Source organism: Hevea brasiliensis, chromosome 1 (assembly GCF_030052815.1).
Source record: "Hevea brasiliensis isolate MT/VB/25A 57/8 chromosome 1, ASM3005281v1, whole genome shotgun sequence".
Lineage (NCBI taxonomy): Eukaryota > Viridiplantae > Streptophyta > Magnoliopsida > Malpighiales > Euphorbiaceae > Hevea > Hevea brasiliensis.
This window is the reverse complement of record NC_079493.1, coordinates 3147553-3276191: the sequence shown is the minus strand read 5'-3', so window position 1 is coordinate 3276191 and position 128639 is coordinate 3147553. Positions and strand designations below refer to the sequence as shown.

General features: G+C 32.2%; 11 protein-coding genes and 1 pseudogene across 18 annotated transcripts; 7 read left to right on the top strand and 5 right to left on the bottom strand.

Annotated features, from left to right (window-relative positions):
- The first annotated feature begins 30643 nt into the window (after positions 1–30643).
- LOC110631635 (F-box/kelch-repeat protein At5g60570) lies at positions 30644–33170 on the top strand. Its single transcript, XM_021779539.2, has 2 exons — positions 30644–30950; positions 31225–33170. Exon 2 carries the CDS (start codon positions 31710–31712, stop codon positions 32838–32840), a length of 1131 nt encoding a protein of 376 aa, XP_021635231.2. The 5' UTR covers positions 30644–30950; positions 31225–31709; the 3' UTR covers positions 32841–33170.
- A 3241-nt stretch (positions 33171–36411) lies between these two features.
- On the top strand, positions 36412–43301 carry LOC110631656 (zinc finger CCCH domain-containing protein 24). 2 transcript variants are annotated; one of them, XM_058141540.1, is made up of 14 exons: positions 36412–37043; positions 37753–37845; positions 37938–38267; positions 38362–38434; positions 38676–38808; positions 38899–39052; positions 39205–39411; positions 40857–41030; positions 41163–41297; positions 41471–41566; positions 41811–41898; positions 41996–42149; positions 42618–42661; positions 42750–42854. In XM_058141540.1, the coding sequence occupies exons 1-13, from the start codon at positions 36534–36536 to the stop codon at positions 42619–42621; spliced, it is 2151 nt and encodes a 716-aa protein (XP_057997523.1). In that variant the 5' UTR covers positions 36412–36533; the 3' UTR covers positions 42622–42661; positions 42750–42854. The 2 variants fall into 2 exon arrangements, with proteins under 2 accessions (XP_057997523.1, XP_021635258.2); XM_021779566.2 differs by having other exon boundaries at positions 36414–37043; positions 41811–42149; positions 42750–43301.
- Positions 43302–48527: 5226 nt separating this feature from the next.
- Positions 48528–53986, top strand: LOC110631608 (uncharacterized). The gene is made up of 8 exons (XM_021779492.2): positions 48528–49031; positions 50551–51048; positions 51374–51536; positions 51757–52054; positions 52344–52416; positions 52495–52585; positions 52910–52989; positions 53427–53986. The coding sequence occupies exons 1-8, from the start codon at positions 48951–48953 to the stop codon at positions 53679–53681; spliced, it is 1539 nt and encodes a 512-aa protein (XP_021635184.2). The 5' UTR covers positions 48528–48950; the 3' UTR covers positions 53682–53986.
- A 440-nt stretch (positions 53987–54426) lies between these two features.
- On the top strand, positions 54427–55352 carry LOC110631657 (uncharacterized; annotated as a pseudogene).
- Positions 55353–59856: 4504 nt separating this feature from the next.
- LOC110631634 (4-hydroxy-3-methylbut-2-en-1-yl diphosphate synthase (ferredoxin), chloroplastic) lies at positions 59857–66739 on the top strand. Of its 5 annotated transcripts, none has more exons than XM_021779538.2 (21): positions 59871–60069; positions 60163–60188; positions 60353–60585; positions 60906–61063; positions 61370–61476; positions 61564–61664; positions 61747–61823; positions 62510–62629; positions 62718–62948; positions 63254–63370; positions 63464–63538; positions 63623–63700; positions 63819–63878; positions 63966–64028; positions 64184–64328; positions 64457–64595; positions 65144–65221; positions 65317–65476; positions 65574–65672; positions 65778–65882; positions 66402–66739. In XM_021779538.2, exons 3-21 carry the CDS (start codon positions 60378–60380, stop codon positions 66501–66503), a joined length of 2223 nt encoding a protein of 740 aa, XP_021635230.2. In that variant the 5' UTR covers positions 59871–60069; positions 60163–60188; positions 60353–60377; the 3' UTR covers positions 66504–66739. The 5 variants fall into 5 exon arrangements, with proteins under 5 accessions (XP_021635226.2, XP_021635230.2, XP_021635227.2 ...); XM_021779535.2 differs by having other exon boundaries at positions 60349–60585; XM_021779534.2 differs by lacking the exon at positions 60163–60188 and having other exon boundaries at positions 59857–60069; positions 60349–60585.
- A 10004-nt stretch (positions 66740–76743) lies between these two features.
- LOC110631618 (proline-rich receptor-like protein kinase PERK9) lies at positions 76744–77529 on the bottom strand. The gene has a single exon (XM_021779504.2). The coding sequence runs from the start codon at positions 77388–77390 to the stop codon at positions 76875–76877; it is 516 nt and encodes a 171-aa protein (XP_021635196.2). The 5' UTR covers positions 77391–77529; the 3' UTR covers positions 76744–76874.
- A 2181-nt stretch (positions 77530–79710) lies between these two features.
- LOC110631663 (protein disulfide isomerase-like 1-4) lies at positions 79711–84114 on the bottom strand. Its single transcript, XM_058141253.1, has 12 exons — positions 83490–84114; positions 83196–83325; positions 82352–82517; positions 82147–82265; positions 81966–82046; positions 81565–81651; positions 81383–81457; positions 81121–81189; positions 80951–81031; positions 80717–80851; positions 80303–80359; positions 79711–80188 (listed from the first exon to the last, which is right to left on the bottom strand). Exons 1-12 carry the CDS (start codon positions 84059–84061, stop codon positions 80021–80023), a joined length of 1740 nt encoding a protein of 579 aa, XP_057997236.1. The 5' UTR covers positions 84062–84114; the 3' UTR covers positions 79711–80020.
- A 1671-nt stretch (positions 84115–85785) lies between these two features.
- Positions 85786–91045, top strand: LOC110631685 (uncharacterized). Of its 3 annotated transcripts, none has more exons than XM_021779598.2 (4): positions 85786–85999; positions 86132–86251; positions 89890–89995; positions 90836–91045. In XM_021779598.2, the coding sequence occupies exons 1-4, from the start codon at positions 85979–85981 to the stop codon at positions 90916–90918; spliced, it is 330 nt and encodes a 109-aa protein (XP_021635290.2). In that variant the 5' UTR covers positions 85786–85978; the 3' UTR covers positions 90919–91045. The 3 variants fall into 3 exon arrangements, with proteins under 3 accessions (XP_021635290.2, XP_021635289.1, XP_021635291.1); XM_021779597.2 differs by lacking the exon at positions 90836–91045 and adding an exon at positions 90133–90263; XM_021779599.2 differs by lacking the exon at positions 90836–91045 and adding an exon at positions 90133–90263 and having other exon boundaries at positions 85793–85999; positions 89890–90033.
- A 1513-nt stretch (positions 91046–92558) lies between these two features.
- Positions 92559–93472, bottom strand: LOC110631686 (uncharacterized). Its single transcript, XM_021779600.2, has one exon. It carries the CDS (start codon positions 93390–93392, stop codon positions 93042–93044), a length of 351 nt encoding a protein of 116 aa, XP_021635292.1. The 5' UTR covers positions 93393–93472; the 3' UTR covers positions 92559–93041.
- A 5153-nt stretch (positions 93473–98625) lies between these two features.
- Positions 98626–100676, bottom strand: LOC110631664 (aquaporin PIP2-7). Its single transcript, XM_021779577.2, has 4 exons — positions 100262–100676; positions 99621–99916; positions 99141–99281; positions 98626–99035 (listed from the first exon to the last, which is right to left on the bottom strand). Exons 1-4 carry the CDS (start codon positions 100569–100571, stop codon positions 98922–98924), a joined length of 861 nt encoding a protein of 286 aa, XP_021635269.1. The 5' UTR covers positions 100572–100676; the 3' UTR covers positions 98626–98921.
- Positions 100677–116609: 15933 nt separating this feature from the next.
- Positions 116610–117434, bottom strand: LOC110631675 (60S ribosomal protein L12). Its single transcript, XM_021779585.2, has one exon. It carries the CDS (start codon positions 117365–117367, stop codon positions 116867–116869), a length of 501 nt encoding a protein of 166 aa, XP_021635277.2. The 5' UTR covers positions 117368–117434; the 3' UTR covers positions 116610–116866.
- Positions 117435–127371: 9937 nt separating this feature from the next.
- LOC110631616 (protein S40-4) lies at positions 127372–128319 on the top strand. Its single transcript, XM_021779501.2, has one exon. It carries the CDS (start codon positions 127489–127491, stop codon positions 128020–128022), a length of 534 nt encoding a protein of 177 aa, XP_021635193.2. The 5' UTR covers positions 127372–127488; the 3' UTR covers positions 128023–128319.
- Positions 128320–128639: the final 320 nt, after the last annotated feature.

Genomic DNA, 128639 nt, shown 5'->3' with positions numbered 1-128639 from the left:
CCCGTGATCACAACATACATATATATATATATATATATATATATATATGTATGGAGTTCAGCTCACCCTTATAATCCTTAGTCAATCAATTTAATTAAATTGGTGCTCAACTCTGTTATCCAAAATATATATATTCATTCCATTCAACCATATATGCATAATATTAAGTTTACGATTATTATACTCCTAGCAAATGCAGAGTTCTAGATTTCGAAATAATAACATAAATGATAGATACTGCAACTCTAGACCTGTGAAAAAGAAAGCAGGTTTATCACAAGGAAAAAGTGCTCCTGTAACATGGAAAAATGGGTGAACAAGAGTAAGCGTTCGACTCATAGAGTATAATATTAATTTTAGTTACAATTTCTATAACTATCTAGCACTAATGCATCCTCAAGGAATGAAATGCAACACAGATCAGCATATTCAATCAAATTCAGACAACATTCACACAAATAATAATTTGGAGTACTCACACACTCGTGTATCACATCAATATATATAATATAGGAGCTGATCCTCTATACAGCTCTCTTAATCCAATGCCTGCTAGTGAGATCAACTCGAGCTGGACTTTCTCTTAATAATCCAAATGCGGGGGTCAGCGATATCAACTCAAAGTCGTACTCACCCAACTTATCACTAGAAGGACTGGGCTCTAAGCGAGACTAGTTAAAGCCGATTTGCTCGTCCTACCCATATCCATTACCAGTACACCACATGCACGCCGACACACGCACATAGCTTCAAATTACCCTAAGGCGACACCCACATCCATATAATCAAGTAATAATTCAATATAAAGTGTGCCTATGATAGCTAAATACATATATTTATATGTGATATATGGGCATACTTTGAATATAAAATAATAATATTGAAATTATAATTAAAATCAATATCTACTCACAATTTGGTAGACTGGACTGCAGCTGGTCCGGCTAGAAGGAGAAGACAGTCGGCATCGACCACGTAAACATACATACTGACCTCTATCAAAAGACTGACAAAATTAAATAATTAATTTAAACCATAAAACAAAATAATTCCTAATATCTTGCCGAATTTTTGGTAGAATTTTTCCTGTACCTAGGACCTACCCAACCTGCGAAGTAGTTCAAATAACACTACTAAATTACACATCCCATCTCTATATCTCATCAACATTACATGGCCCCTCCTGAGCTCTTCAAATTAGGCAAATCTTATAGAATCAAAAGATTCAGTTATAGCCCCTAGAATTAGTATTTTGCAAATATCATTTAAACTAGCTCTAAAAATTTTAAAATTTTGCCTCGTGGTCCTTAACAAGGTTATAATACTATTGCAAAAAGAATTATAATTTTCTAATCATCCATGAATATTTTATGAATTTTTATTTTAAACCCGATACTAGGTAATTAAGGAAACTTAGGGTTCGGTTTACCTATGCCGATTCCAATGCTTGAAACTCGTTCAGGACATTTAAAAATATTAGGATCGATTGTAATATTGATCATGTTTCGAGACGGGCCACCGGATCTGGCTGAAAACTAGATCCTGGACACCGGTGAGCTATCATCGATCCGATTATACCTAAATTAAGCCCAAAAATTATTAATAATTATCACAACATTATTTTTAATTTTTGAAAATTGAAAAAGTCCGAAAATCTTACTAAGTGATATGAACAACCCTATGATTGCCTTTTTCAAATGGGATCCGATCGGAGCGGAGCCAGTCCCATCTCGAAGATTTCATCGCCCTGAGTCCAACGGTGGTCTTGGATTTTCGATCCGACGGTTGGATTGCCGGAAAAGTGGCCAGAAACAATTGTCATACCCATTTTCTCTCTCCTCAATTCTCTCTCCTCCGACCATCTTTTCAGGCGAGGTTAGTCGAAAAAGGAAGCTGGGTTCATGGGGAGTCGAGCGTCGCCTGGATCTCTGACATTGGTGGACGGAATCGGCCGAAAAATGACATGGAAATCCACGTGCCATCGCTCTCTCTCTCTTCGATTATCGTAGCTTCCATCGCCATCCTTAGTAGGTGGAGGTTCACAGGACGCCGCTGGGTTGCTTGGGAGAAGGGCTGAGCACTATTCGGTTCAAACCAAATTGACTGAACCTAACCGCTCTATTTCGATAATTCGGTTCGATTTTGAGTGTGGTTAATTTCGGTTCGATTTTATTTTTATAAAATTTTAGTTATTTTGATTCGGTTCGGTTTTAGTGGACAAAAAGTTCGATTTTTGGCCTTGGGAGTTAGGGTTAACTTAAGTAATATTCTTTTTCTCTAGACCAGGCGCCACACCATTCCCCTCCTCCAGTCCTCCTTGACAGTCGATACTCACCCTGTCACCCATTTGGTCTGGTCATCAACTCATCGTCGGTTCTTATTCCTCTCTCTTCGATCAATCTTCAGTCTTCACGCTTCTCTTCTAAGATTATCAGTCCTCATCACAACATCAACGACGTTTATCATTGTCGCCGGCTCACTCACTCAGTCCTGCTGCCTGCTTGGAGTGCGTCTCTCGCTATCCTTCTTCTTCTCCAATTCACCATCCACGATAGCCAATAAGTTCAACTCTTCTCTGTGATAAATTCCTTAATCAATTTTTATGCAAAATGCAATAAATGTCTTATTGCCCATAAACTGTTTGATTGTATGGGTTAAAAAAATGTAGTATCTTGCATCTTGGAGTGCTGTGATTTGATAACTGTGTATTTACATTATTACATATGAGCAGGGTCTATTATTTGTTTTTTTTTTTTCAATTACGTCTAAGGTAGTGTTTGTCTACATACAGGATAAAGCATCTTGGAAATATTATCAGAAAGCATAAGATTTGTCCTAATGATTCTTTTCCAAAAGCACAACTGCTTTAAAGTAATGAACTTATATTACTTAGATATGGCAATTTTCTTGCAAATTTTGTATGTGGGATTTAGATAACTAGTTATTTAATGAATAGATTTCTTAGCACCAAGAAATATTTTCCTATGTGATACTCATTATTGTTACTATTTATGTAACAATTGTTGGGACATATTTCTTGCTCAATGCTGAGAATTATCACTGGCAGTGGACATCATTTTTCTCTGCTGCCTCAACAGCCATTTATGTTTACTTATACTTAATATATTACTACTCCGTGAAGACTAAGATGTCAGGCTTCTTCCAAACAAGCTTCTATTTTGGATACACTTTGATGTTCTGTCTTGGTTTAGGAATCCTCCATGATAAGTTTTTTTTTTCCGGATTAATTTTGTATTAATGCCTAAATGTTTTTGCCTTCTGTTGCTTGTTTGTTCAAACCTGAATTCTTTCATAACCTGTCTTGCTTTGCAAGGTTGCCAAGGTAAGCGAATATTATTCTCTTGGGGATTTGTTATTCATTTTGTTAGTTAATCTTTTTGCGCTTGTAGGGTGCAAGGACTTTGATGTTTAATGTTAATAAAGTCTACTAAGTTTATATGGACCATGATATGGTTCTTTGAGCCAAGTTATCACACTTCTCTAGTGACTTGCAAAAGCATGGTGATGCAATTAGTTGCTTGTGAATGGCAAATGACAATATTTACTTTATTGCCTAGTGAAGAGAATAATAGTTTTATCTTGGCCTGCGAGTCCCTGGGCAATGCATTCCTCAAAATAACTTGACAGAATTATCACTGGCAGGGGACGGCATTTTTCCTTTTAAACTCTCAAAATTATTCTGCTCTAAGTTGATTAGCTTTAGGATTGTCTATAAACAAAAAATAATTTAACAAAAAGTTATGTTATACAATGAAATTCAAAGAATATGGAACATCATACTGTTTTGTTTAGGTACATGGCAAATAGCATTGGTTGTTAACGTGTTGAAAATCTTGAGATGCTAGGGCTTCATAACTCTCATGTCCAAATGACTGGAAAAGATGAGAGCATCACAGGCATTAAGAGAAAGCACCATATAATTATTGTATATGCATATATGATGAAAATCATTTCAATAACTTTTTTATGCGTGTGTACTTTTTTTTTTATAATATGCAAAAGTGGCATTCAAAGTTTCTTTCCTTCATAAAATATAGTAAATGACATGTAATTATGTATCATTGGTAATTGTATATTTTTATTTCATATGCAGGTTAATTTTTAAATCTCAAAAATGGCACAACAAGAAACAACAAATGATCCTCCTATTGAACCTTCTCATCCACCTCCAGTTGCTTCAAGCTAAACTGAAGTCGACGAAGCAACTTCCAAAATGAAGAGGAAGGGCATGAAGCCAAGATCAGCTGTTTGGGATCACTTTACAAAGTTTGTTGATGGTAGTGGCGTACGAAAAGGCAAGTGCAATTACTGCTATAAAGAATTTTTTTGTGACAAAAAAAAAATGGCACTACTGCACTTAGAAATCACATGTTTGCATGTATAAAGAACCCACATAGTATGACTACTAAGCAATCACAATTGTCTTTACAACCACCTTCTAGTACACAAGAGGGAGAGGGAAGTCATTGTGGTACGCTAAATGCTTGGAGTTTTAATCAAGAGAGGTCAAGACGGAGCCTAGCTAGAATGATAATTGTTGATGAGCTCCCATTCATGTTTATAGAAGGGGAAGGGTTTAAGAAATTTATGAAAGACACACAACCTAGGTTTCGAATTCCATCCCGTTAGACAGTTTCAAAGGATTGTTATGATTTATACATGGAAGAAAGGAAAAAATTGAAGCATTATTTTCAAAAATCTAATCAAAGGGTTTGCATTACAACAGATACGTGGACTTTGTTGCAAAGAATCAATTATATGTGTATCACTGTACATTATATTGATGATAATTGGACATTGCATAAAAAAATTCTCAATTTTTGTCCAATTACTAGTCATAAGGGTGATGATATTGGCATGGCAGTTGAGAGTTGTTTGCTAAATTGGGGAATTAAAAGAGTGTTTACAGTGACTGTTGATAATGCAAGTTCAAATGATGTTGCTATTGCCTATTTGAAAAAGAAAATAGTTGGTTGGGGATTTAGCATTTTAAATTGCAAGTACCTTCACATGAGATGCATTGCACACATAATTAACTTAGTTGTTATTGATGGATTGAAGGAAACCAATGTTTCAGTGAAAAGGGTTAGGGAAGCAGTGAGATATATTAGGCAATCTCCTACAAGGTTGCAAAAATTCAAGTCTTGTTGTGAGATGGAGGGGATTGAAAGTAAAAGTTCTTTATACTTAGATGTGTGCACTAGGTGGAATTCCACTTATTTGATGTTAAATGCTGCACAGAAGTTTGAAAATGCATTTTATAGATATGCTACTATAGATCCATGCTTTAAACTTGATCTTCAGTCAGGTGATGGTTTGTTAGATTGTTTGGTTTGGGAAAATGTTAGGAGAGTTATAGATTTGTTGGGCCACTTTTATGATCTTACCTTGAGAATATCAGGATCTCGATATGTCACTTTTAATATATTTTTTAATGAGATCAGTTCTGTTGATTGTTTATTGCAAGAGTGGTAAGGGAGTAATGATGTGGAATTGGCATGTATGGGTGATAGGATGAAGGTGAAATTTGATAATATTGGGGGGATCCTAACAAGATGAATAAAATAATTTATATTGCAGTGGTGGTTGATCCTTGATAGAAGTTGGAATTTATGGAATTTTCTCTTTCAACTGTGTATGGGAAAGAAAAGGGTATGGAATTGGCAAAGAAAATTAAACTAGCTGTATATGAGTAGTTTGATGAATATAAGAAAATATATCAAGTTGAACATGGTTGTGGTAGCAGTGTAACTGGAAATACAAGTGAAAACAATGAAAGTGAAAGAGTTAAAAAAAAATCAATGTTGAATTTGGGGGATCAATTCTTGAAGCATAAAATAGAGACTGGAGAAGCTAACAGCAAGTCTGACTTAGATTGCTATTTGAATGAGGACATTAAAGTGGTGGATGAAATAGAAGAATTTAATATAATAAAGTGGTGGCAACTTAATTCTAGTAGATTTCTCATCCTTTCAATCATAGTAAGAGATATATTGGCAATGCCTATATCTACAGTTGCTTCAGAATCAACCTTTGGCACTGGAGGTAGAGTACTTGATTCTTTTAGGAGTTCTTTAACTCCTAAAATTGTTGAAGCCTTAATATGTGCACAAGATTGGTTGCGGAAATCCCATTACCACAAATCAATTGAAGAGCAAATTGCTGACCTTGAAAAGCTTGAAGAGGGTATGTGTTAATCTTAATTAATTTGCTTTTATTTATTTCTAATTTATTTTCTAAATTATTTTTTATTTATTTTGTAGCATTTTCGCTTTATGAAATAAGTAGCACCAATGATAATACTGTGATCCTGGATAATTAATAATACAGGTAAATATTGCTATAATTTTTTAGAGTTGTTATTTTTTATTTTGTTAATTTTTTTTTATCAATTCTTATCTTTTTCATGTTTGCATATCGATCAGCTGATATTTGAAGCATTCAGGCTTGCTAGTTGGAGACAAAGTGGTGGAATTGTTATAACATTTTAATTTGTAATTATATAACTTTTATGTTAGAAACTTGCTTATTTACTTTTATGTTTGATGTATTTTATGGAGTTTGTTTAATGTGAATTGTATAAGGACTTTTATTTTATTGGTTTGGATGACTTTTATTTATGTATTTGGACTGTTAAAGGACTTTCGTATTTGCTTTTTGATGAATTTTCTTTTTCAAATTATCTTATTTTTATAGGGATTTTGTGTGTTATGTGTTTAATTTTATTGATTAATGTGAAATTAAGTCCAAAAATATGGTAAAAATCAGATAAGAAAAGTAAAAATCAAGTTAAAAAAGAGTGAAATCGGGCCCATAACAAAAGCCCATTTTAAGCCCAAACTGATTGAACCGAACTGATGTAACGCCCCTATATGCATAGCCTGGTATATTACATGTTCCGGTGACCGGTGTCGGTCCGGAAAATTAAGGGGATTAGAACCACAACTAAGACACCTAAATAAGTCCTGAATGCAAATAATTAATGATTGTCAGATAGTTAAGTATAAATAAGAAAACAGAACATAAAATGTTAAATGAGCCTGGAGTCACAGCGATGGGTGACCTTCCCGGGAAATGACTGCGAGGTTAGTCCTAACCCTACTTTTGAACAGGAAAATGTGATGCCGCGGTCCTAAGGACTATTGCGAACCTAGTGGAAAAGAGAAACTCACAGAAAAGAGCTGATAAGTAGGTCAAATAATTAGGTCAGGCATCCGAAAGAAATATCGAATTATTTGCAAACCGGATCAGACCGACGAGAGACAAATTGGTCAATTCACCCCTAGAGGTGACTCCTGACCTAACTGTCCAATAAAATTGGAGAAATGAAAATTTCGGAGTCGAGAATTAAATTAAAGAAACAAGGAAAAATTAAGGAAAAAGAAAAAGAATGAAAATTTGATTTATTACCTCACTTGAATGACATCATATATGATGTCAAAATGTAATTATAATTTCCCCAATAATTGACTAAGTCAAAATTAACTTTAATTACACATAAAAACATAAAAAAATGAAAAGAAATTTCATTTCTTCTTCTTCTTCACTTTTGGCCGAGACCCATACTCCTCCTCCACCTCCATTTGCAACCTCCATGAAAGCTTGGTCTCAAGCTTTTAATTCTACAAGTCAACCCTAAATTCCCCAAAAATCCCCCATAAACCTTGCTATTTCTACTTATAAAGAAGATTGATAAAGAAAATTTGAAAGAAAGTGGAGAGAATTGAAAGATTGAAATTCAAAGTCAAGGTTAGTGTTCTAACTCTTCAATTCCTCTTTAACTTTATGTTTATGTATGTGAAATAAACTTAGAATTGATGAAAGAAATGAAACAAGTCAAGTGTGTGGGTTACATGTGGAATTCGACCAGCTTATAGGGGGACTGAAATTGTTTGAGTTTGATGAAGCTTAAGTGATGTAGAAGTGTAATTAAGTATGTAGATTAAGGATATATACTTTGATTTCATTAAGTGAATGAAATTAATAAATTAGGATTCTTGAACTTTGAAGTTCGGGGGAAAAATTGGAAAAAATGGTCAATTGATGAAAATGACCTTAATTGAGGTTAGAAATGGTCAATTGGGACCATTTGTAATGTGTTGGAATTGGTAGAATTGAAAAGCAATTCGGATTGCTTAGGGGTCCCAATCTGGCAGTTTGACCTAGGTCCCTTTGAGGGACCAAAAATGAAATTTTACCAATTCAATTGGTATGAGGCTAATTGAGAATGAAAATAGACACATAATGACACATTTTTCATTTAGAAACTATGCCCAGAAAATGACATTTAGATAGTGAACAATTAGGTCAAACTCAGATATTGTGCACTGCCACTATACCAAAATGACCAAATGAACAGTATTTGTTCATTTAGCCATAACTTAGGCTAGACAGGTCCAAATGACCTAATTTTTATGGCATTGGAAAGGTATGATATAGTACTACAACTTTTATGAAGAACACCAACCTAAATTCTGCCTATAACCTAGTGAAATTGTCACTCAAAGTTAGTGGTCCAAAACTGCCAAAACCAATTAGGTGTCCATAAATTCTTGGTAACACCAATCCGGCTAGTCTTATTCAAATAGCCATATCTTGGCCTAAAAAACTCCAAATGGAGTGATTCAAAAATAGAATTAAAGATAAGACAATAAGGAATAACTTTGATGAGGGACACTTAGCCAAATTCTCACAGTAACTAGACCAATAGAACAGTGTAAGACAAGGGACCAAAACTGAAAAATTGAAATTTCTCTTAGGAGACATAGAAATTGAAATGATAACCAAGACCAACAAATTTGACACTTAAAATGTGGTATGTGGGTGTAATTGGAATTCACATAACTACTAAACATGAGAAAGTTAATATTTTGACTTGAATGAGCCATGAATAGTAACTCTAAAATGCAAAGTTTAAGAAATGCTATTTTAAGTAATTTTAGGGGTGCAATTAAGTAGGCATAAATTTATTTATTGAATTTATTATAAGTTATGATACTGAAACACTACAAATTGTGTGTTTCAGTTGAGAAGAATACGGAGAAAGGAAAGGAAACATCGAGTCAAGGCCTAGAGGCGACTCGAATGAGGTTTGTGCACAACACAGAAATTTCTATAAATTTTCTTCTGTAAATTATTTTGAATGAATTATGATATTAAATTGTAACTTATTTGTATTGAAATTATTGTTGAAAGGAACAATATGCTTTTGATCTAAACTGTTGGAAAAATAAATTGTGTGTGTTTGAATTACAAAGTAATGTTTAGAAAATTGTTAAAATAGTTTTGAAACTACAGTGTCATGACCACATATCTGAATGCCTCACTAGCTTGACTAGTGGGAGAAATTAGTTTTGTATTCCCTCTCTGACTGAAGTGTTAAGGTGTGTGCCAGTAGAGGAAGAAATTTGAATGGGTACCCATAGATTTGAGCTAGCTAGCCTTGGTATTCCCCATAAGCCTCTGGCTATTGAGATGAACAATATATTGATGGCATGATATGGCTGTGTGTTTTTATAAAAATTTGTTTTGTGACTTTTAAAGTGAAAAATTATTTGACTAAAATTTTAAATTGTGACTTATATCTGTTTACCATTTTCAGTACCATATTTGGAATAATTGTGATTTAAATTATGCATAAATTAGTATTTTTAGTATATTGTGCACCACTGAGTCATTATACTCAGCGATGGCTTTTTATTGCTGTCGCTGGTAGAGAGAATAGTAAAGTAGCCAAGTGAGCTGCTGAGGATCATAGTACTACTTTTGGATCTTTTATCGGGTATTACATTATACCCTTATTGTACATATTTATTTTGATATATATAACTGTATGTGCATGTTGTAAATTAGTCTTGAACAGTTGTACAGAACTTGTATTAATATTATTTTGGATTTCCTGATGTAAATTTAGACCGATGAATGTAAATCAATCTTTCTTTAATATAATGTTAATGAAATTCTTTAGTATTAGTTTTGAACATAATTGAGTTGAGAATTGACTTGAAATGTGGAGTTTGAGAAAAATTGTGTTGATTTGAGTTGTGATGGTGGATGATTTTGATAAAGTGAATTATAGGAAGTGTTTTTCTACAGGTCAAAAATTTTAGTTTTTCTCAATTACAACCGGCACTCTGTCAAAATTTTTACAAAATTTGAGCAAAAATAAAAATGGTCAAAAATTTTACCTAATTCTTAAACTTCGATTAAACATTTTTAATACCTGCTAGAAATGCTCACCACCTTCAAAAAGTAAGAAAATTGTTTTAAAATTCCATGTAGTGTATTTAATGGGTTATCGGTAGGTAAAGTTCGGTAATTCATTAGGTATACTACGGAATCATGTTATGCCTTACAGAGGGGTAAGGTGTGACAACCGAACCAAACCGAAATAGTTCGGTTCGGTTCTGTTCAGTTTCTTATATATTTCAGTTCGGTTCAGTTTATAATATTATGTAATTCGATCTATTCTGTGACACCCCTTACCCGTCTATAGTATAGCTGAGTAAGATATGTCACACAGTGTATCGGAACACCCTATTTTATTTTAATCCTTTTTATCCTTCCTTATTTATTTTTATCATAGTTATGAAGTACAATTGGTGAAGTATAATTTATTTAGGTCATTTATGAAAAATATCAATTTATTTGAGGTTTCACAAATTTTATAGAAAATTCGGCAGAGTACCGGCTAAAAATGGAGAAAACAGTTCTTCGGAACCTATGAAAAAACTTCCAAAATTTTCAATCAATCAATCCCAAACTCCATTTCATCAACAAAATCTCAATATTTTTCAATAATATTTCCATTTCTCAATCATTCATTTCATATGATATTTATGTAAAAGTCATCAATAAATATTCACTTTTTCATTCAGAAGCACAATTTTCACTATTTACATCAATACCAAAATACATTACATAAGTCTTAATTACACATGAGAAAATAAAAGTTAATTATAAAATACCCAAAATAAAACCTAGTGTCCTACCAATGCACTGATGTCGGTGAGGTGACACGGATACTATGCAGAGCTGAAGATGGTCTCACCCAGTCTGTGGTCTACTGAGCTCTTTATCGGTCTCTCTAGAACCTACGCGTGGCAAAAAGCAATGCGCTAAGCAATAATGCTTAGTGGTGCCAATAATAAAATAAAAAGAAATAACAGAAAATAAATATGCAGTGCATGTTCTGATGTCGTATGCAGATAATTTTTCGATTATTATTGGTAATCTTATTTATTTTGTACTTGTTATATTCATAATTTTATTAAATTTATTCACTTTCATTTTTGGTTGCCCAAGTAACCTATACTGGATGAATGGACTGGATAAACGGGTAAACTGGTATTGGGTATCAAGTACCTCAAGCCGTCACACCATCTGTCACATATGTGTCTCCCGATGTGCAACAGAACAGCTAATGAGCTGTAATAAATATTAGGCACAAGGCCAAGTATCATCACAATGTCATAATGGCTAAAAGCCATAAAATCACAGAATGGCATAATATAATGTGCAGTACTGCTAACCGAACCCTATTGGCATGCCAACCTATCCAAACCAATCTTGCTAGGTGTACTATGACATGTTACACTTTTAAATTGTACAATTCTTGAAATTTAAGTTTATGTGTTACTATTCATTTCGTTAGTCAACTAAAATGTTGACTTTTGCATAGGCAATAGGTTCATTGGTTTCAATACTTCCAACATATCACATTTTACATTCTAAAGTTGTTGGTATTGGTTGCCAATACCATTTCTAAGCTTAGAGTTAGTTGTTCAAAATTTTCAGATTTCAAGCCTTGTGTTTATTGTTCATTGGTCAGTTTTACAGTAGAAATTTGGCAAAGTTGTCAACATGAAAGTTGTTCCTTATTGTGTCTAGTTATATTTAGTTTTTTTAATCACTCCATTTGGAGTTTTGTAGCTCAAGTTATGGCCTAAACACCATAACTGGCCGGATTGCAAACTTTCCAGTTTTTCTGGACTGATCAAATCTACAGTGTTTTGTGCAGTAAATGCAGGTCACTTTTTGAACATGTTATGGTCAAAATTTGAGTTAGGTTTCTTCATGAAAGTTGTAGGTCTATATCTCAACTTTTTGTTGGTAAAATTTCAGGTCAATTGGACCTTTCTGCACTGAGTTATGACTAAATAAATAGACACTATTCATTTGGTCATTTTGCCCAGGCAGAATGCAAGTCACCCGGATTAGGGCAATTTTTAGGTCAACTTAGTTTGGTTTTATGGGCAAGGTTTCTGTTCCAAAGTTGTGCCATTATGTGTCTAGTTTCATGTCCAATTGGCCTTGCACCAATTGAACCTCTACAACTCCATTTATAACAGCCCAAACCTGCTGGACTCATGCTGAGTCCTGCAAGTCAGCCAAGGCAGCTCACCCACACTCAAATGCCCAGCCTCAACTCACTTCATTTCCTCATCACACAAATTCAAATGGTCACTAATTGACCATTACAAGGTTAATGAACTATCACATGAGCAAACCCTAGAATTGTTCAAGTGTTCAATTTTTTTCATTTCATACATGCACAATTCTTGCATTTCACTTACTTAATTATGTTCAATACCCCATTCACTACCAAAGGCTACTCATAACCATTTTTCTACTAAGAAAAATCATAAAACCCTAGCTACCAAAAATTGTAAGTTGCACACACACACTTGTTTGCTTTATTTCCTTATATTTCCTACACAATTCATGCCATTGAACATGAATTAAAGCAAAAGGAGTAAGAGTTGGACACTAACCTTGTTGGAGCAGAATTTCAAGCCAACTAAACTTGCTCTTTCCTTCCTCTTTTGGCTGTTTAGAGGATGTTCAAGTTGCTAGGTAAATTTTTTGTGAAGCTAGGTAAGGGTTTCAAGTGAGATTTGGTGAGGTTGGGAGCTTGGGTGAGTTTTCATGGAGGAAATGGTTATGGGAGAAGAGGGAGACGGCTGGATTGGTTTGGAGCAGCTGATGACCCTTTTTTGTTTATTCTTATCTCATTTTATTTATTTTAAATGGGCTTAATTAATTGTAATTGGTGGTAAGTGTTTAATGACATCATAGTGATGTCATAATTAGCTTTTTATCTCATTTTCTCTTATTTTCTTCTCTACTCATTTTCAATTTAATTTTTAGCAATATTTATTCACATTTTGTGTCATGATAATTATTTACTTAACTGGACAAGTCGGCCAAAAATCACCTCTGAAGGCGAAATGACCAAAATGCCCTCTGTTTGGCTTACTGGGCCAAAATTCTCTGTACCGATTGAAAAATTTTTTCTAAGCCTTTTCTTAGCATTCTAATGCTATAGAAACCTCAATGACTCTTCTCTGTAGTCCCAAAAATTATTTTATGAATTTTATCCCAGGTTTAGGGCTTCTAGTTGCGAAGACCGCAACTTTCCACTGTGTTACTCATCGCTAGGGCATTGGCTCATTTAACTTAGTTGTATTTTATTTCTAAAATTTTTCCTAAATTTTTCTTATTAATATTTGAGTTAATTATGGTTCATCACTTTAGTTTAAATATTTTTTCAGATGTTCTAGCTGTCCGAACTGACATTGATCACCGGAATAGTAGAATATACGGAGTTGCTACAGAGAGGGTGTTACAACTCGTCCTCGAAATTTACCTGATACAAACAGTTGAGAGAACTGTTGCCTCATCGTCTCTTCACTTTTCCAAGTTGCCTCCTTGGTGTTGTGGTGCCTCCAAAGCACTTTCACCAGTGAAATCTGCTTCTTCCTCAACTCTTTCACTTCCCGAGCCAGGATCCGTATGGGTTCTTCTTCATATGTCAAATCCGGTTGTACTTCAATTTCTTCCATGGAGATGACATGTGAAGGATCTGAGCGGTATCTTCATAGCATAGATACGTGGAACACATTGTGGATCTTGTCCAGCTCAGGTGGTAAAGCTATCCTGTAGGCTACTGGACCCACACGTTCAATGACTTCATATGGGCCAATGAACTTAGGGCTTAACTTACCTTTTCTTCCAAACCTCGGTACCTTCTTCCACGGTGACACCTTGAGGAACACTTTGTCTCCAACCGCATATTCTATTTCTTTTCTCTTCAGGTCAGCATAGGATTTTTGTCTGTCCGAGGCAACCTTCATATTAGTTTTGATTAGCTTTACCTTCTCCTCAGTCTGTTTCACCAGGTCTGGCCCTACCAGTTTATCTTCGCCCAATTCAGTCCAGCATACTGGAGTTCTACATTTCCTCCCATACAGTGCTTCATACGGAGCCATTTGGATGCTAGCTTGGCAGCTATTATTGTATGCAAATTCTGCTAGTGGGAAATATCTATCCCAACTTCCCTCAAATAAAATGACACAGCTCCTCATCATATCCTCAAGGACCTAACATATATTTCATGTTATTATTATCATTTCAGTTCAATATTTGTATTAGTTTAATTGGTTTCAATTATTTACCTGGATTACTCGTTCTGATTGTCCATCCATCTAAGGATGAAAAGCTGTGCTGAAGTGGAGTTGTGTACCCAAGGATTCATGCAATTTCTTCTAAAATCTCGATATAAACCTTGAGTCTCGATCAGATATGATGGAAAGTGAAATTCCATGCAGTCTAACTATCTCATTGATATACAATTCTGCTAACTTCTCTAGTGAGTAGTCAGTCCTAACTGGCAGAAAGTGTGTTAACTTCGTTAATCTATCTACTATCAGCCATACTGCATCATGCTTTTTTTGGGTGAGAGGTAGACCACTTACAAAATCCATGGTGACCCCATCCCATTTCCATTCAGGTATGCGTATAGGTTGTAGCAAACTCGATGGAACTTGATGTTTTGCCTTGACTTGCTGACATGTCAAGCATTTAGTTACATAGTCAGCTATGTCCTTCTTCATACCAGGCCACCAATACTGAAGCTTCAGATTATGATACATTTTTGTACTTCCTGGGCGCATAGCATAAACACTGGTGTGTGTGCCTCTTTTAGAATACTAGCCTTCAATTCCCCATCATCTGGTACACATAATATTCCTTTGTAGTACAGACACTCGTCTATTTTCACTTCACAGTCAGTTTCTTTCCCTTCTAGGATTTTGCTCATAATAGCCTGTAGCTTCTCATCTACCTTCTACCTATCTAAAATCTGTTGTAGCAGGTTTCGCCTCACTTGTAACTCAGCCCAAATAGCTCCATCTCGAGCTAAGGATAGACGGGCATTCAATGATCTCAAAGCTGTGATGGATTTTTTGCTCAAAGTATCAGCAACTACATTTGCCTTCCCAGGATGATAATCAATCACACAATCATGGTCCTTCAGGAACTCAATCCATCGCCTCTGTCTAAGGTTGAGCTCCTTCTGGGTTGGCAAATATTTCAGACTTTTGTGGTCTATGTAAATATAGCACTTTTCACCATACAAGTAGTGCCTCCATATCTTCAGTGCGAAGATAATTGCTGCAAGTTCTAGATCATGGGTAAGGTAATTCTGTTTATGTGGCCTTAGCTGCCTGGAAACATAGGCGACTACCTTCCCCTCTTGCATCAATACACACCCTAACCCATTATGAGAGGCATCACTATAGACCACAAAGTCCTTTCCCGACACTGGCTGTGTTAAAACTGGTGCCTCTGTCAACATAGCCTTCAACTTCTCAAAACTGGCTTGACACTTGTCATTCCAGTCAAATCTGACATTCTTGTGTAACAAATTGGTCATTGGAGCAGCTATTAAAGAAAATCCCTTCACAAATCTTTTGTAATACCCAGCTAGCCCCAAGAAACTTCTGATCTCAGTTGTAATTCTGGGAGGCTTCCATTCCATCACTGCTTCTATTTTCTTGGGATCCACCCTAATCCCATCAGCTGACACTATGTGTCCAAGGAATGCAATCTCATTCAATCAAAAGTCACACTTGGACAACTTAGCATACAGCTTCTTTTCTCTCAGGGTTTGCAGAACAATCCTCAAATGCTCATTATGTTCTTCCCTAGTTTTGGAATACACCAAAATATCATCAATAAAGACCACTACGAACGGATCTAGGTATGGATGGAAGATAAGGTTCATAAGGTCTATGAATGCCGCTGGTGCATTTGTTAGGCCAAAGGGCATCACTAGGAACTCATAATACCCATACCGGGTTATGAATGCAGCCTTTGGCATATCTGCATCCTTCACCCTTAACTAATGATACCCTGATCTAAGATCAATTTTGGAAAATACTCCTGCTCCCTTCAACTGATCAAACAGATCATTAATTCTAGGCAATAGATATTTATTCTTCACAGTTACTTTATTCAACTGCCGGCAATCGATGCATAACCTCAAAGTCCCATCCTTCTTCTTCACAAACAGCATTGGAGCTCCCCATGGTGACACACTGGGGCATATGAACCCCTTATCCAAGAACTCAGAATCGGATTTTCGTTCCTTCAATGCTCAGGTGTAGCCCTATAAGAAGCAATAGAGATTACTGTTATACCTGGAAGTATCTCAATAGCAAATTCAACTTCCCTTTCTGGTGGCAAGCCAGGCAATTTTTTAAGAAACACATCTGGGAAGTCTCTTACTGTGGGTATGTCACACAGATTTGGCTTAGCCTGCCTAATATCCACCACATGTGCTAGGTAGGCTTCACAGTCTTTTCTCATCAGTTTTCTTGCAACGGTGGATGAGATGACATTGGATAAGAAATCTGTCCTTTCCCCCACAACTGTGATCTCATTACCCTCAGGAGTTTTCAAAGAAATTTTCTTCAGTTTACAATCAACCATTGCTTGATGACGTGACAATCAGTCCATTCCCAAAATTATTTCAAACTCATGGAAAGGCAATTCAATCAGGTCTGCCAAGAATTCATACCCCTGAATCCTTAACGGGCAACCCTTGTACACTTTGTTCACTACTACACTGTGGCCCAATGGATTAGTGACCAGGATGTCTTGGACATTCTCCCCTACTAATATCCCCCTTTCTATGGGGAGGTTGATGCAGATGTATGAATGAGTAGATCCTAGATCCACCAATGCATGTAGAGATGTATTGTAGAGGAAGAACGTACCCCTGATGACGTTTGGGGCATCTTGCTCCTCCTGAGCTCTTATGGCATAGGCTCTGGTAGGTGCTCTGCCCTCAGGCCTCTCTGCTGGCTCAGATGCAGGCCTCTGTGATGATCTCACTGCCTTAGATTTGCCAGATTTCCTACCCCTTTGTGGTGCAGGAGTAGGTCTATCTGCTTGTGTTGGAGCAGCTGTAGCAGTTCTGCGTTGACAGTTCCTCAACTGATACTCTGTCAACCCACACCTTAAGCAGGCACCAGTCACTCTCCAACACTCCCCCTTATGCCACTTCAGGCAATGTGGACATGCAGAAGATGTTGGGGCTGGTCCCCTGAACCCCATCCCTAGAGAGCTGCCCACTGATGGTGTGGACTGACCTCTCCTAAGGGTGAACTGTGACCTGGGCTCCTGGGACTGACCCTGACCTTGTGGTTGACCTGAACTCTGTGCAGGTGGACCTTTGAACTTTTTCCCACGTGCAGGAGAAGAACTAGACTGACCCGGGCCCCTCTTCTGTTGTTTCTCTCTTCTGGTCTGTTCACTTATTCTAACCTTTTCAACTTTTATAGCAGCTTCCACTAACTTGGTGAAGTATGTGATTCCCAAGGCAATGATCATGATCTTTATATTATCATTTAATCCCTCTTCAAATCTCTTACACCTTTCGGCCTCATTAGGGACTATCTCCCTTCCGTAGCAGCTCAGTCTAATAAATTCCTTTTCATACTCTGCCACTGTCAACTGTCTCTGCCTCAGGTTAATGAATTCTCTTCTTCTCTCTTCTAGGTATACACTACCCACATATTTCTTCTTGAATTCTGAGAGGAAGAAGTCTCAAGTTATTAATTTTGGCTACACTTTACTAGACACTGTATCCCACCATTGGTAGGCATCATCTTGCAACAGAGATACAGCAGCTTCTAGATTTTGCTCTGGAATGTAGTGGAGTTGTTTTAAAACCCTTCCTGTTCTGTTCAACCAGTTTTCAGCTGCAACTGAATCATCTTTTCTCTTGCTAAAGAAATCCACTGCTCTAAATTTTCTTAGTCTTTTTAGATGTGATTTCTGCTGTGAAAGTGGTGGTGGTGGTGGCATTACCCCAGCCATTTGTCTGAAGAATTCGGTCATTTGTTTGGAACATGGCTCGGAGGAGGCGAGCAGCTCACTGAGCTGGTGGAGCAGGTTCTCCCCTACCCCCAGTCTTAGCTGCTACAAGTGGAGCATGACTCTCCACTTCCTCCTCAACTGCCCTCTGAGATGTGGGGTCCATATCCTATTCAAAATAACAAAGACAAACAGATTTGCATTAGTGTCACCCCGACTCTTACAAATGCAATGCATGGTATGGACTCAATCTAGGCCCAGAAACACCTAAACCGTGCTCTGATACCATTAAATGTAACACCCTTTACCCGTCTACAATATAGCTGAGTAAGATATGTCACACAGTGTACTGGAACACCCTATTTTATTTTAATCCTTTTTATCCTTCCTTATTTATTTTTATCATAGTTATGAAGTACAATTGGTGAAGTATAATTTATTTAAGTCATTTATGGAAAACATCAATTTATTTGAGGTTTCACAAATTTTATAGAAAATCCGGCAGAGTACAAGCAAAAAATGGATAAAACAGTTCTTCAGAACCTGTGAAACACTTCCAAAATTTTCAATCAATGAATCCCAAACTCCATTTCATCAACAAAATCTCAATATTTTTCAACAATATTTCCATTTCTCAATCATTCATTTCATATGATATTTATGTAAAAGTCATCAATAAATATTCACTTTTTCATTCAGAAGCACAATTTCCACTATTTACATCAATACCAAAATACATTACATAAGTCTTAATTACACATGAGAAAATAAAAGTTAATTACAAAATACCCAAAATGAAACCTAGTGTCCTACCAATGCACTGATATCGGTGAGGTGACACGGACACTATGCAGAGCTGAAGATGGTCTCACTCAGTCTGTGGTCTACTGGGCTCTTTATCGGTCTCTCCAGAACCTACGCGTGGCAAAAAGCAACGTGCTAAGCAATAATGCTTAGTGGTGTCAATAATAAAATAAAAAGAAATAACAGAAAATAAATATGCCGTGCATGTTCTGATGTTTTATACAGATAATTTTTCGATCATTATTGGTAATCTTATTTATTTTGTACTTGTTATATTCATAATTTCATTAAATTTATTCACTTTCATTTTTGGTTGCCCAAGTAACCTACACTGGATAACTGGACTGGATAAACGGGTAAATTGGCACTGGGTATCAAGTACCTCGGGCCGTCATACCATCGGTCACATATGTGTCTCCCGGTGTGCAACAGAACAACTAATGATCTATAATAAATATTAGGCACAAGGCCAAGTATCATCACAATGTCAGAATGGCTAAAAGCCATAAAATCACATAATGGCATAATGCCATGTGCAGTACTACTAACCGAACCCTATTGGCATGCTAATCTAAATGTGACGCCCCTCACCCGTCTATTGTGTAACCAAGCAAGAAGTGCCACATTCGGTGCCGGAGCACCCTATCTTGTCTTGTCATGTCTATTGTAAATTTTAATGTCATTTAAGTCAGGTAATTTATGTGTAGAATTTTTTTTTTATATCTTATTTCTGTGGAGACCCAGACAGAGCCTCCCCTGTTTTATTAGCATCTGGCGGGTTCCACTAATATAAGATATAAAAAAAAAATTCTACACATAAATTACCTGACTTAAATGACATTAAAATTTACAATAGACATGACAAGACAAGATAGGGTGCTCCGGCACCGAATGTGGCACTTCTTGCTCGGCTACACAATAGACGGGTGAGGGGCGTCACATTTAGTGGTATCAGAGCTGGACTCCCTCTAGTACGGTGTGTGGTGCGAGGACGCACCAGGCGAAAGCTGGTGGGCTTGTCACGACCCAGGGATGGGGTTGGGACGTGCTTGTTCAACCAACTACGCACTGGGGTGGAAACTTTGTGTCCCACATCGGAAACGGGAAGAAAAGATTTGGGCCATATATGTGGGAGTCTTCCTCACCTGGTCAGAGCGCTTTTGGGAATGAAACCTCCCAAGGGACAAATCCGTGAGGCCCATGGGCCAAAGCGGACAATACTAACTGGAGAAGGATCGGGCTGTTACACGAACCCTATTGGCATGCTAACCTATCCAAACCAATATTGCTAGGTGTACTAGGGCATGTTACATTTTTAAATTGTACAATTCTTGAAATTTAAGTTTAGGTGTTACTATTCATTTTATTAGTCAACTAAAATGTTGACTTTTGCATAGGCAATAGGTACATTGATTTTAATACTCCAAACATACCACATTTTACATTCTAAAGTTGTTGGTATTGGTTGCCAATACCATTTCTAAGCTTAGTGTTAATTGTTCAAAATTTTCAGATTTCAAGCCTTGTGTTTACTATTCCATTGGTCATTTTTACAGTAAGAATTTGGCAAAGTTGTCAACATGAAAGTTGTTCCTTATTGTGTCTAGTTACATTTCTTTTTTTAAATTACTCCATTTGGAGTTTTGTAGCTCAAGTTATGGCCTAACCACCATAACTGGCCGGATTACAAACTTTCCAGTTTTTCTGGACTGACTAAATCTACAGTGTTTCATATAGTGACTGCAGGTCACTTTTTAAACATGTTATGATCAAAATTTGGGTTAGGTTTCTTCATGAAAGTTGTAGGTCTATATCTCAACTTTCTGTTGGTAAAATTTCAGGTCAATTGGACCTTTCTACACTAAGTTATGACTAAATAAATAGATACTGTTCATTTGGTCATTTTGCCCAGGCAGAATGCAAGTCACCCGGATTAGGGCAATTTTTAAGTCAACTTGATTTAGTTTTCTGGGCAAGGTTTCTATACTAAAGTTGTGTCATTATGTGTCTAGTTTCATGTCCAATTGACCTTGCACCAATTGAACCTCTATAACTCTATTTATAACTGCCCAAACTTGCTGGACTCATGCTCAGTCCTGGAGGTCAGCCAAGGCAGCTCACCCACACTCAAATGCCAAGCCTCAACTCACTTCACTTCCTCATCATACATATTCAAATGGTCACTAATTAACCATTACAAGGTTACTGAACCATCAAATGAGCAAATCCTAGAATTGTTCAAGTGTCCAATTTTTTTCATTTCATACATGCACAATTCTTGCATTTCACTTACTTAATTATGTTCAATACCCCATCCACTACCAAAGGCTGCTCATAACTATTTTTCTACTAAGAAAAATCATCAAACCCTAGCTGCCAAAAATTGTAAGTTGCACACACACTTGTTTGCTTTATTTCCTTATATTTCCTGCACAATTCATGCCATTAAACATGAATTAAAGCAAAAGGAATAAGAGTTGGATACTAACCTTGTTGGAGCAAAATTTCAAGCCAACTAAATTTGCTCTTTCCTTCCTCTTTTGGCTGCCTAGAGGATATTCAAGTTGCTAGGTAAATTTTTTATGAAGCTAGGTAAGGGTTTCAAGTGAGATTTGGTGAGGTTGGGAGCTTGGGTGAGCTTTAATGGAGGAAATGGCTATGGGAGAAGAGGGAGACGGCTGGATTGGTTTGGAGTAGCTGATGACCCTTTTTTGTTTATTCTTATCTCATTTTATTTATTTTAAATGGGCTTGATTAATTGTAATTGGTGGTGAGTGTTTAATGACATCATGGCGATGTCACAATTAGCTTTTTATCTTATTTTCTCTTATTTTTTTCTCTACAGATTTTCAATTTAATTTTTAGCAATATTTATTCACATTTTGTGTCATGATAATTATTTACTTAACTGGACAAGTCGGCCAAAAATCACCTCTGAAAGCAAAATGATCAAAATGCTCTCCGTTTGGCTTAACAGACCAAAATTATCTGTACCGATTGAAAAATTTTTCTAAGCCTTTTCTTGGCATTCTAATGCCATAGAAACCTCAATGACTCTTCTCTGGAGTCCCAAAAATTATTTTATGAATTTTCTCCTGGGTTTAGGGCTTTTAGTTGCGAGGACCGCAACTTCCCAATGGGTTACCTATCATTAGGGCACCGGCTCATTTAACTTGGTTGTATTTTATTTCTAAAATTTTTCCTAAATTTTTCTTATTAATATTTGAGTTGATTATAGTTCCTCACTTTAGTTTAAATATTTTTTCGGACGTTCTAGCTGTCTGGACTAACACTGGTCACCGGAACAGTATAATGTACAGAGTTGCTATAGAGAGAGTGTTACATATTCAGTTTTATCGGTTTGGTTCGATTCGGTTCAGTTTGAACCGAATTCTCACCCCTACTTGGGAGGGTTGCCAGCTACTGGTGGTTGCTAGGCAAAGGGGAGAGCATGAGTGAGGGAGGGAGAAAGGGAGAGGAGAGAGAGAAGGGGGGGGGGGGGTGGTGTATGTTGCATTTTTTATTTTTTTTTAACTTTTAATTACACTTTCAGTCCCTGAACTTTTTAGATATTTTCGATTAGGCCCAAAATTTTTTTATTATATCTAATTTTAATAAAACTTTAGTAATAATAAAAATAAATATACTCTAAAGAAATTTTATTATTAATATTTTAATTTAATAAATTGACTTTAATTTATTTTTGATAAAGACAATATTAAAAATAACAAAATTAAAAATAATAGTAATAATAATACATGTAAAAAAAATAACATCCAATTAAAATATCTTATTAAAAATAATATTTTAAATTTAAGAAAATAAAATTTAAGAAAAATCGGTTTGTTACAAAAAGATGTTAATTAAATGTTTTTAAAAATTAGTTTCATGTTATTTTTTTTTTTTAAATTAAAGATAAAGCTTTTATTAAATAGGGATAAGAATACAAATTTAAAGTATAAAATTTTATAATACAATTTTGCATAAGAAATTTTAAGGTCAACTATTTATATAAAATATAATGAAAATTATTTTAATTTGAATGATCTAATTATGTTGACAGAGTATTTAAATTGATTTAACCTTTTTTGTATGAGTCTAATTTAAAAATTAGCAAATTTTGATATGCTTGAGAAAAGAAAATGTGTAATTCCTATCATTGCAGGCATACTTAAATAACAAAGTAAATACTTAGCAATTATATTATAAAAAAAAAAAAAAGAAAAAAAAAACCTCTCAAAAAAAGAAATAGCAAATTTTTGCATGGGAGAAATAGAAAATTCTTGTAAAGGAGGAAATGTTAAATCCTCATAGAAAAATAAATAATAAATCCTCCAAAAACAGAGAAATTTAAACACATATATGTTCTAAAATATAAAATATAAAAAAAAACCACAAAAAATAAAAGGAGGATGGGTGACCACTCTAGAGAGCTCACAAGAAAAAGAAGAAAAGAGAGTAGGAAGAAAATTTAAAAAGAATTTAAAGGGGTGGCTAGGTATAATTTTAAGTTAAATTTAATATACTTTAATTATATAAATTTCATAAGCTTAAACAGATTCCTGAATGTGGGCTTTCAATGATCACTTGGTTTTTCTTTACTTTTTCACTTTTATTTTACAAGTTTAATAATTTTTAAATTAAATATTTAAATTAAAATTTATAATTATTATTTTAATTATGTATATATCTTAATTAATTTTATATAAAATTATAATTTTTAATAAAATTATGAGATAAAGGAAATAATACTAAAAAATATAAATAAATGAGAAATATGAAAAAGAAAGGGATAAAGAACCTATATATAATAATAATTAATAATTCTTTTAAAAAGAAAAGTAATTAAAAAAAAGAAAAGAAAATTGAAGACAAAGAAGAGTCTTTTGGGGGGACAATGAAACCTGAGAGAAATGAATTTCATAAGGCAAAAGAGATTCCTTTGAGATAGGAAAGTAAAATCAGCAGTAAAGTACAGTGCAGAAAGAAATAAAGAAACACATTTACAAGAGAGTAAGTGTGAACAGAGGCAATGAAGAACAATGCAGTCTGGTCTGAGGACTGAAGAATCTTCTTCTCTAGTCAGAACACTTTCTCTGCAAAACCCACTTGGATTTTCTGATGCTGTACAGAAAATTTTAAAAAGAAAAAGCTATACGTGTATGGTGTTTTGTTGTTTGAGTGGAGAGTGGAGCCCTTTAATCAAAGGCTTGCCCCAGTTTTTGACCCATCTGGGCTCTCCTTTTTCACCCTTTTAGAGCCTTTCTGGGCTACAAAATGGGGTTTTCTGTACCCTTTATAAACCCTACCCCCTTCAATTTAATTGTCTTTTGTACTTTAGAAATTTTTTTATAAGATAAAGATGATATTATTGAATTTTGAATTTATAATTTTTATACCATAAGATGGATAAGTTATAATTAATTGAGTTATTAGTCTTATGTTATCATTAAAATTGTATTTTCATAAAAAAATAATAAAAATTAGCAGAGGAACTAATTCCTTGGCAAAATTAAATCAAAAGAATAAATTTTTTTAGAAAAAATTGATTTGTAAATAATAATAAATTCTAAAAAGTTTTCCTTCATTTTATTTTTTTTTAAAAAGTGAATTAGTTTGCAAAAAGAAAAAATTGTATACATCAAGACTCTGTTTGTTACACATAAAATAATTTGTATACAAAAATGATGTTAGAAAAATGATTTTCAATTTTAAGGTTATTTTCCCTTGTTTTAAGGTTATTTTCCTTTGATCAAATTTTCTAAACATCCTCAAATATTTTCCTTAAAATAAATGAAGCTTAGGGAACTAAGTAAGTTCAACCTAATTGATACACCTAGCTAATTAATTTAAAAAATTATTATTTAGTCTTTATATTTTAATAAAATAACTATCTTTATTTTGAAAAATATAATATTCAGACTTATTTTTTTAGTCTGTGCCATTATTTTAAAATAAAATTTTCCCAACTCAACTATTTATTCTCTGTAATTTGAATAATATAATTATTTAATTTTATAATTTTAAATTCATTAATTATTCAGTCCAATAATTTGAATAATAAATTTATTTTTTTTCTTTTGACTAATTTGACTAGTGCAAAATTATTTTAAAATAATAAGAATGACTATGTAACACCCCAAAATTTTTAATTTTATGAGCATTTTTAGTGTTTTAATTTTATTAAAATTTTGGAATTTTTTTGAGATTTTTCGGATTTTAAAAATCAGGTTCGATTTTCTGAAAATATAAACTTTGATGATTTTTAAAAATTAATTTAAAGACCACGTGGTAAAACTAAAAATATATTTGGAGTCTACGTATTTTTCTGAGTTTTCTGAAATTTTTTCGGAATTTTTGGACCTCATTTTCGGTCCCGAGGCAGAGTAAAAATTCAAAATTTTGTATTCTGAATCGAACCGGCCGAATCGAACCGGACCGGATCGGACCGGCCTTTTCCTTCTTCCCTTTTTCTTCCCCGCGCGCGTCGTCCCTCTCCCTTTTCTCTCTCTTTTCTCTCTCCTCCCCACCCGGCGTCGATTCGGCCAAATCCGGCCGATCCGGCCACCAATTGGACCGAGTCTTGTGTCTAAAATCATCTACTTGGCGAGAGCTTTCCATAGACACCAAGAACGCCGAAATCCATCGAGCGGTTTGTCCGATTTTTGCTCGGGAAGATTTTAGCCCATTTCGACTTTTGGCTAGATTTCTCGAAAACCGTGAATTCCACGAGAAAACCGAGGCCACCAGCACGCTCCATTCGTCAAGAGCTTCGCAACGACATAAATTTCGAATTTTTCCGACACCGTTTTTCGGTGGGTCCCACGAAACTTCGCAGTGTTTTTCCGAGCACAAATTTATGTACTAACCCCCGTGTTATGGGCTTTGTGTAGGTATCCTCGATTCACGGAAATTCGATAGTTGACCGGGTCTGCAAATTTCGGGCGAACGGATTCTGGAAAAGTCTCGGGTGGACCAGGGTTTTGGCTAGCCCCCATTGTCGGGCGTCGGCGCGTTCCCGAAGTCGGAATCGGCAAAGGTAAACCCGAACCTTGCTTTTTCGTAATTTTCTAGTGCTTAAATAGGATTAAAAATCCATAAAATATTCGTTGTAGCTTAGAAAATTACGATTCTTTTTGCAATAGCTTAGTAATATTGCTAAGGACCGCGGGGCAAAGTTTTATAATTTTTAGAGCTTGTTGGGCAATTTTTGCAAAAATGATAAATAATAAGGACTAAATTGAAATTTTGCGTATTGTGATGGATAACTGATTTGATGGGCCCAGGAGGGGCTGTGTGATATGATTGAACTGTGGATATATGGATTGTGAGTATAGAAGTGTGTTTTGAACCCTTTTGCAGGTTGGGTAGGTCCTAGGTATAGGGGAGACTGGATTTTCGCACGACTTAGGGCGTAATTGGTCTTTTCTTTGTTTGTATCGAGTCGATTGTATTAAATAATTGTAATATAATTGTCGTGTGTGACCTTCTTCCTCCGCCCAGCCGCCTCAGTGACCATTGTCAAGTCTGTGAGTAAAATATTAATTTTAATTGTAATTTCGGTATTATTATATGTTCAGTATGCTCCCATGCATCACTTATATGCATATATTTATGTAGTTAAACTCTAGGCACGATTTATGTTGCATTGATAATTGTTAAAGTGCCATGAGTGTTGTTGTGGTAATTTGGAGCAGTGTGCGTGCGTTGGCGTGCGTGTGATGTGGTGTGGACTATGGATAGGACGGGTAGTCACGGCTTGAGTTCTTCGCTGGGACCCGATCCTTCGGGGGGTAGTCACGACTTGAGTTCTTCGCTGGGACCCCCGATTTGGTTATTAAGTGGAAGTCCGAGCTGAGTTCTTGGCACTGAGTTGGATTTAAGAGAGCTGTATAGGGGATCAGCTCCCATATATTATGATTGATGTTACAGGGTGCGTGAGTGCTCCAAATTACCTTTTTGATGTTATGATGTGAAAATGTTGTTGATGTTGCATTTCACTCTACATGGTGCATTAGTTCTAGATAGTTATAGAGATTATGGTTAAAATTGATATTTTACTCTCTGAGTCGAACGCTCACTCATGTTCAATATTTTTTCAGGCTACAGGAGGATTTTATTTTGGTTAACCTGCTTTTCTCCCTCGCAGGTCAATTATTACTGTTTGTATAAACTTGTTAAATCTTAGAATTTCCGCATGTGTTAGAAATGTTTATTTGATTTGGGTCTGTAAACTAAATTATTATTTTGGGACCTGTAAACTTAATATGCTATGCATGTTTGATGGATTGGATGAGGGAGCTGAGCTCCCATTTACTATTATGTTGATGAGTATGTAGAGGGTGAGCTGAGCTCCCCAAATGACTATATATTGTGTTTACAGGTCGGGTGAGTCAAAAACTCCCCGTTGGAAAATCCATTTTTATGGCCGGACTCTGTCCTTTTGTTTTCTTGAAATTGGGCCCAAATGGGCCTTAGAATTGGGTAAATGAACAGTTAAGGCTTACTACAGGCCTCGGGGGCTTTAGGCTGGCCCAGGTCCTAGTGCCGGTCCGGCCCATAGGTTGGGTCGTGACAACTAAACAATTCATAAATTAAAAAAATATAAGAATTAAATAATATTTTAAAAAAATAAAAAAATAAGCAATTAATTTTGTCAAAATGTCATAATTAAATAATAATTTTTCCTAATTAAAATCATGAGTCAATAAAGCCAACTTGGGATTCTATTAGACTAGTAAATCAAACAATTGATGGGAAGGTGAATGGTAATAAAAGAAGAGTGATGAAATATAAAGAGTAAGGGCATGAAAGGTTATGAAAGATGTACTGAGTTTGTACTTGTTATATCTAATTCAATTAAGACTTGTCTACTTTTCTGAAAAGGGGTTGGGAGTTGAGTGCTTGTGTTGATTGCCCTTTTTACATTTGATGAGTTTCAGCTTAATTTCATAGCTACAAAATTAATTAGTCCACACTAATGATTTTTATATCACCAAACAATTTTTAACCTTTTTTTTTTCAACTTTTGAGACCCAAATGTTGTCAATATTCTATAGCAGCCACTTCCCACTTTCACCCTCTTTAACACACACCTCCTTAATTTTGACATTTGACCACCCATATGGGGAAAATACCTAATTAGAAAATGAGTTTTTATTCAATTATATTAGATTTGATTTCAATTCATTTGCTCGAAAGGTCTCTGATTTGAATTTCACTACTAATTTCTTAGTGTTATATTATATCTACATGCAATTAACTTTATTTACAAAAATATTATAAATTTTAGTTTCGATATAATAAAATATACTTTCAGAAAAGTATGAATGTGAAGTATATAATATTCTCTGGTGAATGTATGATCAACTTAATCAGTATGTACAAAAAAAAAATTATAAGTTAGAAATTTTAATTAAAATTAGAAAATTAAAGGAAATATGAACACATATATGAAGGGTCGGTTTAGAAAGCTTAAAAAATTTATAAAATTATAAATTATATCTTTAAATTTAAGATATAAAATATATAGCAAGATTTATTATTAAATGAACGAATCTTTTATATTTATATTTTAAAAATAAGAATTTATTATAATGCTAATTGGTCAACCCTTGGACTGGGCATGTGATATATAATTGGTCAATTTCTCACATCTCTTTGTCTTCTATGAGAATAATAATTTTCCACTTCTTGAATTTATGGCCAAATTAATACCCTCAATTTCTATTTTTTTTTTTAAATTTTCTTCCAATTAGTATTTGTAGCCTCTTTTGAATTTTCATGGTCTAACTCTAATATTTTTGAAAGAATAATTTCATCAGTAATAATTAATTTATTAAAATATAATATCAATTTATCATACACTATAAAAAGTCAAGAAATTTAAATTTTTATACTTAACTCAACTCAACTCAACTAAGCCATATTAGATTCGGCTATATAAATTCTCTTTCTTCACTTTAAACGATTTTGAGTTAAATCCTTGAAAATGTGTAATGCTTTTAGATCATGTTGTACTACTTTTCTCCAAGTCAGTTTAGGTTTACTTCTTCTTTTCTTTCTATCATCTAATCTAATGTGCTCTACTTGTCTAACTTGAACCTCTGTATGTCTATGCTTCACATTATCAAATCACCTTAATCTCCCTTCTCTCAACTTATCATCAATAACATATTTAAATTTTTATAATTTAAAAAATTATATAATCAAAATAATAGAAATAAAAATAAAATATATTGATTTTTAAGCCTTTTTAAGCCTTATTAAAGAAATTAATGACTGCCAATGCTTGAGCCCTTTTTCTATAAAAATATATGAAAAATGAAAATTAAAAATCCATAAATAAAATTTTATTTTCTTTATTACAAAAGTATATTAGGCAAAGAAAAGTAATCAAGTAGAACCCACAAAGAGGCATATTCAAAGATAATCAACAATTTACTTTACAAAAAGCCCTTAATTTTTTTTTTCCACAAATATATATAATAAAGCCAAATTTTAAAGAAGTGGGGTTGTATACCCAGAAAATTAAGAACCATGGTTTTGTAATTAAATGGGATCAATGAGCTTCATGTGATTTTGTTCATAAACTTTCACACACTACAATATATTCTATCTTCCTCTTTTTCATGTGATTTTGATGAAACCCAAATAAATATAGGCATTCACTTTCACATGGATTTTGATATGTTATTTACTCGTAAAATTGGTGTAGTTCATCTAAAGTATGAGCTGGTATCCATCATTTGCCTCATATTAAAAGCACATAGAAACAAATATAGTAGGGGCTAGATAGAGAGAGGACATGAGCTCAACAAACTCTTTTAAGTTAATTCCTTATTAAACCATCCCACCACCACCACACCCCTCCCCCCTCCCCCCACCCCTTCCCTCTCTCTCTCTCACTTTTTCTTCCCTCTTTTTTTGCATACATCAACTATTTATCTTCAATAGAATATATATGAACCCAGCAACTTTATCACTAACTTGACTTGATTTGATTTAGTATTTGAAAACATATTACTTGTTACATAAATTTGAGTTTTCACTCTCTCAATCCTCTACCATGTATATATATATATATATGAAGCCAACAACTCTTAAGTTTCAAAGTGAAACCATTCATTTTCTTTAAGGTTGTAATGTGGGTGTCCTGTTTTTTTCACAAGAGTTAAAAGATGGCTGTTGAACCTAAGATCTATAGTGTTGTGTGTTTCTTATTGATAAGCAATTTAGAATTCCTCTTTAGCAACTTTGCTTTGTGTTATGAGTGTTTAATAATTAAGAATAGGTAGCCAAAGAAGGAAACTTGTGCATTATAAGGTGTAATAAATAGTTTTTAGCAGAGGAAGATACTTGGTGCTTCAATGCTATTATAAATAATAAAATATATTTATAATAATATTTTATTTATAATAATAATAAATATAATTTAATTTTAATAAAAGAATAATTATAAATTAAATACTATTAATAAAATAATAATTATAAATAATATATTATTAATAAAATCATAATTAATAAAAGTTATATTATTTCAATTAATTTAATTATCAAATCAAATATAATTAAACAAATAATAAAACTAATACTTAAATAATAATAATAATTGATACTCAAGATGGAAGAAGAGAATTTTGTTTCTCCTTGCGTGCCGCCAACAGAAAATCTTATAAGGAGAAAAGCAGCTAAAAAAAATTAAAAGGGAATTGTGGGATTTTTTTAAAAATATTAAATACTTTAGGGACCTTTTTGAGAAACGAAAACCACCGTATTTCAGTTGCATCCGTTCCTATTTATCAGTTCAGCTTCTTTCTGATACCGTGGTACAAAACTATTTCAGATAACTCTCTTTCATTTACACTCGCCGGACTCCGGCGACATGTTCGACGGAACTCTTTTCCCGGCAACTTCTCCGGTGACCCGAAATCCGAGATCCGGTCTATTTTTAATTGTTTCCGGTATGCTTGCAAATACTTATGTGTATCTTACTTTGGAACTCTTAATTATAGCTAGCTTTGTAGCCATCTATCTATAAGGATCCGTATCATTTTCATGAGAATGGATTTGGATCAGACTTGAAATTAAAAAATTATAACGTTAATTTAGTTAATTAATTAGATAATTGTTTGTTTATCCATTCAAGTATATATCTTTTTTTTTCGTTGCTTAATTTAATTTATCATGTTCGTTTCTATATTTGTTGCTAATTTGAATATTTTCATTAATTTTCAGGTAATATGCCTGTTTGGATTGCTGGAAACCAATTGGAAAATTTTCCCGGCAAATCTCGGTAATTCGGTCACATCGTTGGGATTATTTTCTTTTTTTGTCGTCGTTGGTGATTGTTTTCTCTATACTTTAGATGTAATTGCTCAAATTTCGACTTTCTGGTTTTTTTTTTAGAGATTAGATAGAAAAAAGTGGGCTTGTTTTATATAATTTGGCTCAGGAATTGGGTACGAAGTGTGAAATGAAGGTATACAGTATTGATTTTTTGAACTGATGGAAAGGATAAACAGATGGAGAGTGATTGTCTTCAAAGATCGGAATTTGTTTTCTGGGTATTGGGAGCATAATCAAGAACTGTGGCATAAGGGTAATTCTTTGATGATTAATCCGGATTGTTTTCCTTTTGGGGAACTTGCTTGATTTTTTTCTTTGGATGACAGCAAATATTGGTTAATATTACTAAAAACAACCTTTTTAGATTACAATTGATGGAGGAAGAAGAGGAAGTAATGAGTCATTCAATAATGAATATGAGGGGAGGAGTAAATGATGGTCGCTTACGATTAGGATCAAGTGATTCACTCCTCCCTGGTCTTATTGATGACGTTGCATTGAATTGTCTGGCCTGGGCATGCAGATCAGACTATGCCTCATTATCATGTATAAACAAGATGTTTCATAAGCTAATTGAAAGCGGATATTTGTATGGGCTAAGGAAGCAATTGGGAATTATAGAGCATTGGGTGTATTTAGTTTGTGATCCAAGGGGATGGGAGGCATTTGATCCTGTGAGAAAGAAATGGATGGCTTTGCCTAAGATACCTTGCGATGAGTGTTTCAATCATGCAGATAAGGAGTCATTGGCTGTGGATAGCGAATTGCTTGTTTTTGGGCGTGAGCTGTTTGATTTTGCTATTTGGAAGTATAGTTTGATTGATCATGGCTGGGTCAAATGTGAAGGGATGAATCGGCCCCGGTGTTTGTTTGGATCAGGTAGCTTTGGTTCTATTGCTGTTGTTGCCGGAGGGAGTGATAAGAATGGGAACGTTTTGAATTCAGCAGAGTTGTATGACTCTTCAACAGGCAAATGGGAAATGCTACCAAACATGCATTCGCCACGTAGATTGTGCTCGGGATTTTTTATGGATGGCAAATTCTATGTGATTGGTGGGATGTCAAGTCCCACTGTTTCATTGACTTGTGGGGAGGAGTATGATTTCGAGACAAGGAAATGGAGGACTATTGAAGGGATGTATCCAAATGTTAATAGGGCTGCTCAGGCTCCTCCGCTTGTTGCAGTTGTGGATAACCAGCTATATGCTGTTGAGTATTTAACTAACATGGTGAAGAAGTATGACAAGGTAAAAAACACCTGGGTTGTGTTGGGGAGGCTGCCTGTGAGGGCGGATTCTTCAAATGGTTGGGGCCTGGCTTTCAAGGCTTGTGGGGAGGAAATTCTAGTTGTGGGTGGGCAAAGGGGCCCAGAAGGTGAATCTGTTGTGCTTAACTCATGGTGTCCAAAGTCTGGAGTCAATAATGGAACTTTGGATTGGAAAATTCTTGGTGTGAAGGAGCATGTTGGCGTGTTTGTTTACAATTGTGCTGTTATGGGTTGTTGAGGATTCTTTTAGATCAACTCAACAGAGGGTGCAGGTTGCTGCAATCTTACCTGTCCTTTTAGGGTGCTGCCTGAGCAATTATTTGATTCACTAGAATTAATTTGTCACTGAGATAGCACTTCTCAATATGAAAATTTGGTTTCCTTCCTTAACAACCCTGTATTTAAATTTGTGTGCTTCACTTTAAGATTCTGCATTTTTATTTGCTTTAAAGAGTACTGAGTAGGGTTTACTCAGGTAATGCTCTATTCTCTCATTTTCTCTTTTCTTTTTCTTTGTTAAGTTCTATTTCTGATCACAGCTAATAAATTGAAAACCATTATTATTTCCTGATTCGTTGTGATTCTTTATTTTCTCTACCAATTAGAATAGAGTCTTCTCTGATTTCTGCAATTGATATCCAGTGCTCACCTTTCATGTTCTGTTTTTTAGAATGTTACATTTGCTATTCCTTGCATCCATAATTCAAATTTTCTTCCCCCCTCCCCTTCCACACCCACAAAAAAAAAAAAGAAAAAAAAAATCTGCACGTTCAAGAAAGAGATAACCTACATTTTACTTTCTGTATCTTGTTTGTTGTCCTTGGCACAAGGTAAGAAATTAATTGAAACAGCTGATGATTTCAGCTGGGAAATGTCACACATATATGATTTTTAAGTGCTCTGATTTCATCTGTATTGTCAGCTGTGTTTTCCTGGCTCAAAATACATTTGGTAGCAATCTTACCAATGTTTGTTTTACATTTTTGTTGCATATATAATTCAACACTTGCACCATCTCCTTTATATTTTAATACGCTTTATCTGACTAGACTTATCGTTGCAAAGTGGTATTGCTTATTTGAGAGCATACCGGCATGATGAAATTTTCTTCTTCCTCAGCATGTTATGAAATAATTTCTGTTAACTATAAAGATAAGACAGCTTTATTTTGATGATGTGTGATTAAATCATTATGAATGGTGCGCACGCATGTTGCTTATATTAGTCACTAGTTAGTACTGAACTTGTAACAGATGACCTCATCTTTACATCCACCAGCTGGTTTCCTTAGCTTCTTGGACTCGCCATCTTTCCTCCTCTTGTCTCCTCTCCCTCCCTTTTCCTTTTTTTTTTTTTTAATTCTAACTGGGTTCGATCACGTAACCTTATAGTTTTAGAGAAGACTATTAGATTGTTTTTTTTTTCCTTGTTTTTTTAGCAGAACAACAATTGTATGCTGATATGTGTGCATGCATAAAATGGACCAATGGTGCATTGGAATTGCTGCAAAGGAAACAAATATTTGTTTAATGTGAACACTACAGTATAGTGCTTTGTGATGGCATCGGCATAGATGCAGTTTTCTATTCGTTACACAAAAAACTAGGGGGCAATTTCAGAAACATTCCTCACAGCAACTTTGGGAATTGCTTTGATATTGAGACGACCAACACATCTATAAGATAATAGAGTTTGTTGAGTTGGTTCTAAAAATTCTAAAAACAAATTTAACTGAATTACAAAATAATTTATTTAGAATTATATAATGGGTTAATTAATCTTTATATAAATTTGACAACTAAATTTAATAAAAACAAACATATGATATCAAAGTTTGAATTTTTAATCTTATTTCATTTACAATAATCAGAATATTCTAAGATATCAAAGTTTGAATTTTTAATCTTATTTCATTTATATTAATTAGAATATTCTAAAATTTCAATTTATTTATGTAGATTTTTGTTGTTGCTTATGTATTAAACACAAACACTCCAACCCAAAAATATAAATTTATTAAAAAAGTCGAATTTTATAGCATGATATTTTTAGTGATTAAATTTTTATTTTAAAATTTAAAAAACTTGAGAAATGGAATCATGAATCTTTTTCTTAAAAATTTCTAAAATATAAAAAAATCATAAAATATACATTGGTCAGTTTTTTTTATTTTAAAATTATTTAAAAAATAAGAATTGTTAGAATTTAAATTCTAATCTTTTATATTATAAAATAAACACTTAACCACTAAGCCAATAGATAATGGCTTTATTAGTTAGCTGAATTGGGACCATATATCTATACATTTTGACCCATCTTTGTTAGACTCTTGGCTTCAGTATGAGGAATTTTTTTTTTTTTTCTTTAAGTTACTGAGCTTAAGCTTATGAGATGGGATGATGATCCAAGGGTGAATTTTATTTGCTCAAAACCAAAATAATGAGGCTAATAGGCCACACCCATAGAAGTAAGTGGGTCCACCGTCCACTCCATCATGCCATTTGGCAAAAAGGCCCAAGCAAATATCAATATCCCCTGCACGTCTGCCACGTGACCCTAATACAGTCCGTAACTTTTTTTTAATCGAAAATAAATATACACATAATGAAGGACATTGGAAAAAAAAAATAATGAAGGCCATTCTCGTTAATAAATTCATAATAATTTTTTTAATTTAAGAAACAAGAATTTTTTGAGTAAATTTTTTTAAGTTTGAGACTTAAAACTACCTATTGATATCTTTAATTTAATTTAATTTTATAAAAGAAATTTATTATTAAATTTGAGTTGATACTTAATAAAATAAATTATTAAATAATTTTTTATTATTTTTTATTGTATTTTTAAATAAAAATAATATTTAATTATAATATTAATATGAAGAGTCAAATTATGATGAAATAAAATTATTTCATCAGATTAATCATCAAATTACCACGCGCGCTGTGATATAGTCATGATAATTTTACTATGGTAAAGTCATGATACTTTACTGTACGCTACTCCATGGTACATAATTCTCTTTGGTCTTTTTGAACTAGCGACGGTACAATATCTCAGATTGGATAAACATGGTGGATTTTAGAATCTCACTCCAATTTCAGTATCTCTAGTTTGCGACTCTTTGGTTGACCTTTCATTGTCTTGTATGCAGCCAATCTTGATGCCTGCTATGCGAAAAGTGTGGAGCAGCGGTGCTGGTTAGCTGCTGCCAGATCTTTTCCGAGTTGAAAACTCAAGAGCTTTTTAGTTTAAAGTTTTAATGGCTGCTTTGGGTTTATGCCTTGATGTTTATGGGTTAAGGTTATAGTGTAATTCTTTTTTCTTTTTTTCCCTCTTAATCTAATGAAATTTATACTTTCAATTATATATATATATATATATATATATAAAATAAAACAAATTATTTATTAGCTGATATTCAAAGGTGATTAGTATTGTTTATTATTATTATTATTATTATTATTATTATTATTTTATTTATTTAAGATTATACGTGATTTTGAAAAGATTAATATATAATATATTAATATATTTTTAAAATATATTTCATCATCATCTTCTTTTAATTAAAATAAAAGGTAATTTAATTAAATTAAAAATATTTATTTTTTATTTTTTATTTACTATTGAGAATATTCTTAAACCAATTTCACGTATCCATTGTTAAGTCTCTTTCCGATAATAATATATAATATAATAAATAATTTTACTTATTATCATTAATTTAAATAATTATAATTTTATAAAATGAAATAAAATAAAAAATAACTTGCCGGGTGTCACTAATCTCTGCTTAAGTTAAAACCCGCACAAGCACAGCAAGTGCGAGTGGTGGAGCCTTGTCGTTAAGGATGTGGCGTCATCTACAAATAACCAACTCTCTCCAACTGAAACCCTAAACCCCTCCTCCACTGTAAAATCCCAAGCAATGAGCCCCCACGATTCCCCCTGTCAAACCCATGAAGAAGAACAACTTCAACTCTCCAATCCTCAATCAACTGGCTCCGGTGATGAAAACAACGGTGGCGAAAGCCACGGTGAGAAGCGAAAGAGACAGGAGATAGCTCAGTCAGAAACGGAAGAAAAAGTTGACCCTTCACTTAATCCGTATTATAAAACCTCACTCTGTTCGTATTTCAGGCGGAACTCGGGGTCCTGCAGCCACGGCATTGAGTGCAAATACGCGCATGGCGAGGAGGAGCTCCGTCCGCGTCCTGATAACACTTGGGACCCGACCTCCGAGCGGGCGAAGAAAGCGATGAAATTGGATTATAATGGTGATAAATGTGAGAAGAGGGAAGAGGATGAGATTATGATGACTGAAGTGCTTGTTGATGATGGTGAAGGGGGGTGTTTGGATCCTGAGCTTAGTAAGTGCTTGGTGCATCTACCCAGGAAGTGGAATTCGGATAACTTGAGGAACTTTCTCAGTGAGCAAGTGAGCCTTTTTTTTTTTTTTTATCCATACTAAAATTGAGTGAGTTTTTATTTTTCATTAGCTTTTTTTTTTTTTGTTTTTTAAACTGTAGAAGTACAGACGGCCGAGGCTAAATTTTATTTCCCTCTAACAATGAAATTGAAGGTTACTTTTGTGTTTCTGCAATCTCTTGAGATCTACCTTAACCTTATTGAAATGTTATTTCATTTGAGCCTATTAGTGAATTATAAGCATATAATTTTAGAAAAGAAAAACAAGTGAAGAAAAGTTGTAGATATCATTGCTTGGCAGAATGTGCTTTTACAACCAAACTAAATAGTAGTATAATTTTTTTCCTTTTGGTTGGGATTTTGGATCTGCAGAGTATACAATGATTAGCACAGTGAAATAATTATGTGTTTCTCTTCTCTGATTTGAAAAGATCTGTTCTTTGCAACATGAGCATGGACTATATATAGTTATATTTCACATTCAAGAGATAAAGGGTATCCATGTTATGATCCAATGCATCTCCTTTATTTGCGTTTGTGATTTCTAGATTGCTTAACAATGCTGGCTGCCGTATGGGAATACCCAATTATTGAAGATCTTGTCTAGGTTATTATTTATTGTTTAAATTTCCCTGTTGTGTTGGTTGTGGAAATTCAGTTTCTAGTATGAGATAAATGAGCTTTCTTATTGTTATTAAAGCAACTGTATTCTTTTTTAGGGTGTTCTTTTCAAATTGGCAAAGAAAAAGAAAGGCATGACTGTAGGTTTTGTGACTTTTGACAGAGCTGACCAATTGAGAAGAGCAAGTGAGGTATCCCTCTGTTTCATGTAAAAAGAAATGTGAACTTCATGAACTTGAAATAATCTTTTTAAGTCATATTTGTAAAAATTTGAACTTTATAGGAGCTTGAAGGAAGATCTGTTGGCAACAAGAAAATAAAAGTTGCTGATGTGATCCCCCGATCATATGATGGGAAAATAAAATCAGCCATGGCTCTCCCCCAAAATGCTCCACAAAAAATGGCTTCTTCATTGGATGGAGAAAATGCTGGGATCTCTAAATCTTTACATGTTACCGAGGATGATGATACAAAGGATGACAGTTCAATGTTAGATGGTTCAAGTTCCAAGGCAAAAAGTGCCCGTGATGTAGTGACTCCCCTTGCTCATATGCCTTATGAAGACCAGTTGGAGCACAAGAAGAACTCTATTATGCAAATGCTAAAAAAACTTGTTAGAAACACTTTCTCCTTATTTCATTGTTTAAAAGTACCATATCTTGCATTATGGCAACTTAGCAAACTGAACTACTACATTTTTGTCACAGACTAGAAATGCTCGTAAAGCATGTCCAAATGGTGTTTCTTTGCCAGAATGGATTCTCAAGTCTAGGGAAATAGGTGGTGTTTTCCTTCCAAATTTCGGAAAGCTGTCATTCTCATATAGCTACTTTGTTTGTTCTAACAATGTTGTCCTGATAGTAAGAGGAGGGTTTGCATATGAATTTTTTGCTTCATAACACTTTTACATGCTTTTGTTTGTTTTATTTCCATTCTAATTCAAGACAGCATGTGAAAATGTCAGGGTCTCCTATGACTATTTTTTGTTCTCTTTTTTAATCTATTAGTTTAAATGCTGCAGGTGGTCTTGCATGCAACCTTGAGGGTATACTGGATTCACCACTTGTGAATGGTTACCGTAATAAATGCGAGTTTTCAGTTGGATATTCTCTTCATGGAAAACCTATTGTTGGGTTTATGCTAGGAAACTTTAGGTAATTTGTTCTCTCTCTTTCTCTCTCTGTTTGGATGAGGCATTGTTCACCATCACTGCCGTTGTTGAAAACTTAGCACAATATTTTCAGAGATGGCGTGACAGCTGTAGAAGAACCTGTTGACTGCCCAAATGTTTCTAGTATTGCTTGCAAGTATGCTTCAAATTTTCAGGAATTTCTGCAACAATCAGGCTTGCCAATTTGGAACAGATTTAAGAATACTGGATTCTGGCGTCAATTAACGGTATATAATTGTGAACGCATCTACTAATGAAAATCTTAATGGTGGTGGTATTGTTGCTGCTCTTTCCATACATTTGCTTTCTAATCTGGTGTTGAACTGTGTTCGAAATTAAAATCCCTTTTCTCTCATTTAGCATTCTGTCTTAATATAAGGTCCGAGAAGGAAGATTATCAGAGAATGATGCTGATGTCAAGAACCCTGATGGCAACATATCAGAGGTCATGCTTATTGTTCAGGTTTGCTCAGCTGGCTTTGACAATGAAGTAATAAATAGTGAACTTGGGAAGTTGGCTGATGCATTCGCTACTGGAGCTGCTGCAAATTATCCACCTTTGCCCTTAACAGTTTTGGTTCTTCAGGTGTGAACTCTTTGTTCATGATTTTCTATTTTTCAAACTCTAATATAAATTGCATCTACTTTGTTCGCATCTTTAGAGATAAGTGTCTAGATGTCAAACCCAAGATCCCTAGTATGCAATTATCTGCTAGTTTATCAATTAAGGTAATCCCAATTGGGACAAAAAGCATCCACTGAAATCATCTGGGTGATTATTAGCTCTCTCTCTCTCTCTCTCTCTAAATTAAATTGGCCAAAAGATAACAGATAAAAACAGAAATTACGTTAGTACTTAGTGCATGATCAACAAAATACTTTTGTCAGAAAAAAATAAACATGAGTTCTAGTTAGTGCATTTTTTTTTTATAGTTTTCTATAGATCTTGGCATCTTTATTTTGAATTCCATTGTTTACTTTTAACAAATAGCCAATACCTTAAGTTCTATTTTTCCTATTGGTTTTAACAATTAACAGTATAAATTGGTTTTTACAGTTTTTCTCCATCTGCTTTCTATTGGTCTGTAAATGCTCAATATTTTTTTTCTGCTTATATTATTAAAATAATTCTGGCAAAGGGATTTTGAGATGGAAGTGTATTTGGAAAAAGCAGGGTGATTGGGAATTTGGTGCAGTCAAGGGTGGAGGAAAGGGGTGGAGGGATCATCTGTTTGGAGGATCTTGTCCTTTCATAATCTCATGTTAGGTCTGCTTGTCATTGTTATTGTTATTGCAGTTGCAGTTGAGAAAGGCCCTATTTTGTATACATTGATTTAAAAAATTAGTTGTTTTTTGGGTAGACTTGACGTGATTTTATTATAAGAACCCCAAAATATTTAAAATTAAGTTTCAAACTGCTTTTCATTATTGCATCTGAAAGGGTGTTTTCTCAAAAAAGTAGTTTCAACCTCAACAGAAGACTCATAACCTATAATATGCTTTTGAAGGCAATATGGGCTTGCATGGGCCTAAGCATTTATTGATTCTTGGAGAATTTGGCCTGCAGGTCTAGAACCAATCTACTAACATGTTCGTAGGACCTGGATCAGCATAGCCTGACAATTCAATGGGTTGTGGCGACAATTGGAAAAGAGGAACTTTTTACTAGAATAGGCACATGGAATTTGTATCCATGAGAGAGAGAGAGAGAGAGAGAGAGAAGAAAACTGATGTTGTATTTTTCATTTATCATGTACACCGCACAGTCAGGTTATCGATGAACTTTATGGTGCTTCTTGCTTTAACTCTTGCTGCAATTTTGTAATTGTATTACAAAATATGGCATTTTTTTTCCATTGAATTATATACCATCAGAACTTTGTTCAGTCTCTTTGCTTGTTAACTTATCGATCTTGTTGCAACAGCTGTAAAATTGTGCCATTTTTTTTATTGGCATAAATTTACTCTCCTAATATTCCAAGTGCATTTTTTTATAGTTTTTTTGTCGAATGTTGGCTGTTTTCCTTGTAGGATCACCAAGGAATATCAAATGTTGCACCAGCAGACGCTTCGTTGCGTATTTTGCCCCTTCCAAATGGTGGAAGTAGGTCTGAAGTGGAGGCAGGCAAGAATGTTGTTGAAGCAAGAATTCATGATCATATAAGCAATCTTCAGTTCTCCATATCACCAACAGCTTTTTTCCAGGTGTGTTTTTTTTTTTTTTTTTATGTCAAAAGTATTTTTCCAGGTTTAGACCTCATATCTTATATCTATCTTGATTGACTGAAAAATTGTGTTGGTCCTGTATGATATTTTACATCTGTAACAATACTACAGGTTAACACACTCGCTGCAGAGAAACTGTATTCGCTTGCTGGAGATTGGGCTGGCCTTGGTCCTGACACCTTGCTTTTTGATATATGCTGTGGGACTGGAACTATTGGGCTCACTTTAGCACATCGTGTTGGAATGGTAGTGGTCATCTGCCGAATATATTTGTTTCAGTCTTGCTTTGTGATTGGGATTTTTTATGTTCACCTATCTATAGCACTTAAAATTCCAGCTCTTAAAAATTTTAAATGAAAATAGTAAGTTTTGCTGAAGCTTGTTTATATTATCATTTGTTTGCTTGACATTTTCTCTAGGTTATTGGAATTGAAATGAATGCTTCAGCGGTTTCAGATGCTCACCGGAATGCTGAAATTAATGGCATTAAAAACTGTAGATTTGTTTGTGGAAAGGTGAGAATTCAGTTTTCTCTGTTATCTTTATTAATGTAATTCAAACTAGGACTTACATAAGATGGCCCCCAACAAAAAGGAATTATAACAAAGAAATAATTTCAACTTCCTTTTATGGTGCATTAATCAAGGGAAAAACAATTTTGCGCTGTTTTGCAATAGTTTTACAAATTTGTTATGTTATATTTAGTTACATGATTTTTTTTTCATCTATTTGTTTGCGCTGTCAATCATGAGGCAACAGGCAGAGAATGTGATGGCATCTTTATTGAAGGAGTACTTAAATGGGCCTCAGAAACAAGATGAGCTACAACTACCAAATTCAAGTGAAAGTAATGACAATGACATTACTATAGACAATGATAAAGATATTCCCATGGATAATGTGCTAGATATTAATGAGAACTCAACCCATGAGCTTGACAACAGGAAAGATGCTTCTGGGTGTTCTGAAAATGGTGGACAAGAAAACCAAAGCCAACTTCAGAAGAGTTCTTCCTCAGAAGATGGGAGGTCATCCATCCCTCAGTTTAAAAATATTGTTGCTATTGTTGATCCTCCCCGTAGCGGGCTTCATCCCATTGTGAGTATCACCCTCCATGTATTATGCAAGTAGTTTTACTGGAACCATAATTTTGGCATTATCCAAGTTGACATGGCATTTATTTTATTCATCAATCATTGAAAACTTAATTCAGCCCATCAATCATGCTTCTTATAATTAAGTTTTCAAACTTAAATTCTTAATGCCTTAATAGGAAGTAGGAACATTTGCATTTGAATTTGTAATCTGGAATTGAGATTCTCCCATCTGAGATTGGTGGTGCAAAGAATGCTTTACTGTATTGCTGAAATTCTCATTGAATCGTTGGTAATAATAATCACTAATAGAGTAATGTCATATTCCTTGAAACTCTTTTGTTGTCTTGTATTGGTCTGCATTTTTGCTTTGCCTTGAGTGGCAGATAAATAATTAATCTCAAACCTGATAATTATACCCTTCAAAACACTAGAAGCTTAGAACTAATTGTTGTTTTTTGTCAAAATGCAGGTGATCAAAGTTCTGAGAACTCATTCACATCTACGTCGACTTGTGTTAGTTCCATGTTCTACTTCCATTATTATTTTGGTTAATACATACAGTTCAGTGCTATTCTAACTTCACTTGTTTGGTGTTTTGTAGTTATATTTCCTGTAATCCCGAAACCTTAGTAGCAAATGCTATTGAGCTGTGCACACCATCACCCAATAAAATAGAGAAAGGGAATAAAAATAACCGGGGATGGAGAAACATGAGCAGCGCTGGTTTGGCACGCCACAGAGCGAAGTCTATGCCCATTTCAGAACCTTTTCGACCTGTAAAAGCTATGGCTGTTGACCTCTTCCCACATACCACACACTGTGAAATGGTGATGCTCCTTGAGAGGTAACTAGGCCATTCACACATCCTATTATTTGTTCCGCAGCAAAGAATTGACGAAAGTTCAGTCAAGTTACATTTAAATTTTGATAGATAGCTTCTATCTGTTTCATTTCTTGTTTAGCACATTAACGAATGATTGTTGTAATCAATTTTGAATTAGCATAACAAAGTTTTGTGGTCATGAAGAAGTTCCCATTAGATGTGGAAAGCTAGGAACGTAAACAGAACAAAAGAAAAGGAGGGTGATACTTCATATTCCTCCAACTGCTATGTAACTTTTTGTTGAGTAAAAGGCAATGTTCTTCATCCTCATCTGTTGTCAACTTCATTAATTATATACTGTTATTGGACTCCTAGCGATGGCTACCCATTCCTACTTGTTACAGATATTCGTCCACTATTCCCATTCCCGCCTACCATTTTAGGCTTGAGTCAACTTAAATAACTTTCATGCCTAGTTGCCTACCATAACCACTACTTGCTGAAATTGTCTAGTGTTCTTTTCTCAACTTCTTCATGAAGGTTTTACGTCATTCATTGAGAGATAGAGAGATCAGTGATTGAATTTTTTTTTTTTTTACAGAATTAAAAAAAGAATTTGATTCTTCTTTAAAGTTTTAATAAAATGATAAGATATTAGCATTAATATGATAAAGGTATGGATATTATGGCTCCATTTGTTTTGCGTAGAATAACTTATGTATGAAAATATTTTTCATAAATATTATTTTTTAAGAAATAGTTTTTATGAAAATATTTTTCATTGATGGTTGTAATGTTAAATTAATAATATGAGTTTATGTCATGCTTTTCACATTTTAATAAAATTGTTAAAAGTTAAAAAATAACTTTATCTTTTTAAGGGGAAATTATTTTTTTTTATTTTTTTTAATTAGAAAACTATTTTTCTAAATACTAGAAAATGTGAAAATTATTTTTTTAAAAAATATTTTTATACAAAAAAAATGAAATCTAAGATTTTATTTGTTTCACGAAAAATAACTTATGTATGAAAAATATTTTTTTTAGAAGAAAATATTTTTCTTATTTGATTGTAATGTTAAATTAATGATTTGTTTATTTCATGTATAAGTATTTTATATTTTAATAAAATTATTAAAGTTTAAAAAATGAAAATGATTACATTTTTTTGAAAAATGAAAATTTTTTTGAAAAATGAAAATCATTTTCTTTAAAAATGATTTAATTATTTCTTTAATTAAGAAAATATTTTTCGTTGACTAATTTTTTTTGAGTGCCTTAAATGTTAGAAAATAGGAAAAAATATTTTTCAATAAATAGAGTCTAAATATTCTCTTTTATGTTATTTCGAAAATGTAAGAAATGATTTGATAAAATAAATAATCTTGAAATGCTTTTAGGGGAAGTGGATTACACTTAATAAAAAGAAATAAGCTTTCATCTTTACTAATTGGGTAATCTCTTTGACCTTTATATCTGTTAATTATTAGATAAACGTGTGCTTACAATGATAGATAGTATTTAACAGAATTAAATGGCGAAATATAATGATAGATAATATTTAACAAAATTAAATTAAATGGTGAAATAATATAGGCAAAAACAAACAATGATTAAAATTTTCAAGTGGGAATTGTTTTGTTCATGTATTCAACCATCTATCTATTTTATTAGTATCTTAAATAGTAACAAGGAAAAAAAAAAGTAAAAAAAAAAAAAATCAAATGAAATGAGCCCACTAAACCTTAAATTTAATGGAGCCATAAATCAGGTGACAGGGTGTTGATTCTATAGCTATTGTGGGCTTCTTGATAACAATAAAGGGAGGAATCTTCAATATCAAAGACCTTAATTTCAGCAAGAAGCAGCTAAGCACCTTTTGGAAAAGCAAAAGCAAAAGCACAAACACAAATTAATAATAATGGTTGGAAAAAAAGTGTTTTAAACTCAATATTGACATTTTAACCAAGATTTTATAATCATTAATTATGATTGATGATTAGTAATTATCAACCATTAATCATAGTAGCTAATTAAAAAATTAGTTAAGAAGAAGTTAATTTTATTGATAATATTTTACTATGATTAATGGTAAATTATAATTATTTATGATAAAATTACAATAATAAACATATATCAATTTTAATAATTACGTTAATAACACTGGCTCAAAATGTTGGATTCTAACTAGGGCTGAGTAGAATTCGGTTTAAATCGAAAAATCGAATCGAACCGAGTTAATTCGGTTCAATCGATTCGGTTTTAAAATTTAATCGATTCGGTTTAGTTTTACATTATAAAAATTTCGGTTATTTCGGTTCGGTTCGGTTTTGAAGAGAAAAAAAAATTGGTTAAACCGAACAGAACCAAATAATAATTTATATAGTCAAATTAAACTAAATCGAACAGAATTGATTTTTGAATTGATTTATTTTTATGAAAAATTTATGAATTATATTTAATTTTATATATATATTAATTGTTTAATTTCATTGATTAATGGTTATTAGGTTCAAACCAAAGTTAAAATTAGACCAACTAACTTAAAAATCAAGTCTAAATTAAAAAATTAATCAAAAATCGAACCGATTAATTTAAATCGAACCGAACTGAAATAGAGCGATTCGGTTCGATTCGATTCGATTTGTTCACCCATTTCGATTCGGTTCGATTTCTAAAATTTACGGTTCAATTTTTATAATTTAATTCGGTTCAGTTCGATTCAGTTCGAACCGAATGCTCACCCCTAATTCTAACCACAATCAAAATGAGACTTCCAATTAACTTTAGATAAGAAAACACATGAGATTTAATATTTAGAAAAAAATATATGAAGACAATTAATGAACGAAGATAAATGAAAAAAAAAAAAATAAAAGATTATAATCCTATAAGGTTATGATAAAAAAAATAATTTTCAAAACAATATCATTTTAATGTAACTAAAAAATAATTTTAAAAATAAATTTTTATTTTAAAATGTTTATAATTAAAATATATATTAGTTATATTTTAATTTTAATAAATTAATATATTTAATTTTTTTTTTCATAAAACATATTTCTTCTGTCTACTTCTATACGTCGTTTTCTTAAAAAAGAAAATGTCAAATGATCTAACTCTACACGTCTCAACTTTGTCCCATCTTTTTTTTCTTTTAATTTAAGTTTCGATTTGACTATTTAAATTTAAAATTTTAAAATTAAAATTTAAAATTTATAATTTTAAAGCTTAAAACTTAGGGTTTAAATTTTTAGGATTTAGAATTTAAAATTTTAAATGATATTAACTAATAATATGATAATGGTTAAAAGTGACTGCTAAACGGTAACTAACGTTCCTCAAAATAAAGTTTGTTTAAAGAATATTAATTATTTATTTTATTTTTATTTTTATTAAATATAATAATTATTTTTATTATTTTTTATATTTATCATATTATAATTTTTGTTTTTCTTAATTAAATAAAATAAAAAATAATTTTATCAAATTTAAAAATATTTTATTATAATTTAAATAATTTAATTAATTTTTTAATTATTATAAAAAAATTTAAAATATCAATAAAAGTAAATCTAGGGAAAATACTATTTAAACGGTGATCCCGACAATGATTAAAAATTTAATGTCTATAAAAAATTTAAGTACGTTTCACCATTAAATTAAATTTTTATATATAAATTTAAAAATTATATATATATATAATTAATTATATATATATTTAAATTTATAATTATTAAATCCATCCTCGTAAAAACTCACAATCTTAAAATTTACAAGATTTTGATTAAAACCATATTATTATTCCCACAATCTCATCAACTCCGATGAAGATATACAATGGTTGACAGCTCCGACTAGACCTTACCTTTTGGTTTTGTCCACCGCACCAGCAACCTTTCAATTTCAACTTAATTTTTTTTTAAACAGCGTTCTCTCCGTCCTCAAATTAGGCTTATTTTTTCTTTAATACAGTTAAAATAATAAATTTTATTTAATATTTTTTTAATATATTCCTTCATTTATTTCATTTTATTAAAAATTAAATAATTTATATTATTAAATTATTTCTTTCGAATTTAAAGTGATGTTTTAAAATTTTATTTTATTTTAAAATTAATACTTTTTTAAACAGCCATTTTAAATTTTTAGTGGGAAACATTGACGTTTTTCTCATTCATTTCATTTTATATTTTATTTTATTTTATTTAAATATTATTCTACTGATGTTTAATTCATAGATATTTTAATATTTGCTGTTAAATTAATAGAATTATATTAATATTATTATAAAAAATAATAATTAGAATAAATATAAATAAAATTTAGGAATGCAAAGCAAAACTCAAAAGAGAAAGAGCGGGGAAGTTGAGATGAGGATAGAGGGTGGCCATGGCTTTATCAGATTTCTTTAGATTCTGATTTTTGTCCCCCACTGCTCCGTGCACCCCCACTTTTCTTTTCTTTTTTTTTTTTTTATTTTTCTTTAATTAGTAATTTCAAATCAGATAATTTTTTAATAATTTTTTATATTCTCAGTTAAGAATTAAACAAGTGTAAAATTATGTTTTGATTAAATAAATTTATGTATTTTTTAATTAAGGTTAAATTAATTTATATTTAATAACATATTTTTTTAATAATAAAATATTAAAAATAATAATTTTAATAATTAAACAAATATTTTTTAATTTACTTTTTATTTTTTTATTTAAAATTAATAAATAATTTTTAATATACAAAATTAAAAAAATAATATTTTAATATTAAAAATAATATCTTATTTGACATAAATTTATTTAGTTTTAATTAGAAAGTACAGAGATTTTCTAAAAAAATTAATTATAAAAAAAAAAGAATTCAGTTGAATTCTTATAAAATTATATTCATTTTTACTTCTTTTTAATTATAATGTATTTAAATTAAAAAAAAATTAAATTATTTTATTTTAAATATGAAAATTTATAGGAAAGAAATCATTCAAATTATAAAACAAAGGAAATATGTTATTAGACTAATAATTTAGTAGTAATAAAAACTTTTTTCCCACAGCTTAAAATATTAACAATTTAAATCTTAACAATCATATAATTTTTAAAAATTTGGAAAGTAAAAAAAAAATCAAAATTCAACAAATAGACTTTTTATTTCTGAATTTAAAAAAAAAAAAGCTATCGAATCAAAAAAAAAGAAAAAGAAGTTTTGTATCCATGCCTAATAGTAAAAAAAAAAAAAAAAAAAAGCAAATTCAAAATTGTACAAGGAAGACAAGCAAGTATTGCTTAAAAAAGGGGAAAAGAAGTGGAAACCTTTGGACTCAACTCCCCATGAACAAACCAGAAAGAATAGTATCATGAGAAGTTGAATTCTAAAGCATAAATAAAGATTGATTTTTTTTTTTAAGGTGAGCCTAATTGATTAAGATTTACGCTTGGAATTTCATTCCTGAAAAAAATGAAACTTAGATAATTTATTTTTTAAATAAATTCATAAATATTTATTGAGAAAGTCCTTTGTTAATATTAATTTAACAACCATGCATGCTGATATGAGAATAAATCTAAAGATATGATGCACCGTTTAAGAGAAAGGAAGGAGATGGGTATATTTCAAGCTCAAGAAAAGTGGATTCAAGAGTCCGCTCGCACTGTACTGGTTCTTGTTCCTTCCGGGGAGGGATAGGAGTGGCAGCAGTAGGCCAGTCCTCCCCACGGACCCCACCTCTTTTTGCCATAAATGAAAGAATTGAGTGCTCTCGATCACCTCCTCTTCCTCTCATCTCCCGCTATTATTCCTCTCTGCCCACACTTCTCAAGAAAAACCACTAAAGAAAACATCATAACTCTTTCTCTCTCTTTTGCATTTTCGTCGAGCTTGCCATAAAAGGGTTCGACTTCTTTTGTTTTTTTTTTCCTCCTTTTTTTGGTGGGTTTTTGAGGCTTGAGGGGTGTTGGGTTTGGCTGTTTTTGCTATGCTAGAATGGGAACTGTGGAGAAGCCTGTGAATGAGGTGCATGATCTGGGATCAAGCCAAGAAACTGTTGTGAGTGCTGTAGATAATGTATTCTTTTCTTCTCTCTTTCTTTCTTGTTCTACTCTTAATGTGGTTGTACACAACTTCCTTTCTCTCCTTCTGATATTTTAATTAAGGTTTTTTTACTGGGAATTCTTTAAGAATCTCTCACTATAAGCAAACTGCAATACTTCTGACTTCTGAGATATGGATTAATTCTCTGATGGGTTGCCTTCAAACTCTGGTTCTCCTTCAAACTCTGGTTCTCTATATTGCAAATTTAGCTTCCATCTTTTTCCATTCCAAGTAAAATGGACTTTGTTTCATTTTCTTTTATTTTCTCCTCTTTTTATCAATTTTCAATCGTTTGTCTGAGAAAACTAGTTAGAGCATCATATCACCAATTAGATTCGTCTGATATGGTACATGATATTTTAGATTATCCTTTTAACTGAATCTGCTGATGAGGTTTATAAAAACAATTGCTCCTGTTTTCTTCAAGGTGATATAAGATCGACTAAGTGCCAAGTATATATCTTGCCATATGTGACTTTGTGCTGGAACTTTGAGGCTCTGGTTTGAATTTATTATTCTATATAAGCCACCATTCTAATGGGAAACTGAACGCAAGATGAAAATCCTGAAGTTTCATTCCCTGGTTTTATGTTGTAACATATATATGTGAGCCAATGAAATCCCCAATTTTGTGCTACCCATACAAAAAGGTTAAATTTTGTGTACGGAGATTGATACCTCATTCATGTTTTGATAACTCATTTCAATTTGCTTGATAGAAAGAACATTCTGAAATTCTGTGGGTTTAATTTCTTTTTGAGTCCTTAATAGTTGTATATATATTATGACCAAGTGTGAGGATTTTAGTAAATCTGTCATTTAATGGTTCGAAATTTAATAAGAACAGAAAATTAAAAACGCACATAATCTAATTTTAATTTAAGATATAAAAAGGCTGGGGTTAGGGGAGGGGGAAGGAATGTTCCTGGAAATGACCTGATATTCCTTTGTAATCAATGATTCCCATCTGAAGTATGGATTTATATCCATGTGGCTGTGAAAAGTGAATGGTTTGTATTTACTTGAAATACTTCCCTTTTGAAAAAATTTCTTAATTGAAATTCTTTAAGCATTCATATTATTTATTAGAAGCATACTTATATCATTTATATACAAATGATACATTATTCAAGGGGATGCGTGTGTCATTTTTCTTTTCTTTTATTTTTTTTGGACTCTCTTTGTGAAACTAATTCTAGTAAAATCAATTTGATTGTGTGGTACATTGGCTTAGTGGTACAGTTCTTGAGAAAAAGCATCAAACTGTTTGGGTGATACTAAGGCCTTCTTTCGCTAGTTTGACTGGCTCTTTTCATCCATATTCAGACAGTGTGTGTGCATGTAATTGTGCATAAGTTATTTAAAAGACTGAGTTTAATACTTGGAAGATCTTAGGCTTTCTGTTTAGCCTGATTACAAGAAGGAAAAAGAAGTGCAGTTTTCATGACTATTTCACATATTCTGAATATTCTATACTTACTTTCTTTTCCAGGGTGAAGGCTTGACAGGAATAGTTGAAGAACGTAATCACGAGCATCAGTGGAAGCAGAGCAATCTCATTTTAGAGATACCCTCAAGAACATTGGAAGACTCCTTACAGGATTCTGTTGGAATAAAGAATCCCTCATCACCTAGTCCAACTCCTAGGAGAGTAAATTTCCTTTTGACACCTAGTTCTAGTGACGCAAGAGCCTGCGGGTCCCCAGGCCCCTCCTCATCTAGAGGAAAATCATCCTTAAGGAGTCTTTTACCTAAACTAAGCTTCAAGTCTCGAATTTTAACATTAGATGTTGAGAAGGCAGCCAATCTACCTCCAGATTCTTCATGTACCATGCCAAGGGAGAAACCGTCGATCTCAAGGTCATTATCAATTACAAAGATTTTCACCCCCAGGATGAAGAGAACATCATCACTGCCTGTAACTTCAATTGCAATTTCTAACCCAGAATCTACTCATGAAGGAAGCACTGGTGGTGCATTGAGTTCAAATGTAATTTGTTATTATTATATCACATGAATACTCTGATATCGTTGATTAGTTCAATGGCCATTCAAAATTGAACTATGCAACACATAAGTATATAGCTTGGTAGATTAATAATGCTAATTCCTTGTTTGTTTATGTCTAGGAGTAAATGAGTTAATTTAATACTATTATGTTAAGACTTAGAACATATATACTGGTCCATCTCCTTGTTCCCGTTATCAATCTTGAGTTTTACCTATTTAAGCATCTGCTCTGCTATTTGGTTACCATTCCCTGGAAACTTTTAAGTTCACCTTCTACTTTTTCAAGTTAATAGTTTCTTTTTCAGGGAAAAGGAGCCCAGCAACAGATGTCTCGCTCACTTTCAGTCCCTGTCAATAATAAAGAAAGAAATATGAGGAGGATGGATTCCTTTTTTCGCGTCATTCCTTCGACTCCTCGATTGAAGGAAGGAGATGTAATAACAAATGCTTCTCCAGGGAATGATACAGGTATTTTTGTTTATTTGCCTGTTATAAGATAGGAGTGGGAAAATCAAGTTATTCAATTATTCAACTGGCAATCAAAACTGTTAACAATAATTGTTTGTCACAGTTCCCGAATTCCTCATGTTTCTTATCAAACAAAAAGAGAAGTTAGTTTTTCCCTTTCCATTTTTACAGAGTCTGTTACTTGCTGCAACCAACCAATCTCTTAGTTTTTATGACTCAGAAACTGATGACACTGATGGTGAAGATATACCTGAAGAAGAGGCAGTTTGTAGAATTTGTCTGGTTGAACTGTGTGAAGGAGGTGAGACCCTTAAGATGGAATGTAGCTGCAAAGGTGAACTTGCTCTTGCACATCAAGAATGTGCAGTAAAATGGTTTACCATCAAAGGTAACAAGACCTGTGATGTGTGCAAGCAAGATGTTCAGAATTTGCCTGTTACCTTGTTACGAATCCAGAGTGTAAGTGCTCGTACTGCTAGAACAAGTAGAGGTCATCAAGCAGATGCTAATGGACACAGGCAAGTCAAAATGTGGCCCTGCTTTATGCCTAACAAATGAAGTTATGCCAATTTGATGGCTAGGGATTAGAAGGGGAGTGGGGCGGCGTTGGAGGAGGATTTTTTTTAACTTTTGTACTGTCCACTCCTATTCCTACTTGTTTTAAGCTTTCTATTGTGAGGATGTCATAAGTAGATATCTACTTTTTAATTTTATGGTAAACTCAAAGTATGACCATAAGTTAAAGACTTAAAGTTCAAATTTTTTCTGCCCGTTTCGCTTGAGACTTACCAGTTCTTATGTAATCAGGGTCTGGCAGGAAGTTCCTGTGCTTGTCATCATTAGCATGCTTGCCTACTTTTGTTTTCTTGAGCAGCTACTGGTAAGATAAGCAGTTCCACATTTAATTTTCATGGAATTGCCATTTTACTTATTGCCTAATACGTCTTTCTTTGTGCAGGTTGGAAATATGGGTACTGGTGCAATTGCTATATCCCTTCCATTTTCTTGTGTATTGGGTCTCCTTTCATCCATGATCTCATCAACCATGGGTAAGGCAGCTGTTCTTTCAAAAGAAAAATGTAAGATGAGTTGAATTCCATGTGACGATATTATGCTTGGAAACCACTGACAAAGAATTGGAATGTAAGGAGTGAAATAGCACAAAATTAAAAATTTGGATTTGCTAGGTTGGATTGTTTTGTTCAATTACATGTGCACAGATGTATTGTGGCTGTTATAAGCCTCATGGATCAGCATTTATGTTAGAGATTAACTCGACTGCATATTTTTGACAGACAATAATTGTCGATGGCAATCCTTATAGCTTGGTTATGAAAATTTCTGTTCCTCACTCCCCAAGCTTTTCTGTGCAGTGAAGAGAAGATTTGTTTGGGTTTATGCATCGATTCAATTTGCTTTGGTGGTTCTCTTTGCACATATTTTTTACTCATTGGTAAGCAAAACCTATACTTAACGTGTTTTTTTTTTTTTTTTTTTTTTTTTTTAAGTAGGGGTTTAGGGAAGTGGGCATTTGAACTTGGCTTCCATTGGACCAAGCCAGACTTAGCCAGACCTATACTTAACGTTGGCATAGAAAGAAAGGGGGGAAAAAAAGATACAGAACTTAAAAGTACAAACACTATGCAATTGGTTAAAGGCAGCCAGACACTTTTTGGTGCCAGTTTCTTTGTGCCTTTGTGGGGATTCTGGACCATTATCAATAAACTTGTTGAAATGAAATACTTGGTCAAAATTAGCAGGAATTTGGATTTTTTGCTGTTTTGAGCTCCGACCTTTGTTTGAACTTCAAGCTCTAATGATCCTTGCATTTTTTTAAAATTATTTGTATCTAAGTTATTTGCCATCCTTGAATTCCTTTATGGTGTACAGGTCAACTTGCAAGCAGTTCTATCCATTCTTCTAGCAACATTTGCTGGATTTGGTGTAGCAATGGGTGGGAGTTCTATACTGGTAGAGATCTTGAGATGGAAAAGAAGATGGAATGTTCAATCAGAACAGCTGCATGGTTCCTATATGATAACAGGACCAGGCCAATTTCCAAGAACTGTAAATTCCTCAGAAAGAAGTTTTCGTGATCGCCATCGAAATGAAGTTGTGAATACAGAAACTCTCAGTGGAAGTTAAAAATCAATTCTTAATTTAGTTTAGTTGAATGGAATGTGTTGCGGCTAAATTATGCTTGTCTAGATGAAGCAAGATTGCCTTTGTAATATGCACCAAGTCAGATAATTTTTTGTTCAACCAAATTATGCTAGAATATCAAATCCCACAGGATCAAATCTTGCAACGAAATTATGATCATAGGTTGTATACCTTGCTCAGTATTGCAAGGAATGTGTATGTTTCACAAGTAACTATACTGTATTGGGTTTTTAACAGGACTGGAAATAGGTAAAAGGAGTGAATACAACTTTGTATTTTGTTCTCAATCACTTTGTTCTCCTGTTGCTGTATGTTTAGTTATTAGTTACATAAATGCTCACTGCTTGTTTCCACAAGTTCAAAACTAAAATCATTTTGATAGAATTTCATCTGTAATTGAAAGATGGTGGTTTCTTGATCTAAAAAATTAAAAATATATTAAAATGAAATTAACCTAATAGAGTAGGTTTAATTGATGAAGTCAGGAGTTTTCTTCCTGTCGATTAGAATCGGAAGTACTCTAAAATTATTTATTCTGAATTCATAGTCATGGAGTAGAAGCAGTAGCATTTAATATTCCTGCAAGAATTGTAGGAAAATTCCTGCAAGAATTGTAGGAAAATTCCTGCAAGAATTGTAGGAAAATTCCCGCAGGTGCTCTTTAAATACGATTGTCAGTTTCTCTCTGTCTCTTTATTTTCTTCATTTTGTGCCTCTGTTTGGTTGTTAGGGCGAAGGATAGATAATGAAAGCAAGAGCTTATTTGCTTTTGGATTATCTCCTCTCACTTTACTTTATTATTTCCCATCTCAATTTCACTAGTTTTCGAGTTGGGAATTCATTTTCTGCCAGTTTACTTTGATTATTTAGGTGTTCCCAAAATTGGGAATGTGCCATTTTTTACTAAGAGAAGGAAAATGGGAGTTGGGATTCCAAGGAAAATGGCTTGGCGTTTGGATAAATGCGATGTCAGAACAAGTTGGGGGTGGTTCGGCCTGCTACCGAACTGTATGACGAGGAGGCTGTTCAAGCCCTGAAATCTGGAAAACGTTATTGCAGTGCCCACAGATACACTCTATGGATTAGCTTGCGATGCTTGGTATGCCATTTTATTGCTAAATGTTCTATTCAAATCATGGCCGTAAATGGACCTAGATTTTCTTGTTTATCGTATAGCTTATTAAACTCATGGAACTAGAAATGCAGTTATAAATTTTAAATGAGATATCCGGTTCACAATTTCACCTTTTTTCTTGATCATTTATCTTTCTTTTTGGAGTGGAGAAGAGAATGGTAATGACAAGGCAAAGATATTTATGAAAATTTCAGGTCTTCTTACACGTTAATATAACTTGGATTTGATTACTTCTTTGCAGTTGAACACAATCCTCGAATATTTTGGCTCATCTTGGTTTTGTAGCTGCTTCTTCACTTCTAAATGTTGTTAATTTGCTGTTTCCTCTTATGCTAGCTCTTTGGAAGCAGTTAATAGGATATATGAGATCAAAGGACGTAAGCATACAAGCCCTCTAGCAATATGTTTTGGAGATGTATCAGAAATAAAGCATTTTGCAGTTATTGACCACCTGCCTCATGGCTTTCTCGATTCTACTCCCAGAGCCTGTTACTCTTGTATTAAGGAGAGGTTTGTAACTAATTCCTTTTTCTATGCTGAAAAAGAATGAAGTTTGTGCACTCAAGGATTAACTTTAGTTTAATAGATTGTGGCTAAATAATGCTGCAATGCAAGTTGATGATTCTGTCATCCTAAATCATTACTTCATTGTATACTATGTGCATTTGTAGTTCAGTGTCGTGGATCTTTATGTAGCTTACTAGTAACTTTTGGGATTTTTTAGGGGAGTTGAGTGCACTTGAGAAGTCCTTGAATCCTGGAATGGACAGTGTGGGAGTCCGAGAACCTGATTATAACTTCAGCAGGACAATTGCTCAAGGTTTGGTAAGAGCCGTGGCCCTTACAATTGCAAACCTTAGTGGACTACTAAGAGGTGTTTGTGTCAAGGATTTTGAGAACCTTTGGGAACATTGTGCATATGTCTACGATGGTGGTGTGCTTCCATCTGGTCCTGCTGGATCAACAGTAGTGGATCTCAGCAGGCCAGTAAAATACAAGATTCTTAGACCGGAAAGGCAACTTCCGATTAAATAGACTACTTATTACCTGAATATCTTAGTAAAACCTGAGATATATTTGGAGTTGTCCTTTGGTCTCAGAAGTATGAAGTTATCTTGAATGCTTAATTGGTAGATGAACATCTTGATTCTTGTTTTCATTCTAAGATTAAAAATCATATAAATTTTGTAATTCGCTTAAATAAGAGCAATCTTCTTATGTTTGCTAATGTTAAACTGTTGGTTTTCAAGAGCAGATGGGACAGCTAAGACACTTGCTCTGGACTTATAATATCTCTAAGCTCAACATATATGGCAATCTATATGGAAGAAGAAGAAGAAAGAAACAATTTTCATGATTTTATTTCTGTTTTGAGATTAACATTTGCAACATTGACTTGATCCTAGACGCTGCTGCATTTGGCTTTATGAAGAACCTTACAGGATAGCTGGTGCATGTTGGTCATGAAAAATTTGTTTGATGCCTTATTGGTTGCGTTAATAGGTACTAAACTAAATATGAAACTAATACTAACATGATTGTATTTGTTTGGAATTTATTCTATTGGTCTTTCTCATAATCATACTATCCCAGTCCAAAGGACAATCGCACTCCGTGAGCTCCCCCTTAGCAAGGGGAAGCTTGTCTATTATTTGTAGTCTTTCCTCTGCTTTGCAAAGAGGTTGTTTCCATTATTTGAACCTGTGACCTTCTGATCACAAAGAAGTAACTGTGTCATTATTTGTTTGGAAGCATTGTGTCTGTCCTTGTTGGATGCTTTTTTGTTTTAATTTTTATTTCTTTACTTTTTGGTGAATCCTTTAACATGCACAATGCTGCCTTGTCTTGTATTTCCAGTGCAAACGAAGAGACTGTGACAATCCTTGAAAAGCATTCTCCAGTTGAGGAGGCGACATCTATTTGAAGAAATGTTGGAAGTGAAGTTTTATAATTTTGTACTGATTTGTTGCACGAATGCGAATGGATTGCTCGTGCATGGCAAAAACTGTAACTATGCATTAATTGTATCATTTGAAATCACCCAAGTTCTTTCAAGCACCCAAGCTCAGAGACTTGAAGAAACCAGCATACAAGAGGAAGAATTTCAAGAATGACACTGTTTGATGAAAATCAAGACTCCTCTGGTTCGTTACTGTCTAACTTTTGGATGATTATTGAGCTTTTGGGGAGTTTATAGCATTCTTTTCTTCAGGATTTGCAGTTTCTTGGTGACATGATAGAGCTCGTTACATTCCTCAACACAAATGGCTGATGCACGGAGTTATTAGGCTTCTACATCGAATCAGTGAAGGTACGTACTTCTTCAAACATTGTTATAAGACTAGCATGCTCTTGTCCATACAGTAGTTGCTACTTTTCCATGCAGCTTCATGTCTGATGAATTATATATCTGAAATAGAGACAAAAATAATCACCTCAGCAACTTGTATTGTCATAAGTTTCCAATGAATAAATTAGCATATATGTTGATCTGGCCATGTTAGCATTATTATTTAAAGATTTCCTGTGATGATTGGTCAAGAATAGTATGCATATTCCTTGATTTATTATTTATCATTCCAATAAGTCTTTTTATTAGCCATCTTAGACCACTAGGCACCAGCCATGTTTAGTCAATATAGAGCTGCTGCTGCTGTTTTGAAGTGGCTGCTGTTATTTTCTTAAACATTTCCTGACTAGAAAAAACAATAATCCTTCAATTAGACACACTTGATTAACTGAATAGAATTGGTGGAAATGACTCTTTTTAAGTCATAATTACATGTAAATTAGCAACAAGTGTCCAGCCATCCATAGGAAATTTGAAGTAGAAAACTCTGACTTGTAAATATCAGCAGGCTTGGAACTTATGTTGCTCCCAAATTTTCAAATTTGGTTTTCTTTCCTTAAAAGATATCTGGCCGCTTGATGTATAGTCCCTTGATTTGGATCATCATGTGATTGAAATCATTTTCATGATCAACTGTTATTATATACATACCCTATTCAGTAATATTAATTATTTTAATAATTATTAATTATTTTATTAATTATTAATTATTTTATTAATTATTAAATATAAAAATAATAATATAATTTTATTGACTTAGTTAAAATACTCTCTTATTCTCTGAAAATTAAAATAAGTAACTTTTTATAAATTATTTTTTAATAAAATAAATAAATAAATAATATTTTAATTTTAATCAAAATACTAAATACTACTTTAAAAATTATTATCAAACGAGGTCATGATGCTAAAGATCTCCTTTGACTCTCTCTTATTCTCTAAAAATTAAAATAAGTAAATTTTTATAAATTATTTTTTAATAAAATAAATAAATAAATAATATTTTAATTTTAATTAAAATACTAAATACTACTTTAAAAATTATTATCAAATGAGGTCATGGTGCTAAAGATCTCCTTTGACTCCCAAGTCCATCAAGTACTGTGCAGAAAATAAGGGCAATTTTGGTCAAGGTCAATATGTGCATGCCCATTAGAATAAGAATTTTAGACTTCCAATTTCCTTGTAGACAATGCACATGCTTATGTGTTTTTTTTTTTATTTAATTTAATAATTATAAAACTTATTCAATAAAATTTATTTTAATTTATATAAAATTTAAAATAATGGTGTTAGACATTGAAAATATCTGTTTTGTCATAGGCGGCTAAGGAGCTAGATTAAATAATTGATAATAATTGTATATATATATAATAAAAATATAAATGGCGGAGCCAGCCAAGTGAGACCTGAAGTGTAGACTAACACGTGGCGCGGGAATTGAGTTAGGTTTCTTTTTAACGACAGTTTGCCATCAGCGTTCCAAGTCCTTCCCGCTGTAAGCAATTTCAACATAACGGTCTTCCAATCACTCCCACTCCCCATCATGCCTTGTACGTGTGCCTCTTCGATTCCCCTCTTTTGCACTTTTATCCTTGCAATTACCGTTAATTAAATTCACTTCTACTTTCCTATTTTTTAGAGAAATTATAAAATGTATCCAATATTTTCAATAATCTCTTATTTTTTTTTTCGAATATATTATAAAATATTTAACTTGACTTATAAAAATTAATTTATAAATATTAAATATTTTTAAATAAATTTAAATTTATAAATATTTAAAATTTTAAATAGTTATAAGTTTAATTAAAGTAGTTATAAATAATTAATGTATTTGATAAAAAATAATTTATAAATATAATTATTATTAAAATGATGAAAAAAAATATTAAGTGAGATTTATAATAAAATTTAAAAAATTAAATAAAAATAATATAATAAATATTAGATCAAATAAATTTATAATTATAAAATTTATAAATATTAAAATAAAAATTTAAGTTTCAACTTATTATTTTTAATTTATAAATTTAAAAATTATTATAAATAAATAACTCAATTTATTTTTAAAATTTATAAGTTAATTTAATTAATTTACAAATTAAAATAAATATCTTCTAAATAATAAGTCTGCATCACTATTTAAAATTTATAGATTATTTAATATTATTTTTATTTATGTCATCTTAGATTTTCCCATGCATTTTCTTTTTATTTTTATTAAGCCTCATATTGAATATTTTATATTAAATATGACCAACTAATTTTACCAATCCTCTCTCATTTTATCTCTCCAAATCATGTTAGAATTCATTACAATATAAAATAAATTTTAATTTATTTGTTACATGTATTATATTTTTATAATTAACTTCTAATCATGTGCAAATCAGGGTATAATTGCTAGTTTAATAATCAATATAAACCAATTCCTATAATTAAAATAATTTCCAAATATGAATCAACAATTAAGTTTAAATTGAAAAAAAAGAAAAGAAAGGAAAGGAAAGGAAAGGAAAGGAGAGTCTGCACGACTTCACCTCAGAATTTTCTAAGGCCACTGGATAATAATAATAATAATAATAAATAAATAAATAAATAAAGAAAATTATACCAAAAAACAATAATAATAATAAATAAGAGATGCTGGAGTAACAAGTTTGTCGTCTTCTCTTCTCTTCTCTATGCACTCGCTCTTCGTCTTCGCCTCATCGCCATTCAAATACAAATTCGCCTGAAAATTTTTTTTCTAGACACACGCCCCTCCTCTTCTCTCTCTTAATCTCCTTATTACCACCACTAGTTCATTTCCTTCTCCAGATCCTTCCCCATCACTATCTCCCATCCCTCTCACTTCGCCCTTCAATTCTGTTTGTTTCCAGGTAAAAATACGAGCTTTGTCTCTGTTAGTTCTTGCATTTCCAAAGCATTCCTTTCTGTTTCCAGCGTTTTTAACAATATCAAATTTATAGCAGTTGTGGAGCTCTTGTTTCCAGCTAAGGTAGCTGATACTGATAGTGTTTACTTCACTTAAACTTTTGGAAGATTGTCCGATTATGAATTAGCTTTTGGAGTTTTTTTTTTTTTTGGGTTATATGTGTTTGTATATGCTCGTTTTTAGGTGTTTGATTGGTTGAATTCTGTGTGTTGTGATTGGGAAGGTAGGTGAAGTTTGTGATTCTTGGTGGAAATGGCCTCTGGAACTGTACCGGCTTCGTTTACTGGTCTGAAGACCAGGGACTCCAACTTAGGGTTTGGAAAAAGCATGGATTTTGTGAGAGTTTGTGATTTGAAGAGGATCAAGTCTGGCAGGAGGAAGATTTCCATGATTCGGAACTCGAATCCGGGTCCCAAGATGGTTGAACTTCAGCCATCGTCAGAAGGGAGCCCTTTGTTAGGTATAGTATCATCTATTTTACAATTTCTATGTTGTTGTGGAGTTAACATGTCCTTTTGTGTACGTTGAAGGCTTTGGCGCTTTCTGCTTGGTGGCCCAGAAAATCAACTTAAAAATGGATAATATTTTGAGTTGAATTCGGTAGTTTAAAGGTTTTTTATTCTTTTAGTTCGCTGCTGCGCTTAGGATAAAAGCAATCTGGTTTTAGAGATAGATGGCAAACGCAACCACAAAAATCAAGATATTTGATGTGAACTTCTGTATCTTCCTGCCTTTGTTAGTGGAATATTTTCCATCTGATGAATAATTCTTTTAATGTAGTTCCTAGACAGAAGTATTGTGAGTCTGTGCACAAGACTGTCAGGAGGAAAACACGAACGGTAATGGTGGGAAATGTGGCTCTTGGTAGTGATCATCCTATCAGGGTTCAAACTATGACCACAAATGACACTAAGGATGTTGCTGGGACAGTTGAAGAGGTGCTTTAACTTTCTTTCCCTTCAGCCTTTTGTATGCAAAGCATCTGTATGCATGTGATGCCTATCACATTTGAAACGCGTTTAGACAAGTGGCATGTGATGGTCATCTTTTCTTGACATAGTAATTTTTGAGTGAGTAGTGATGGTTCCAAACAGTTTCAAGCCCATGAATGTTTTTACATATATTGATCTCTTAGTGAGCTTATTTGTTTTATTCATAGAATCTTCTCGTTGATAAACTTTCCCAGCAACACCATTTTGCATTTCTTGGTGGTTTTCTAAAATTAACAGCTGTTATTTTGATAGGTAATGAGAATAGCAGACAAGGGGGCAGATTTGGTTCGGATAACAGTTCAAGGGAAAAGAGAAGCGGATGCTTGCTTTGAAATAAAAAATTCTCTTGTTCAGAAAAAGTGAGTCTTAATTATTTCAAGCATAACTTTTTTTTATTTATGGTCTGTGGGTGAATCAACCATGTCACTGACCTTCTATTTGTGCAGTTACAATATACCTCTGGTCGCAGATATTCATTTTGCTCCAGCTGTTGCGTTGCGAGTAGCTGAATGCTTTGACAAAATTCGTGTCAATCCAGGAAATTTTGGTATGAACTTGGCTGATGGTTTAATTTTTCTTTGAGATATTTAGTTCAAGTGTTTCATATTCAACATTGTTTTTTATTGCAGCTGATAGGCGAGCTCAGTTTGAGAAGCTAGAGTACACAGATGAGGACTATCAGAAAGAAATTGAACATATTGAGAAGGTCAAACTGCTACCCAATACAAATGATCACGGTTCACTCTTAAATGTTTTGAATTATAAGCATGCATTATGGAACCCCTTCTTCCGCTTCCATCTATTAGTCTTTGCAAGGTGCCTTACATTTTATCTTGTTCAGACTATGATTAACAATAGAAAGTGTGGTAAATAAAAATTTTGCACCGAGTATGTCAGAGAAGTTTTTGGTATAAAAAGGTGATAACAGATGGAAATTTCAACTCCCAATATAAGTTTCTGTTAAATCCAGTAGAACCAATGAACAATCTGCATATGTTCCAGCCTCTGATGTCTGTTGTTAACTATGGTCAGTAGTTTGTTCTTTGAAGCCCTACTATATCCTCTAATTCTTCTTTGTTATTAAACCTGCAACTAGTCAATTGTAGGAGCATCAAAGTTTTATGAACGCACAGAATTCTTTTCGTGGTTAGTGGGGAAAAAAAAGTCCAAGCCTTGTTTTCTGTCAATTGCTTATGTATCTTCTGAGCTGTCTTTGTCTGCAGAATTTTTTTTTTTTTTTTTATAAATTTTATGGTCCCCCCCATGAATTGTGCCTGTAAAGATGGGTCCAATCAGTATCAAATGTTCAAGACTATATTTAAATTTCTTTTCACCTGATATGTGGTTGACTCTGACTCATTTTCCCTCCTTTTCTCAACTGCATATTTCCAGGTTTTTACCCCATTGGTTGAAAAATGTAAGAAGTATGGAAGGGCAATGCGGATTGGGACAAACCATGGGAGTCTTTCAGATCGTATAATGAGCTACTATGGAGATTCACCTAGGGGAATGGTGAGTAGTTATTCTCTCTGGTGATCCTTATCAGCTTTTGTTTGATCCAGATTCATTGGCATCATAATGATCGTCTTTTCTCCAACAGGTTGAATCTGCATTTGAGTTTGCAAGAATATGCCGAAAGTTGGACTTCCATAATTTTGTGTTTTCAATGAAAGCAAGTAACCCAGTCATCATGGTCCAGGCATATCGTCTGCTTGTAGCAGAAATGTATGTTCAGGGCTGGGATTATCCATTACATTTGGGTGTCACTGAAGCTGGAGAAGGAGAAGATGGACGCATGAAATCTGCAATTGGCATTGGGACTGTTCTTCAGGTACTCCTATAGCATAAAAATTGCATATTCAACATGTATGAAAATTAGAACCCTCGTAATTTCATATTGCATATTCATATTAAAATCTGCATCAGGCAATGGCCTATTTTAGGAGGGAAATAAAATTGACTGATGGGATGATGAACTGGACACATGTATTAATTGATGGAAAGAGATTGTGGCAATTCCATCTCTGTGATCTTGCTTTCCTGTCCAAATTATTTTCTTCACAATTAATATCAGACTCAAGGAAAAAAAAATTGCATATGGCATGAAAATTGATAGAAACTCCATTGGATGTGCAGGATGGTTTGGGTGATACAATCAGGGTGTCACTTACAGAACCACCAGAGAAGGAGATAGATCCTTGCAGAAGGTTAGCCAACCTTGGTATGCGAGCATCTGCAGTTCAACAGGGAGTGGTAAGGTTTCACTATATATTACCGAGTTAACATGCTTAAGTACTGCATAAAACTTTGCTAACTAACTCTATACGGAATATTTTTTCTTGTCAGGCACCATTTGAAGAAAAGCACAGACATTATTTTGATTTCCAGCGCCGATCTGGTCAATTGCCAGTACAAAAGGAGGTCAGTATTTATGAAATTTGTAATTCTGCTTATCTTTCTATTCGGGCTTTGCAGATGGGTAGTTGATTCTTCTTTTAATTACAGGGTGAAGAGGTGGATTATAGAGGTGTCCTGCACCGTGATGGTTCTGTTCTCATGTCAGTTTCCTTAGATCAATTAAAGGTAATCACTCGTTGCCACCTTATTCTTGTCTATTTTTTTCTCTTGTTTCCCAGTCTTTTGAAACAAATTTGGAGCCAATGTTGTGAAGTAGGAACTTCAATACTCTCTCTCCTTTCAGGCACCTGAACTCCTATACAAGTCACTAGCGGCAAAGCTTGTTGTTGGAATGCCTTTTAAGGTACATTCTTCATTTTATTGCATGGAAAGGTATTGAAGTTAATTTATTTTATGATTACTCTTTATTGACTCAAATATTTTTATTTAGGACTTGGCAACAGTTGACTCAATCCTATTGAGAGAGCTTCCACCTGTGGAGGATAATGATGCTGTAAGATCCTAACTCTTGAATCGTTTTCTTAGGAAAATAATTCTCTCCAATACATAGATGTGTCTCATTTTGTGATAAAACAAATTTATCACATCGCTTTTAACTTCGCTCAAAGATTGAGAATAACACGATATTATACTTTGGTTTGTGACCAGCGGCTAGCACTAAAAAGACTGATAGATATTAGCATGGGAGTTATTACTCCTTTGTCAGAGCAGCTGACAAAGCCATTACCCAATGCCATGGTTCTTGTAAATTTTAAGGAGTTATCAACTGGTGCTCACAAGCTTTTGCCAGAAGGTGCCATTTTTTTCACTATTCTCAGATTATTGAGTCATCTGAGTGCTTTGTCATCATTTCTAGTTTTCCATTTGTTCCATTTTTGTGTAAGTATATTGATAACACTGCATCATGAAATTATCTGCCAGGTACTCGCTTGGTTGTGTCTGTACGTGGTGATGAGCCCTATGAAGAACTGGAAATCCTGAAAGACATAGATGCTACAATGATTCTTCATGATCTACCATTTACAGAAGATAAAATTGGTAGAGTGCATGCAGCAAGGAGGTAATATGCAGACTCTGGATTTTAATGATCAGTCATTATTGAATCTGAAGACAATGCTGAAGCAACTAGTCCAGATATGGGCCTTGACTGCCCATGAATGACTGCAGTTGCTTCATGCATCCCTGGTCTGAAGTGAATATTTATATGACAAAGTATAAACAATTTGCTTATTGTGGCGAAACAGAGGAAATCCATTCTGTTTCTGAATATGGTGCGAGGCACCTTTGTCAGTGGATTAACTAGGTGGAGGGTCATGGATTTGAGTCATGAAAGCAGCCTCTCTGTGAAGAAGGGAGGCTCATGAATTGGAGATGCTTTCTGTTAGCTAGATCACAATTAGGTCCATACATAGTGCTTAGGATGATCATGGTAAAGCATATGCTGAAGCAGAAACTCTGACATAAACAAAATGAGTAATCTCTGAATTCTTGACCTTGATAGTGCATCTGGTATCTTGTGTTATTCTTTAGGGCAACAGTATTTTTCAATGCTTAATGAACATCTTTCCACAGTCCCTGACAGTTCTAAAAACTTTCTCTTGATTGCAGGTTATTTGAGTTTCTATCAGACAATGCTCTGAATTTCCCTGTAATTCACCATATTCATTTTCCAAATGCGATTCACAGGTAATCAAAACACATTTATTCTATTATTGAATGAGATACAAAAAATGAGTGGTTGTGGCTTACTGGCTTATACTGCTTTTGTTTTCTGTTTGCAGGGATAACTTGGTCATTGGCGCTGGTACAAATGCCGGGGCTCTTTTAGTAGATGGTCTTGGAGATGGTATCCTGCTGGAAGCCCCAGACCAGGACTTTGATTTTCTGAGGAATACCTCTTTCAACTTGCTACAAGGTTGCAGAATGAGAAATACAAAGACGGTATTTCAGCTTATCTTTGGAATAAACAGGATTTAACAACTAATTTAAGAGATGATGGTCATTGCTAATATCTTAAGTTGCCAAAATCTAATTTCAGGAGTATGTCTCATGCCCATCCTGTGGGAGAACTTTGTTCGACCTTCAAGAAATAAGTGCAGAAATTCGAGAAAAGACATCTCACTTGCCTGGTGTCTCGGTAGATATCCAATCCTTTTCCACCTTCAGTGGATGATGCTCCTTAGCTACTGCATTTTATTCTGAGACTAATTCTTTTTCTTTTCCCCCCTTCTCTAATTGTCAGATCGCAATTATGGGTTGCATTGTAAATGGACCAGGGGAGATGGCTGATGCAGATTTTGGGTATGTTGGTGGTGCTCCTGGAAAGATTGACCTATATGTTGGAAAGGTATTGCATTCTATCCTGCTTTGAAATTCATGTAGGTTGTATCAAATTATGTTGTTTTTAATCCATCTCAACTAAATTAAGGTTTTAGTTAGTGTCACAAACCTTGTGTAAGAAGTCATGTTTCATTGTTGTTGCTGGTCTACTGACAATTATCAAGTAGAAGGATTACCACAAAGCAATAGTGTGGATCAGTTCCATAATTGAGTTCCACCCAGAGAACATAGTCATTGAGAAAAACATTTCCACACCATGCATATGTTATTGAAAATGAAAACAAATTACATTATTGTGTTATGTCAATTCATGCAAACACCAGTTAGATTTAGACATCAGATTGATCATCTAATCATGCAAAATTTCCAGGCTCTAGTTCCTAGAACCTAGGTAACTTTCCTGCCTGGCACAGACATAACTACTTGGTGCATGTTTTTTTTTCTTGATTGCACTCTTTGTTTTGTTGCTAACCAAATGTGTATTTAATTGTGAGTTGAACTGATGGAAAGTTGGATTCTGTTTCAGACTGTGGTAAAGCGTGGAATCGCAATGGAGGAAGCTACCGATGCATTGATCCAGCTAATCAAAGACCATGGCCGTTGGGTTGACCCTTCTGCAGAAGAGTAATTAAATCAAGTAATTCTGATTGGCATATAAACAGAAGAGACAGTAAAAGGGATGTCACAGTTACAATTCATACCTGTAATGCAAATGACGAAGTTGAAGTCTTTGCGGAGTCTACTTGCACCATGTAGAAATCTTTCATTGTATGTGAACTTCGGTGCCATTAGAATATAATCTTCAATTAGCATACAAATAACATTGTAATTCTCTCATCAATAAGAAATTCAAGATTTCCCGAATGTTAAAATTTGCTGATCAATTAAATTGAATTCCAGCTGTGTAGATTTTGAGCTTTTGCCTGGCTTCTGGTTCTAATTCAAGGCACACTGTGTTGGCAACTTGTTTCCTCTTCTCTCTTCAAGTAATGACTTGGATGCATTATGTTGAAACTTAAAAGCTTCAACACCATTATTGCAACAACCCTAACCATCTTCTTTTGCTAGATAACGTTCCTGAACCATCCAGCCCAAAAGGTTCAAGATTGATTCACTTCACTTGTAGCTAAGGGGTTTGGACTTTAGACCCCATACCTTATACTCTTGTACTTCTCTCTTTGTATTGTGTCACGGAGTAAGGGGCTGGAATTAAACCTACTGAACCTTCCTCGGTATACAATCTTGCCAAAAAAAGTTGGACTTCTTTGGGAGACTACTTTTGTGGAGTGACAATTGACATGGGGATCTAAGTGTTACAATTCTATTATGTTCATCTTCGAGCTTGGTAACGTTAGAAGTTTCCATCAGTTGCTTGTTCATCTTGTTTCAATCTCAACAATTTCTGGTTTTGGGGTGAGATCATTTATGTAAAGAAGGTGTTGAAGAACTGACCAAATGAATATGCAAGTGAAGTGAGTTGTGCCACAATGAATTAGCAAGAAAGTAATTGTGAATTATTTTCCTGTGGGCGATTTGATTAAGAGGAAAATCAGAAAGGATGCAAGGAAAGATGTAGAACGGAAGAAGCCTTGTGGCTCCTTCAACCTGTCAACTTCTCAGCCAGCCTTAAAAGGGACAAATCTAACAGTTTTCTGCGGGTTTTTGGTTAAAAAGTAGTTAGTTTTTAGGGTATTTGTCTTAATTTGTATGTTAGTCAAACTAGTTTATAAACTCCAAAAAAAACCTTTCATGTTTATTTATAATATTTTATAGACTTAGATTAAAAAAATAATAAGTTATAGAATATCAATTTTTCATTTTGGTGGATGTGTTTGAGAATTGTTTGAGATGTGGTAGCGCTGAAGATACTTTTCATGCGCTTATTGCTTGTCCAGCAGCTGCTTCTTACTAGAGAGAGCTCGGTATTGGAGTGAATCAGAACTACACATCTCTTTTCAAAGATTAGATTATGCATTTACTTAAGACTGAAACTCGTGATTTTAATTGCAAAGTGGCAGCTATGATTTGGAGTTTATGGCATAGCAAAAACCAGCTAATCTGAAATCACAAGCCAATATCGAGCCAGGAAGTGTGTATTCAGGGAAAATTAGTCCCACAGGATTGGATCAATGCTAGAACACAGCATCAGCTCTCTGCAACTCCCGCATTTTCAGGTGGGAGAAGCTCTCAATGGGTTCCACCTCCTAGTAGTTATTTGAAATGCAACATGAATGGTGCCATTTTCCAGGATCAAGCTAAAGTGAGATTCAGGTTCATTGTTCGTGATTGCCAAGGCTATTTCATAGAAGCTGGGTTAGGCTGGATGAGGGGTCTCTTTTCTCCTAAGGTGGTACAAGCTTTTTGGCTTAGATCAATGCTGTCTTGGTTGCGTAACAAGCACTTTCAGAATATTCAAGTGAAAGTGGATTCTAAGGAGCTGGTGCAGGGCATCCTTTCTTGGGAAGAAGATTCCTTGGACTAAGGCTTATTGGTCCACGATTGCAAGCAGATCATTCAGCAAGGGACCAATGTCTCTATTCAATGAGTCCCGCAGCATGCCAACCTAGTAGCGCAAAGGTTATCTAGATCTTCTATTTGTTTCGATTATATATGGTTGTATGGGCAGAGCTGTTTGCAGCTCTGAACTCTTTGCTTGTTTCTGGTTGTGGTTCACAGTAATGAATTTGGTTTATTTTTCTTTTTAATTATAAATTAATTTGATCAAATATTTATAATATTATTTTTATTTAATTTTTAAAATTTTATCATAAATTTTATTTAATATTCTTTTTAATAATTTTAATAATAAATCTAATTATATGTTATTTTTTACTAAATACATCAATTATTTATTAATTACTTATAAACATTTTAACTAAATATGTAACTATTTAAAATTTTAAATTCTTAATTATAAATTCAAATTATAAGCCTCTCGCTAATTTTTATAATTAATTGCTTATATCATTATATGCTTTTGTTCAATAAAAGGGATAAATTAATAATTTCTAATAAAATTTTAATTAAGATGTAATTATGCTATTTTAATTGTTTATATTATTATGTTTCTTTTACTCGTTATGATAAGATTTTAGCATAATTGTAATTAAATGTGAATAATTTATGATAAAATATTATCATAATAAGTGAATTTTATAATAGTAAATGTAGTTAAATTTAAATAATCATTTCATCACTTTTTTTAAAAAAAAATTATAATACACATTGGAAACACTAAAAAAATTACTTTCATCTATTTTTATTTATTGTATTTAAATTATATATAATAATTAAAAAAATAATTGAATAACCTTATTTTATAAATAAACCGATTTATAATTTTTTTTCTTAATATTTTTTTTAATAAGCCAAGCGGCCCTGGCTGAAAAAAGAGTCTCCCTTTTCATATCCCCTCAGACTTTAATTGGGCTTACAAGTAGATTTACCTTTTAATTTTTAGGTATGGAACTGTAGTGGAATAATAAAGAAAATATTTTTTTCTTATATATTTTTGTAATTTTAACATAAGTAATTTAGCTTTGGCTAGATGATAAATTTAATATAACATGTAAAAATTTACTCATTATTACATCATAATAAAATATTAAATAAATGAAGAGCTATATATACACGTGATGAAAAATTATTGGGTGCATCTAAAGTATATTTTAGTTTTTTTTTTATATATATATATCAAGTTAATTTTATATTTATGTGAGTGTAGACCCTTGTTTTGTGAAAAGTATGGTCATTGAGACTGAAAAATTCGATGATGAAAAATTATATGATTTTAAGATGTAATTAGAGGCATAGAACTGAATTATTAATTTTGAAATAATAATAATAATAATAATAATAATAATAATAATTTTTTTTTGGAAATAAATTTAATTAAATTTAAATCAAATTTTGTTTTGTTTAAATTTAATATGGATAGTTTTTAAATGTGTCTAATTAAGTTTAATTGTAAACGTGACTAATTAGGTTTAATTGGGCTCCATGGGTCTAAGAAAACCTAGTTACGAATTTTAAATAGGACCCATTTGACTTATTTTTTTAAGATTAAAATAAAAAAATATATATTTTTCTCTATCCCCCTCACATACAAACTCTCTCTCCCCTTTGGCCCCACTCTCTTCCTCACTCCCTATTGGTGCCACCCTCTTTCCCTCTCTTCCTATTGGTTTGAACACCTCACACATATCCTAGTCTAGGACTTCAAACCCTACCACATCTCTTACTCACTCCCTATTGGTGCTTTCCTCCTCCCCTCTCTTCCTATTGGTTGAAACACCTCATCCATATCTCAGTTTCACCCAAATTCTGCAATCCTAATTGTTTAAGTTATCTAAACTTTATCACCTTAAGACTCCAAACCCTGTCACACCTCTCTCCCAAAATCCTATAAATACTCTGAAGAAGGGAAGAAGAGGAGAAGGACAAAAAAAAAAAAAGGAAAAAAAATTTAAAGAGACAAATAGTCAAAATTTCTTTTAGTTCTTCTTTATTTCTTGTGATATTTCTTGAAGGTTAGTTCTTTTATTTTATTTTCAAGATATATGCCATATAATGTTTAATTCTATATTCCTTATTTTTAATTCATTTTGTATGTTCATATAGATCATGTAATCATATTTAATTTGAGGGGATACACAACTCTGCACATATTCAGTTTTCTGTCTCTCATATTTTTATTATTTTTTGTTATTTTTTGAATCAGTAAAAAATTTGAAAAAATTATATTCATATTCTACACGAAATTCTATTGATTTCAGGCTCAATAATCACTAAAAAAGCTTTAATATTTTGTAAGTTATGACTATTTGAAATTAGAGTTCCTATAAAATTTGATTTGCAGGATACCCGATTTGTGGAGTCCATATCTCCCTTGTTTCTTAATATTTTTGTGTAAATCTGGTGTCTAAAATTAAGTTTGGAATCTTGTCAATCTTTTTCAATTAGTTTCTCATTCATATCTATTATGATTGGTGAGTTATGGATTTTACAAAAAAGTAGTGCGATTCTGTCATTAGGAAAATTTATGATTTATGTAAATTATTTTGCTAGAGTTTTGTTTAATCTATGAATTTTATGTTGTATAATGTTTTGACTGTCTTTTATAATTTTTTCATGATTTTTAGGCGTGTCTAACTATTTTTCAAAAATCAAATTTCTTGCTACTGTCAATCTGTCAAAATATGAAAATTGTATATTTATGTATGTTCTTATGTGTTCTTGAGTTCTAATTGATATTTGATTTATTTTTCTGAGTTCTCTTAATTCAAGAAGTATTATGAAGTGTTTGGATCATGTTAAAACACCTGAACCCTTAGGTAGTTATAACTAATTAGAAATTTTAACCCTTAGGTAGTTATACTAGAGTTAGAATCAAATATGAATTGTTATTAGTATTTTCTTATTTTCTTTAGTTTCTTTACTTTTTAGTTTCTTTATTTTTATTACAAACAAAATTGGTAAGTAGGTCTAAGATAAGTATTAAAGAGGGCATTTGCATGAAGTTTACATTGAGCTAAACGGGAGTAAGCCAAGGATATCATTACCATAGATATCATTGCCATACTAGAAGAGAATACCCTTTTTTAAGGGTAGCTTGCCCCAATGGCAATTAATTAATTAGGTTAAATAAAAACTTAAGGTTGTTTGAAATTGAATTTGTTTGTAAATTAAATTCTCAATAATAAATTAATTTTGGTCATCCAATAAATGTCATTTAAATAATTAGCAACTCCATAGATAGGAATTACTTGTGCATGAAAACTATTTGTAAACAATAACCCTTTTGTGAATTACTTGTGTGTGTAGGATTATAATTGCTTTTTTAGGATAAAGTTTAATAAAGGAATAATAAACAAGACTTCTAGAAACATTAGTAGAGAACTGACACTCAAATTAACGAGGTTAGACCATGCGTAACGGGTACCTAACACCTTCCCTTTACGTACCCACTATCCCGAACCTAGACATTGGGTTATGGTAATGACTGTTGTGGAAACTATACAAGGAATAAGTTGCCATCCATGACACTCAGAAGAAATACTGAATATGTTCCGGTTATTACCCAGGTGGTGACTCCTGTCTATCTATCCCTTCGTGGCATAAATCCTTAGTACCGTGATAGTATTATGGAAAGACTCTCGGAAGAAACACTGAATATGTTCCGGTTATTACCCGAGTGGCGACTCTTGTTGTAACAACCAAAAAAAAAAAAAAAAAGGGAAGGCGGATGGGACTTGGCGTGTGACAGTGGATTTCCACTATCACTGCCAATTAAAAAAAAAATTCAAAACAAAATCGGGAGGAGGCCCCCCCCCCCCAAAAAAAAAAATTTCTCTCCTCTCCTCTCCTCCCCTCTCTTCTTCTTCTTTCTTTTTCCGGTGACCGGCCAGCGACCTCCCAAGCGGCGGCACCAGCCCGGAATCCGGCCAACAGTAGAGAGAGAGAAAAAAAAAAAGGGTCCCAAATTTTGAATGCTCGTATCTGGCGATCTCGATGTCCGATTGGAGTGATTCCAGCGGCTATGGACTCCTAAGAGCGAGCCCTTTCAGATGAGACTAGCCTCGCCGAATTTGGTAGCCGTTTCCGACGCCGGCGAGGAGAGAGAAAATCAGTTTTTTTTTTTTTTACTTTCCGACGAGATTTCTGAAAATCCGACCGTTGGATTGACGGTCCTAGACCACCTATGGACTGAGGGAGAGGAGAGGAACATGATGGTATGATCAGATCCAGAAAATGTTACCGACGGCCAGCCACCGTGCGCGGTGGTTCCGGTAGGCTTTGGAGATGATTCAACTTCCAAAGGCTTCCTCATAAATTTTTGAAATTTTTGAGACACAGACAAACTTCGAGTAAGACTATTTTCATTATTTCTCTGTCTGTGTAGCATAAATACAGTGTTTCTTAAACAGGAAAAATTAGAGAAAAATTCTAAGAAAAATATATGATGAAAGTAAAATTATTTGGAGATATTCTATGGTGTTTGTTGAATTTTAGAGTGATTGTAGAATATTTTTGAAAAATATAGATGGATTTTAGTTAGATTTTTAGCATATGGGCATATAAGATTATTTGAAATTAAGATATTTAAATTTTATATAATTGGTTGAAGCTTGAGGATGGAGGTTTAAATATGTGAATATTGAATTGGGTTGAATTAAGAATATATTAGCTATTGAAAACTTATGGAATTGAGTAATATTCTTGAATAAAATATTCGTAGTAGTTTAGAAAATTATAATTCCTTTTGCATTAGCTTAATAATATTGCTAAGGACCGCGGGGCAAAATTTTAGAATTTTTAGAGCTCATTTGGGTAGTTTTTGTAAAAGGGCTAGTTATAGGGATTAAAACGTAATTTTTCAAGTTTATGACTATTGTCTGATTTGGAGGGCCCAGGAGGGGCCATGTGATGTTGATGAGATGTAATTGTGGAAATTGAGAATTTAGAAGTGTTATTTGAATCTTTTTGCAGGTTGGGTAGGTTTCAGGTATAGGAAAAACTCTGCCGGATTTTCGGCATGGATTAGGCTGACTGTTGCCTCTTTAGAGTTTTATTTTGACTTAGTATTAATAAATTTATAATTTAATTATTAAGTGATCGAGATCAGCTATTTTTCTGCATCCAGCAGCCACAATAGTCATCGGTGTACTGTGAGTAAAATATTAAATTTTAATTGTAATTTCGATATTATTATATGTTCAAGCATGCTCATGCATCACTTATATATAAATATCTATGTAGTTAAACTCTAGGCACGTTTTATGTTGCATTCATAACTGCTAAGTGCCATGGATGTTGTTGTGGTAATTTAGAGCAATGTGCGTGAGTTGGCATGTGTGTGGTTTGGTGTTGGCTATGGACAGGACGGGTAGACAAGGCATGAGATCTTCGCTGGGACCCGGTTCTTCGGGGTAGACACGGCTTGAGTTCTTCGCTGGGACCCCGATTTGGTTTATTAAGTGGAAGTCCGATCTTGAGTTCTTCGCTGGCACAGTTTGGATTAAGAGAGCTGTATAGGGGATCAACTCCCATATATGTATTGTTTGACATTATCGGGTGTGTGAGTACTCTAAATTACCTTTTTGCTGTTATGACGTGAAAATATTATCGATGTTGCATTTCACTCTACAGGGTGCATTAGCTTTAGATAGTTATATAGATTATGGTTAAAATTGATATTTTACTCTCTGAGTCGAACGCTCACTTCTGTTCACCATATTTTTCCAAGCTACAGGAGGAGACCTTTTTCAGAATAACCTGTCCTTTTCCTCTCAGGTTATGAAAAAATTACTTAATTGTATTATTATTTTCCAAATTTGTAATTTAGGACTCCGCATGTGCTAGTAGTAGCATTAAGCCTATCAGGGACTGCATGAATTTAAGTTTTCGTATTAATAAATGAATTTTTTTTATGAGTTTTAAATGGTTGTAAATGAGATAACAGGGTTGAGCTGGGCTCCCCTAATTTTAGTTTCTGATAATTACTGAGTTAAGTTGGCCCAAAATACAATTATAATAGTTTAATTTAAATTATTTTATATGCATATTGGGCCTAAATTGTGGGCCTAGTCATGGGTTTGAGAACAGTAACGCTTACTACGGGCCTCGGGGGCTTTATGCTGGCCCAAGTCATAGTGCCGGTCTGGCCCATAGGTTGGGTCGTGACACTTGTCTATCTATGCCTTCGTGGCATAAATCCTTAGTACCGTGATAGTGTTATAGGAAGATGGTATTTACCAGTGGTTTGATTCTATTAGGATTGTATGAAATGCATGTCTAGAAAATGTTATTTAAGGAGATGGTACTTAAGTGAAACCATTGTGACTCTACCATCTTTCCTTAACATTATTACCTGGTACATTTTATATAATTCTAGTAGATGATATTTCGCCTCATGCCCCTAATCTCACAGTGAGTAAAATAATAATACTTAGATTTCATTTGATTAGCATTTGGAATACTTAGAAAAATGAGTCAATAAAAAATATTTTTCTAATTAAAGAAAAAATTAAGTAATTTTTAATAACTTTTCTCTTTAAAAGAAGAAGGGTTTTTTTTAAAATTTTGAGATTTTGATAATTTTATTAAAATGTGAAAATATTTATACATATATGAAATAAATACATACTATTGGTTTAATATTACAATCAAATAATAAAAAATATATATTTTTTTAAAATATTTTTTATATATAAATTATTTTCTATCAAACAAACAAAGCTTAAATGTATTATAAAATCTCAAAAGCATTCAAAGAAAATTTTCATTGAAAATGTTATGCAAGAGGGAAATCTTCAAAGAAAATTTTCATCAAGAAAAATAAGCTTATATGTTTTTAATATATAGTACATGTTTAATATTTGAACTCAAAATCCAAATTTTAATGTGATATGGTGGAGATAACATTTATTTCATTGGGAAATTATAGAAGCTCCCTTTGATATGATTTTTAAAAATTTCTAACTTGTGAAAATTTTGAAGACATGAATTATGTAAATAGCTTATTGCATATTTGATCAATTCCAATAATTATTTTGGATTTATTATTTGGAAAAGTAAAAACATGTTTCGTTTAACTTATGAAAATTTATTTATAAGCACTTAGTAAACTTATAAACATTTAAAATTTTAAATAGTTACGTGTTTAATTAAAGTATTTATAAATGACTAATAAATAATTAATGTATATGATAAAAAATAACTTATAGACATTTATTATTAAAATAATTAAAAAGAATATTATATTAATTATAAAATTTTAAAAATTAAATAAAAATAATATAATAAAATATTTAATCAAATTAATTTATAAGCACGCATCAAAATGAAATGTTAAATTCCCCAACTTTTTTGCTCCTTGAATTTTAACAAAACTTATAAATTAATCCCAAATATAAGTTTAGACAACAATTTAATCATTTAATTTTAATTCAGTTAACAAAATGCTCATTCTGTTACTCAATTTACCATTCGTCAAACTAAAAGTTAGTAAAATAAAATTTTAATGCCATAAATGCCCTTATGTTTGGCTTGGCGCTTTTTTTTTTTCCATTCAGCGTTTCAAATTCCTTTTCTCCAATTCTTTTCACCCACTGTGTTTCTCTTATTCTCTTTCTTCCGCAAAGCACGATGCCGGCAATACCTCTTTCGCCTCACTCTTTCTTCTTTTGACTCTATTTTGATTATTGCTTTGGTATATGTTGACTCTTTTTTGGTTTTTTAAGAATCGATTAGGTTTGGTTGACATGCATTCACTTGGGCATCATAATCTGAGGCAGGATAGCATGTGCAATTGAACTAGCATAATGCATCAGAGGTGGAAATTAAATTGCCTGCAATATCTCCTACTTCTGCATTCATGGCCATGAAACCCAATGGGTCGCTATGAGATATTGAATGTATTGTTGGGTCTGAAAACTTTGGTTTTGAGATAAATTAAGTGGTGAACTCTATGCTGTCAAGTACATTGAGAGAGGCTTAAAGGTGTTGGTCTTAGCTTCTTTTCTTCTTTTCTTTAAGTTTTTCCTCTCAATTGACTTTATCTTTCATCTTTTTTCTTTTTTTTTTTTTCCTTTGGATAGGAAGAGGATGGGGTGAAATTTCTGATTTGGTCTTATTATTATCTTCTACATCAAAGGGGCAATTTTGTCATTTCAATCCACACTAACAGTAAATTATTTCCAAACTTAGGACTAATTAGGGACTGACCTGTAGATTTTGATAACTATCAGATCAACATGAACTTCTCGATAATCATGGATTATTAACTAATATCCATTTCACTGAAATCACTATCGCATGAGGGAGGATAAGAAAAGGGGGTAAAAAAGGAGAAAATTATACTCTGCAACTGCAAGCATTGAACAATGAATAAAAGAAATCAACGATGCTCTCAACTCAATTGTATACCATATAATAAAATCTAGTAGCGATAATAGTAATAACTACCTTTTAATCTTCTTTTTAACCTCTATCATTCTCTTCACAGAAGCTCTCCCCTGGCCGCGTAACCATATCGGGACCTTCTGATATTGTCCTGCCTCTTCTTATAAAGCAAACCAACCATTACAACCACGCCGGCCACCAAAACCACTCCAATAGCAATCCCAGCCTTTTTTCCTCCGCTCATTCCAGAAGATCCCTTCGAATGGTCGCCATTTGCTTCTACATTGTTGCTGTGATTGATATCACTCGGCTCCACCGGAGCCGGCGCAGGAACACCAGAGTTCTCAGGCGAGTGAGTCGGAGTGGGAGAAGCACCAGGACCAAGCAGATCTGACGGCGGCGGCGCTGGTGGCGAAACTATTGGTGAATATGTAGGCGAAGGAGGGAGATCCATCGCCGGTGAAGGAGAAGGAGGGGAAAGCAGCGGTGAACGGGCAGGTAGTTGAGGAGACGGACTAGGGGACGAGTCTGATTCCGGTGGTGGAGTTGCAGAGAGAGTAACTTGTAGAGCAAAGAAGGCTAAAAGAGCGTAGATGAAGAATTTGGTAGCCATAGAAGAGAATGCAGTTGAAAAGAGAGCGTGTTTGGATGGTTAGAGATCTGAGAGGAAGTGAAACCGAAGAGACGGTTGTTGAAACAGAGTAAGAAACGGGAGAGCGGAAATCGGGTAGGCTTTTAAGCTTTGAGTAACGCGATGGATATATTTTAACAATTAATACACATAATTTATGCAATAAATTAACGAATTAAACGCATTATAACTTGTTTGGATAGTTTTTCTATGAAGGAAAGAAAATAAAGAGTGGAAAATAAGAAGTGAAAATAAATTTTAAGTATATTATTTATAATTTTTCATAATTATTTTTTTTTCCTCTTCAATTTTATTTTTTTTCAAATATAATAAAAAAGATAATATTTATATTTTATATCATAATTTTCTTTCCTCCTTTATTTTTCATCAATTGGATATACCCTTAATTGTTATTAATGCTGATTTTTTTTAATTATTTCTTATAATTAATATAACTATAAGATATTTTAATTTAAATTTTGTTCCTGTGGTTGACCTTCACAATTTTCCTTATCAAATTAAGTATTGATCTATTAATAAGTTTAGAATGAATAGTGTTTTCGCTTTAGTTCTATCATTTAGAAAACATAGTAAATAAGGATATAATTCATAAAATCAAAATAAAATAATTAAAATAGAGGAATGTGATGAATGTATTATGTAATTGTATAATCTTAATAAAGTGGAAACTAAATTTTATAAAATTATGATGGTGGAGTTATATGGTAATAGATATAGTTATTAAATTTGGATTGAACTGGCCAGTTGAAATAGTGGATCAGTAAATCAATTTTTAAATTAGTCTATTTTTGTAATTGAACCAGATAAGGAAGAGATTCAGTGTGATACAATCGATTTAATAGTTGAATTCATGTAACTCAATTGACTCAATTAATTTAATTATTCAGTAAATTTTTTTAATTTTAATGTTGAGAATTGAATTCACAACCTTGTAAAAAGTTTTTAAAAATAAAATTAATTGAGTTAGCTTGATAGTTTTACCTTTTCTATTTCAATATATTTATTTTTTAACATATATTTAATATTACAAATATTAAAAGGAAAATTATACATTTATATAAATTTTTTGTACATTTTATTACTTAATACCTTTATATAAAATTTAAAAACACTATTAAAATTTATGTAAATATAATTTAATAAATATTAAAATTTTATTTTAAATAATTAAAATTTTATTTTAAATAATTAAAATTTAATTAATTAATTTTATTTATTTATATTAATAAGTATTATATTTAATTAATTTTTAATTAATTTATATATAATTAATTAATTTTTTAATGATTTACGAGTTGAACTATTAATCCATTCACCTAGTTTCTTAAGTTAATCTCTCGATCCATTCATGTTAATCTCTGAGCCAAGTTTAATAACATTGATAGCAAAAATGCATATATTAAGATTATTGTTTGATAACATGATAATAAATAAAATTATCAATCACCATATCCATAAGTAGTATATATTTTTTTTCCAAAGATTACGTTGCATAAATAAAAAATAAAATAAGAGAATAATCAATTGAGATAATTTGATTATTTCAAATATAAAGTATTCAAAGGCTAAAAATGAATGAAAAAAAAAAGGAATCTTAAATGATGTAAAAGTTAATAATATTAAAAGATTTATAATTTTAGATATTAATACAAAAGTTTCAAATAAAGCTAAATACGAAAAATGATAAATACAGTTAAATTAGTTTGGATCATAACATTAAAATAAAAAAATCAGAATTTAAATTTATATTCTACTTTAAGTCTCAAACCTATACTTTGGGAGATTTTTTTTTTTAAATGAAAAATAATAGTCGTAATACCATTACGGTCAAAAAGAGGCAAGGATCTTCATTGCAATGGAAGGTTATTTAAAGTCGTCTTGTAATCTGCCGCAATCGGCGCCATTATTTTTTTTTCAACATTGAAGCAACCAGAATATTTAGTAATAGATAAGAAAACTTTTGGCCGCTAAAGTATGCAATTACAGGATACGAAAGGACAAAGAAAATCCGTTATTGAGTAGATTTCCACTAATGTTAGCAAAGTTAGCCTATCTACCAAATATACATGGACTCTCGCGCATATTAACAATCAATTCATCATCCTGGAAGAGTTTATGAAACAAAATAAAATATAATCCGATTGATATAAAATACTCTGCCAAAAAACCAAGAAAGTGGCCATGCCTCCTTATGTGAATCCACCCATGGTCTACATGTCCATGCACATTTCCCAATTGTCACCCGGCCCCAACTCACTACTACATCAAGAATTCCTCTATGTTGCAGAAAATGGAAAATGAGGACAAAGCCTTTTTATTAGAACTCTTTTACGAGAATATTCTAACAAAACTTGAAAGCTAATATATGTCCCTTGCTTCCCTTTCTTACTTTGAGGGCTTTTTTCTTTCCCCTTTTCTAGTGGGGTGTTTTGGGGGATTCAAATGATCAAACTATTTCTCCCTCAACTTTGACATAATTATCCCTCTATGGTCAAACAATTTTCATCTGAAACTGTTGATTTAGCCTAGTTGATGTCTTGATGATATAAAAAGATACATAAATTAGCAATGTATGTAAAATTTTCTGTTCCTCACAATTCATCCTTCACATCCTTGGTGCTACTCTCCTGACTCCCTTTTGCATCAGAACTCTCAGATTTTGGAGTTGAAGCTGGCTTTTGAAGCTTGACGGGGATGGATGCATGTTTCTTGATGAACTTATATAATGCTACCACAGTGCGATCAGTGTCTACAGTAAGCTGTTGTCCATAAGCCAAAAAAAATAGTTTATCAAAGGAGTTCTACACAACTTGCCAAGCTACAATCTGCAGAAGCTACTTTAAAAGAAAAGTTAATTTTTGAACGCTACTTACCGGATCAAAGCTCTTGTTTCCAGCAGGGAAGAAGAGAATGGTAGGGAATCCGTCAGCCTGCATAGGAAAAAGAAAAGGAACGGCTATTCATTATGAAGTCCCATTTTCCATTTTGCTCTAACACTTTTTGAACAAGACCTCAACACTAAATAAGGCATTCAGAGACAAAAAACCATATTTTCATGTACATTGGATATTAACTCACAGGCATAAATCTTTCATCATTCTACACAGAATTCAAGCTTCACATATTTAATCAATATGAAATTGAATAATAAATCATAAAAACTCCCTTTAAATAAACCCAAATTCTACATGAGCAGTTTAGCATGTAACCAAACAGACCTGCTATGTCAAATAAACCCAGTTCTAAGACATTTCATATCTCACACCATAAATCAACTTTGCAAGTACCTTCGCCCGAGGATGCTCATTTGTTGTTCCATCCATCTTGGCTATAACAAGAGATTCAATGCCCCGCAAATGTTTAGCAAGCTTGTTGTATGTTGGCTCTAAAGCTTGGCAATGTCCACACCATGGTGCATAGATCTGGTACAAAAAAGGAATGTTAGAATGAGCTACACATTATGAGAAAAAAAAAAAGAATTAATTGACTCACATATTTATCTTTCTAGGATGCAACTATACCTCAAGGAGAACATCTTTAGACTCATCCAGCACAATTTCGTCAAAGTTATTCCCAACTACTATTTTGACATCACCATCATTCTATGTCAATTACACACCAAAAACAAGTTAGAAATGAAATGAAACAAAAGTAAACAAATTAGCTGGTAAAGCTATACTTAGTAACTCACATTTTCAGGAACAGGATCTGACTTGAAGAAAGGTTTAAGCTTGTCTTCAAGAAATTCCTCTCCAAAAGTCTGAGGGATGATATATTAAAAATTTTTAAAAAGATTACATTATTAGTTTTGGAATTGGCATGCAAAGGCAAAAGAAGAAAGGCAGTAATAAACCTTAATCCAACAAATATATATATATATATATATATATATATATATATATAGAGAGAGAGAGAGAGAGAGAGAGAGAGAGAGAGAGAGAGAGAGATTCAACCTTTATCTTATCCAAGCTAACTTCCCCATTGAGTACAAATTTCTTACCATCATCATTTCCTGTGTAAGCAAGAACCTTGATAGAAATGGATATCACCAATAGTTTCAATTGTGCTGTAATACATCAAATCACTAGAAACCAAAATATCTTATATCTGTAGAAAGAAGGATGGAAGAAATTACTGTGGGAGCATTTCCGGAGACACCAAAATAATCTGCAACAGGCTTCCCAACTTCTTCATTGTCCAATTCAACATATACAAAGATAAGCTGCATTGAACCATGAAATCAGTATAACTTGCTAACACCAACCACCTGCTCCCCTCGCCCACCTCCCCCCGCCGCGCCCCCCACCCCCCACCCCCCCCCCCCCCCCCCTCTCCCCAACAACACACACACACACACACACACACACACACACACACACACACACCGAGTGCCCCACCCACAAGACTCCAAAAAAAAAAAAAATCTTATTTCCAACTTCAAAGGAAGAGTACAACATGTTTCAATGGTAAACACCCAATGATTTGGGTCGATCTTAAAAATAACTATGGAGCTTTTCATTAATGTTCATAAGTTACCTTTCCCTTGAACAATTTAGCTGCTTCTTGAAATATGGGGAAAATTTTCTCTGAATCATTTGAAGTTGCAAATAACAACAGCTGAGAATCAAGGCAGAACAGTCAAAAACATCAACTAGTTGTTATTGTTGGAATGCACAAAATTTTAAAAAGGAAGAAAAATGCCAAAAAATATAAGTACCTGTTTCTTAATTGGACTCTCAAAAATTGAAGGGGCAGTTTCTCTAGTAAAAGGGGTCACCAAAGGAAGCTTGTTAGCAAACACAAACTCAACTATTTCCGACTTGGAAAAGTTGCCATCTGCACAATGACAAATTAAACATGAAAAGAAAGCCCCATAACATCCAATATGAGAATTCAACCCAAGGCAACAATGAAGAACCGACCAAAGTAACTCAGTTTCTCAGCCTCCTTCTTAATCAGGACTAAAGCAGGGCGTTTCACTTTCGGGTCAAAATGGAAAAGCTTTGCCACATCAGGATTTACAGTTTGGTAGAAATTGACATCATCTTCTAGTCTTGATGCAGCAGCGAGCTCTTCACTTTCAGGACCCTGTTGTTTATCAAATGGACCAAATTAAGTTTATGAAGGATATATAGTTAAATTGAATCAGTAAATTCAATGAATTAGAGAATTAATGTAAAGGACATTTAAAGACCTAATCATCCATGAATGAGCAATGTAGAGCCAGGTTTTTCCATTTCCGTGTTATATACAGACCTCAGAGGATATTTTTAAATTAATAGGCAGGAGCAAGATGGATAATTCTCAGCAAATTTTAAGCCAACACTCGTTGTAACTCCAAATATTCAACACATCTAGTAAGTTATCTTAGAAAAAACAACCACACCCATGCAAATCAGCTCATCTCAAGGACAAGGAGCAATTAAGCTAAGAAATGGAAAGTTACTTCTATCAAATTTCAAGATCGAAATGTCTTCATTTTCTGGATGAAGCTATATTAATCAATCTTAATGGGTGAGGAAAACCTTTTCCCACTTCCTCATTGCAATAGAAAAAAAATTTTAAAATCTCAATGAAACATTAGCTTGAGCCTTTAAAGTACAATAGCCAGCCAGTTTATGACAGTCCTAATGATCAAAGAATTTAATGACATCATCAATATCCCAATTGAAATTATCCTATTTTGACAGTAAGAACACAACCAAACAGATAGAACATCAAGAACATAACATAGAAACAATTACAAGGAACCAAGCGGAAACATACCACCAAAGAATTGAGGTAGCCCAGAACAACTTTACTATCAGATGTTAAAACGCCTTCAGCATCATCCAATGTAGTAATGTTGTATATACCAGGTCCTATTTTCTTCTTGATCCAGGTTACAATACCATCCCTGAATTGTATTAAAAAAAAAAAAGAAAAAGAAGAAATTATAAGAAATGAAGTCACAACTGTGGATGAAACTAATTAACATTACACAACTTCATTCCTGTTTTCATATCTCTCACAAACAAAGCTAGCTACCAAAACCTAAGAGCAAATCGAGCAAACACTTACTTGGTCCTCTGCCCAGGATAGGGCTTGTGGACTCCATCAATGAAGAAGTAGACAGTAGGAAACCCTTGAACATCATATTCCTGCGCCAACTCATTCTCTTCAGTAGCATCCACTTTCGCCAACACCACATCCTCCCCCTTCATTTCCGTAGCTGCCGCCGCATACTCAGGAGCCAGCGCCTGACAGTGACCACACCACGGCGCGTAAAACTCCACCATAACGAACTTATGATTATCAATAAAATCGCTGAAATTCCCTTCCTTCAATACGACGACGTCCTTGTCGTCAATTTCAGGCACCTTATATGGATCGGATTCGGAATCGTCAAAATCAGAGTAGTTATCAAAGTGGTCGCTATCAATCTCATCTCCCTCGAACTGGTCAGAATCGGGGTAGTGATTGTCGTGAGGAACGGCGTCGTTTTTATCATTTTCCTCCTCGAGGAAGCTGAGATCTTCGTCGTCGTCGGGATCTTGAACCTTGTCGTTTTGAGTTTTGGAGAGAGTGGGAGAGAGTTTAGAGAAGATGAGGAGAGTGGTGAGAGAGATGAGGAGAATGAAGCGACGCGACATTGTTCGTAGTGTGAATTTTGCCACTAAGAAGCAGAGAGTGAGATCTGATTGCAGTCTTAGGAATTTATAGAAGAAAGAGAAGCGAGAAGTCAAGGACAGGGAATTAGAAGTCAGATATGCAACGACGCCGTTTGATTGCGACAAGAAAATGTGACGTTAAAGGAGAATTATCATTTTTATAATAAAAATTATGAGAAAAAAACACTGTGACATCTAAAATCTAAATTGCTATTTATGTGATTTGAAGATATTAATTAATTATTCTAAAACGAAAATTTTCATGATTTTAAGATAAAATTTTGAAGAAAAAATTGAATATTTTATAGTGTAAATTATTAAAGAAATTGTTATTCGGCCTAAGCAGACCTGTTCGATGGACAGGGCTAGGGCAGGTCAAGTTTAGGCAAGGTATTTTTATTTTTTAAAAGTTATTGTATACAAAAATTATTAAAAATTAAAAAATTATATATTATGTATTTTAAATTACTGAAATATTAGAGTAATGGTAAACAAAATATTACCAAATTCTATAATGTGGTTTGTTCTGATCCAGCCATGAAGGTACACTTAACGTTAGAAGTTGTAACTTATTTGGAGTTATTTTTATGAATATAAAATTTAGAATTTAAATATGAGCTGCAGTCAATTAGGGCATGCAAAGAAATTGCCAACCATCAACTTGATTGATTCGAATAAATTTAAGTCAAAATTAATTATTTTATTTATTTAAATATAAGTTATAATTTAAAAAAAAATTATAAACTGAATTATATATATATATATATATATATATATATTAAAGAAATAAGTGAATAATTTATTTTATTTTTATTTATTTTTATTGAATAATATATTTTAAATTAATATTTATATTTTAACTATTGTATAATAATATGTATATAAAAGAGGTTCAATAATAGTATAATTATAAAGGCTTAAAAAGTAAAAAAAAAAAAAGTAAAAATTGTTCAAATCAAATCTAATCCATTTAATATGGAAATAGAATATACGTGATTTATAAATTTAATTTATTAATTTTATTTAAATATTATTAAAATTAATTTTATCAGTTCGATTTGACAAAATAGAATGAACCCATTCAAATTGACCTACGTACAACCTATAGTCAATAATAATAATAACAATAGTAAGTATGATTGTTTATTTAGGTTTCTCTACTTAAAGGTGTACATGGGTTGGTTTTGTACATTTTAATATATTTATTTAAATCAAACCGATCAAGTTTATTTGAAAAGTGTTGGAATCGAAGCTAACAAAAAAAATTACAAAATTAATATCTTTGATTTTTACAATAAAATAAGTCAAATTTGAGTTAAATTCTTTGTACTTTTTTTACACTCGTATATATATTAAATTAATTAATTAAAATTATTACCATTTATTAATTAAAAAAAAACTATTTAATACTAACATATTTTGAAACATTCAATTTCAAGTTAGATTTATTGATGATAAGTCTTCTCGAATTTCTTTATAAATTATAAAAAATATTTACTAGAAATAAAAATAAAATAAAAAGCGAAGTTTCATAAGTATTATTCACTTTAAAAACTATTGATTCAAATATTATCGATTTAATAATTTTAAAAATTAAAATCAAATCAAAGTAATTTATATAATTTTTAATTATAACCATGTAATTCAAATGAAAATTACAAAATTTTGGTCAAAATTAGTGTGATATCATCGGTTTGATCGGTTTCTTCTACGCCCCCTTCCTTTATTCAGGAAGGCCTAAATTGGACATGGGTGATGGTTCATAAAAGCCCATCTCCTGATCAGGACTGTGCCTTGGCTTCAATATTGTAGACCTCCACTATCATTTATCATCTGCTTTTCTCCTTTTCCATTCTTTCCAATTCAACCTCGATTCTCCAAATTCACCAATACAACACCATGATTAGCATTCTTGCACAAGTAACCAACCATTCTTCTATATATATATATATAATTTTTTTTTTTTTTTAAATTTCTTCTTCTTGATATGGGCTGGTGATGCTTCTCTGTCTCTATATGAAAGTAATTTTTTTCTCTGTTTCCATTCCTCAGGAGCGTCTGCTTGGTACTGCTTTGGGGATTGCTTTTGTGGGTTTTGTTGTTTTTGAGCAAAGGAAACGCATCTATGAATCCATTTCTGCTGATCGTAATCAATTGGATGCCCAATCTCAGGTTCAACTCCCATTGTCTGCCCTTTTCTCAATAATTGTGTTTCCCCCCCCTGAAACCCTAGAATTTGGTGTATCACAATTTGTGGTTAATCATGGAGTATCTTTTGTTACAACATATCACTGCTTTTTTTATTGTTTTATCTGAACTTTTTCTAGAATATTAACTCATTAGGATTTTTTTTTTTTTGGGTGCGTGTTTATGAATATAATTGTGAAATTTTTGTCCTACTTTGATGATCAACTGCGCTATCAATGAATTTGCTTTTGTAAAATTAGGTGATCAGTCTTCTGAGCAGAAGAGAGACTATAATACAACTCATCTTTAATTGTTAGGAAGCGTTTGGTACCAAGTTAAAAAATTGATGGTTAAATGTTATTTTGTAAATTTTAAAGGAGTAATTGTTAAGGGATTGAAAAATAATTAATGGTGTAATTAATAATTGGGTTTATTAGGAGATTAATAAAAAAATTAAATGAAAGTATGTGTTACATATACAAGGTAATCAACCTCGTACCAAATACCCCATTAGTTGTAACAGATTGGTGGATTGAAATTCAAAGTTCAAAATAACACCAGTTTCCATAACAATGCCTTAGTGTGGATAATGTTAAGAAGCATTTTGGTAGTTGGTTTGTGTTGTTGAGTCATTTTGTTTTATTGAGTGGTGCATACATAAATGCTTAAGTTGAATGCATGTTGAAGTGAAATTATGCTCTAAATATACAACTCAACTCAACTAAGCCTTTATCCCAAAAATTTGGGGTCGGCTAAAACCATGTGTAGATCTTTCTTCCCATCTCTATATTTCTCCATCAAGCTTCTAATGAGAAAGATCGCTTCCATAGTTGAACGACCAGGCATGAAACCAAATTGATTGAGAGAGATAGAAGTATCACGACGTAGTCGATGCTCCACAACTCTCTCCCACAACTTCATAGTATGGCTCATGAGTTTAATTCCCCTATAGTTTGAGCAACTCTGTATGTCTCCCTTATTTTTAAAAATAGGTACTAAAATACTCTTCCTCCATTCATCAGGCATTTTCTTTGAGTTTAGAATCTTATTAAATAATTTAGTTAACCATGCCACTCCCATATCTCCCAAATACTTCCACACTTCAATTGGTATTTCATCGGGTCCACAGGCTTTACCTACTTTCATTCTCTTAAGTGCTTCCTTTACTTCTAAAGATCTAATCCTTCTAGTATAATTTACATTCTTTTCTATTGTTCTATAATCTATATTCACGCTATTTCCATTTTGACTATTATTAGAGCAAATTATGCTCTAAATATAATTGATCAAAATCCTAAAATCTTACTTTTAAGTAAGTCAGAAGGGGAAGGTTATTGCTAGAGATAGTTCGATTGCTTTCATGATCTTTAATGCGAAGATGTCCAACTCAGCCCTTCTGATGATTTTGTGAACAATTAGAAATCTATGGCACAAGTATTTGCCTTTTAGTGAACTGGGCCCTTTTTACTTGTTTCTTGTAGTTATTTTCAAAATTTGGAAATAAGAATGAGCTAGCTAAAGTGATGCCGGTAGCAGCAATGGTGTTGAGGGGTGAAGCAATTAAAGAATGGGAGTACCAATATCAGCTGAGGGAAAAAAAATAAATAAATAAAAAGGAAAAAAAAAAACTCAAGAGATAAAACGAATTTTGGAAGAAAAAAAAAATAAGCGGAATTAGTAAGATTGAGAAATCATGTTATGAAACTCACTGTCATGCTTAACCAGTGTTATTAAGGCGAAAGGCGACACTAAGGCGATAGAGTACTCTATGGCCTTAGGCGAGAGGCGAGAGGCGAGGCGAGGGCTTTTTTAAAGTAAGGCGCCATAACCTTAATTGCTTAAATTATATATATATATATAATCATCTTGATAAGTAAAAAAACATATTAAAAAGAAAAAAAAATAATTAACAATAATAAGAAGTAAAAAGTAAACTAATTAACAACAAATTAATAATGTCCATATAAAGTACACAATTACTTACTAAGAACAAAAAGAAAATAATCAAATTAACAATAAATTAATAATACTCATATAAAATAAACAACTAATATCTAATTAATAAGAAAAAAGTAAAATTAATCAAACTAAAACTAATTAATAAGAATAACAAGTAAAAGGTAAACTAATTAATAACAAATTAACAATACTATAAATTAAACAATTAATTAAAAATAATAAAAAGTAAAAAAATCAAATTAATAATAAATTAATAATACCTATATAAAATAAATAATTAATTAATAACTAATGTCTAATTAACAAGGCAAAAAGTAAAACTAATCAAATTAACAAGAATAACAAATAAAAATTAAACTAATTACCAATAAATTAACAATACCCATGTTAATTAATCAACCAATTAAAAAAGAATACAAAGTAAAATAATTAATTTAGCAATACCCATAAAATTTAAATAATTAATTAATAAGAATAAAAAATAAAATAATTAAATTAACAATAAATAAATAATAACTAATTAATAATAAGGAGGGTAGGGGGAAAAAATAAAATAAAAAGGGACTGCTGAAAGAAGAAGGAGAGGAGAGGGAAAAATAAAAAATAAAAAATAAAAAACAGGTGGTCTACGTAGCAGGGAAAGCAGAATAAGTGGAGAGGGAGAAAGCCAAGAAGAAAAAGACGAGAGAGAGAGAGATCGGAGAGAGGAAAGAAGAAGAAGACGACGTGAGAGAGAGAGATTGGAGAGAGGAAAGAAGAAGACGTGAGAGAGAGAGATCGGAGAGGAAAGAAGAAGAAGAAGAAGAAGAAGAAGAAGAAGAAGAAGAGAGAGAGAGAGAGAGAGAGAGAGAGAGAGAGAGGGCGTACCTGTTGGTACTGTTTTGTCTCTGTCACAAGCGTGAGGTCGAGGAAGAGAGCGGGGCTGCTATCTTCACGGTATGGCTCTTTTGTTGGCATCAGGTGAGTGGTAGGTTTATTAGTTTTTTCATCAAAAAAAAAAAAAAAAAAAAACTTACCGTTGCTTTGATGAAGCGTCGCCTCTCGCCTGCGTCGCCTCTTGCCTCGTCGGCCTGAGGCGTCGCCTCTCCAAAGCCCAGCCAGGCGTTCCAGTCGAGGCGACAGAGGGGCACCTCGCGTCGCCTTACGCCTCACCTGGGCGCCTCGCACCTTTAATAACACTGTGCTTAACAAAGCAAGAGAAAGCTAAAAAATAGAGAAGACTTAAGCAATCGTTACCTCCAAAAAGAACTTCAACCTGTAGTCTTGTTCTGTGTTTGTTAACCAGGAGAGGAAAAGAAATAATTAGAACCCTATGCACGGACAAAGAAAACCTGACTGGTGTTTTTCTTCATTTGATTAAAAGATGTTGGCAACTTTTAATTTTTGTATTTAAATGCTCTTTCGTGATTTCTACTTCATATATTTTCAAGTTGTGTGACGTGAGCCTTTAGTGTCAGTTTTAGGCACAGTACTGGAAAACCATTAAATCTATGGTCAATCATGCAGTTAATAATTTCATTATTAACTTTATCATCAGTTTTGACATGGTTCTGGAAACCAGAACTTCATTATCAATCTTGAAATTGCAATGAGATGTTAAAACTTCCTCATTTTGCTGTGCATGGCATGGAGTACTAATACTAAAAACTTTGAACTTCTTGCAGTTGAGAGAGCCTATATTCGGAAAGCAATTTCGCTCGCAGTTTGAACTTATGTGGAACAAAGCTGTGGATGAGACATTTAGACCTGTGGTTGCTTCTCTTAATTCACGTAGGCAGTAAAGATTTTGCTGTAGTTTCACTATAAGTGTACGAGCATCTCTTATCAATTTTTGGTGATATTTCTACATGCAATAGCATGTCTATATTTGTATGTCTTACACTTACAAAATCGTTTTTGTGGGACAGGTGTCCTTGAACACCTGAGAATTCTGTATCAAATTAAAATTGCAGGGATAATTAGTTCCTCATTCTACCAAAATGGATCTTCAAAGTCTGCAGAGAAAATTAAATGAAATATACGTGCTAAATTTGAGTAATGATGCTTGATTTATAATATTGGTAGTAATGAATCTCGTAGCTTCTGATTTAGTGGTGGAAATCAGTGTAAATTAAATGGAAATTGTGAAAATAATGTATTTTAGTTTGTTGAATTAGCTATTCTTGTATACTTATTTCCTTTGATGACCTGGTGAATTTGGTGATTCTGATGGGATAAGCTTACCCAAGCTTGGAACGGTGTGATATTATAACTTCTATTCATATATTATCACATGAGCTTTTTGTTATGAGATAAATGTGCCTGCCATTATACAATTAGACTTATGGCTATTTGCCTTTTCATTTTATATGTTCCATGGCTCATTTCTTTTAGGGTAAATTTTTTTTTAAGATACAGGACACACGCACATATAGATTAGTAAAAAGAATAGACTAATGTTAAAACTATGACAAATTCATCCTTTTAGGGTAAATTCATCCTTGCTTGATCTACCCTTCCACTTTTAAGTGAGTGTCACCTTGAAACTGATGAAATTGGCACTACACAGGCAAGTGATCTAAATCTCGGAAAGCCCAATTGACTTTCCTCTTTTCCTGCTTGTTCTTACAGAGAGAACCGCACTTCCTCTTTTCCTTCTTATTCTGGTTGCATTCAAAGGACTTCCCACGAAATCCCATATTTGCCTGCTCTAAATATCAGAAAACCCAAATAGACTGCACGGACCAATGATCAACACTCGTCGCCAAAATTCCATGGCAAGTGATCCTGAAAGCGTTGAATTCCCTGGTGAACCTCAAAATGGGATCAATGGTCTCACAATCACTCAGGCTACTGCGTAATACAATTACTTTGTGTTATAATTAAAAGTGTAATGCAATCACTTTGTTGTTTTAAAAAATATTTAATGTAATATCAATTACATAACATAATTAATTACACTTTAATTAACATAATAGTTATTACATAAAAAAATGGATATAATTATTATTACTTATTTTTAATTTTTTTATTTAATATCAACACTATCATCTCTATCTCCATCCTATCACTATCAACTGCTCATCACTACCACCACCACTACTTAGCTATCACCACCACTTGATTAATAATCGCTGCAATTTCATAGAGAGTTTGATCTTAGCTCAGGATGAATGTTGATGGCATGCTTAACATATGAAAGTTAGATGGGAAGTAGTGTTTCCGGTAGCGGACGGGTGAGTAACGTGTAAGAACTTGTCCTTCAGGGTAATTATGCTAGAATTGAATTGTATAACTTCTCATTTATTATGGTTTGGCTCTTTTATGGCAGATATTGGTGCACAGACTCTTTTCTTCTATATTTTTAGAGAAAGAGAGTGAGAATATGATTTATTTGAAGCTGTCACTGGTAAGAGAATGAGCATAATATTTAGGATTAGCCCTAGTCTAACAAACTATAACAGTTAGAATATTCATTTATAGTAGATAAAGAAAATACTATGAAGAAACTCAATACAATAGTTTCAATTATTCCTTTAATTGGATCATTGGCAAAAAAAAAATTATTACTGCTTATTATTAATATGATAAATAAATTAACTATGAAAATAAAAATTATCACTACATTACTTTTTTTTTGTTTTTAATCAAATATAATAATATAATGATAATTACATTACATCATATTCATTTTATTATATAATTGATTACATTATGTTGCATTACATCATACTAAACATAGCCTCAATTAATTTTAAGGATGGGTAATTAATTTACAGAGAAATTTAATGAGCGCAATTGAGCGGAAGGTAAGGATTAGGGAGGGAAAGGTCTAGAATATTCCTTTTGTTTGGGAGAAGAACTTTTTAAAATAATGGAAGGTTTTTAAAGATTTAAAAACAAGTTCATAGGAGAGTATGTGCTTTTATAAAATAAGATTCATTCTCCAACCTACCAAATTTGTAAGTTAAGAAAATTTCCTCTTTAAAACTACCAAATATTTTAAAAAAGTTTTCTTTTCTTTTAAACACTAAAAGATATTATGAAGATTTAAAAACTATGAAAATTTTATTTTAAAAAACCTGAATTTACTTTACCTTCTCCAAATTAGAGATTTCATTGGCAGCAGACACAATCCTTTGGCCCTCAGGGATCGGAGATGGAGCGTCGCGCACACACACAGGGGGGGGAGGGGGGTGGGGAGGAGGAGAAGGGAAAGAGAGAGAGGACAGGGTATTGGAAAAATAAAAAATAAAAAAATCCCTACTTTTGTGTTATTTAATTAGCAGATTATGCTGAAATATACTAAGAAATGAATATAGGGACCTTATTGTAGGACGAAAATAAAATTAAAAGACCTTTTAATCCATTTTTTAAAATTGAGGGACATAGTAATAAATAATGTTATAAGTGGGGACCCCATAGTAATTTAGCCTTTCTTTTGAGCAACTAGCTTGTGTAACCCAATGATTTGAACCTTTGATTGTGTTAGAACATTCTTTTATGTGCTACTTAGACGTCTACTTTTCCACATCTGTCTGCATTGCTTAGAATTCATTTATTTTCCTCGTTGTAAAAAGCTGATAATGGTGCGTCACTTGTAGAATATGAAGCAATAAGCACTATTGAAACCTTGATACATTCCAGATAAAAAAAAAAACAAATTAGAACACATTAGATAGTAAGAAATAACAGAATGACTGGCAAAACAGAATAGCAGGAGGCAGAAGGAGGAAATGGTCTGTCAAAAAAATCAAGCCTAATGTAGTAACCCCATCAAGCATCAGGTTGAAATGGAGCTGCCACATTTGAGGTTGACTCGACATGTGATGAATACTTAAAAACCCTCCATTGCTAGTAGCATTGCAAATGCCAAACCGAGCACAATGCCGGTAATGCCGCCAGCTCCTAGCTGACTCCCAACTTTCTGGGATGATGATACTTCAGTTTCCTGTGTTTGAGTAGCCTCCACTTCAGCTGCTAGAGGCAATGATGAACAACCAGATGATTCTGCACAAGGTTTCTTAGTGTTGGGTTCTTGTGTTTTCGGATGGAAAAATTCAACTGCGGAGGGTGAAAAGGCCACTGGATTCTCAAAAGCCAGGCCATGAGGAGCTCTGTCTTGAGCTCTTGCAGCAAACAGAAGTGCTAAAATAGAGAAGAGAAAGAAAGAAGCCTTGGGAGTCATGTTCAGTTGCTTTGCTTATGAGTATGAACTTTGAAGCAGCAGTAGTAGTAGTGCTAGTAGTTCAATGAAAATTGTTGGGTGCTTTGGAGTGGCATTTATAAGGTCCTGATAAGTTTTCATTGCTTGGCGTTCAATTTTTGGTAGTGAAAAAGTTGACAGAAAGATGGAACAAAATGATTGTGCTTTTTGCAGCATAAGATTGTTTTTCTTCCCATATTGCCCTTACCAAGAACATTGCCACAGTTAAAACAAGTTCATCCCAAGTCCCCATACAGTAAAACAAGCTGCAGTATGCAAAACAATGTTTACTTTATTTACAATTTGGGATTCAACTTGAAATTTTTCATGTTTTACTCATTACATGAGAAGCATATGAAAAAGAAAATAAACATTTCTGGTTCTTTCTTTCAGCAGATAAAGTTTCAATTCAAGGGCAATATGATCTTTTCATAACACTGTGTCGTTTTGTTCTGTACACTTGAGTGGGGTCATGATTAACTTAATCCATTTTCTTCATATAATTAATATGCATATATGTGTAACTGTAGAGGCAAAATCATATTGATTCCAGCTGAGGCTTTGAGTAAGAAATCATATACCTATTATGTGTGTTAAAATGCAAGTAAAGGTATTGAGTACATGCACTCTTGTGTTTAATTAACGTTTAATACAAGCTTAATCACCCAAGAAAGGAGAAATGGGAACAAATGGGTTGTTTCTTTCTTAGCTTGGAGGACCAGCAAAGGCCACATAAGCAAAGCGATATACATAATGTGGGTATCAATAATTGTAGGCAAAGCATGCAGGAGATGAAATCAATGCTTCTCTCCCCACCCACTATTAATACTGAAATCATGTCACCCTTCATGCTTTTTCTTGTTTTTCTGGGGTGAAAAGATCCCAAACAAGCCCACATAAACCCATTTAAAAATGGCGATGGTTGCCCATTGAACATTGTACATGACAATAGACAATAGAGCAATTGGGTTGGTCCAAGAGAAGCCCATGATGGATAATTTTGTTTTGAAAAGAAGCCCACATTAAATTCTGAATTGTGTGAACCTATTATGAAGGTGTTTAGTTCACCGTTTGGTTGTAGCTAATAATAGATAGACACTCAAATAAATAAATTAGAGTATTTAATAAATTAAAAAAAATAAAATTAATAGCTGATGAATAATTGATATAATACCCATCAGCTGCAATTTGTATTAGTTCTATTTTTAAAACTGTTTTTCATCCGTAGATAGTTGATTTAATTTTATTTTTTATTTAAATTATATTATCTTTTTTTATATAATTTAAAAATTAATATTATTAATATTTTTATTTTTTTTAATTTATAATCTTAACATCTTAATTAATACAATTTTATTAAAATATTTTTTTATTAATAATATAAAATATAAAATACTTATTTATTATGGGAAAAGTACATTTTTTACATCTAAAAACTTAAAATTAGTTATAAGTTTTTTTTATCAATAATAATAATTACTTTATTATTTTATAATTACAATTTTAAAGTTATTTAATTATTTTTTAAAGAATTTAATTATTTTCTTATTTCAATACTAAAATAAGTAATATAATATAATAAATCAATAATTATATATTTATTTTAATAATAAAATAAATAATATAATATATTAAATTGGTAATTATATATTTATTTTAATAATATAATAAATAATATAATATATTAAATTAAAAATTATATATTTAATTTAATAATAAAATAAATATATAATTTTATTTTTATTTCAATAATAAAATAAATTATATGATATATGTCATTATTAATTATTTTACATATCAACATTAACAATTAAACGTAGTTTTACCAAACACTTAATATAAATAAGCTATCATCAACTATAACTGTCAAGTATCAGCTAACAGTTATCAGTTGTATCTAACAGTTAAACTAAATATACCCTAGTTTTGAATATAAATGATCCAAAAAGAGTCAAAGTTGTGCAATGAAAGATGTCAAATTTTGATCACCTGGTTGATTTAAAATAATTTATAATGATTTTAATTCATATATATTTGAAATAATTTAAAAACTTAAGAGTTAAATTAAAAGCGAATTTGGCAATTGATATAATTTAATTCAATTCAAAAATTAATGTATTAGATTTCATTTAAAAATTAAATAAATAAAATATATTTTAAAAACACTTAAAATAACTCATAATCGCAAATTAATATGAATTTAGTCTAAAGTAAAGTAACAATATTATTCTTAAGCTATGTGTTTATCTTATTTTATTAAAAGTTAAAAATCTTATGTGCATAAATAAATTCTATCTCAATTGATTTTTAATTTTAATTAAAATTTAATCAAAATTAAAAATTTTGAATAATTAATTCAAAATAGGTGTTTGAATAAAATTATAAATTAGCGCAAATATTTGACATTTTTATTCAAAAGTCCTTTAATCAACTATGTACCAAACAGTCATACTTGTCAACAATTTAATCCTAAACCTTTTATATTATTTTCAATTTTAATAATATATTTAATTAAAATAATTAAATTTATTAATTAACAAAAATAATTCAAATTTTTCACTCATATCAATTTTATCAAATTTATTTAATTTTATTAATTTATTTAATAATTTTAATATTTTCATTCATTTTAAAAAATTTGTATTGATAGAAAATATTTAATAATTAAATAATATATTTAATATTATTATCATAATATTTAACATTCCTCTCTCTATTTATACTTCTAATTTATATTATTCTAATCACCAATTTATCTCAAATTTAAAGTTTAACAAATGACAAAATTTAACAATTTAAATATAAAATAAGTGTAAATAAAATTAATTAATTAATTAATTATAATTTTAAATGATATATATATATATATATATATAATTGCTAATTCTTACAAAACCAATAAATATTAGACTATTGTTGTAATTGTCTGGTAGCCTTTCTTTGTGATAGGGAATAAAACAATTTGTATGAAGTTGATGATCTCATTACCCAAAAACTTGGGTAATTTAAGCCAAATGTGCATCAAGAACAAGTCCAAATGGCAAAAAAAACTCACCCCTCCCTATAATTTGAGCCAAAATTTGCACCATCTAACACCTATAAGCTCACCTACTTGGGTTTGGAGTACAACTAGGGGTGTGCAAATGGTCGATTTGGTTCCGAACCGAACCGAACCGAACCGATAAAATTGAAAATCGAAAATAAAAAATTTTAAAAACCGAACCAAACCGATTGATAAGAGAAAATCGAACTGAATCGAACCAATAAATATCAGTTTGGTTCAGTTTTAAACTGATCAAACCGAAATTTATAAAATTTTATATTTTTAATATTAAATCTAAATAATAAAAACATAAAAATAAAAAAAAATTAGAAATCAAAACTCAAAAATCTTAAAGTTCGGTTCGGCTTTCTTTGATTTCGGTTCGGTTCGATTCGGTTTGATTTTTTTTATTTCCTATATATATTAATAATTTCGATTCGGTTCGATTCGATTTTTTTAATTTTTTTTTTATAAAAATAACCGAACCGATTAACAGAAATTATTAAAATTATAAATCGAATCGAAACGATTGAATTTTAAAATCGAACCGATTGAACCGAATTCAATCAGTTTGATTCAATTTTTCGATTTAAATCGAAAACTGCTCTCCCCTAAGTACAACCCTAAATCCATAAACTAAAGGACAAGATAGTGTAAATTATAAACTCCAACTAATAATATATGAAAGAGAAGAGAAACATCCACTTTTAGAAAAAGGAAGGAATCCCAAGGTTTATTGACCTAACATAATTTATTTTCCTTTTTTTAAAAAAAAAAAAATTTAACAATTCCTACTCAACAACTACCATAAGGAATCAAAGCCACCATGATCATTTTCCATGAACCACCACCACAAAAGCCACCCATCATCTAACCTATTTTGGGTTGTCATTTTCTTGGACAATTACTACTAGTTTATGGACTTTGATAAATTGTCATTTTTAATTGTTTCATAGCCTTGAGGATAAGAATGCTTAGATCAACACCATATTTTTCAATTAAAAAAATATCACTATAGTGCCCACAATAATTTGAGGCTTACAAGTCTTGGGAGGTGGAGAAACTTGTCCTAGTAAAATATCAAATAAAAAAAAAATACTAAGTTGTATCATCTTTTCCCTTCATTTATTATAATATTAAGAAGTCCTTTGAAAAGCATAAAGTGAAAAAGAAGTTATAATTCTTTCTTTCATATGCATCTTAAATTATATATTTAATCAATAAATTTTATTATATGTTTTATATTTTAAATTTATAATTAATTAGATTTAAATAAAAAATTTCTTTATTATTGAGATTTTTATATTATTTTTTTAATATTAACATGCATAATTATTTGTCACCCAAAAGAAGGGAAGCAAGAAAGTTCAAAGACTGAAGAAAGAAAGTTATCCTAATCCTAAAAAAATAATAATAAAAATAAAATAAAATAAAAATCAGCCACCTAATTTTGTCATATTATATACTTCAGTTAATTAACCTTACTGAATTGGTTTCATCTCTTATCTCTTAATAATTGAGAAAACACCTAGAGGACACCATTCCTTAAGAGAGCTATCACACTAGTCACTAGAGAAGTCTTATTCACATTTTAATTATTGGGTTTAGCAAGTGAAAACCACTGCTACTAACCACATAGGCTTAGATGATTGATTAAGCAAGTATTGAGAGCAATTCTCTTTTCTATAAATCAATGAATCAATAGCTAGAGTCTATCTATCATATTAAGAAAGTAATTTTAATGCAACATGTAACTAACAATACTTAAAATTGTGTCTTTATTTATATAATATCTTGAAAATTATACTTTATTAACTAATAAGAGCAAATTAAGAGCATAATTAATGAATTTTTTCCATATTCAAATCTCAACTATTATTATTTTCATTAGTGGGTTTATCTATAAGATTTTTTTTGCCTAAATCGAATTCTCCATATCAAAACACAAGATATATAATGGAGTTTACGTATTATAAGAAAACGAGTCTAGATAAAATTTTTTTTCCGCTTTAATATTGCAAGTATCTAAATTTATAAAGATGATAAAAAAAAAATTAGAGCAAAGAAGACAACCCATTTTACTAGATTGATTATGCTTAAACAAGAAGAAATACACCCAGAAGATAATGGATTAAAAAAAAAAGAGGAGATCATAAGATAAGGATCAAAGGATAGATATAAGTGACATAATTATAACTTAAAATACAATCATAACAAAAACAACAGGGATTGAAAAGACACCCTTGACCATAAATATTGCTTAGCATTTACAATTCCATGGGCTCTCCAAATTTCTCCCTATAAACCCTTGAAAGGGATTGAGAAAGAAATTAGTGAAGGAACCCCTTAAAAGACAGAACTTGACCACTCATCTTCATCCATTGTTATTCTTCTTAAGCGTCATCATCATCATCATCATCACCACCACACTCTCTCTTCAAATTATCAAATAAAATTAAAAGGCCTATTTAAGCATTGCTCCTGAAGGATCCTAGAGCCTTAATGGCTGCTGCTCTAAGAATGTATTGGTGGTACAAAGCAGCAATGGCAGCTCCAATAAAAGGTCCAACCCAGAAGATCCACTGTAAAATAATAATAATAAAAAAGTTTCTTTAGTATATGATGAGAAGCATAATGTAATAATTTTTATTAAAAAAATGAATGTGGAAATAGGTTTTATTTTGTACCTGATCATCCCAGGCCTTATCTTTGTTGTAAATAACAGCAGCTCCAAAACTCCTAGCAGGGTTTATACCAGTGCCAGTAATTGGAATAGTGGCAAGGTGAACCATGAACACAGCAAATCCAATGGGGAGAGGTGCCAATACCTTCATTGGAAGAAATAAAATCATTTAAGCTTTAACATGCTCTTCATAAATTATAAAGAAGGAATCAAATGATGGGTATTTTCCTTTTTTTTAGTTAGCTTGTGCTTGCTGTCCAAATAAAAAACCTAACAAACTTCATTTTGAAAATGTAATAGTACTAGTGTGGAGAAAGTAAAGGCCTCAGAAATCAAGATCTTGAGATGGAAAAAACCAGCAAATTAAGTCAGCAAGAAAATGACCCATATCCCAACTGAAGGAAATTAAATGAACCTAAACAGAGAACATTAATAATACAAAATAGATCAAATAAATTAAGAGAGAAAAGAATCAGTTACTTACAGGAACATGGGAGTCTCTTGCATTCCTCTTAGGATCAGTGGCAGAGAAGACAGTGTAGACAAGAACAAAGGTGCCAATGATCTCAGCACCCAATCCAGTTCCCTTGTTGTACCCATCCGATAGTTCATTGGCCCCACCTCCATACCTGTTATAATAAGCCTTTTGGAAGGCCTTCACTAAACCACACCCACAGATTGCACCCAAGCACTGTGCTACCATGTATAAAAGGGCCCTGATTAGTGACACCTTGCGTCCCAAGAAAAGCCCAAAGGTCACAGCTGGGTTAATGTGTCCTCCTGTGTAGAGTTCAAACAAGTGTTCATCATCATCAGTACTGCTCTTTACTGATAACTGGATAACAAACTAGCTTCAAACATAGGGAAAAGAGTTTTGAAGTGTTCTTCTCTTCTTGTTTCATATATTATCTTTGTATATATATGTGGTTAAAGTCAATTCCAAATTTTCTAGATAAAGGCTCAGTTGAGTTGAGTTGTATATGTGTGGTTAAAGTTAATTCTTCTGTAGTGAGCTGCTAGAAAATCAAGAAATTAAGCACAAAACCAAAACATGTTCTTTGGAAGGAAAAAAAAAAGGAAAAATTTTCTTTGGAACCAAACAAAGAAAGAAAAGAAGAAACCTACCAGAGATACCAGCAGTGCAGTAAACGAGAATAAAGATCATGCCACCAAAGGCCCAAGCAATACCAAGAATACCAACACCACCACAAGCATCAGCATTCTTGAGAGGATCAGTTTGGCTCTTGTATCCAATAACTGTCAAAACAGTGATATAAAGAAAGAGAAGGGTGGCTATGAACTCTGCAATAAGAGCTCTGTACAAGGACCATTTTCCAAGTTCCTCAACATCGATCAAAGGTGCAGGTGGAGGGTCATGGTAGTCCTTGGCTGAGAACTCTCCAGGATTCTCTGCAACTTCCACGTCCTTAGCCATGAGACAATTATTGCTCTACAGCTTTTCTTGATTTGCTGCTTCTCTGGTAGCTAGTGAGCTCAGAGAGACAGAAAGAGAGAGAGAGAGTGGAGAATGTGCGGTTGGAGAGGTGAGCACAGAGGGGTATTTATGGGAGAGAGGAAGGGCACTTGGTAAACAATGATTAAGAGAGTCTGCATCTTTTAATGACATAATTAACTTGAAATTTTAATTAGCCGACAAAATTCCATTTTTTAATTTTTTTTTATTATTTTTTTCCTTTACTTGCATGACCCCACCATTAGCTGCAACGGCTCTTCTAAAATGCTTTTGCTTTTCTTTTTCTTTAAAACAAATTAAGGGTTGCTTTTTTTTATTTAATTCTCAATTTCATTTTTATATGTTCATTTTATTATCTTCGTTTTTAATTTAAATTAGTTTAAAATTTTTTATTTAAACATAATTTAGTTTAAAAATAAATTAATTTAAATTAAAAATTTTTAAAAATTAAATTTAAACTACATTAAGTTTAAAATGAAAATTTTAAATTAATTTAAATAAAAAATTAAAAATATTTAAATTTAATATTTCAATAGGTATAAAGTGAAATTTGAAGTTTAGCCAATTTTTTATCACTAATTTTGATATAATATAATAATTTATAAAAAATATTATATTTTAAAATTGATAATAATTTTATTATAATTATTCATTATAATAAAATTTACATGAAATTTATTATAATTAATAATTATAAAGAAATCATTAGACATTTTTCTTCAAATAAAATCATATTTATTAGGAATTTGAATAATTTAAATTGAAAAATTATAGAATATTCTCGACACACAAAAAAATAATATTCTTTCTTACAGAAAGATGAACTCTTCTTATAATATGAATAATAAATTTCATATAATTATAAAATATAATATATGTATATATATAAACCGAATATCCCTAGTATTCTCTCTTTGAGTCTATACATTGCAACGGTCATTAGGAGCAAAGGAGAGACTAGGCAAGGCCAGCAACGGTCCAAAGCTACATTGTTGCATCCCTTTATGTGGGCACTTGAGATTATTACCCAACAAAATTAATATATCAAGATTAATTTCTTTTAAATAATTTTAAAAAATACATTCATTCACATCAATATCATATATTTAAAACTTTTTATTAATAAACATTTTATTATATGAATCTCATTAATTATAAATCTTTCAAATTTTAGTTTAATTTTAATTGAATTTAAATTTTTACTTCTCTATTTTTATTGATTGAATAATCGAGTCAAAATTTAAAAAAATGTTAATATATTTGGTTAGGTTAATTACTGTATACACCGAGAGTATTAAAAATAGTGCTTAATTAAATATAATAAAATAATTTTTACTTAATTATAAGAAAATGAAATTTATATTTTTATTAAAGATAGTGTATATACACCAGATATATTATCGTCTAACTAAATTTTGTTGAACCCTTTTGCTTTAAAAATAAAATAAACAAACTTTTATTTCAACCTAAAATAAATTAAAAGATAAATTTAATCTTTGTGAATAAAAATATATATGATCATTTTAAATATATTAATTTAAAATAAATATAGTATATTTTACTATAAAAATTTTAAAATAATTAAAATTTTAATTTATTTTTTTAAGTAACAGTCAAACCAGTATCAATCCCATATATTCTTGTTTAATAATTAATTGAAAAGAAAAAAAAAGGACATTATCATATGCAAGAAAATCATATTATATTTTGATTCTGTAAATTATTAATTATTATGAGATTATAATATTGGCAGACAATGTGGTCATTTTGGTGGCTGATGAGTGATGATGGTTTTGCTTGATGAACTTATCTGCACTCTACACACCTAAAAGCTAATAATTAATAAAGAATTTTCAATATAAAATACACATATAAATGGTGGTTACCCTTTGTTTTTATCATTGGAAGTATAGCTAATGAATATAAGATTGCAACCTTTTTTACAATTTTTTTCCACCAGTATATTTGCATTTTCCTGGCTTCCAAACAGGGTATGCATGTGGGAAAACTGCGAGCATATTAATCTCCTGAGCTGTGCAAACTAAGCAAGAAGTTTTAATTTTAGGGTTCAATTATTCCAATGTTGAATATATGGGTGCATACTATTGCTAGCTAATAGGAGTATAGAGAAACCATCAAACTGATTAATCTGATCGATCTAAATAAATTTAAATCGAAATTAAAAATTTTAAGCATTTAAATATTAATTATTATTTAAAAATATTATAAATTAAATTTTAATTTAGATTTCAGATTGACATAGTAAAAATCAAACCCAAATCGAATATATATATATATATATATATATATATATATATATATAAACAACTTTGTTTCAATAAAAGTTGAATTATAAAATTTTAAAAAGTATTAAAACAAGTTAAAAACGTCTAAACCAAACCCAACTTGATGAACGTGAAAATTAAACATATGTAATTTTATAATTTAATTTATTAATTTTGATTTAAATATTATTAAAACTTGCTTTTTCATTTTAATTTGATAAAATACATTAAACTTAACCAAACCAACCCATGTACACCTAGCAAGTAGTATATCTATCACAAATCATCATTATAGAACACAATATGGACCAAATTTATCAAGAATAAAAGACACTTCATTAATTAATTCTTCAAGAATATTGATTTTTGCAATGGAAAATTTCACTATTTAGACTTAACTAGAAGTTTAAGCTTATCCCATATTGACTTATTGTAATTGCTGTTTTGTCAATTTTGATTGGTTGGATCTAGAAAAGAAATTGACAAGGAAATAGAGATTGAAGGAAAAAGAAAGGATTTTGCTTGGAGTATATATTTATAAGCATATCAAAATGAAAAAATAAAAATAAAAATAAATGAGCTCTGAGCTTTTTTAAGAATTAAATAAATTTAAAATTAAGTTTTGAGTTAAATAAGGATCAAAATTTTTAATTAAGATTAAAGGCTCATTTAAAAATATTAAATTTTATTTTTTCAAATTTTTAATAATAAAATATTAAAAAAATTATTTAATTAAAATATTAAATTATTTTGAATATTTATTATTAAAAAATAATATTTTATTAAGTGTATCTTAATTAAAAAATATAGGAGTTTGTGTGGCTCAAAACTTAATTTTATTTTTATTTAGCACTCGATTAAAAATATAAGACTTATTTAATTATTTTGTATTAAAATTATACTTTTTCTTCAAGTAAAAAATTATGATCTATACCATGGAGTGTAAGAAAATACTAATTAAATTGACCTTGCAATTTTTTTTTTAAATCTCTTTTCCAATAACATTTTTTACCTCTTCCCCACATTAGTCTTTTTCATTTAATTTAAATTGAAATTTAAACTAAAAATATATATTAATCTTTTTTATTATTTTTTAAATTTGATTGATATCTGAACTTAAAATTTTATAATTTGATAAATATTTACAAATATTTAAAAAAATTCCTGGGTAGAAATTTAATTTTCATTTTAAATTAAATTAAAGCTTAATTACATTATGTACTAATTAGAAAAGTTTAATTTAGTTTATTTTTAATTTTTTATTCAATTTAACTTAAAAGATTAAATTTAAACTTAATTTAACTCAAAAATTAAAAAAAATTAAGAAATTAAATTTCTTAATTTTAGACTTAAGAAATTAAAAAATTTAATCTCAAAATTAATAAGTTAAATTTTTTATTTTTTATTTAAATAAAAAAATAAAAAATTTAACTCATAAATTTGATTAAACTTTAAGTTTTAAACTAAATTGAAATTAAATTAAAAATTTTGAATTAATTTTTTTTAGTTAAATTTAATAAAAAATAAAAAATAAATAAAATTAAAATTTTTTAATAAATATAAAAATTAAATTAAATATTTTAATGATATAAAAGAGCCGACCAAGAAAAGTATAAATGGGGGAGAGGTGATTTGATGAAGTGACCGCCTCTATTGTTGTCACTCTAGTCCTTCGTCTTTTTACATTCCCATCCTTTTCATATTCTTGTTTTTTTCCAATTTCTTTTTTTTTTCTTTGCATATAAGTACATGGCGTGGCTTTCTTTGAACTTTATTTGTGGCTGGAACTGCTCCACGTGTCAATAGTTTGAGCCCAAATGGAGTTGAAGGAAGAGAAAAAAACAAAATTTTTTTTTTTTTTCTAATTAGTCGGTTGCATTTTTCTTCTTTTTTGAAAAGGCTAAATTAAGAGAAGGTCTTAGAAAATAATTAATGCATAGTTTGCTATTCAATAATTAGATTTATATATATTTTAATTAATTTAATTTTTATAAATTCAAGAGTTAGAATCAAACTTGTAAACTTATTCAAACTTAGTATGTTCAACTTCAAATAATTCATAATTTATTTTAAATCACACAAAATTAAAAATTTAATTGATAATTAACTTAATCATTTAGATGACTCAATCTAAACTCAATCCATTTAAACAAAATAAATCAGTGTTTGCATCAAAATAATTTAATTTATTTATTTATTATTTTTTAAATCTTAAAATTTATTAATTTTATTTTATTAGTTTGATCAATTAATGACCTAAGATAATTATTAAATAAATATTTGAAAGAGTTGTCTGTTAGTTAGCTAAGATAAAGAAAGTTATTAGCAGTTTCAAGGAGCAGAACGTGAAGTGATCTTTCAAATACTTGCAAAGAGATTTATAAAATGTAAGAAGATAAGTAACAGTGTGAAAGTTCCCAACAACTCAACTTAACAATACAAATCAGATTTCAAAAATATTTTTTATTTTATTTATCTTTTAATTTTCTAAATTTTTACATTTAATTTCAAGTTTTGTATTCAATATGCAATCAATCAATTAAAACGTTGTTTCAATTTTTAGTTAACTTACCTTTAATATAGAAGTGAGATTGATAAAGTTACATTCAATTTTGTAACACCCCTAATTTTTAAATTTATTATTTTATGGGTAATTATTTATATTTTGTTTTATTTAAATTTTAGAAAATTATTTGAAATTTTTCGAATTTTAGAAATTGGGTTCGATATTCTGAAAATATAAAACTTTGATGATTTTTAAAAAATTAATTTAAAGACCACGTAGCAAAACTAAAAATATATTTGGATTTTACGAATTTTTTTGGTTTTCTAGGAATTTTTCGAAATTTTTAGGCCTCATTTTCGGTCTCAAGGCAGAGTAAAAATTCAATTTCGAGTATCTTGAATAGAACCGATCAAATCAAACCGGATCAAGTCGGACCGATCAAATCAGGCTGGCCCTTCCCTTTTTCTTTTCTCCTCCTGCGTCGCACAACCCTCTCCTCTCTCTCTCCCATTTTCTCTCCTCTCCCTCCGCCCCTCACCGGCCAGCTGCCACCTAACCCTCCCCCACACTCCGGCGCACCTCCTCCGCCTCTCCCCTGCCGCCGGCAAGCCTCCAGGCCACCAGAAAAGTCGCGCAAAACCCACTCAGAGCGCGCACGCCGTTTTGCTTTCCCGATAAAAATTCGGTCAATCCGGCCACCGATCGGACCGGGTCTTGTGTCAAAACTCATCTACACCTCGAGAGCTTTCCATAGACACTAAGAATACCAAAATCCATTCAGCGGTTTGTCCAATTTTTGTCCGGGAAGTTTTAGCCCATTTCGACTTTTGGGCTAAATTTTTCACAAACCGTAAGCCCCACGAGAAAACCGAGAGCACCGGAGTGCTCCACTCATCGAGAGCTTCGTGGCAATACCAATTTCAAAATTTTCTGATACCGTTTTTCGGTGGGTCATCGAAACTTCGTAGTGTTTTTCCGAGTACTAAATGAGATTAAAAAATTTCGTAAAAATTATGTACTAACCCCCGTGTTGTGGGCTTCGTGCAGGTACTTTTAATTCACGAAAATTCAATGGTTACCCGGGTCTGTAAATTTCGGGCCGAGCAAACAGGCTACTGAAAAAGTCTCAGAGTTAGGTCAAGATTTTGGCTACCCCATCATTGTCAGACGTCCCGAGCACGTTTCCAGGGTCGGAATCGACATAGGTAAACCCGAACCTTATTTTTTCTTAATTATCTAGCGCTTGAATTTGATTAAAAATCTATAAAATATTCGTGGTAGCTTAGAAAATTATAATTCCTTTTGCATTAGCTTAGTAATAATGCTAAGGACCGCGGGGCAAAGTTTTAGATTTTTTAGAGTTCATTTGGATAGTTTTTGCAAAAAGAGTTAATTATAAGGACTAAATTGTAATTTTTCACATTGTGATTTTTGACTATTTGGATGGGCCCAGGAGGGGCTATGTGATGTGATTGAGTTGTGGATGTGTGATTTGTGAATATAGAAGTGTATTTTGAGCCCTTTTGCAGGTTGGTAGATCCTAGGTATAGGGGAGATTCTGCCGGATTTTCGGCACGACTTAGGACATCTTTGATCTTTTCTTAGTTTGCATTGAGTCAAATGTATTAAATAATTGTAATAAAATTATCAGATGAGTCGAGACAGCCTTCCTCCTCTGCCTAGCTGCCATAGTGACATCAATTTAAGTATGTGAGTAAAATATTAATTTTAATTATAATTTCGATATTATTATATGTTCAAGCATGTCCATGCATCACTTATAAATATGTATCTACGTAGTTAAATACTATGCACGTTTTATATTGCATTCATAATTGTTGAAGTATCATAGATGTTGTTTGTGGTAATTTGGAGCAGTGTGTGTGCGTGGCGTGCATGTGGTATGGTATTGGACATGAACAGGACAGGTAGACACGGCCTGAGAGACACTTACTAGGATCCAGTCCTTCGGGGTAGACACGACTTGAGAGACACTCACTGGGACCCCACATTTGGTTTATTAAACGAAAGTCTGGCTTGAGAGACACTCGCTGGCAGAGGGTGGATTAAGATGGCTGTATAGGGGATCCGCTCCCATATATGTATTGCTTAACAGTGTTGGGTGTGTGAGTGCTCTAAATTGCCTTTTTGTTGTTATGATATGAAAATTATGATGATATTGCATTTCACTCCACATGGTGCATTAGCTTTAAATAGTTATAGAGATTATGATTAAAATTGGTATTTTACTCTCTGAGTCGAACGCTCACTCCTGTTCATTTATTTTTTCAGGCTACAAGAGGATTATCTGTTGTGGCTAACCTGCTCTTCTTCTTCGTAAGTCCATTAATAGTATTTAATGTATTTTGTACAATTGAGTTAAATTTTAGACTCCGCATGTTTTAGAAGCACTTATTTTTATTTTGGACCTGTATTATAAAAGTTTTATTGGACTTGTAAAATTATTAATTGTGTGCATGATGGGATTGGATGAGGGAGTTGAGCTCCCATTTGAGTTACGACATTTTGATTATGTGGAGGGTGAGCTGAGCTCCCTAATTTATTATATATTGTGTTTACAGGTTCGGCGAGTCAAAAACTCTCCATTAAATGGTCCATTTTATGGTCGGACTCTGTCCGGTTGAATTCTTGAAATTGGGCCCAAATGGGCCTTAGAGTTGGGTTGAGAAATAGTTAGGCTTACTACGAGCTTTGGGAGTTTTAGGCTGGCCTAGGTCCTAGTGCCGGTTCAGCCCATAGGTTGGGTCTTGACAAATTTGGTATCAGAGCTTAGGCTCCAGATTTATAGGGAATATATGTTTAAAGTATTGGGAAGAGTCTAATGGGATCACATGCGTAGAGTAAGGTACACTTTATTTCTTGCATTTTCATCTTTGCTTCTAGTTTCTGCTTTGTGTAATTGTGTATAAATATGAGTCTATAGATCTGTGTAACATGCTGTTTTGAATTTTTGTGGGCTATGCTGCTAAATTTCAGAAAAATCTGTAAAAGCAGGAGAGCTGCCACTGCCCTAGAACAGGATATGCCAGACGAGGTGTCGGCATAAGATGAGGCGCCTACCCCGAGGAGGCGGGGGAGGAGGCCTAGAGCTGCTAGAGTAGAAGAGTAGCCGCCACCAGTTCAGGAATAGTCTTTTATGGCCCAGGGTCCCATGGACCCAATGGCAGCTACCTTAGCCGGATTGCAAATGTAACACCCCTATTTACATAGTCTGGTATATTTTACTGTTCTGGTGACCGGTGTCGGTCCGGATAATTAAGGGGATTAGAACCACATCTAAGACACCTAGTTAAGTCCTGAACACAAATAATTAGTAATTGCCAAATAGTTAAGTATAAATAAGAAAAACAAAGCATAAAAAGTTAAATGAGCCGGGAGTTACGACGATGGGTGACCTTCTCGGGAATCACTGCGAGGTCAATCTAAACTCAAATTTTGAACCGTAAAATGTGACGCTGCGGTCCTTAAGACTATTGCGAACACAGTGAAAAAGAGAAAATCACGAAAAAGAATTGTTAAGCAGGTCAAATAATTAGGTCAGGGATTCAGAATAAATATTAAATTACTTGCAAACTGAATCGAACCGGCGAGGGGCAATTTAGTCAATTCACCCCTAGAGCTGACTCCTGACCTAACTGTCCAATAAAATTAGACAAAAGAAAATTTCAGAATCAATAATTAAATTAAAGAACTAAAGAAAAAAAAAAGAGAAGAAATTGAAAAAGTTTTATTACATCATGTGATGACATCAATTATGATGTCAAAATTAATTTACTTTTTCCTACAAATTTAGACTAAGTCAAATAGCGAATTTAAAGAGATAAATGACATAAAAAAAAATCATTTCTTCTTCTTCTTCTTCAAAAAACGTCCCCATCTCTCTCTCACTTTTCTCTCCCAAAAACTCTATTGAAACCCCATTTCCAAGCTTGCATAACTTGATTTTAACCTCCCAAAGTGAACCCTAAACCCTAAAAAGCTTGCTATCTCAACTACATAAGAGGATTGAAGAAGAAAAAGGGAGGAGAAAAGGAAAGAATTGAGGAAGTGGAACATCAAAGTTGAGGTTAGTAGTTTAATTTGAAATTCTAGTTTAATACTTGTGCTTTTAGTTCACTTAACCTAGAAATTAACTTAAATCCAAACAAAAATAATTATTGAGGGACCAAATAGAAATTCGTCCAGCTAGGGTTAGGGTTTGATATGAATAAATTTGATAGTTTTGAATGGTTATTTGAGGTGAATTAGGTGTGTAGAACATGAATACACACTTTAAATTGTATTAGATTAAATTTTATGTGTAGCTAGGGTTTTGAACTTGCGAAAAATTGAAGAAAAATTTGAGAATTGGCAAAATGATATTATTGACCTTATTTGAGTTGAGAAATTGTCAATTGTGACCATTTGTGATGTGTATGAATTGTTAGAAATAAGTTTAAATTCGAATTGGTGAGGGTCAATCTGCAGGCAGCTTGACCTAGGTCCCTTTCAGGGACCAAAACTGAAAATTTATCAACCCAATTGATGTGAGGCCAATTGGAAATGAAACTAGACACAAAATGACACATTTTTCATTTAGGAATCATACCCAGAAAGTGACCATAGCTTAGTGAATAATTAGGTTAAATCTGGATTGGGCATACTGACCTGTACAAAAATGACTAAATAAACAGTAGTTACGTAAATGATCATAACTTGGTCTAGGAAGGTCCAAATGACCTGAATTTTTACCAGTAGAAAGCTGAGACATAGCCCTACAACTTTCATGAAGAAAACAAACCCAAATTCTGACCATAACCTATTTGAAAATCCAGTTGCAATCAACCACAAAAATTACCAAAATCTAGAATTTGCCCAGAATTCTGGGCAACCCCAAATCCGGCCAGCCATGTTCAAATGGCTATAATTTAGGCTACAAAACTCCAAATAGAGTGATTCAAAAAATTCAAAAAGGGAAATAAAGTTAAGATAATAAGAAATAACTTTTATGAAGAAAACTTAGCCAAATTATCACAGCAACATGACCAATGAAACAATGCAAAACTGAACATCAAAACTGAAAATTTGAAATTTGTGCCTAAGAGACTTGAAGTTTGAGAAAACAACCAAAACCAATAAATTAGGTAACCAAAATATGGTATGTGGGTGAAATTAGAATTTCCATACCTATTAAGCATTAGAAAGTCAACAAATTAACTTGAATAGTATCATGAATAGTAACCCCGAAATACAAATTGTGTGTTTCAATTGAAAAGAATACCGGGAAAAAACCCGAAGTATCGAGTCAAGGCCAAGAGGCGATTCGCATAAGGTTTGTGCACAACATAAAATTTTTCTGTAAATTCTCTTGACAATTTGTTTTGATGAATAAATTGTAATTTATTTTTATTGCAAATTTGTGAATGAAATGAATATTATGCTTTTGACTTAAATTGTTGGAAATTTAATTGTATGTGTTTAAATTGTCAATAAATGTTTAGTAAAATGTTAAGATAGTTTTGAAACCACAGTGTCATGACCATATATCTGAATGTCTCACTAGCATGCCTAGTAGGAGGAATTAGTTTTGAATTTTGAATTCCCTCTCTGGCTGAAGTGTTGAGGTGTGTGCCAGTAGAGGAAGAAATTGAATGGGTACCCATATATTTGAGCTAGCTAGCCTTATGATTTCTCATAAACCTCTGGCTATTAAGATGAATATATTTTAAATAGCATATTATAACTGTGTATTTTTATGAAATTATTTTGAGACTTTCTAAATGAAATTGTTTGGACTAAAAATTTATAAATCATGTTTTGTATATATTTTTCATGTTCAGTTCAATAATTGAATAAATGTGATTTGAATTATGCATAAACTATTATTTTAGTATGTTGTGAACTACTGAGTCATAGTACTCAGCGATGGCTGTTATTGCTGTCGCAGATATAGAGATTAGAGGAGCAACAAAGTGAGCTGCTAAGGATCTTGGAGCCACCTTTCCTAAAGTTTTGTCGGGTATAAATTTATACCATGAATGTAATATTTATATTTGTGTATTTAACTGTATGTATATGTAAAAACTGGTTATGAGCAGTTGTATAAAGTTGTAATAATATCATTTTGGATTTGCTAATGTAAAGTGGTTGATAAATGTAATTTGTTTTTATTTTAATAAAAAATGAATGGAAATATTGAGTTGTGAATTATTGATTTGAATTTTGGAGTTTGAGAAATGATGTTGAAGTTTGTTATGATAGTTGTTGAATTGATGAAACAAATTATTGGAAGTGCTTTTATAGGTATTTGAAGAACTCTTTTACTAAAATACAGACGGCATTCTGCCAAAATTTTTCTAAAATTTGCGGACAAATAAAAATAGACAAAAATTTTAACTAGCTTTCAAACTCTAATTAAATGTTTTTAATACCTATTAGAAAATGCTCACCACTTCTAAAAAGTACGAAAATTATTTTTAAAATCCCTTGTAGGGTACTTAATGAGTTATTGGTAGGTGAAGTTCGGTAGTTCATTAGGTATTCTACGGGATCATGTTATGCCTTACAGAGGGGTAAAGTGTGACAGCAGAGAACCATCGGTATGATGGCACAGTATATGGTCCACCCTCCCCAACAGTAGTAGTCCACCGCACCAAGAGGGGAACCTTACAAATAAATAATTAATTTCAAGAAGTTGGTTCCTGGTACTTATGATGTGTCAGACGATGCCTATCAATTTTTGGATTCCTGCAAACAGGCAAGGATGGAGTTGCAGTTAACTGATAGGAGGCTTATAAAGTGTGTGCAACATGTATTGGGGTTAGTGCCAAGACAGTGGATGACAGACTACGTACTACCTAGTATTGAGGGATTATCTTGGACCCAGTTTGTGAAACTGTTCATCAACAGGTTTGTGCCAGAAAGCTTCAGAGATCAAAAGCAGTGGGCCTTTGAGGCCTTAAGGCAGAATGGCAGATCTGTAGATGAATATGCTCTGCAATTTCGAATCGGCGGTATGCCCCTACAACAGTGGCTACAGAAAGTATGAAGGTAAAGAGATTCCTAAAGGGGCTGGACTGGAGGTATGCAAACCTGGCCATGATGTCTGATCAGTCTTTTGATATGGTAGTTGATCGAGCCCGACAAATTGAGATTAGCTATACAGGAGATGACAGTGGAAGGGCAAAGAAGAATAGAGCAGAAGGTTCTTTAGGTGTTCCCTACATGGGTACCACAGATAGCAGAGGCCAAAGTCACCACAGAAGTTGGGGTAGAAACAATAAGAATGGTGGTTTTAAACACAAATATCTAAGATTGCACTGTGGTATGGATCTAGCAGAGTCATGATTCAAAGTTACATGAGTTCTGGTCCGTTCAGATCCTCCTTGGCACCTTGTACGTAGTGTGGAAAAGGACATTCAGGACCTTGTATGATGGGGTCAGGAGTATGTTTTCGGTGTGGCCAACAGGGTCACTTTGCTAGAGAATGTCCAGTTTTCAGCGAGCCACAAATTGGGTCACAGGGTTCTGTTGCAAATGTTCATCGTCAATTATATCCTGGTGCTTCCAGCACGGCAGGCAGTCAGTTCAGTGGCCAACAGGGCCGAGGACAAGGAGGACGTGTATTTTGAGGCAGGTTAGGAGCTAGAAGTCAATTTCAGGATTCTGCAATGCAGGGTAGGGGTCAAGCTCGGGTTTTCACCTTGACCCACCAGAATGCTCAGGCTTCCAATGCAGTTGTGGCAAATATTCTTCTAGTCTGTTCCTATGAGGCACGTGTTTTGATAGATCCAGGTGCTACGCACTCATTTGTCTCCCCTGCTTTTGCCATGAGATTAGGTTGGAACCCTACAACTTTAGAATGCCCTTTGTCTGTAGCTACCCTGTTTAGTGACAACATAGATGTGGATATAGTTTTTCCGGGTAGCCCAATAGTAATGGATGGAATGATCCTCCCAGCAGACTTGATTCCTCTATCAGTAATGGATTTCAATATAACACTATTATTCTCCTTCTGAAAATCTTTTCTAGTGGATTATTTTCCACAAATAGGAGTGCCTACTTAATTGGTGTTTGTGCATTAATGGACATGAATATTTTGGAACTAGACGCATATAATTCTTATTTAAATTTAATTAATCATAGATTTTAAATATAATATGTACAATAAAATTTGATATATAATAAATAAAATTCAATTATTTATATTTTATATCTACAATAAATCTGAATAAAAATTTCCCCTTTCATTAATTTTATATCGTTTAACGAGTGTGAAAATTATATTTTTTGTATATTAAGTGAAAGGCAATTTTTTTCACATAATCTTTTTAATGCTAAAATAGAATGATAGACTTATAATAAAAATACCTTTTTATTTTAACAATTAATAATAAATATTTTAATTCTTTACTCAATTTTTTTTGCTTAAAAATAAAAATTTAGAAATATTCTTTCATTAACAAATTCACTTCACTGATATTTTTTATATATTCCTATAGTAATATAAACAAATGGATAAATAATATCTTTTATAATGAATTTCTTCTCACTTATTAACAAAAGTAAATTTTATTTTATAAAAACAAAGTTAGGGTAGAAACTCAAAATTAAAAAAGAAAAAATTAAAAATTCGGATCATAAGAATTGTGCCTATATGCTAAGAAAAAAATTTTTAGGATAAATATTAAATGAGTTATGCTTCAGCTTTTAAAAGTAATAAAAATTAACTTTTAATTGATAAATAAATATATTATTTAATGTTGTTGAATTCCCATTAAAATCATGCCGTAGCTAGTTAAAAAGTATACAATCAGTCAATTTAATTTCAAATCTCAAAAATAAAATTATTGAAATCATATAAAATAAAAATTAATCAAATCAAAACGGTAAAGTTCAATAGCAAGCCAAACTTTGTCGTTTTTCACTCCAACGATGCCATTTTCCCCCACTTCCCCTACCTATTACCTAACACCCAATGCCTAATGCCTAATCATCAGTTATAGCATTAGCATCCATTCACCGAAACATGCCAATCCCAGCAACCAAAGATAAGATCTCACCTAATAATTCCAACAATCGCATTCGAAAATTACATGGTTAAAATTCAAACAATAAATATACAAACTTTAACAAAATCCCTATCTCATAACAAATTTCAAGAACAAATTGCAAAGTTAAAAACTCATAATCCACTCAATTCGATAATAATCCTTAAGAGTAGTAAAAATTATACATAAAAATGTTAAAATGAAATATTAATCATCACAAATCAAAGCTTGTGGATCGTGGACACAGCGACCTTGAGGTGAAGCCGGGAAGGGTGGTGCCAATAATAGTTGAGGTGTTGAGGTGAGGCAGGTTTAACAGCACACCGCAAGGAGGATGGTGGTGTGCGACTAGGAAACTGAGATCGATAAACTAAGGTTGAAGGGAAACAAAAGGAAACTGAAATTGAAGGGAAGAGCTAAAAACTAATAATCAATAAATCAAGGAAAACAACATGAGAGAGGGATGGATAGAGACGAGAGGGAGGGATGGAGGCAAGGTGAGAGTGGAGGCGTTGTCATTTCTGTTGGCAAACAAGCAGTAGGCTGGAGATTGGAGTGAGGCAACGAGCAGAAGACTTGAGGGTTTTTATATATAGGCAGATCTAAATAATGTAACAGAACCAAATGAAACTACCTAGTTCAGTTTTCCGCTAGAAACAGAGTTCAGCTGATCAGTAGCAGCTAGTACTCCTATAATACTAATAATAATAATTAAAAAAAAGGAAGCCAAATCAACATGGTTTGATAACTAGGAAACAGTAATCACCTAAACATTAAGTAGGCAGCAGTTTGATTCAACACCAATCTCCCAAAAATTCACATGAAACTGCCTTTTAATTCAGAGGGCACGCAACATCAAGAAAGAGAAATAAGCATCAACAAGAAGTGTACCGTCTCCAAGTAAATAGTCATGCAAAATTAAATACCCCATCTAGGAATGGCATTGCACAATTGAACTTCAACTCACTAATAGTTCAATGAACATATAAAAAGGAACCATCTTAAATTAGAGGAAAATAGTACAGAATGATAACACCATAATCTACCAAAACAAAAAGGCAGAGACGCAATTATCCATAAAACCAAGAATCAGCACCCAGAGAATAACTAGATCTAGGAAAATTTTAAAATTTATCCCCAATTCAAAAGAAAACAAACCAATAAGGCAACAACGACATTGCACACCGTATCACCTCAACACACACAAAGCAAGAAATAAACAATGAACACCATTTCAGAGGTTGCAAAATCTCTTTTCAAGTGACATATCCATGCAACTGCCAATGAAATGAACACAAATTAATTCTGAAGCACCCCAGGTTCCAATTTCATATTTATTCCATGGGAAAGGAGAAAGTCTAACAGTACATAGCTCATGTTCGGACTTAAATAAATAAAACTTGCATTCCATAAATGAAATGTAACCAAAATATTGATAATAGTTGCAAGTTAATCAATGAGATTCTTAAAGATTGACATAATATCATATCACACAAATTGACGATAAGAGGATGATATATATATATATATATATATATATATATATATATATATATATATATATATATATTGCACTGACAAAGCCAAACATTTTGTGTACATGTTAGCTGGATTAAATAACTTGTACCCAGGCACCAGCATAAAACAGAGGATGATAAGAATTTGCAGGAAATGCCAGAAAGAACATAAATGCATAACATCTGGACCTAATAATGAAGTTTCACATAAAGCACAATTGTGCAGAATCTTTGCACTACTAAAAAAATTGACATCCTTAGAGAGTAGTGGATATTTAACTTCACAACTTAGAAAAATCGGTCATCAGTGTTCTAACTGCAGGCTTTGTAGTGATTCAGATAAAATCAGATATTCACTTCAAATGATCATTGCCCATCATCACCCCAGATACAAATCTTAACATATCAATGGCATCAATCATACATCAAACTGATATTAGGATTGGTGGTGACATCATACATCAAACTGATATTAAGATTGGTGGTGACATTAACTTAAAAGCATCCATGTTATATTATCATGTTCACCATCAGAAAACATTGATCAAAACAAGTTTTCATTAGTTCTTTTTACCATATTGAATTTTGTATAACTTAAAATTTATCAATAGTTAAATTTATTCATTGTGTATTATCGCATATAATTCAAGCATAAAACATAACTTCAACTGCAAAACTTAACATCAATGAATCAATATCCCATTAACAAGCATCAAAGATCCTATAGCTAACCCAAAAAAAAAAAATCCACCAAACCATCATCTAATTACCTCAAAATAGTAAATAACCTCAGAAAAAACCTTAAATATCCAAAAACACAAATTAGATCTAGCACAGTTTCTCTTTGTAAAGGGGAAAAAAAAAAAAAAGGAAGCAGCTCACTGTAGCTTGTGATCTCTCAGTCAAGCGGTACCTCAACTTCACCATCAGTAATCTCTTGTTGCAAATCCTTGGGGTTCTTCCCATCGACCGTACATCCAACCGAGACGCAAGTCCCCAAAATCTCCTTGACGGTTCCACTTAGATCCTTCGCCATCGATCTTGGCCTCATAACCTTGGCGATCTCAATCACATCATCGAGCGAGATGTTCCCGCTGTGCTTGATATTCTTAGTCTTCTTCCTGTCTCTCTCTGGCTCCTTAAGTGCCTTGATGACTAGAGCAGCCGCCGATGGAACAACCGTCACCTTAGCCTGACGGTTCTGAACCGTAAGCTTGACAGTGACGCGAAGACCCTTCCAGTCCTTGGCGGTCTCCTTAGCGATGTCTTCACCGATCTTTTTAGGGGAGAGACCAAGTGGACCAATTTTCGGTGCGAGTGAACTAGCCGCGCCGACTTCTCCACCGGTGACTCGGACGAAGACATCGACCACCTGGGAAGGGTCAAATTTGGGCGGCATTTCTAGTGCTCAGAGAATGAGACAACTCTAGGGTTTCAAAAAAACATTAAAGGATGATATGGAGCAATATATTACAATCCCAGCGTTGAGGGATTTGCGGAATGGAGAATTTCATGACATATTTGCCCCTGCTCAAATTTGTGCTTAACTGTTGGAAATCGATGATAAATATGTCTTTTGAGTTGAGGTTTAAATTTGGGCTTTTTTAAAGTCCGAACCAAGGTCAAATGGGCTTTAATTAAAAGCCCACATAGGTGGTATTTAGGCCTTAAGAATTATAGAAAGCCTTCTACAAACCTTTTATGAGTCCAAGATATTTCAATTGGCTTTTTTTTTTTTAAATGTCATTTTCTTTAATTATTTGGTTTAATTTAAAAGTAAAATTATCTAGATTAACATAATTATTGATTTTATTTAAATATATTAGAGTTTTTTTATGCTTTTGATTGAAATTTTAAACAAAATAATGAGGCTAAATTTTATATAAGGATAGTTATTTTAAATCCATTTAATGATTAAAATATTAAATTTTGATATGAAGACAATACAATAAATAAATTCTAAAATACTAAAATACTATAATTAAAACTATTATTCAACACCTTAGAAATTTGTTAATAGTTATGATGAAATTTAAAAAAATGTAGAAGTAGTTGATCATAAATAACAACTAACGGGGAAAATTTTATCTAGACATGATATATTATAAATTTAATAGATAAATATATGGGTTTCATTCATTTTATTTATAACTTTTATTATTTTGAGTTCATGATTAATCGAATTTAAATAAAAAATTTTTAAAATTAATAAGTTTATCTCATTAAATTGTTGGGAAATCTATATTTAGTTCATAGATTTTGCTCCATATTATATTTTAATCTCTAAATCTTGAAAATTAATTATTTAATTTTTAAATTTTACATTATATCACACTTTTATTTTTAGTCCCTGAATTTTACATTACATCACACTTTAGATAGCTGTAATTTTAATATATAAAACAACTTCAAATTTTTTTGTCAATAGATGAAATTATTGTAAATATTAAAATTATAAGATTAAATTGTTCTATATATTAAAAATAAATGAACTAAATAATTCGTTCTCAAAATTCAAGGAGTAAAGTGCAATATAGTGCAAAACTCATATATTAAAAAATTAGTTTCTTAAAATTTATGAATTAAAATATAATATAAAATAAAATTCAAAGATAAAAATATAAATTTCTCTAAATTATTCTCTTTAATAATATAATATTATTCTGTACTCCATCCAAAAACCACAAAGATGGTATACAAAAAGTGTCATAGTCTATTCCATTTTAATTACTTGTAATTTACCCAATAAAGGGATAAGAATTTCTAAATTATAAAGGCTAATATGACCCATATCTCTCAAATTATACTTTTATGTCTTGAAAATGAAACCATGAACTCTTCATCCACAATTCCATTTTCATCCCCTTCTTTAACTTTACAAGTGAGAAATGGGTTAGGACCCTTTAACTCCTACACATGAGGCCCCATTCATTTCATTTTCTTTGAGAATGTCACTATGGAACCATGCCAATGGACCTACATCTTGCACATAATCCCTTTTATCACTCTTTTGAAAGGGAAATATCCCAATGCCACTCTTCCTAATTAGCCTCCAATCCCTATCCCATCTCTAGGTATATCTATCTATACAATTCTTGTCCATATATAGCTACATAATAAAAATATATTCAAATCCAAATTGAAGCTAATTAAAAATATATATATATAAGTCATTTTATTAGAAAAAAATATAAACTTAGAATGTGAAATTATTTATAAAATATGTTAATTTGTCATGATTTGCCTTTTTTTTATTATAATAAAATTAAATAAATTTAAATCAGGATATTCAAATCTTATTAATTTATTTTATTTTTAAAACTAAAAAGAAAATTAATATTATGGCACAACTAAAAGCATAATTTTTTTTTTACTTTGATTTAATTTGTTTGAAGAATTAAAAGAAAAAATAAATTATAAACAAGGATTAAAACTCTGGCATTTTTTTTTTAAATATCATTTATATAGCATTAAATTAGGACAGTAGTCCACTTCGAACCATAATTTGAAACAATAATTGAAGTTTTAATCAAATGATAAAATTTATTCTTTATTTATACCTTATTATTTAGAAAAAATATTAACGATAAAATTTATGTTTTTAAAATAATTTTTTTATACCAACAAATTATAATAAATAATAAATATACACAAAAATATCATATATATAGTAATTATAATGTTAATTTTAATGTATACTTAAAACATGATTATATTTTTAATATATTTATAGTAAAGTAATAATTATATGTTATTTTAACAGTAAAATAAATAATATAATATATGTACTCTTTGTCACACCTTACCCCTCTGTAAGGCATAACATGATCCCGTAGAATACTTAATGAACTACCGAACTTCACCTACCGATAACTCATTAAGTACTCTACAAGGGATTTTAAAACAATTTTCTTATTTTTGATAAGTGGTGGGCATTTCTAATAAGTATTTTAAACATATAATTAAGTTGGAAGCTAGTTGGAAATTTTAGCTCATTTTATTTTTCAGCAAATTTTATAAAAATTTTGACAGAGTTCTCTCTGTATTTTGAGAAAACAGTTTTTCAAATACCTGTAAAAAGCACTTCTAAAAATTTTCTCAACAACTGCTTCAATTTCATACGCAGTCTCAATCAAGTTCTCAACACATTTATCAACTTTCAATTTTAAATCCACTATCCAATGATCATCAAAATACTAACAATCCATTTCATTCAAATTAAATAAAATAGTTCCATTCATATTTCGTTAGAAACAAAACAATTTAAATAGATCATTACAAAATTTACATTAAGAGAATTTCAAACTACAATATATATTACAACTTTATACAAATTTTATACAACTGCTCAAGACCCATTTTTACATGTCCATACATTTATGTGCAATATATACATCAAAAGAAATATTTACAAAGGGTATAAATTATACCCGAAGACTTTAGGCTGAATGATCCTCAATCTTTAGCAGCTCAGTCTGCTGCTCCTCTAGTCTCTGTATCTGCGACAGCAATAAAAGCTATCGCTGAGTACTAGGACTCAGTGGTGCATAACATACTAAAATAATTTTTATGCAAAAATAAAATCATATTTATTCAAAAATTTAACTAAACATGAGCATTAAACACAAAACATGAATTATGAGATTTTAATGCAAACCACGTTCATTTCGAAGTATCAAAACACATTTCATAAAACCCACAGTTAAATCATGCCATTCGAAACAAATAGAATCTCAATAGCCAGAGGCTAAAGAGAAATCACATCACAAGGCTAGCAAGCTCAAATATATAGATATCCATTCACATCCTCTTCTACTGGCACACCTCAACACTTCTCCAGAGAATGAATCAAAATTCGAAACTAATTACCTCCACTAGTCGTGCTAGTGAGGTGTTCAATTATATGGTCATGACACTATGGTTTCAAAACTTATCTTAACAATTTGCTAAACATTGTCATTTTAAATATACACAATAACTTTCACAGTTTAAATCAAAACATCATAAATAATGTCACAATTAAACTTTCAACAATTCCAAAGCACCAGTAAAATACATATTTCGTTCACTTTATCAATGAATTTTAAAGCATGGAGATGTTGTGCACAAACCTCAAGCGAGTCGTCCCTTAGCCTCGACTCAGTCCCTCGGGTTCCTTCCCGATATTCTTTTCAACTGAAACACACAATTTTACAATGTTTCAGTACTAGAACTTAACACAAATCCAAAACAAATTTAGCTTCACATTTACCTAGTTCTAACGTGTTAAATTCGACGTTCTCGAAATTTTTGTGTTTCGGGTTACTATTCATTGCACTATTCAAGTTAAATTGTTGACTTTCTAAGGCTTAATAGGTATGGGAATTTCAAATTCACCTACATACCACATTTTGGTCACTAAACTTGTTGGTTTTGGTCATTTTCTCAAAACTTAGGTCTTTTAGGCAAAATTGCAAATTTTCGGTTTTGGAGTTCTAAGTTGCACTGTTTCATTGGCCCTTTTACTGTTGAAATTTGGCAAAACTTCCTTCATAGAAAATGTTCCTTATTGTCTTAAGTGTATTCTCATTTTTGGATCACCCCAATTGGAGTTTTGTAGCTCAAGTTATAGCCAAAATACAATTACTGTTCACATGCACTGTTCATGCTGCAATTTAGGTTCTGGTAGATTTTTGATCCAACTTCATTCAATAATTTGATCAAGTTAAGTCCATAATTTGGTTTAATTTCCTTCATACGAAATGTTCTACTACGTCTTAGGTTTCCATCTGTTCAAGAATCGCCTAAATCGGAGTTTTCTAGAGAGAGTTACAGCCATTGGAACTTTACTGTTCAAATGAAAATCTGCAGTTTTGCAGGTTCAGTAACTCAATTTTGCTTAATCATTTGATTAGGTTAATGGCATAATTTGGATTGGTGTTCTTCATGAAAGTTTTAGATCTATATCTTATCTAATTATTGGTAAAATTTCAGGTCATTTTGACCTTCCTAGCTCAAGTTATGACCAAATGAACAATTACTGTTCATTTGGTCAGTTTATCTGATGTGACTGCTCTCATTTCACTTTGGTCAATTGGTTCACTAAGTTTTGGTCAGTTTTTGGCCATGGTTCCTAAATGAAAATTGTGCTATTTTATGTCTATTTTTATCCCCAATTGGTGGCATATCAATTGGACTTGTAAAATTTCCGTTTTGGTCCTTCAAAGTTGGCTTGGTCATGCTGCCAGCAGCATGACCATTTGCCCTACGAATTTAACTTTCATTCTCACAATTTCCACACATCTCTTTTGGTCATTATTGACCATTTTTCATCTAGCAATAGACCAAAGTCATCATTTAAGCATTTCTCCAAAATTTGGTTCACAAACCCTAACATTCAAACCCTAACTCATTCATCTCATGCATTTAACTACATTTAATGGTTTTAATGCTAATCATTCAATTAAGTAAGGTTTCTTAACTCATTCAAAACCCTCAAGCCATACAAAATCATACTCCCTCTAAGCTGGATGAAATTTCAATAATAGTCCTTCCCCCATATTTTCATTTCATTTAATAAATTCTAAGCTCATTTCAACCATCACATATGTATTTAATATGGAAAAATGACAAGTTAATAAACTAACCTCAACTTAAACACCAATTCTTCAATTCCTCTCCTCCTTTCTTCTTTCTTTCTTGTTCTTAAGTTGAGATTGCAAGGTCTAGTGAGGTTTTTAGGGGAGTTATGTAAATTGGGTGGAGGAATTTAAGCTTAGATAAAAAAATTTTCATGAGAGTTATGGAGGAAGATGGGGCGGCAATTGGGAGAAGAAGAAGATAACTAGTTAAATTTTTTTTTCTTTTCTTTTCTTTATGCATTTTGGCTTATGGAAGATCACAAAAACCTAATTAATTAATTAATTTATTAATTATACATTTTATGGCATCATGCATGATGTCATCACCCTTTTTACTTTTTCATTTTTCTCTTTTTTTTTTCTATTCGTTTTTTAATTTAATTCTCGATTCCGAAATTTTCTTTTCTCCGATTTTATTTGACAGTTAGGTCAGGAGTCAGCTCTCGAGGTCAATTGACTAAATTGCCCATCGCCGGTTCATTCCGGTTTGCAAATAATTCCATATTTCTTCCGGCTCCCTGACCTAATTATTTGACTGGCTTAACAGTTCTTTTTCGTAATTTTCTCTTTTCCACTGTGTTCATAAGGGTCCTAAGGACCGCAGCGTCATATTTTACGGTTTGAAATTTGAGTTTAAAATGACTTCGCAGTCGTTCCCGAGGAGGTCACCCATCGTTATAACTCTCGGCTCGTTTAACTTCTTATGTTCTGTTTTTCTTATTTATATTTAACTAATTGAACATTGTTAATTATTTGTGTTTATGGCTTCTATAATTGTCTTAAGTGTGGTTCTAATCCCCTTAATTATTCGGATCGACACCGGTCACCGAAACAGTAAAATCTACCAGGCTATGCAAACGGGGTGTTACACTCTTATTAATTATTTTATATATAATAATAACATTTAGATATAATTTTACCAAACATATATAATATATCAATTATAATTAATTAGTGGCTATCAATAATTACTGTTAACTATCAATTATTAACTATCAATTATTAATTATCATTTATTAATTATCATTTATCAGTTATATATGTAATAAATAAACTAAACAGACCTTAAAATGACTTTATAAATCACTTAAAAGTGGCAATGGGGTGAAGCTCTCCCGTCTCCTTCTTACTGGAGTTCTAAGTCGGGCTGGGAACTTTCCCCAGGGAACAAGCAGGTTTCCCCCTGAAGCTTTTTTTTTTTTTTTAACTTTTCAATTTTTTTTAATATTTTATATAATATATTTAAAAAATAATTTTTTAATAATAATATCAAATAAATTTTATATTTTCAATTTAGTTTTATTATTATGCAACGTGTATCTTCTATATAATTTTTTTAATAATTTTTTTTTTATCCTTTAATGGCGCAAAATCAACTTTTCATTTTGGAGAATAAAGAATATAATGCAGAATATTTATGAAGATAAACGTATCACGAAATGTCATTTTCAGATTAGTAATTCAAAACCACAGCTGCCATCCAATTAACTTTTCAGCATCATCCAATCCTTTTTTTTTTTTTCTTTTAAAAGAACCTGGTTTTTCTTTGAATCACTTTCATCATTTCTTCACCAACGAAAGGTTATTTAAAAAAAAAGTAAACTAAAATTTCAAAATAATAATTTTTCCGTCCACAAGTGTATTCTTGTTATTGGTTGTTGCTATTATAAATTTAATTTTATATAAATAATTGAATTTAATAACCATTAAATAAATAATTTCATTTAAATTTATATTTATTATAGATATTTTAATTGATTTTATAAAAATATTATATAAATATTTAATTTATTTTCACATAAAATTATATCTGTATTAAATATATTTTTTATTTAACGTAAATTTATTCATAACTTTATAATACTTTTAAATTATCGTCAAGAAAAACTTACCAGTTTTAGGGCATTAGCTGATCTCGAATTTAGTCCTTACAAAGATCAATTTACTAAAAAGAAGTTTCTTCTCTTGAAAAGTTAATCCCGAGAGCTGAGTGTTTTCTGTCAAAATTTTTTTTCTACTCTTTCCTTGTCGTTTGAGCGATCGCCGCTACCCCTTTCGAGCAGGGGTCAGCCTTTCTTTTCCTAGCCAGTGGGTCTTCCTTCCCTCACCTCTTGCAGGGTGTAGCTAGTCCTTTTATTTGTTATTTTGATTGCAGGCGGTTCTTCATCAGATAAAGAGTTTCAAGCCCTTGCACACGCTCCTTCTTGTATCCTTTTACTTCAACAAGGGGTAGAGTTCTTTTTTACTATGGCTGGGTTTATTGTAGTTAGGTACTTTCCTGGTAATATTAATGATGCCACCTTTGGTTTGTGAGCATCAGATCTCTTATAGGAGCACCAGTTAAAGCCATTTGATTTGTTGTGTTCTTCTGAGCAAGCGATGCTCTGCATATTCCATTTCACCATTGAACTTAGACTTTATCTAAGCTTAAATTGTTTTCTTTTGCGAGAAGAGGTTAGATGAAATTTTTCAGCCTTACCTTTACGAATGGAAGCCCTGTAGACAGTCTCCTACCAGTTTCCTCTTCATCTTAGGCCACTACTTGATCATGGCGTCGCTAGTTCTAAACTAGGTCTCTTTCCTTGTTTGATGGCACCGAAAGCTTGAGACTGAGTTGTTTTCGGATCTTAGGGATTCGGATGAGATGTATGGGTTTTTTAAAATTATATATTTTTTTAATAATATTTAAAATAATATTATTAATAAATTCAATGCTAAACAGCCTGAAAATGGGTGCATTAATGGATTGTCGCGTTTAAGCGGACAGCAGAGTAGCAGGGTCCAGCACCAGCTGGCAGGAAAGACGCGCTAGATCATAGTGGAGACCCCACACTTCACGTGCCATTCACGCCCCCAACTCATATGCTTTAATGAGACCACGCCACGTGTCTTATAAGGAAGAGAAAATACACGTGTCCTGATCCTCGAAGGTGTAAATAGGACCACTTTTATCCTCTTTTCTATAAACCACGTCAGATGGACATGAACATGAACCTCAACCTCAACCCTCTTGCGTTCTCTCTCTATTCGCGTCGCGACAAATTCGTAACTAGCAGTACAATTGTACAAACATTGTTCTCGTAAGTGACAAATTTGGTATTCCCAAACTGCCCTTTCTTTTCTTCTAGGGCGGTTGGTTTTACGTTAATGTTCCCTCGTTTTTATCTGACGTGGCACCCATCCACGGTTGAGAGGATTATGATAGGTTAGACACGTGGCAGTCTGGTTTACCTTTTTTTTAACTTAAAATTCAAAATTTTAGGAAATTTATCTAGTTTTAGATTTTATGGTTAATATAATTAATTAGTTACAAATCTGTATAGCTAAGCTAATAAGTTTTTTTTTAATATGAAGATTATAAATATATATATATATATATATATAGTTATAACAAATGTGGAAATTATAGATAATATTAATTATAATAATAATATTTAAAAATTAATTTATAATATATTATCTCTACCTACTTTTATATGCTATTTAATATTTTTATATAGTGATTAAAAAAATAATTAAATTATTTAAGTTATATCAAAATTTTTTACAATTTGATCAAATCATACTTTATTTTATCTAATCGAGAGAGATAATAAAATAAATTATAAAAAATTATATAAATAATTATTGTGTTTAATTTATATAATAGTAAAATTAAAAAAATAATGGTTAATGCGCCTTAATCTTTTCATAATTGGAAGAGGGTATAATAAAATTGTCCTGAATTTAAAATCAAATAACAATAATGATAAATAATTTTGAATTTATTAGTTGAGTTAAGCCGAAGAGTTTTAGCTTTTACTTGAGTCGTAAGTTTAAATTTTAATTAGACGGTATTTGGTTAAGTCATGAAAGTTAATTTTATAAACACTTATAAGTTAATTTGAATTTATAAATATTTAAAATTTTAAACAGTTATGTGTTTAATTAAAATATTTATAAGTGATTAATAAATAATTAAAGTGTTTGATAAAAAATAATTTATAAATATATTTATTATTAAACGACTAAAAAATATTAAATGAGATTTATAATGAAATTTTAAAAATTAGATAAAATAATATAGTAACTAACTTATAAACTTAACTTATAAATTCAAAAATTATTATAAAAAAATAAATCAGTTTATTTTTAAAATTTATAAGCTAATTTGAATAATTTATAAACTAAGATAAATACTCTCTAATAGAAATTTAATTATTTTAACTAATTAAAAGTGATTTTATTAATCTTCCTTCATCTCTAATATGTTTATAATAAGTTTAAAATTTAAATTTCTATAACTCCTTATTCTGAAATTAACTATTCATTTCAAAATTAATATTTTTATAATGATAAAAAAGTGATTACCTTTTACTAAATCAAATTAAAATTGATAAATTTCAATATAATTAGAACCATTTAATTTGAGCTGAAATTAAATTTGATCAATTATTCACCTTTCCATATTGTATAAATTCTCAGCAAAAATTAAACTGCATTTATTCATATTTCTTATTATATAATTCGTTAATTATTATTTAATTTATTAAATTTTTATTAAATAAAAAATTTTAACTACATCGTTATTTTTTCCTTGACAAAAATAGAGCCATAATAGATCCGACATGGCATTTCCAGAATTTTTTTTTCTTCTTTGAAACTGGGCATTTCCAGGAAAGTTAAACAGGGGTGTAATGGTAATTTCAACAGATGAAGTTACAGAGAAGGATCCCAGCCTTATCCACTACATTACACTCCACCAAACCTAAAAATCTTTATAAAAGCAGATCATAGTCCTCTCTTTCAACGAAACCGTAAGAACCGATCACTGCCACCATCACCACCAACCGCCTCCATCGCCTCCCATCAAAACTCAAATTACACACTCTCAGGGAACCCAGAAGAAAACCCGTCTTCAATGGCCACCAGTAAGAGCTACTTTGCTCGACAAAACTACCGATTTCTGTCTGGCGACGAGGCCCTGCACGCGCCACTCACGCCCGACTCCGCATTTGAACTCGACGAGTCTGACATTTATAACAATTCAGTCACAACTCGTTCCAACTCGACCGAGTTTCTCAAATCTCTACCGAGTTCCAGACTCACCAAGAAGTCCACAGCAACAGCAGCGGCGTTGAACAGATGCAGCGTCCCTGGAGACAGAGTCGTCGGGACTCCATCGTCACTTCCGGTTAACATACCGGACTGGTCGAAGATATTGAAAGATGAGTACAGGGAGAGTCGTCGTGGAAGAGATATGGACGACGACGATGATGACGTCGACGGAGAGGATTATTTCCACGGAGGAGCGAGGGTTCCGCCGCACGAGTTTTTGGCGAGGACGAGGATCGCATCGTTCTCGGTGCATGAAGGGGTAGGGAGGACTTTGAAAGGGAGGGATCTGAGCAGGGTTAGAAATGCAATTTGGGAGAAAACTGGGTTTCAAGATTAAAAAAAAAACATCCACAAATGAAGGGTTTTTTGTTTCCTTCCTTATTTTAGAAATATCGGAAAAATAACAGAATTTATAGAGAGAAATTCATCAGCACAGATTTTCTAGAGAAAGTGACAGATGGGTTTTTTAACTTTTTTTTTATTTTAAGATTAAAGAACTTTTATGCGTGTGATATGATGTTAGTGTAGAGATTGTATGAGAAATTTGCGTAGAAAATCTCACTGTTATTATTATTGTTTTATCAATAAAATTGTAGAGATTTTATCAATGAACTAAATGAAGATTATTCATTAATTAGCTCTTAGGGATGGTTTGTGTTTGATTTTAGTGTAGATATCAATATGATATTCATTTTATTTTTTACAGAATTTTTAAAAAAAATCAGATTTAGTTTTCCAACTTTGAAAGTTGAAATGGAAGGAGAAAAAGAAAAATCAAGGGAGTTGGGGTTGGTGAGAACTAAGAAAAGCTTTTGCTTTAGAAAAGCTGAAATTTTCCAAGAAAATAATCCCAATCGTGATCGCGACACCCTTTGAAAAAACATTGAATGAGTTCCTATTTTGTTTCCCGCACTTTGCAAGAAAAAACGTGTAAACTTTATAAAGAGTGGATCA

What these genes read in the sequence shown, in the direction of transcription:
- LOC110631616 (XM_021779501.2), top strand. Translation starts at nt 127,489, where the DNA reads ATGGCCACCAGTAAGAGCTACTTTGCTCGACAAAACTACCGATTTCTG.
- LOC110631686 (XM_021779600.2), bottom strand. Translation starts at nt 93,392, where the DNA reads ATGACTCCCAAGGCTTCTTTCTTTCTCTTCTCTATTTTAGCACTTCTG.
- LOC110631664 (XM_021779577.2), bottom strand. Translation starts at nt 100,571, where the DNA reads ATGGCTAAGGACGTGGAAGTTGCAGAGAATCCTGGAGAGTTCTCAGCC. An exon ending in CTGCACTGCTGGTATCTCTG is followed by an intron (nt 99,917 to 100,261) that starts GTAGGTTTCTTC and finishes AACTCTACACAG; the next exon opens with GAGGACACATTAACCCAGCT. An exon ending in CAAGAGACTCCCATGTTCCT is followed by an intron (nt 99,282 to 99,620) that starts GTAAGTAACTGA and finishes CTTCCAATGAAG; the next exon opens with GTATTGGCACCTCTCCCCAT.
- LOC110631656 (XM_021779566.2), top strand. Translation starts at nt 36,534, where the DNA reads ATGAGCCCCCACGATTCCCCCTGTCAAACCCATGAAGAAGAACAACTT. An exon ending in AATTGAGAAGAGCAAGTGAG is followed by an intron (nt 37,846 to 37,937) that starts GTATCCCTCTGT and finishes TGAACTTTATAG; the next exon opens with GAGCTTGAAGGAAGATCTGT. An exon ending in TAACAGTTTTGGTTCTTCAG is followed by an intron (nt 39,412 to 40,856) that starts GTGTGAACTCTT and finishes TTTTCCTTGTAG; the next exon opens with GATCACCAAGGAATATCAAA.
- LOC110631608 (XM_021779492.2), top strand. Translation starts at nt 48,951, where the DNA reads ATGGGAACTGTGGAGAAGCCTGTGAATGAGGTGCATGATCTGGGATCA. An exon ending in GTTTTCTTGAGCAGCTACTG is followed by an intron (nt 52,417 to 52,494) that starts GTAAGATAAGCA and finishes TTCTTTGTGCAG; the next exon opens with GTTGGAAATATGGGTACTGG. An exon ending in CACATATTTTTTACTCATTG is followed by an intron (nt 52,990 to 53,426) that starts GTAAGCAAAACC and finishes TATGGTGTACAG; the next exon opens with GTCAACTTGCAAGCAGTTCT.
- LOC110631634 (XM_021779534.2), top strand. Translation starts at nt 60,378, where the DNA reads ATGGCCTCTGGAACTGTACCGGCTTCGTTTACTGGTCTGAAGACCAGG. An exon ending in TTGTTGGAATGCCTTTTAAG is followed by an intron (nt 63,879 to 63,965) that starts GTACATTCTTCA and finishes ATTTTTATTTAG; the next exon opens with GACTTGGCAACAGTTGACTC. An exon ending in CTCACTTGCCTGGTGTCTCG is followed by an intron (nt 65,673 to 65,777) that starts GTAGATATCCAA and finishes TCTAATTGTCAG; the next exon opens with ATCGCAATTATGGGTTGCAT.
- LOC110631618 (XM_021779504.2), bottom strand. Translation starts at nt 77,390, where the DNA reads ATGGCTACCAAATTCTTCATCTACGCTCTTTTAGCCTTCTTTGCTCTA.
- LOC110631675 (XM_021779585.2), bottom strand. Translation starts at nt 117,367, where the DNA reads ATGCCGCCCAAATTTGACCCTTCCCAGGTGGTCGATGTCTTCGTCCGA.
- LOC110631663 (XM_058141253.1), bottom strand. Translation starts at nt 84,061, where the DNA reads ATGTCGCGTCGCTTCATTCTCCTCATCTCTCTCACCACTCTCCTCATC. An exon ending in GCTACCTCAATTCTTTGGTG is followed by an intron (nt 82,518 to 83,195) that starts GTATGTTTCCGC and finishes GATAAACAACAG; the next exon opens with GGTCCTGAAAGTGAAGAGCT. An exon ending in TGAGAAACTGAGTTACTTTG is followed by an intron (nt 82,266 to 82,351) that starts GTCGGTTCTTCA and finishes GTCATTGTGCAG; the next exon opens with ATGGCAACTTTTCCAAGTCG.
- LOC110631685 (XM_021779597.2), top strand. Translation starts at nt 85,979, where the DNA reads ATGATTAGCATTCTTGCACAA. An exon ending in TGATTAGCATTCTTGCACAA is followed by an intron (nt 86,000 to 86,131) that starts GTAACCAACCAT and finishes TCCATTCCTCAG; the next exon opens with GAGCGTCTGCTTGGTACTGC. An exon ending in AATTGGATGCCCAATCTCAG is followed by an intron (nt 86,252 to 89,889) that starts GTTCAACTCCCA and finishes AACTTCTTGCAG; the next exon opens with TTGAGAGAGCCTATATTCGG.
- LOC110631635 (XM_021779539.2), top strand. Translation starts at nt 31,710, where the DNA reads ATGGAGGAAGAAGAGGAAGTAATGAGTCATTCAATAATGAATATGAGG.